Here is a 144,179-nt window from a genome sequence, read left to right as displayed (position 1 = left end):
ATTTCATGTAGGTTTCTCACCTTGTAATAGGCAAGAACTACTAGGCAGATTGTATGTAATCCAAGATTTTCACTGAAGAAAAAACACTAATTTGATGGAATCCTTCAAATTCAGGAGAAAGAAATGTTTCAAAACCACATTTGTTTTTTACCGTTAGGCAGTTTTTCTGTCCATGTTGCTTTTTATTTCCATTCTTTCAAACAAACTCAAGAAAGATTGCAGCAGAGTATGTTAATTATTAGTAACAGTCTGTAAAGATGTTTTTGTGGCCATTTTCTATGGACGGGTGGGTATCAATGTCTTTTAACACGTTTTGGACTTATTTTTCAGCTAAATATGTTCTGTTGAATTTAATTAGGAAGCTGTGGTTACATAAAATCTGCTTTAAAAAAATAAAATAAAGCAGGGTCAAACTAGGCACTAGAAACTAAAATTCCTCAACCGCTTCTGAAATGTGAGACCTCAATGACTCAGTTTTTCCAGACACAAATTTTCCTCCTTAACATACTCCGATGATTGACAGACTAGCGTAACTCAACATAACGATCAATCTGAGTTGTTTTTCTCACAGAGGAGACACTTCTCAAAGAGAGTCCAGAATAACTGGTATGACCAGAACTTGCTTGGATCGGAGAAGGCAGCTATTGGGATGCCTTTAGTTTCCACTCCTGCAGATTTACCTAAAGCTTTCTGAAGCATCACATCAAGTGGAAGCTCTTCCTGAGTATGGATTGCAGAATTTGGCAGTTATAAAACAGTTTTCATTATTATAGCTAGAGATAGGAATTTCTACAGCAATGGGCCATTTCAGGCCTATGCACTTGAAAGGTGAACAATCTTCCCAACTCTTGTCAGTCTGGTAAAGTTTTCTGTCCTAGGAAGCTTTAGATAACAGTTATTAAATGTTTCCTCTTCATGCAAACACAGAGCAGCAGGCACTAAGGCTGCTTGATGCAGCTAGAACAATAGCCACACTTGTGATCCTAATACTCTGAACTGAATATGCCTGTGGAGGAAACCTTCATATTTTGCTTAGTGGAAAGAGGACAATTCCTTAAACTGGGGTAGATCAGAAGGTAACCTGCTGAGAATGAAAATACGCAACAGTAAGCAGTAGATGGGGAGTTCTGTTATGATTGTGCTAATCAAATAGTCATAACAATAACGTAAGTAAGAGATGCTGGAAAAGCTTACAATACAAAATAGTAATACTGCTGTCCCTAAACTGTCCGTGTTAAAAATACTTTACCAGATTCCTAATTTATTTGAGGTCAATCCAAGTTGTGCTCATCCTGCTTTTCTAACTTTTCTGCTTATATAAACTGTAACTTCCTGCCAGTTAATCTGCAAACATAAGATATAGTAACTTATAACTGGCCCGTAACTGAATCAACGTGTAGTTTATACATATCTGTACAGACTACGAGTCTGTGCAGAGTGCCCTAAGTGTACAGTAGTATGGTCTGATGACAAAGTATAAACACAGATGCTATTGGAAGATCCCTAGTGCCTGATTCAGAGATAAGAGCACAGTGCATTCTAGCTGGTCTCTGAGAGTCACTATGATTTGTGTACTGTGGCATTTTAGTACAGTTTTCTATCACTTTAACTATGCCTGCAGGACTTGTGCAACAGTGCTGTATAACAGAACAGTTACTGATACTGTATGTTTGTAGTTAGAACTTTAATAGCTTGGGCCCACCAGCCCAAAACACAGCACTGACATCCAGAAGTGAGATTAGAAATATGGCATGGATGTTTATTTTTCATCTTGGAAATGCAGTGTGTCATGGCTTTACTCTGCTGAACAGCTAACAGGCACATTTTCTAAAGATACTACAGTACATAAATGATAATTTAGTACAATTTATAATGATCTTAACTTTGGGGATTGAATTTGTGAGTTTGGCTAGCATAAGCCTAAGGATGAGAACAGAAGAATACTTTGGCATAGTCTTAGATCACTTGACACGTGAAAATTAATCTTCTAGGCCTCCTATCACTAGTTTCAACAGCGCATTATTTAATGGTGACATTCTTATCTCAGCTGCATGGGTGGGTTTTCTCATTAGTATCTGTCACTACTCTTTGTCTAGCTGCTGATCCTTTTTAAGCATTTTCTTTCTGCTTTGCCAGTCTCCATTCCCTTTCTCATTTTCCTTTCTCTCTCATTTATAAAATGCCACATTTTGAGGACATCCCCTACCACATATCTGCACATAACTGCAAGCCCTCTAAAAGAAGTCTTTGAAATTTAGCAGCTTTCTTACAAGTCTTCAGATATTCCAAGGGCGGCATTCATTCTTTGTCACTAATTTCTTTAAAATACACAAGTTAATGTAATAGAAATACATATATTATACATACATATAAATACGATAATGAAATACATCAATGTCACTTTTCAGATATTGTAGGATTCTTAGAGGCCTGCAATTCAGAAGCTGTCATGTTTTCTGAAGCAGATTTCCTTTCACCAGACAAACCAGTAGTAGATTAAAGAGTAGTGTACTGACTATTTCTTGAGACATAGGAGAAAAATATTGAACTTGCTTCAAAGTACCTGCTTGTTTTTTATTTATTAGTTGTGCCAACTTCAAAATTTCAGTGGTGGTGTTTTGGGTTTGTTTGAGAGAGAGAGAGAAGTGAATGTTTCACCTTAGCAGGTTTATTATTAACTTCAGTGAAAGTTAAAAGTTAACAGATGTGGAAAACCATATTGTACATAGATATAACTATTCTGGATGATTCAGGTCCTATTTAGGTAGAGATGCAAAGAGATATCTGAGAACATTGTATTCTATCATTTTCTGCCTGCCTGCAATGCATTTCCTAAAGCACATGCCCTGTTGCTTTGATCTAAAACATAACGACCATGTAATGGAGGTAAATAGACATATTCTTTTGTTAATAGGTTGGTGGAGAATGGGAGGGGTATTCTGCTTAATAAAAGCTGCTTTATGAAATATGCTGAGATTAAAATTTGCCTATACTAATTGGCTTGATTTGTGAACTCATGTTTTTCCCTAGTTAAGAAAAGTAATGGTTTCCCAGCTGCAGTGGCTGCCTGGGGATACCAAACTGATGTGAATTACACTATCTTTGCAGTGAAATGTTGTAATAGTGACAACAGTTTGTTTGCATGGTATAATAATGCAGCCTAAAACCAAAGCTAAAGCAGCAGGAATGCTTTGATCTGCAGCTATGAGATTCTTCCTGTACTCAGTGTAAGATGAGAATTCAAATTTAATTGTGCAGAAAACTTTTTCTGAAGTAACAGTTTGAATAAGTATCACAGAATCATTAGGGTTGGAAAAGACCTTTAAGATCATCAAGTCCAACCATCAACCCAACACCATCATGCCCACTAAACCATGTTCTGAAGTGCCATGTCCACACGTTTTTTGAACACTTCCAGTGATGGTGACTCCACCACCTCCCTGGGCAACCTGTTCCAAAACTTGTATCTTAATCTGTGAGATGATCCTACATGGGTACTCTGGAACTGAAGTAATTTTTAACTCTAGGATAATCTGTAGTACAAACACAGTTCTGGCTTCACACTGCTCAACTTTCCTTCTGCCTCTAAAAATGTTCAATTTGTGGTACTTCTGCCTTGGTTTCTCCACTACCGTTTTCCAGTTAGCAGTAGTATAAAAATGGTCCTATTGAAGACATAGTAAAAACTTTATCAAGATGCAGCTTCCTGTTCTATTTCACATATGTTTGTATAAAATTGCTTGACCTTTTTTTGAAAACTGAAGCTCTACCTCTGTATATCTGAAGGGTATTATTGGATAGGAGCCAAGACTTGCACAAGAGTTTAAAGGAAGTCTAGGGTGGAGCTGGAAACTGAGCTCCTTTCAACTTGGTGTCTAAGATAGAGCCCTTAATCACCAAAATATTCTTACTCTTTGAAACTCCAGAAGATGTACAGACTCTCATAGTCAGTGGTTGTGCAATGCAAATGAACTAGATCCCCTCTTCTTGAACTCTTATGGATAGTATGCTCTCATTTTCCCGTTTGCCATTTCCTATTACTGTCAATTCATCTCCCAGAATCAACAGTAATTTAAATTTGAATTTGCAACCTCCTAGTAAAAGTCTCACTGTCTTATCTATTGTCCCGCTACTGAACAAGTGGCTTTGAATGGAAATTTGAATGGAAAGGCTTTGAATGGAAAGGGTTGTTGCTCATAGCAATCAAATAGCTGCTTCTGAGGACTTTATTCCAACCTCAGTTCTTGATTTGTACACTTCTGTTGGCACAGCGTCTGTTGAAATGTAACAACACTGGATTCTTTTTGGTGTGTTCTTATTCGGGAGGGTTTATGTTACTCTTTTTAAATATTTCAGTTTTGAGTATGTAATATAATTTAGTAAGTTATAGTCTATTTTTTTAATATATCTTATATTTAAAGTCGGATATTAATGTGATGTGTATAGAAGTATTTTCCCTGGTTGGTTTTTCTGGGAAAGGTCATTTTAGAATGTAATTACCAGTAATGTCTACTATTAATGCAAGCAGTGAACTAATCTGTACTTCACACAGCAGAATCCTTTATTAGGCACAACACAGGCGTGCAAAGAGAGAAGAGGAGCAGTGGGTCTCCAGGCAGTGGAAAAAGGGTACAGATGGCAAAGACTAAAGGAAGGTTTTCAAAGGTAGAAATGGCAGCTGACACATCTGACTTCATTTATGCATTTAAAGTGTGTCTCATCTTCTCTAAATCTCAGATGTGCCAGCTGTTTATATTACATTTAACAAAACCCCTAAACTAAAATTGCAGATTTTTTTCAATGACATGGGGATCATCCCAAAGAACAGTTTTAACGAAGATCCTGTGGTGAAACTATGCTGATTTGTGACTTTCACAGTTTTACCCTAATTTAAAAAGTTGTCCAAACCTGTGACTGTCCATATTTCTTCCCTGTAGAGTTCTTTTGGAAGTCAAGAATAAATCAAACGTAGCAGCAATATCTCTTTCCTCTAGCCACTGTTCCTTCCCCCATTTGGTTCAGGTGCAACAGAACAGGAGACACTGCAGCTTAGCTGTCCCTGGATCCCACTGCTCAGGGGAACGCTGAGCTTGGTGTTTAAGCTAGCTTTCCAGCTGCCTTGAACCAGGCTACCAGCTGGCTCAGGTTTCAAAGCCATTTTCAGTCCCTGCTGGTTCCTTTGCAGAATAATTTATTGCATATCCTAAAAGTGCTCTGAATTCTTGTAAGTTGTCTCTGGATATAGAGAAGAGTCTGTTGCAACCTCATATTCTGATATTATTTCCATTATTTTATTTCAGAATACTATATATTAAAATACTCTAAATAATACATTATATATTTATTTTATTTAATCCATTCTTGTTTTTTAACAAATAAGTAAATGTCTATTTCAGATCTTGCAAATACTCGCCTAGACAACATTTGATAAAAATCAAACTAAATTTTTCGCCAATACATCATGTTTTAAGAAAACTGCATAATGAAACAAGAGATTCTCTTAGTTTTTAAATTGTAGTTTTTAAATTTAGTTTTTGCTCTGGAATTAAGAGTCATAATACAGTTTTTGTGGGTAGCTGAAGGCATCTGAAGTCTCTGATGTTACTGCGCAGCAGGAATGGACTTTATTACATTCTCATCAATAGGATTCAATTACACCTACTAGCTTAATACAGGAGTACTTTTGATAAGAGAAGTCCATTGTGGGGGAAGAGCAGCAAAGGCTAGCCTCTAGGAGGCTTTGAATATAGCCCCAACTCCCTGTCTTGATAAATGGTCTTTCAGAAACTTACCTGAAGATGAAATCTTTCTATGCTACCAGTACGTTTCCACTGGAACAGTAATGATGGAAGTGGAACATTTCAAATCCCACGACCAATCAGTGTTTTAACTACATTCCAATCAATGTATAACAGCCAAATAGTTTTGTGCTACTTCATCATCTCTGCTCTGGCTTTATTGCGGTGTTTACCCATTGATCTTGAATTGCAGCAATTCTGTTTCTGACTAAAACAAGCCATGAAGTTTGCTCACAGATAACTATGAGTGCTACATATTCTGTTGGTAATGATGACTGAAGAGAAATGCAGGTAATACGATGCCTCTCTTCACAAGGGAAAGACTTCTATGAATGTGTCCTGAGGTGAATCCTAAATCCCAGTGCCCAACATGAGATGGTATGGTACTCTCTGCTATTAAGGCAGCTAATTAGCAGTGACTCTTAACTGCTTGTGGGAGCACACTAAAAATAAAATGCCTTTCTTGTCGTCCATTCCGTGACAAAAAGCTATGGCCAACAATCGTAGCTCTTCCTACAAACAGTTAATGCATGTACTGCTGTACTTCAGAGATGCAATTCAGCAAGACATAAAACAGACCTTTGTTTTTGCTGTTCATTTAAAGAAGAAAACAAAGAAACATGCATTGTTTCTGAGGCTTTGACACACTGAAAGTGAAAGCGTAAGGAGACTACAACTAGGCCTTCTTTTAGTAAAGAAAAAGATTGTTAGAGACGGAGGAGAGAATTAAGTCAGAGTTCTCCCATTTAAAAATGTTGTTAGTCTCAGACAGAATTCCCAATCCCTTTCCTTTTTCCTTCTGCTGATGTTGCAATACAAAATACTCTCCAGCATATGCACAGGAACTACTCTAAAGAGAACAAAAAATATCAACCTGAAATAGCCAACCCAATCAAAATTCTATAGAATAAAGAAACACTGGCTGCATAATTTGTTTTAATGGACATATTAAACTTTCACCATCTGCTCTGCCCCTAATTATAAATGCCAAAAGAACATATTTCACAGTTAAATCAGTAAGAAGATATTATTCATGCACTTATATGTTACTTCTACAGTGTTCTCATACTGCCTACGCAATTCAGAGCAAGCTGCTCACATCTGAAATTGAACTTCTCTGTAAAAAGCATTTTTCAATAACTTTCAGTGGGAGAGTATTTAATGTAAAATGTATTTTTAAAGAACAATAAGTGGAAGAATGAAAGACTTTTGTTTTGGTAATAGCATCTTGGAGGCATATGTTTGTATTCTATATTAATCCCAAATACAAATGTATATTTTACATACATTTTTCTAATTTTTCATATGGCTGTCATAGTTAAAACTGAGCACAATTACTCAGGTACTCGATGTTTTACAAAAATTTTTTAAGAATTTTTTTTTTTTTTTTTGGTCACAGGGCAAACAAACTTGTATAATTTCATAGCTTCTTATATAAAATATATTTTCTGTTAATTCACAGAAATAGCTACCAGATATTTTTTCTTATATCTCTAATCCTGTGCTGAATATGTTCTGTATTTATATAAAATTTCATGACTTCAGGGAAAATGTAAAAATAGATACAAAAAATTTAATGCTCACATGGTCAAGTCGAAGACCACCTAAACCAACAAGAAAACCTCTGCAAGTGAAGCTTTAGTGATTATGTGAGAGAAGCAGGAGTTTGAAGGGAATTGATACTAGCTTAGAATTTCATCCCATACAGTGTGCAATACAAGAGCGAACCCTGAACTGTTCTCCCTGCACAAGACACCTCTGCACCTAGGCTCTGCTAGCTAAAACTGCATTCAATACACAAGGTAAAGCATTAGCATTAACTAGTATGATATTACATACCACATGAAATTTGGTATTGTGGATTGGGCCATCCTCTATCCAACACTTAAGGAAAATAAAATAGAGAAATCTTCCCTTTTATGCCTTGTTTTAGTTTAGCAATTTAGACCTTAGTATTTGCTTGGCCTTGAAAGTGGCAAGCGTGGTAGTTGTGTGATGAAGAAGAATCCTAATAAGAAAGAGAGAAATGATCAGACTGTTAGACTTGTGTTAAAGGAGTACAGCTGTCATCCAGATGGTCTGAAAAGCACAGGAAATCTTTAGCAATACAGTACAGAAATTAGGAAAATTAATAGGAAAATTAACTGGAAAAAATGTAATTGATATTACCTGGTTTGCTGAGGCTGAACAACAGAAAGAAACTTGGCAGAGCACTGGAGTTTTATGAAGAAAGATCTGAACTTCTCTTCTGGAATACAATTTATGTTCCTGAATAGGATGGAAGGGACCACCTTTTTCACTGACTTAGTCCTCTGCAACAAGTCAACTGGATACAGGCTTTTTTTTTTAATGCAACTATCTAGAGACTGACCCTGTAGTAGCAGCCGCAAACTCATTTTTTTGTAACAGCATAGGACAAAATAATCAAAAGATGTAGATTGTAAAGTGCTGCTAAGAGACCGGGAGAAATCAAAGGGATTGCCAGCATCCTAGAGAGTTTTCTAAATGAAAGAAGCAAAGTAATGCCAGGAAGTGGATTCTTTCCTATGAAATCTGAAAGGGAACAGAAATCCTTTGTCATTCTAACCCCGGGGGAAAATTCTTTCATTACCCACACAGGTATATAAATAAAATGCACCAATACCCTGTAAAAACATCAGCTTGACAACAAATGTCAGGAAATGTCCTTAAAAATAATTTTGATTTAAAATGAAATAACCCATTTGTTTTTGCAAGTGGCTACAGTTTGGTTCTGCAGACAATCTGACATGACATCCTAACCTGCTTAAGTTCAGAAGGACTTTTATTCTAGACTACTATTTTGCAGACTCAGTTGTTTTTTTAATTGTAAAAAAAATAGTCTTTGGGTTTGTTGAATGTCTTTTTTCTCTTTTAACTGAAACCTGAACTATTCTGAAGTTGAAACTTTATATTCCATAGCTGTTGACAATGAACATATGCCTGCTATCTAAAAAGAAATAAAGGATAATGCATTCATTTTTCTATTTCATGTATGTTTATGTATCAACAAGTGTATGGGACTGTGTCTTTGTGGGCATACAAGAAACTATCCAAAAGGACTCTTATGTATGTACATATATCTGACTGTAAAAAATATGATGGAAAAAGAATCCAGTGTCAATTGAAGTTAACAGAATAATGTTCCCCACTATCAACAGGGGCTGAATTAGGACTCAAGTGAATCTTAGCCGAACCAATGCACGCACAACCTTTCCCTTTCCTCCCCATAATTTTACACACAAAAATACAAACATTTGCAATGTAGAAAACCCGCTCACAATGAGTACATTGGACATGGAAGTCTAGGTTACTCTACATTTTGGCACAGTGTAGGCTCCTAGCTTTTGCCATATAATTTTGAGGTTTATATGAAACTAAGCCTGATGAAAAGCTTGTTCTGTGTGCTCTTCAGAGATTGTATGAAACTTTTTTTTTTTCTTCCATCCTCAGTAATTTAAACAGCTAACCGGTACATGTAACTCCATAAGTCTGAAAACATTACATATTTTTTCATATGTATGCAAGCAGAAACAGCAGGTCACAGAGACTGTGGATTGATTGCCATCAGTTTTCTCTTCTTTCTATTCCGTTGGATATTTTGATTTTAACTAAGGATAGAGAATTTAAAATTAAGAATTTAGAAGCAGTAGAAATTACTTGTCTGTTCTAACTGTCCCGAGGTAAAAACTTCCCATTTTATTCAAGCACTATTTAAAATATCCTGGTTTCACAAGAAAAACAGTTATATTTTTTTCCTTAGAGTCACTAGGTATTAATTACATTAAATACTATGCATCTTATTTTAAAAAGGGAAAAGGATATGGGCATACAAAAAGTTGAATAAGAAATTGAAATTTTGTGCACAGTCTGTTTTGATATAGAGACTGTATGTGTGTGTTCATATATGCAAGTACATGTGGAAATATGTTCTTGTGTCATTGAGTTAAAATGATATGAACATTGAGAAAAGGAATTGTATTCGCTTTTCTAAAGTATCTTGTGTATTTACACTGGCAATTATGAAACTGCTTAAATAAGACCTATAATATAAAAGCTTGGGGAAAATGTTTAAGTATATCCAAACCCAGTACAACTATGAAGCAAAACCCCTTCTAAGTTAGGACAATACTTGGACTGTCTTTAATTTCCCACTTTTCGTTGTCCTCAGTGATCTGGAGCTCCTTAATTCTCTTGGGGACACTATGCAGTATTCTTTTTTGTACAATCTTTTAATTACAACAGTCACTAGAAATAAAAGTGTGCTGTCAGTGTGCTATGTTAGCAGGTCAATTTGCTAGTTGCAATACTAAACTGACTGTTCAAACATAACCTAATTTACTTCGTGTGCTTTTATTCCCTGTCTCAGTTCATAATGTTTGTAGGTGTCTGATGCAGATTGTTAGTAAAGATAAAAATTAAATGTTATTAGGAGGAGACAGTTTATGCTTTCATTATCTTGAAGTAACTAGTACAGACAGATTTTCACTTGATATGTTTTTATATTGATTTTTCTGAAGTCAATGATACTATGTTCTGTCATACCACCTAAAGGTGTGGCTGAAATTTTCAGGCAGAATGTGATCTGGAGATGCTATGTATTTGCCGCTCTAGATTATTCAAGACAGACTGTTACTAACAGCATATCTGCAGTCATTTTAAGCCTGCATTGCTTGTGTTCATCTGAGACACCTACAGCATTGTAGCATGTTGTCAGCTTTGCAACAGAAGTAGAAGGCATTCACTGTGTTCTTAGCACCAATTGTGACTGTAACATCTAAAGCGATACCATGGCAGCCTGTAAATGCAGAAAATATTTTTCCCTTTTCTTCTCAAAAGAGTATTTCCTCAGTAGGACTATACAACATTTGTAGATGACTGCAATAAATAGAATAGAGGAGCAGCTTTGATTCATTTTTTTTTAATACAAAGATTCTCATTTAACAAGTTCTTGATTGTCAGCATGCATTTTTCTGTAGTCGGTATTAACTAGCCTCATAGCTTCAAGTTCATGAGCTAGAGGAAAACAAGCCCTTTCTCCTACTTCCTACAATAGGAATATGCTTCTCCAATTCTTTTCTTCTTGCACATGTTGTTTTCAATTAGCCTTTGCAAATAATGAAAATCTAAAAAATGGAAAATAAAGTGCTACTCTCAGAAATACTTGTGGCTGCCAGCCAACCTGTGCAAGTCCAAGGACCATGGCTATAACTGGTTAAGATTGGTCAGGAAGAATATCAGAATCAAACTCTATTAGAGCACACATTGACTGGTAAAGTGCCTCCTTTCCTAGCTGTCAGTGTTGTCTCTTGGTTAGCATTGCAGCAATAAGAGTCAGTTGAACCACTTACTAGCTATAAGTAATAACAAAGCTTTTCAACGTATTTTGCATGTATTCTGCATGAGCTTAAAAAAAATAAAATGTCTTTGCTATGGATTACGGGAAATAAAAGCAAGTTTGTTTTTTTTAAACAGTAAAACTGAAGGAAAGTTTTATTTCTTTTGATTTGTAGATAGTATTCAAATTAAAAATACTTATATTTGAATCAGTAAAATAGATTAAGGACATCCTAAGTAAATACTAAAACTGAGTTAATGCAGAGTCATAGTACATTATCCTGAACATTTAAGAAGCCAGAAATGCTTTTGAGAATTCATGTCAATATTCAGGGAGGGTTTGAAAGCAAAATAATGAGGATTCCTTTTAAATTTATAGCTTGCAGATACAGTACAGATCCTCTTTTTCAGTTGATATATTTTTAGATGTATATTGTATATCACTTCTGTATGCGGGTAGGTTTATATTATTTTAACATTAATAACAGTTTTTATTGTTCATTGAATACTAACATGTATTAGTTAGGATTAGAATTGTTTACCTGACAATAAGCTCATTTAACGTTCCTTGCCCCATCCTCACACTCCTTGCCAAGGAAAAAAAGCTCCCAAAGCCTATGGTTTCCACATTTCTTGACAAATGGGGAAAAAGAATCAGTATGAATTTCCTTCTGCTTGCTATTATAATGATTACACCTACAAGATGTGTTAGGCAATTTGATAGCTAGACCCTGGTGTCTATTTATGAAGTGTAGTTTGCTCCCCCAGACTAACTCTTACTTGCTCCCCAAAATATGTACAGTCTAGTATGGATTCTCACTCTCATCGTTCATTAGAAATAATTGTTCCCTTTTATTGCCTGGAATAATCATCTTATTGAAAAACTGATCAATTGAAAGAGAAATGCTGTGATTTCTAGGTTTGTCTTTTTTTTCTTTTTCTTTTTTTTTTTTTAGTATTGAGCACGTTAGCGTTACTTCCTACTGTACTTTGCAAGGCAGATGAGAAGGTCTGTCCTTTTGTTCAGAAAAAAAAAATAGTGAAAGGGCTTAGGAAGTCTACTGGAATGTGATGGATATTATTTAGTATTTTATTTGCTTTATGTTGGATGATCAGCTTCATGGATGAATTGTGCAAGACATCCGATTCTCACACAGCATTCTGTGTTCTTTCAATTCTGTCTAATAACACACAAATTAAAACATTGTGTGTGAACCACAATGTATTCAGTATACATGCACATTAATTGCTGACAATTTTCTGACTCTCTATTGCAGATAACCCAAGCAAGGAGGTACAAAAGTGGCTTAGCGTAGCTCGCAAACCCTGTGCTGTCGGTGTGAGCTGCCATAGCAGAATGCTTATGCTTGAGCTACTCTTAAAGGCTTATCCTGCATTTCTCCAGCTTATTGTATCATAGGCATGCACTCATGCACAGAGACCATAACTGTTAAAATGGGACAAGTAGGATTTAGATAATACAAATTGAGAAACAAAATTAAATTGGAAATACATTTTTCTCACCAGTCCTTTCAGTGACAATTCAAGGAGAGTCACAGTAGTAGTGTCTGTTTATGGACATTTTATAAATCCAGGTATGGAAATTTGCTTCTGTGGCTAAAATGGTAAACTGGAATTTCAGTTGAATCTTAAATATTTCCGATTTTATTTTTATTTCTAATTTCTTTTTAGTTATGTTTTTTTAAAAGCATGTGTGAATTTCATTCAGCAGTACATGCTCTGAGAGAGTACTTCCATGTATTTTATTTAGCTAGTGAAATTCTGATCTTTTTCAGTAGAGACTAGGAGAGTGTATGACTGAGCAGGACTGACATTCTGAGCAAGATTACCACTGAAAGTATATAGAGGAAAAAATAGGGTATTTGGATACATGTTTGGAAAATGTTTGGAAAACATTAAAAGCAGCTTGATAGCTAATGAAAAAAATTAAAATCAGTGTAATCGAGTTGATTCTTATTTCCCTCTGCCAGCTTTGTAGTTTTGAACATATAGTTACTTTCCCCCCCCCAGTGATATTCTCTTCTTAGCAATTATATGAAAGGCCAAGCAGAAGTTGCATATGCTTTGGAAATTATTAAATTGAACAGACCCAAAGCTACAAAGATAAACTAAACACACCGGAGAAGTAATTTTTGCTAATAATTTTTGGTTACAATATTCTTATAGGGCGATAGTTGTGATATCCATAGATTTTTTTTTTTTTTTTTTTTAATTCTTCTAAGTAACATGATTAAAAAAAACACAACTGTTTTCTGAAAGCTGAGTTCTAACATTTCTTTCAGGCATTCCCATCTCTCATCAACAGACAGTATACCTTGAACACATTTGCTGCTTTACCACTTCAGATAAATGAGTTGGTAATCACGTCTTCTAAGTCAGTCAGGAGCAAGTTTTATCCACTGGTACAACATTCTGTAGATTCATAGATACATTATAGATGAATGGTTTTGATCCCTAAGCTAAGCATCCAGGCACAAAATGGTCAAGATATATAACAGCTATGATTGACTTTAAGCCAATGAATTTATCTTTGTGTTACCAAATGTTAAATCATTGGCTTGAGGCCTGTTTTGAATAGCATGCACAGCTTAATCATGTGAAAAGAAGAAAGAAGGTCCTTAATTTAGAGAATTATATTTTGCGACAGAGACATAACTTTAGCATTTTGGAGAACCATTGAAATTATAAGCAACTGAGGTACAGAAAAGGAAGACGTGTGATAGAATATGTGCAAATCTAAAATCTGAAATTTAAAAATATCTAGTCCATAATACAGATTACAAGCACACTACTCTTAAGCGAGAAAGATATGGTATGGTATTCATAATCCCAGGTCTCACAGAGTTCAATTATTTTGCAGTGAAAACCACTTGTATAGCTCGATAATGAATTTGACAATGACATGAATGGAATGAAGAATGGGAGAAGTTTAAAAATAAGAATAAAATAAATATGATACTGATACATTTAGATCTTAACTTTACAATGTGGAAGAAACATATTCCCCTTTTCAAAGTCATTAATTCAGAGAAGAAATTGTGAATATGAGAAAGGGTTGAGATTCACTGAGATTGTTTAGATTTAGATTTGTGTGTCATCCACAGTAGGCTGGAGACTGAAATACTCTAGACATCCACAACATAGATCTAGTACAAGCACTTGAAATAAACCTTATTTTTAGACAGCAGTCTTCATACGTGGAGATAATTGTTTTAAGGTATAAGATGACTGTTAGCTTGCCATACAGTGACCATACAGTCTTTAGCTTTTCTCCAGAAACTGTCTTCAAAGGTTTCCAAGTACTACATGCTGATGAGATTAATGCAGACATGAAATCGGTTATCTGTAAGCTAGCGAATGGTACTGCTATGAAACTCCTGAAATTTGTTTGTAATAAAAAAATTAAGCCTGCTTATTCTTCTGGTTATGTAGTCAATCATAATTAATAAGGAAAAGACGGTTTACCTGTAATTAAGGTAGTAGATGCAGGACTTCTTCCTGAGAATGATTTTATTTTTCCTTGGTTGAATGTTTCTTGGAGAGCAGGCATGTTAGAGAAACAGTACTTATGAAAAAGGACATGAAATCCTGAATCAGTATAAAGATCTCTTCTATGTTGTGCTTTACTGAGCAGTAACAAAGAATTGATGTAGCTGACATTAACTCCTGTAGGGCCTTAATACTTGGTAACTAAGGTCACAGTACTCTGAAATGCAACACTGTGTTCAATGTGTTTCTCATAAGGTATTAATGTTGTAGAAAGCACACTAATGTTAACTGTCTAAAAAAAAAAATCAGAAAGATTGATTTCAAGAGCTTGACTCTGTACACACACCCATTACATCTCTCTTTAGAGGTATCAGAATTTTGTGGACACTTCCTTGCTCAGAAGTGCCTCAGGTTAATAATTTTGTCTTTGATTACTAATGTTCATCCAAATAATTTGACCTCCTGATACGTGAGGTGATTTTGTGCAGTGACTTTGTCTGGTATGTCCTAATGACAGCAATGATGGTCTTTGTATTTGGCATTTTTTAATTTTAATTAATATTTTGAGTGATAATTAACTATCCTCTCAGGACAAAATCCTCTTTAATCTAAATTGCAGATCTCTGCAGATAAGAGATCAGATTATCTGTAGCATTGATTAAAAGAACAAATTTTTACCTAAATGTTTGGAAAACTGATGCATATAAACTTTAATTTTGTGTTAATCAGAATTCAAATTTATGTAAACAATTGATTTTTAAAATATTCCTAGTAATATTTCCTGAATTTGTGTGAATAGAAATTGATATTTATAACTAATACATGCCTCCACATATACCACCTTAATTTATCTGAAAGGGTAGAACTATCTTACAACTATTCAATGGCAGAGTTCGATTTAGGTAACGTGCTGTGCTGGCTTAGAGGAATGATCATCAGGCCCAGTATCCCATCTCCCAGAGTGGCCAAAAGCAGATGCTTAGGGAAGAACAGTGTAATATCTAATGAGACTTCCCCAGAATAGTTTCCCTGTTTCTGTGAGTTGGGGACTCTCTTTTAATTGCTTTTTGCTTAGGACTTTTTTTTTCCCCCTTTTTTTTCACAAGAGACAGGATTGCTGTCAAATTCTTCATTTTTAAGAGAGACTTTAAATGAATCTCACAAATAAGTGAGACTTCTTATACTGAAGAAAGATGCAAGTTCATTCTGTTTTACCTAAGAGACATTTCAAGCTAGGTCTTGTTCACTGAGTATGCTCTGTCTCCTGTGAGATTAAGTCTGGTCTGCATTTTTAGATGGTGTATTTAGTTACGCATTTTCCAACTTACCGCTTGCAACTTAAGAGAAATAAGATGCTTATGGCTATGGTGCTAATTTGGGAACCAGGAAATACAGGACCAGTTCACGTACATTGGGTACTTTAGCCTGGGTCCTCAAGGAATAGTAAATGTGCATTTCTGAAATCAGACAGGCAGCTCCATATTATAAAGGTATGGGTCTTACATGGTGATGAAATACTCCCATTCTCAGAACTAAACTGCTGTGTACGTACTTTGCTGTACAAGGGCTGAAATAGCCTTTTAGGTGAGCATGGCAATACAGAGAGAGGAGGTTTAGTTTTGCCAGATGTACTAACTGAGGTCTAGTATGCATGCTGCTTCTTGGACCTGCTTGAGAGCAATGAGTGTGGTATTTAATAAGTTGGCCTTAGAAGTGGCCCTGCTGGACCTGTGGTGACTTAGTGGAAATCAATTCAAGTATAGATGCCAAGGTATCATTTGTTTTCCCTTTATGCAGCACATCCCAGTCCCCATAGCTGTAGGGAATGGAGAGCTGACAACATAAGGTAACAGTAATTCATTTGTCGATATCCATTTAAGTTGCAGACTTCTTTGTTTAGAGTACACATCCTTCATGTGCTCACATAGCATCTAGCGCAGCAGTATGTATGTCGGGTCACTGAGTGTCTTTCATTCTAATACCAAATAATAATTTAAAGAATTGCGATCAGTGCTTTGTTTTCAATAACTATTTATGTGTAAATGTACTGAGCTATAGCAGTATTATTCAGAGCACGTCTAAGTAATGTTACATTCAAAATACTTGCTTAGGAAGAAAGGTCTTATTTTCATAAGATGTATATATACAAATTTTCTGCTGACATCTGAAGGAAAAGCTGGTGGGTGTAAAGGTTTCAAGCCATCTTGAGTATCTGCTGAAATGATTGACAGTGTATTTATCTTCTAACTAGCTGTTATAAATTGTAGAAGATTTTACTAATGTGCAATTTATGCCTTAGATACAGAGGGAAAAATCTTTCTAATCTTGCTTTTCAAATGAGGTCATCATCCACCATGGAGCGGTGTGCCTGAAACACACCCAGCTGCAAGCTACAGATTTTTTTTCCAAAGGTTGGAAATGCAAAATCCCATTACATAATTCACTGCTAAGAAAAACTCCGATTATCTTCATTATCTGCTATTCTTAAGTCTTTATTTTGCAAAATGTCGCATAATTTAACCTTGCATTTTGCTGATTCTGCTTAACAACGGCAGACTATTCTATCTTGAAAAGAACTAACACAATAGTCTTTATTCTTATTTTATTATTTCAAAAGATTTTTAAAATTTATTTATTAAATCTGCCAGCAGCACAAGTATTTGTAGGAGTTCGAATGTTCTGCTAACAGGAGAAAAATACAACCTAATCCTCTTATGCTAATGGAATGGGGAGGGTGTTACTGGCTTTCAGCAAGATTTTAGAGGTTTCATCACTGGGGAGAACTTCGTGCAATTTCCAGACTACTCTTCTGTAGTTTCATTGGAAATAATACTCAATGGTCTCTATTCTTGACTGTATTTCCACCAGGAAAATGGTCTGAATACCATAAACTCCTAGGAGTTCCTGTATCTCTTCCTTAATTTTTTCAGTCAGACTTAAAACACCCAAATGTGGTGAATAAATGGCCATACAACAATTTTACATTTTTTGAACAAAGTATAACCATTGTTATATTTGACCATTGCTAACAATTCATTTTTGACCAATTAGAGCTACTTGTTCCCAGCTAGCCAGTGGGAAGAACGGTTAATATTAAAAGTCTGTTGACTACTAGCAATACCTAATTGTTTTGTCTTAGTACATATTGCTTATGGGCAATGTGTCAATTGTTAATGCCTGCAAATCCAATTTCTTTTGAGGTTTGACTCATTAAAATAATGCTGTCAATCCTCTCCTATAACCTTTTAAAGGACATTTCCTTTTTTCCTATGTTAATAGGGGCCGGTCTTGTTCAGTATCTTTATTGATGACCTGGATGAGAGGATCGAGTGCTCCCTCAGTAAGTTTGCAGAGGACACCAAGCTGGGTAGGAGTGTTGATCTGCTGGAGGGTAGGAGGGCTCTGCAGAGGGATCTGGACAGGCTGGATCGATGGGCCGAGGTATGACATTTAAAAATATCAAGTGCCGGGTCCTGCATTTCGGCCACAACAACCCCATGCAACGCTACAGGCTTGGAGAGGAGTGGCTGGAGAGCTTCCCAGCAGAAAAGGACCTGGGGGTGCTGGTTGAGAGCTGGCTGAACATGAGCCAGCAGTGTGCCCAGGTGGCCAAGAAGGCCAACAGCATCCTGGCCTGTATCAGAAATAGTGTGGCCAGCAGGAGTAGGGAAGTCATTGTGCCCCCGTACTCAGGACTGGTGAGGCCGCACCTTGAATCCTGTGTTCAGTTTTGGGTCCCTCACTATAAGAAGGATGCTGAAGTGCTCAAGTGTGTCCAAAGAAGGGCAACAAAGCTGGTGAGGGATCTGGAGCACAAGTCTTACGAGGAGCGGCTGAGGGAACTGGGGGTGTTCAGTCCGGAGAACAGGAGGCTGAGGGGAGACTTTATTGCTCTCGACAACGTGAAAGGGGGTTGTGGCAACATGGATGTTGGTCTCTTCTCCCAAGTAACTAGTGATAGGATGAGAGGAAATGGCCTCAAGTTGCACCAGGGGAGGTTTAGATTGGATATTAGGAAAAAATTCTCCACCGAGTGGTCAAGCATTGGAACAGGCTGCCCAGGGAGGTGGTGGTGTCACCATCACTGGAAGTGTTCAAAAAACATGTGTGGACATGGTGCTTCAGGACATGGTTTAGGGGCCATGGTGGTGTTGGGTTGATGGTTGGAGTTGATGATCTTGAAGGTCTTTTCCAACCTTAATGATTCTGTAATGTTAAGTGAGTGCCCATGAAATCATTCACAAGACTTCAAGGTCAATAGTGATAAAAAGAAGGCTTTCTGAAGTGTTACTATACACCAAGAATCAAGAAGATAAAAAATTTGAGTCTAAATGGTTGGGTGTGAACTGCTAACCTGGTAGATAAGCCCTGATCTATTAGGAAGTTAAGCATCTCTATTTTCTTTTGCACATGAGGCCTTTCCAATGACCTGCCTCCAAGGCTCTTGGAAATCGACAGTCTCAGTATTCTAAACACCTTCCCCTCCAGCCATCTAACCATTCATTGAATGGGTGCTCTTGGAATAAGATTGAGAATGTTTGGCTTATTGTACTTAAATGGTACAATTTGAAATGTTTTGCTGCATTTCTGGGTTTCATTAAAATTGACCTATTCTATCCTTCTATTCCTTTCTACATTATTATTCAAACAGTATACTTTATTTACCTCTGCCTATAACCTGAAATTATTATTCATGAAAAGAAAGCTGTCTTTTTTTGCATGAGGCTGTGGAAGCCCATACATGAAATCATGTTGCATTGATTAATTGTCTGTGGTAAGTATTTCCAATTTTATTGTGTAATTTGACAGATGCATCATGCCAAAAACATTCAAATAATTTTTACTAGGTAAACGGTAAACTAAAGCATAAAATGCTAATCACGTTAATTAATTGCTTGTACACCATGTTATTTTTAAATAAGTATCAAGTTTAAGAATTTATCTTGCTTCAGAATGGCAAAAGAACACATAAGTTCAAAATAGTGGCATGGCCCCTTTTTTTCTGTGCTATTATGTTTTTCTTTAATATGATATCACCTTTTTGCATGAAGGGGTACACAAACACACAGACTTTTCTAAGAACATCTATTTCAAAGAAGGAAGTTGATGGCAGTAAAAGCAAAAAAGTTAAAGACATATTAAAGGCATAATTTTGTAATATCAAAAATAACAATAAAGTAGCCTCTCTGTAAATGAAACTGAGCCAGGATGAGGGTTAGCAGTAGTTGTTCAGTGAAACCATAACATTTTCTCAAAGCATAAATGGAATGGAATACAGTTGTATTGGTAAGAGTGCTATATTTTATTAACGTGTAGTTCACATGCACAAGGTCTGGTGTGCTTTCTTGTGCGCATTGAAATGTATCTGCAACAGCTAACAGCTCTTAAAAGCCATGTGTCTATTGAAGATGTAAAATGTTGCCACAATGCTTTTACGATCTTTGCATCTACTGTGAAGAGCTAATTTTTAAATAGCCATAGTTTTCCAAAAGCTGTAAAGAAAAAACTGATTTCAGATACACAAATCTCAGAAATTTATGGGGTTGCTATATTCAGGTAGAACTTAATGCAACCAAATGGAACATTTTTATCATGTATATTTAATGATGAGGTTTAACTAACTAACACTACCTTATAGTTATCGTATATTGTTAACAGAAAAATGTATTCCATTCTATAAATACTCAAAGTACTTAAATTATAATGTTTAAATGGCAAGATCACAATTTTTGAAGAAAAGAATATGGGCACAAAGAATGACAGGAATAGCATCACTATTATGCTAATATCTTATTAGAAATACAATTTAGTGTGGGGGCCGGTATTCTCACTGACTAGGTGGGACATTACGGTCTTGGCATTCCTCAAAAACAGAAAAATACCAATTTCTCTGATGTACTCACTCATCTTTACAAATTATTTTAAGATTCGAATAGCTCCCTAACTTTTCTACAGAGATTCTTTTTTCCTAGTTAGTAGGAAACAGGAAGTTCCTTAGTAGTTCTCCAGTGAACAATCTTTTCAAAAATATACCAGTATGTGGAGGTCAGAAGGAGGAAATTTAGTTCTCTTGGCTGGTTTGTTTTTTAAATTAAAAATTTCAAGTGACAAGAATACTGTGTTATACTTAAGAGTTTGAGGAAATTGCAATTAGTGATGTTTTTGCATGTCAATTGTGTGAGGCCAGATTCTGTTAGTATGGATTTGTACAATTGGCCCCTCTGACCCCAGTAGTTTTCCCACAGACTGCTGTGGGGAAACTAGTTGCCTCCCAAGTTCAGTGTCTGTTTTGTCTTGTTTGAATTTCAGCCACATGGCCTTCCATACTTACATACTTACTTTTTATAATTCATTCTAGTACAGCTTAAAAATTCGACCAGAGTTCTGGATTGATTGCAAGTTGTCTCACAGTAGCTAGAATGTATTTTAATGGAATTGGCATATATTCTGTATGCATGATAAGGTTAATATATACTTTACTTTTCCCTTATTCCTGTATATCCTATACTTTTCCATTATTCCCAGTGAATTAGGAAATACAACAGTCATGGGAAGATGCTAAAATTTATATTTTTTGTGAAATAAATTTTAATGTTGAAGCCTCTGCATAGCTATCAATGGAGCATTTGTGTGCAGGTAAAACATGAGGGGTACCTTTTCATTATTTAAAACTGATCTCTTGGAGCAGGGCAGCCACAAGAACAGACCATAAGATCTCATTGCCTTAATTTTAGAGGTCCATCTTCTTCTGTTAAATAAAGTTATTCTTCTTCTGTCCCTCCCCCAGTTTAAGATACATGTAAATGAGCTTATATTTTTGGTGGGTTTTTTTGTATAGCAGGCATTACAATGCAAAACTGATGCTAGTCCTAAAAATCTTTAGTCAAGCAGCTATATGCATGTGGCACTACAGGTTTAGTATCCGTCTTTGAGCTGTGGAATTAAACCCTAAATAATGATTAAGCTACATCAATGATAGATGATAGTTAAATATGTGATTACACATATTACATATATTACACATATTACAAGCTACATTCAGATGGGATATACGTTCAAGAATACCATTTCTGCAATGCCACAGGATTTTACACTGTCTTTAGCATATCTTTTGTCTCTGTTCTACTTCCAGTTTCTGTTGGTGGGTTCTAATCATAGAGCATCTTTAGAATGCCATTTACGAGGTAATTAATACATTTTAAAGGCTTATTAGATTAAACTAAACATAGTAAATATTATATACCATGAAAAAGTGCAAGAACACAGATCTGAATGTACAGTCTTTTAAAAATATGAAAAATCATTAAGTTCTCAGAAACCTCTTGATATCATATGATGAGTTGCATGAAAGGAAGGTTGTCTGACCTATAGGAAAGTAATTGTAAAGATTCCACTTTGATGTGAGGTAATGAAACATTTCAAATATACTGAGGGATCATGTTGATGTGGTTTAACAGGACCAAAAGACATTCCATTGCAAATTATCTATTGTTTCTCTTTGGTTTCAAGGTGAGGAGGTGGTGTGCATTAGATATCGCTAGTCAATATATGCTATTAATTTCTTCAATATATGCATACATATTTCATATTCTACTCTGAATGCAGCCTCCTTGCTGACAGATTTTTCTTATAGCAAAACAAAAACTTTTGTGACTACCTTAGATTCACAGTAGACACAGTTGAGTAACCAGTGATTGGTAAGAAAATTATTTTTTTGCCTTCGCTACACAGGAGGACCCTAGTGGCTACTAGAGATATCTATGGAGTCATGTATTGTAATGCCATCTATTTTTAGATGCTGCTCATTTTCACTTCCCACACACATTTCCCCAATTTCTTTAAAAATCATTCTTTCTCGGTGCTTCCCATGCAAATCTCTTGCTGTTTTCTAATGCTATGTTTAAATTATGTTAGGCATATTAAAATACTATTTAGATGATAAATTGAAGCTCTGAAACACTAACTAGCACAAAACTTATAGTTGCCTTTAGCTGTTTTTCCTTCTGGACTATCCCAGCTGTGCTTTGAACAAAGCAGAAGGCAGGAGGTATAAAAGGATATGTAATCATAAAATTATAAATCAGATGAACACTCTGCGAGGGTAAGGAGTTAAGGTTAAAAAGAAGAGCATGAATCTGGAACTTAACACGTTGCTGCTACAATTACCAAATTTAAATAACTTTTGTTGATATTTTAATTTGTAACTTCCTACTTAATTTTTAACTTCCTACTTAATTTTTATCCTTACTGAAAACAAGGGATTGTGTACACGTAGACACATGGTCAGTGTTGTATGAACCCCAGCCACTTTCAGCACTGCCACTTAGCCTCTGCAGTTGAGTTACCAAACTCTGGTTATTGTATGCGCTAGAGGCATTGGGGAAACATAGACTATCTTTTCTCTTCAGAAGATGTGTTTGGTGATTTTCTGGCTTGTCTGTTCAGAGAGTGTAAAGTACTTCCCTTTGGCCTTGAGGGAGCCCCAGCCTTATATCTGCCTAGCAGGGAGATAAGAAATCAGGTCTTGATAGAAGGGGTTAATAAAAAATATTGAAAGACATCTAACTAAAGTGTTGATTTTGTAAAAAATTTTTTGACGTACTGTCAACATTTTCTAAAGGCAGTCATGGAAAAGAGAAAGAGTCAGCTTAAAATAGAGTAATTTTGAATGGAACTTTACAGGACTACAGAAAATGGATTTCTAAAGCCCAAGAGGTTTCTGCTTGCTGCAAACAATGGTGCTTTAAAATGTATTTTCTTATTTGCAGTTTGCTGGATTCTATTTTAAATGAAGGGAAAATATGGAAAATCTAAATAGCAAATTGGTGTTAATTCTATCCACATTTTACATTTGTAACTCTTATTTTTAGACCTCTACCTAGAAGACATCAAGTATGCAAGAGTAGAAATATCTTAAAATGAATAGCAAAGCATCTCATTTAGTAATTGTTTGGCTTCTGTTAGTCCTCTCATTCCTGTTGTGGGTTGATATGAAAATTCTCTTGCAAGGAAGAGGATTCACAGAATCATTATGGTTGGAAAGGGCCTTCAAGATCATCAAGTCCAGCCGTTAACCCAACGCCACCATGCCCCCTAAACCATGTCCCGAAGTGCCACATCCACACGTTTTTTGAAAACTTCCAGAGATGGTGACTCCACCACCTCCCTGGGCAGCCTGTTCCAATGCTTGACCATTCTCTCAGTGAAGAAATTTTTCCTACTACCCAAGATTGTTCAGGGCATTTAGCAAGCGCCATCAGAAACTAGAAATTTCTATCTAGTTAAGCTTTAAACTTCCTGGAAATGTCCTAAAAGTTGTCAACAGCACTTACAAAACACTTAAGGTTTTTTCATATATACTATCTATTTATTGAAGTTTATTTTCTAAATGCCTTCTGACTATTTTGTCAGACTTTTCTGCAAAACATTGTCTTAATTTAAAAATTCTTCATCAAATGTATTGTTTATGCATGATGACTCATAGAAAGAAATATACTCCGTAGAAATTCAGTGTTCTCTCTAATTCTCTTTCAGTTTGCCTGATTTAACAGAATTTATTGATTCTGAATGTATAGGGCTAACATATGAAATAGCTTAAGTCAGCAGTGCATTGAAAACACAGCATCGCAGCAGAGGAGCAAGCCTGTAGGCCATACATGCTGTAATCTAGCCTGACGGTAGATTGTGTTGCAATGTTTATGTTCCACTTACATCTGAAGATGACTTATAAAGGGTAGAGAGTTACATCTTTTCAGAACCAATTTAATAGCAGCTAGATTGTACTAGATATTTGGGGAAAATAGGAGGCATTGAACAATTTCAGGGAAGCAAAACTTGCATGGGAATTTTGTCAAAACTGACAAAGGGTACAGATATTTAAAGTGCGGGAGAAAGGAGACTAAGTAGATGAAGAAAGGAACCCAGGGAGGAGTAAGCACACGAAAGAGGCCTTGCAAAATAAAGCGCGTATATCAAATGGAGGCCAGTAAAACTCTTGGGTTCACCTATTGGTTGCAAAAGCAGGGCTCAAAAGGTCATGCGGCTGTAGATAAGCATGCAGTAGTACATGTTTGTTGCCAAAAGAAGCTAAGAATCCTGCCCAACCCACAATCCCCTAGATCACTATGCATGTTCAATGAAAAACTGTCAGAGAGGTGGTTTTGCTCCCACTAGGATGCTATTCATCTTGTGAATCAAGTACATATGTAAGCAGTTCTTTAAACACAGCCAGGAATATTATGCTGGGTATTTCACTTTATCACCATGTTTACAGTTGTGTACCATTTCCCATTTTTAATGCCAATTTAATTGTTCTCTCTCCATCAGAGGAAAGTAGTGAAGGTGTCTTTCTACACAGGTGAAAAGACATAGAAGTGTTAAATTCCATAGACGCTCTCTACAGCTGGCTGAGATTAGGTGCAAGGGATTCAAGAGAAAGCAAATGACTCTGTAATAAGCACTGATTAGAAAAAATTCCAGCTGTAAGCCAGTAGTCAGCAGCAGCAGAAATTGGTTTCTCTGCATACTCCTTTTTACTGCCACATAGAAATGCAGCACATGTTTTCTGGAGATTGATTTCCTTTTCCTGTCAACATTGAGCTGAGGCAGGGAAACTTAAGAAAAATAAAGTAAAACCATTATTGAAAGCAAAACATTTTTACTGAGAACCCTATGTAACTTGGCCCCTTAACCACTGATCTTGACAACAATTACGGTGCTTTAGTGGTACGCCTTTCAACACAAATCAGTAGTTGCTTGTCTCAGCAAGATAAAATTACTGAATCCTGAGAATACAGAAAGATAGAGCACTGACCCCCCCATATTCTCAGGAAAAATTCTTTTCCCCGTCAGAGGTTGGAAAATGCACTTGGAGCGATACAGAAATTTGAACTAACTCTTCACTATCAAGGAAGGAGCCGAGATAGCAGCAGTAGGAGGGAGTCTTACACTAAGCAGAGGAAGTGACCTGTTGACTCAGTTGAAGTCTTTATTCATAAAGCACCTCTGGATCCAGCAAATCATTACTTCAGTCGTCACTTCAGATGATATTGGAATAGTATTAGATAGAAATCCAGTATTTTCTCCAATTTCAAGAGCATTCTTAGTAACTGATATATTAGCAATGTAACCTTCTAACACCATAGATTTTTTGAGAAAATTAAGAATAGTATTAATCCCTGCACTAGGTGACTCAGAAGGCTTCTGCACAGTAAATCGAATAGCAGAACGTGTGGTAAAAACTAAGCTACCTTGGCTGTTCTAATATTTGAGTTAAAAATACAGTTGTTTGTTTCCTTGACAAGAAAAGTATGTGCAGCCCCATAAAGAGCAATTCTTAGACTTGTGTTTGAAAACTGTTTAGTAATTCAGATGTCTTGGTACAGTTGTACAAGTTAAATTTTCTAGTTGAAGATTGTATAATCAGTGTACAGTTAGTCTGCAACTCAGAGGCTAAGAATACTAAATTCCACCTTTTTTTTTTTTAATGTGATCAGTACTTGGTTTCCTAAAAAGTAGCACCCACACTGAGAACATGGCAAAGGTAAAGAGGCCAGCTAGAACTGTAACTGTTGTGCAGAGATTGCTTTGCAACTTCAGCTTCCATAACATTAAGATCAGCCATACCTCTTATTGAAAAATAAGGCTTATTTTACCTCCATTGGGAATATGTGTCTCAATTTCAGCATATAGGGTAAAGCACTGTCTTCAGTCACGGCCTCAGACTGAAATAATTGAAAACCAGTTTCCTATGTCCTTCTAGTATGTCAGTGCTAGACATGCTTGAGAGGAATTCCTTTCTCTATTTCTTACCACCTATGCTCCAAAAAGTCCCAAGTCTGCCACTATTTATTTGAAGTTCTTCCTTCACACTCATTTCCATAGTGCAATATGCTGCACTTTCACACGCCACTGCTGGGGACAACTGCAGCTGCTGTCATTATTGCTGCCCAGCTGATAGCACTTTCTTAGAGTCCTCAGAGCCCCTGACCTGGCCATTCCCCACAGCTGTTGTAGCTGCCATGCATCAGTCATCCCTCCCTTTCTAGTCTTGGGTCCTGTGTGGCTACCAGCTTTTTGCTCTCAGAGTACGTACAAATAGCTTCCTGTGACATGCACTCTTATACAATATCTAGCATGCAGTGGATTTTCTTGCAGGTAAGTAACATCTATTAACATTCGAGTACTGGAATTTATAAAAGGATATCCCTATAGAGATACTACTTAAGGCAGTTTCAGGGTCTGGATACTAAGCAAAGATTCTTCGATGTGGGTGGAAAAACTCCATTACACTTTCTGGCTAAAAAAAGGGTTCTCATCTCCATATGCTTTAGGAAAATTTGAGTCATGAATTTCAAACTATGCTTGTGTTACATGCTTTAGTGCTTCTTTATCTTCAGGTACACTGTAGTGATTTGTGTGTAGTGTCTACTGCACTGTAAATATGTAAGTACTACTTAATATGGAGAACATTTCCAATCACTAGTTGACTGAGGCCACTGCAGATGAGAACAGTTCTTTCCCTAAGAGATACTAATTTCTTCTGTTCTTGACAAGAAATAACTTTCAGTTAAGACAGATGAGGTGCCTGGAGTTCTTTCTTGCATTGCTGTTCAAAAATATTTTCTTTGTAGCGCTCAGCCTTAACTTGTTTTAGACATGTTTGTGTAGTGTGCTTACCTGTTCCTGATCTGGTCATATAATCAATTTATTTTGCTTGTGAGTGGTTTTTTGCAGCCTGTGCAGAGCATTGCAGTGTTGTGACTAGATTGCTATTTTAATCCAATGTAAAATAAATTTTATTTATACTGCAGTCACAGCACAGAAACATCCTTTGTTTGCAGTGAGTAGAGCTAACTAAATCAGAGGCAACGCTAGTGGACAGTGGCTTGGTGTTCTGAGTTTCTTACAATTGACTCTAAAGTAAGAATTGATAGCTGGTTTAAAGGAATCGTCATGGGCATACAGATCGTATTGAGAAAGTCTCGTAAGTCTGCTAGTTCTTCTAATAGTGAGAAAGGGCAAGTAATCACTGGGAAAGTTCTGCCTTCTCTGATTTTCTCGTTTAAAACTTCGCTTCAGATATACTATTTACTTCAAAGCTTTCTGTCAAGACTAATTCTGCAAGAAAGAGAGCTTCACATACTGGCTTCCTTTCATGTCTCCTCCTGTGACTAATATGCATCTCTGCTTTGTGTCCCAGAATCTAGAATCCCTGTTTCAGGGAGAGCTTCGATTTGCCACGTGTTACTATTGCACTAATCCACAGATACATCAGATTATTGGATTTATCACAAACTAAGGTTTTGGGTTTTGCTTGTGGTATCAGAAATTCTGCAGGGATATCTATGAAGCCTTTGGTTACAGTGACAGGCTATTTTTGATAAATTCATAATTCCTAGGAAATTTATCTCTGTATAGCTCCTCTAATCCTCTAGCTCCATGCTGTTTTTATTGCTCTGTGTGCGCATACAAGACTTGGGAAACTGGTTGTGTCAAAATGATCATGTGGTTGGCTGACATGCCTTTGTTATATGCATGTAGTAAAGCTATAACAACAAAATGCAGTTGTACAGTGCATTTCAGAAGCCTGTGTCTAAGCTCTGTTCTCCCTAATTAAGTAATTGCACAGGTCAAGCTTATAAGCATACAACAGTGAAATACACAAACATGTATGCTGAGAGTACATTGTTTCACCCATCCAAATCTCACACAGCAGATCGAAGTTATGAAGCCTGTCTAGAATTAGCTGTTGTCTTTGGCTATTTTTGATACAGTTCATATAATCTCTGCTTATTTATTCAGAATCCAATATTTAAACAAAATTATGTGATTTAAAGCAGCAGAAGTATTTAGTGGGAAGAATTAATGAGGTTTTATTGTAAATGTGTCTTTTTTCCTGGCATATGGATTAGATTGTTTGAAAAACAATCTTGCAGAGGGATCTAGATAGATTAGAGCATTAGGCTGTGATTAATGGGATGAAATTTAACAAGTCAAAATTCCAGATTCTGCATCTGAGATGGAGTAACACTGGGCACAAGTGTAAGTTGGGAGAGGAGTGGCTGGAAAGCAGCCCTTCAGGAAGGGGTCTGGCAGTGCTGGTTGGCAGCAGGCTCACTACAAGTCATCAGTGTGCCCTGGCAGTCAAGAGGGCAAATGACATCCTCACATGCATCAAACAGTATAAATAGCCAGTCAAAAAAGGTTATTATTGTGCTGTATTTGGTGTTGGTGCAGCCTCACCTGCAGTACTGTGTGCAGTTCTGGGCCCCACAATTTAAAAGGGATGGTAAGGTCCTTATATGTGTCCAGAGGAGGACAACAAAGCTGGTAAAAGGGCTGGAAGGACTGTCCTATGAGGAGCAGCTAAGGACTTTGGGCTTGTCTAATTTGAAGAAAAGGAAGCTGAGGGGCAACCTTATTGCTCTCTACAGCTTCCTGATGATGGAAAGGGAACAGAGAGGTGCTGAGCTCTTCTCCCTGGTATCCAGTGATACATCATGTGGGAATGGTTCAAAGCTGCACTAGGGGAGGTTTAGACTGGACATTAGGAAGCATTTCTTTACTGAGAGGGTGGGCAGATGCTGGAACAGCCTTCCTAGAGAGGTGGTTGATGCCCCAAGCCTGTCATTGGCTTGAGACTTTTGGACAATGCCCTTAACATACTTTACCTGGGTCAGCCCTGAATTACTCAGGCAGTTGGACTAGATGATCATTGTAGGTCCCTTCCAACTGAAATAGTCTATTCTAAAAACAATATTTGGTTTAACAATGGGAAGTACTTAATGGTATCCAGCTAGTAAGAGCTAATAAACCAGTCTGATTTTTTTTTTTAGTAACTTTAATAGCAGTGCATTATTCTTTAGTGCCCTATGTGACTGCCAAGTTAATAGAATTATTTTCCTTCAGTTTTGGTAAGAGCAGGTCAGATTCTAAATGTATGCTTTCAGTACACATTAAAGAAAGGCCTAAGCTGAAAATTGAAAAGACCTCCTGTTTACTGCATAGTGATCAAAGCAGGAGCCCTTACTGGCAAGAAAAAGAAATTGAAAACTAATTTCAAGGTTCAGGATTAATTCTCTGTCAGACTGACGGAAGAGATCCTATACTAGAATACATTTAGCATAAATGTAGAACCATCTCCCTATCTGTTCCTTCCAGTGTGCAAGTTTCTTCTTTGATTTCATGGTTCTATAACATGAGCATTTTAAGAGTTAGCTGTCTGTGAATCTGGTTAAATATCTACAAACACATCCTTTTTACCAAATAAATCTATCAGTTTGTTTTCTATTAACATCACTGATTTCTACTAATGACCTTTTCCTGAATGTGTGTTTTTCCATCTTCCCTACAGTAATTGCTTAGAAATGATTGTCATATAAGGAGTTGGCTATGGCAAACAGGAAACGTCAAAGCACTACAGCCAGCATGCTGGATCACAGAGTGAGAGCTTGCCCTACTTCATCTCACAACAGGGAGCCTGAAAATGAAGAAAGTGACCTTCCTATTGAAAATTATGCAGCAAAGGAGGCAGAACTAGCAACTGTCAGGCAAGGTAGTCCTACACCTGTGGAACGTGAGTGCAATGATCATAGCGGAGATGGTGACTCCAGCTCTGACTACGTGAATAACACTTCTGAGGAGGAGGACTATGATGAAGGCTTGCCAGAAGAAGAGGGGATCACATACTACATTAGATACTGTCCAGAGGATGACAGTTACCTGGAAGGAATGGACTGCAATGGGGAGGAGTATGCTCCCCACAAGGAACACCATGTTGAAACAGATGAATGTCAGGAAGCTGTAGAAGAATGGGCTGAAGGCAAAATTCATCACCAAGATGAAAATGAGGTGACAGACAGGCAAGAGTGGCAGGAAAGTCAAGATAATGGCGTTCAGATTTTGGAGGATGAAGTGTCATCTTTGGAGATTCAGGACCAAGAAGAAAACATACAGTATTGTCAAAGGGAAGGTGGCTATCCGGACTATTACCCAGCAGAGGCTAATGGAAACTCGCAGGGAGTATCACCGTACCATTCTAGAAAAGGGAATGCAGAGCTAGAAGAGCAGGAAGAGGACATTGACCAGATTGTAGCAGAAATCAAAATGAGTATGAGCATGAGCAGTATTAATAGTACAACAGAAATGAGTCCAGAGCACACTGGGACTGAGAACATGGCACATGACTATAAAGAGACTTGTTCAAAGGGAGAAGCTGTTCACAGTGCTAACAGGCATGAGGGGAGGCCAAAGTCACTGAATATCCCATCTGCCTCTAAGCACAGTGGAGAGGTGCCTAGAGGTTTTAAAGCAAAGCCAAGAACCCCAGAGGACAGACAGAAGTGGCCACAAGAGCAGGTATGAGGTTCATTGTTTAACCAGACTGTGAGAGGCATTATGTAAATGCTATCTTAGTTAATTATTCCAAACAGAATTAGAGTGCAATACTTCTACTTTTTTACTCTATTGCATTCACAGCTACACAATTACATTGTATGTTTAGAAAAAGGTGCTGAATGTAGTCAGTTTGGGTAGAGAACTAGGAAAGAGGTTTTCCAGAGAACAGACAATTCTAAGTAAAACAAGGTATTCCAGATGCATGGGGCAAAACTAGTTTATTTACACTATTTTCATTCTGCAGTGACACACTAGATAAACTTAAAACTGGGGTCAGCATTGAAATAGTTGAAGGTTTTTTCCCCCATTATGGGCTCCTCTTCCATTGCCTTAGTGGACAATTACTTTTATTGTGTTTTCAACATAACATATGTCAAGGCTAGATACTGCATATGTTAAAAACAACAAGAAGTGCCTGCATATTGCTCTATTTTTGTACTAGCTGGGCATATATTGACCTTGGCAAGAAGGAAGAAACAGGAGCTTTACTTGTACCAAAAATCCTGTTAAGCAGTTTTATCACAAGAATGGTGTAGATGTTAATTTAAACCATACATGATCTTTTCTTGTTCTAACGTTGAGTGCCAGAAAAAAGAATCTGGGAATGAAGCTCAAACTTTTCTAGAGGAATAGAGGTGTGAAGTTTTCTTTTTTTTTAAAGTTTCAAATTGAATGTGCTTACTACCTTATAGACAGACATATCTAATTCCCTTTGCTGTAAGATCAGTTTAAAGCTTTGACTTTGCATCTCTGAAGTTATATGCAGCTGAATGTTAGTTATCTTCTGCAATGAAGATATATCTACCTAAGAGAGGCAAAACATAACATGTATTTATATGACAGACTAGTAAGGATACATTAATTATTTTGCCTTATCTTTAATTAAAATGTTTATTAAACTTCAGATATGTTTCCTGTTTCAGCTTTATCAAATCTATAACTATATAAAAAAATATGTTTAAGTGCCCCACAGTTAAACAATTTAACCTAGATGATTCCATTAAAAACACACATTAAAATTGTCAATTCCTCTGAAAAACAGTAAAAGGAAATCAAATGTTTTAAGTATATGCTGATGAAAAAGGTTGACCTTCATAATAGTTGTGAACACAAAATCTTAGGGGGATATTTTCAGATTTCCCATATCTACAGCAAGTTTTTAATATTAATTTCTACACTCTATTTTATGAAGTATAATTAGAACCAAATTGTGTAGCTTACTATATTCAGTGCCTTACTGCCAGCATAAAAGTTCTAGCTTGATTATCTTGAATGGTTTGAATAGTTACTAGGTATTGGCTAGGAGCAGAGAAGTCTAGTTAGCATGTTTTAGACTAATGATGAACTAAGTCTTTCTGGCACAGTACACAGCAGCTTCTACTGGGAGTGTTGCTGCTTTTAAGTTTTTAAAGTATTTGCAGAACAAAAGAAAAAAAAGAGGAGCTCTTGAATAAGAAAGTTAGTGAATTCTTCTATATACTTGAGTAAGATATTGTTGTGTTTTTTTCCCCTGAATGATTGCTAATTCAAAATAGACTTTAATCTCAACAACTTTTTGTACTCCTTCAAAGTTTATTTAGCAAAGGCTGAGCTGAATTGCATTGTATCTTTATTATTCTTGCCAGCTTGCTAACAACTGGGTTGTTTTTTGTGGGGTTTTTTGTGTGGGTTTTTTTTTTTTTAAACACCAGGATATTGTTATAGATGCCACTGGTTAGATTTTGGAGGATGAAGTGTCCAAAATTTATTAAAATAAAACAAAGGGACCCAAGTATTTCAGAGTTGACTGTCTGAGTTTAATTGTTTTTTCCAGTCAGTCTTGGGCCAGTGTCTTAATCTTTAATAACAAAGGGAGTGCTGCTGTGATGGGTAGCTACTGGCTGGCATGTAGCCATTGAGTTTCTACAATCACTCTTCATCAAAACCACAAACTATTGTATAATGGATAGAGCATTAAACAATACACAGTACTTCATTTCTTCAAATGTGAAGAGAGAAAGGAAAGTAGTTTTTCAGCCAGAGATAACAGCAGTATAGGTATCCATTTCAGTTCAACATGAAGGGATAAACAAACTGGGTGACAAAGACATGCATTTAATTTGCAAGAAAGGAGACAGGACAAAGCTGCTGTGGGCATTTTCACTGAAGAGAAAGGCACATAGGTCTCCAAGGCATAAAGGTGTGAAGCACCATTTCTTATGGAGATACAGAGACTCACAAGTGGAGACATGAGGAGATTCTCTCCTCCCCCACCCCAAACCTCCTGGGATATAAAAGAAAAATTAAAAAGCACGGTAAATAATCTTTGGCAAGCATTACTTGCATGTGTTTATCGTAACAAGACTGGTCTTGCTGTGTTCGGTTCACCTACTGCAGGTTGCTCATCATAGAGCCATAGAATTGTTTAGGTTGGAAAAGACATTTAAGATCACTGAGTCCAGCTGTTAATGTAGCACTGCCAAGTCCATCACTAAACCATGTCCCTACGTACCACATCTAAGTGTCCTTCAAATACTCCCAGGGATGGTCACTCAACCACTTCCCTGGGCAGCCTGTTCCAATGCTTGACAACCCTTTTGGTGAAGAATTTTTTCCTAATATCCAGTCTACACATCCCCTGGCACAACTTGACACTGTTTCCTTTTGTCCTTTTGGTTGTTACTTGGGAGAAGAGACCAACACCCACCTTGCTACAGCCTCCTTTCAGGTAGCTGTCGAGAGCAATAAGGTCTCCCATCAGCCTCCTCTTCTCCAGGCTAAACCACCCCAGTTTCCTCAGCTGTTCCTCGTAAGACTTGTGGTCTAGACCCCTCACCAGCTTTGTTGCCCTTTCTTGCACACATTCCAGCACCTCAAGGTCTTTTTTGTAGTGAGGGGACCAAAGCTGAACAGAGTATTTGAGATGCTGCCTCACCAGTGCCGAGTACAGGAGGACAATCACTTCCCTACTCCTGCTGGCCACATTTATTTCTGATACAAGCCAGGATGCTATTGGCCATCTTGGCCAGCTGGGCACACTGCTGGCTCATGTTCTGCCAGCTGTTGACCAGCACTCCCAGGTCCTTTTCTGCGGGGCAGCTCTCCAGCCACTCTTCCTGAAGCCTGTAGCATTGCATGGGGTTGTTGTGGCCAAAGTGCAGGACCTGGCATTTGGCCTTGTTGAACCTCATACAATTGGCCTCAGCCCATCGATCCAGCCTGTGCAGAGCCCTCCTACCCTCCAGCAGAGCAACACTCCCACCCAGCTTGGCATCCTCTGCAAACTTACTGAGGGTGTACTCAATCCCCTTGTCTGGATCATTGGTAAAGATATTGAACAGAATTGGTCCCAATACGGAGCTCTGGGGAACACCACTTGTGACTGGCCACCAACTGGATTTGACTCCATTCACCACAACTCTTTGGACCTAGCCATCCTGCCAGTTTTTTTTACCCAGGAAAGAGTACGCCTGTCCAAGCCATGAGCAGCCAGTTTCTCCAGGAGAATGTTCTGGGAAATGGTATCAAATCTTATTAAAGTCTAGGTAGGCATCCAACAGCCTTTCCCTCATCTACTTATTGGGTTACCTTGTCACAGAAGGAGATCAGGTTAGTCATGCAGGGCCTGTCTTTCAAACCCATGCTGACTGGGCCTGATCCCCTGGTTGTCCTGTACATGCCATGTGATGGCGTTCAAGATGATCTGCTCTGTAACATTCCCCAGCACTGAGGTCAGGCTGACAGGCCTGTAGTTCCCAGGATCCTCCTTCCAGCCCTTCTTGTAGATAGTCTTCACATTTGCTAACGTCCAGTTAACTGGAACCTACCTGGTTAGCCAGGACTTCTGATAAATGATTGAAAGTGGCTTGGTGAGCACTTCCATCTCCCTTAGTACGCTTGGGTGGATCCCATCCCGCTGGATAGATTTTTGTGTATCTAAGTAGTGCAGCAGGTCACTAACTGTTTCCCCTTAGATTATGGGGGCTTCATTCTGCTCCTCATCCCTGTCTTCCAGCTCAGGGGGCTGGGTACCTGGAGAATAACTAGTCTTACTTTAAAGACTGGGGCAAAGAAAGCATTTAAGTACCTCACCCTTTTCCTCATCCTTTGTCACTATGTTTCCCCCTGCATTCAATAAAGGATGGAGGTTCGCCTTAGCACTCCTTTTGTTCCTGATGTATTTGTAGAAAATTTTGTCTTACATGGCAGCAGCCCAATTAAGTTCTAGTTGGGCTCCTAGTTTTCTCACTGCATAACCTCACAACATCCTTGTAGTCCTCCTGTGTTGCCTGCTGCTTCGTCCAAAAGTCTCCTTTTTTCCCTGACTTTCAGCCAAAGCTCTCTGTTCAGCCAGGCAGGTTCAACTGATACTAGCATACAGTATGAGCAAAAAATTTTAAATTGATACGGTGTTCCCGTGCAAAAGTAGTTGCTGTTGACTTGAAGTTTTTTTCTTTTTGGAATGCTATTACATTTGTATAGCTTCAAGTTTAGCTAGAATAATGTTGGTTTGGCACACTAGTAATCAACCTAGGAACAGTTTTGCTAGGTGGAAAATGAGTAATCTTCTGTTGCAGATGACTGGTTGTACTACACAAAATTTGAACAAGGGCTTGGTCTAAACCAAAGTTTGAACTACAAAAAGCTTGTCTCCAGATCAGTTCACTGCAACATATCCTGTCCTGCTTACTTCCCACAAAGCAGTGTAGTATGGGGTAGTCCCAGGCTCATCCTGCTGATCCATGACACCATTTGGAACTTTAGTTTCTACTGTTGCACCCATAAGATATCTCTCTGTGGAGAATGATGGCATTGCCTATTTTTTTTACTAAGTTAATTTTAACTCTATACAGTCAGGTAGTATAATTAAAGAATGGTACAAGCAGTCAAGAAAAAAAGTTAACAAAACATTGGACAGCAGCTGAAATAATACTGGCAGAAGATGTCTTTTGCATTAATGGGACTTACAATTAAATAATTACTCCTCTCTGGAACCTGATATATGGCAGAGTTTACTCTCTTCATTGCAACTAGAGTCACGCTTTTATGAAATACTGGCATTGGCATGGCCTGAAACCTACTTCTGATGAGTGGGGACTAAAGATGACTATGGCTTGAGACATGAAAAACAAAGGGCTGATTAGATGGTCAATGCTCATCTACTTAGATTTCAGACTGCAGACTCCCGAGTACGCTTATTCTTTCCCATCCTATTCAAACAGATCTATTTACCAACAATAAAAGATAAAGTTTTTTAACAGCATCAACACCCTATCTTCACCTATACCCTTTTGAAGAAAGGGGGATTTGCCATTATCACCATTAAGACAGAGGACCTTAGAGGGAAGTCTACTTTTTAATGATGCTGCCTGTAACACGTGAATCCTGTTGCTTCTCATTTCTCAATCATACTTTCCTATCACTGGCATACATTTGAGAAACTAACCAAATATGCTCAAACTCTCCTGGTAGGGACCTCACAAGCTTCTGCAGGGTTAGTCTCATTTCACATAGTCTTATATAGGCTATGCCATTACACTTTTTCAACATGGACATTCAGAGATACATAAAATATCACTAGCAAAAAATTTATGAAAAAATTTAACAAAGTCTTTTTTGTGTCAGTTGGTTCTCCAACAGCTTTGAACACATCAGTGCTGCTACTATGTTTTGTTTGCTTGTACTAGTAGAGCTTGGCATTGACAAAAATATTTGAGGTTTATTCCCTTCTCTTGGCATGGGTACAGTGCTCTTCTGCTGCAAAGAGCCTAAATCCACGAGTCTTTTGTCCATAAAAGATCTCACCCTTAGAACAGTCTGAAGCAGCTAAGATGACAGACATTTTAGAAAACCTGTATCTTAGGAAGGTCTTAGTGGAATTCAATCTGACTATTATAGGATGCATTTGATAGAATTTGTGGAAAACACAAATGGGTGTAAATAAAGAGTATTAAAAAAGCTTGCTGCATTCTCCCATGTGTTCTAGGCAGCTACGGGGCAGAAATATTAAATAGCTATTACCAAGTGACAGCTCCAAAACTTAGCAAGTGTAAGTACTTACTGAAAAGTACTAAATAGTCCAAACATTCCCAAACAAAACTAGTTTATCTGTGTTAACTGGTTGAGTCATGGCTTTTTAGCAATAAATTCCAAACACCAGGACACAGCAAAAGCAATGCCTTTTACTTAAAGATATGTTAGTGACAGAGTCTTCTCTGGAAAGTTTAAAGCAAAAGGCAGCATGCACTCCAAATTACATCTACATAAAAATGCATCATTCGGCACAGCTGTTTCTCTGAAACTCTTATTATGGCTGGTTCTCAATTTTAACCATATGAAGGACAAAAACCCTCTTACTTCTTTAAGAGGATTAAAACCATTACGAACTGATTTTTATGTTCATTGAAATTGGTAGGATATTTCTTTTGTGGAATGCTAAGGTCTCTAAACTTACTTTGACGACTCCTCTTTTTGTAATGCCTGTTTCACATTCTTAGCTTGACTTGCTTACTTGGAGCTACTCCATTCTACAAATATTTTCCTCTTCACTTCTGACATATGCTAGCACCACCTCTAAATTAAGACATAAGTAATGGAATCTTTGTGAGATAATAGTGTGTGAAGTCTGGCCTTTTTTCCTGTGATCAAAATGAGAAATCCTTTAGCTAGTCAAAAATGGCCTTATTCAGATTGTATCTTTGTAAGTGTATCCTGGTGGGTCAAATTGCTTCTACTGACAATAGCATGTTACTGATGTTACAATAGCTAATGCAGCAGCTCTGTAAGGGTACATTAAGACTTCCCCACTACACATCATCAGCATCTATGAGAGAAGTTATTTCAGTCATGGAGTTTAATAGGAATAGTACCACCATAATAGACCTGTTACTAGGGTACTATCTATGGATTCAAAAAGATGTTTTAGAATGCACCTTGATGCGTTTCTATAAACATAGTAGTGTTTAAATATCAGGAGGACACATGGCCCAATGATAAACTGTCTTCAGAAACCAACAGAAGTTGAAACAAGAAACTGAAGTTTTGTCCTTAAGTGACAAATGTAACAATACCCATCTGCTTTACCTTTGTTCTAGAGGGAGACAACAAACCTGGATGAAAAGTCAATTAGACCTGTTGGTTTACTTGTGCAACAGGTAATTTAATAATCTGGTCAACCTACCACAAAACACCTCTTTTCCAAGAAAAGCTTTTTCTTCTTGGAGCCTGCCACAAGGAACCTTTTTCATCTGGAACCTACCACAAGACATCCCTTTTCCAAGAAGCTTAGTAGTCTTCAAGATGAGTTTCAAAACACATAAGCCAGTACACTGTGATAATACTTGAACAGTATTGCCAGTAAAGAGGTTAGCAGGTACAGATCATAAGCCTCATCATTCAAATGTTTAACCATAGTACTAAAGCCTTACCATACCTTTGAGCTGCAGTTACCAACTCTTTACAAAAAGGGTTAGCTATTCTGAAAAAACTAATCTTTCACTCCTCTCTCAGACAAATGAATCCTCAGAATAAATCAAGAAAGGAACTAACCTGTTGGCTTCCAGTAGAATGTTCTCCAGCAGGCAAGTGCTTCGTGAGCACTGAGCACCACAGCAGCATTCAGGATCACAGGTGGCAACTTTGAGGAGGACCATATTGCTGAGAAGAGCTTTTGACTGAAAAGCTAAACAGCTCACACTGGAATAAGCAACCACTAGTGTTAAGAAACAGCAGAACTAAATTATTACTAGCCCTCACCTCCAGCAGGAAGAGGTGGTTATAAGGGGGGCCTGGTTGGCTGGGAGGGGCCCTGCAAGATTAGTGGGAGGAGGGAAGCTCAGGTGGCCCCAGGCCTGGCAATAGCCATCAGGACAGGGCTAGACAGGGTATGGGTAGAGCCGCAGGCTTATTTCTGAAAGATGTGCATAGATGCTTCAGTGACCATAAGTAGAGTTGGGTTTTCTTCTCAGCCTGAAGTTAGCATTTTCTGTTGCCTCATGTTCCTTCACATGATCTTGGACACTGCCTCAGTGCTTGCTCAGAGGCAAAAAGTATTAATAACACTACACCTTTAATATTTTAATATCTTTTCTTTGCAGAAGCTGTCCTCTTATAACAATCTTATCCTAGGATAAGAGACTTTTAACATAATTGTACCTCTGTGTTAGTTTGCAGTCAATTCCAGATTTCTGGTGTAGCGTTAAGGTCCTATTCTAAACTGCAAGTCAGAATATAAAATATTTAATAATACCTTATAAGTGTTTTCTTAAAATGTGATTTTTCTAGCTATCTTAACACTTAAAACAATATAAATTGGAAACTCTGTAAGAAACATGAAGAAAGCAAGTATCAAGTATGATAATTTATTTGACATTGGTCAGATCACCTGGGAGCATGAACCAACTTCCTGCCCACATTGAATAACAGAATTTATGTTTTCTAAAAATGATTCCATAAAGAAGCTCAAAAGAATTCCTTCATCCTTGGTCTAGAAGCATCTTCTTCCGTGCGTACAAGACTACATGGTTTGTAACTGCATACAGGAGATACAGCCATGCCTACTCTGCATAGGTCACTCCTTTGATGCTGTAAGTCTTGTGGAAAGAAAGGGAAGCCTTTCTCCCTGTGCTTCTTTCTGGCCTTCTGGGATACCATGTTAGCAAACATTTCTTTAGTGTGAAGATCTCAACCCTTATTTTGTAAAAGATCATTGTACAGCCCACATATTTGCAGGCAAATGCTGGGCACAGAACGTCTCAGACAGGCACAGCTCCCTTTATTGACTACTTGATATTTCATGCTGCTGATGAAGGGACATAGGGTATGCTACACTCTAAAGCAATACCCTACTATTTTAGGGAATAATGAATGATTATTTTGCATGTTTTATTAAAGCCCTCTAGATACTTGTTTACCACATTAATATATTTCACTGCACATGAACACATATTGCTCCATATTAGCGTGGCCTTGCAATATAATTAGATTTGTCTTGTCTCAAACAGAATAGCATTTATAAGCAGAGATATGGTAAGCCTCTTAGCTACTATAGCCATGCAGACGGGGCACTAGTCAGTTGGTCCCGTCACCAAGTCTTGGTGCTCTGTATATTATCTCAAATAGTTTTTTCTTTCCTAAAATCGTGCTTACTACTTGGGTGAATTTTTGCTTTGTATATATTGTCGTACCTGAGAATTAGCATTACTGAGCTAATAGCTCTAATGTGCCTGCTTCATTTGCACATTTTGTTGAGCTGACTAAATATTACTCATAGGGAATAAAATTTGTCTAGAGATGAATGTGCAGACTTTGATTACAGCTACATGTTGCATTTGAAAGCCAGAAGACAAGGAGTTATGTTCACATGTAAGATTCAGGCTGACCCTTTGAAATAATACTGGCTCAGTGTTTTCCATTTGCACAATTGTTGATACAAGTTTATTTATTTGGTGTTTGTGAAGCCTTACAATGACAGTGGCTTTTAGGCACTCTTTTTATACATAATGAGGAAACTGAGAAAAAAGAACAGTGAAATACACTAAACTATAAAAATTTGTTCCAGAAATCACCTTTGTTTTTCACATTTCTAACACGGAAATCTCTGCTCTGTTTGGAAGCTTTTCAGAAGACAAAAGGATTTGAAATCCTTTTTCTTTTTTTCTTATAGATGTGCAATGGTTTAGAGCAGCCAAGGAAGCAGCAGCGTTCAGACCTCAATGGACCAGTTGACAATAATAATACACCCGAGGTAGGTGCCTTAGGCTATTAGGCCATTCTGCTGCCTATCTTCCTGTGGTCAGGCTTCCATGAGAGAAAGCAGACACTATATTGTCAGCTTTCTCCCTCTCACACACACATACTTAGGCTTTGTTTCTTTTCCTGAACTGACAATAAATACCACATCTGCATATTCCAAAAAGTCTTTGAACTATTCCCATGAATCTGTTGCTGCCACATTCATTTTATGTAACTGTCCACGGCATGTACCCAAGTCTAAAATTTCATGATGACGTACAGAATAGAGAGAACACATCAGAAATTCTCTTTTTGGATTATTGGAGAGCAAAAGTAGTATCAAAAAGAAATTGGCTTCTGCTGTTTTTCTTTCTTCACCCACACGCCCCTGCCAAATGTCAGTCTTTGAAACCAAAGGACTGCTTAAGTCCCACAGGAATAATTCTCTTTAAGTAACCCCTAATATCAAGCACATCATTCAGTGCTGAGGGCTCAAATGATTCACATCTTTCTGAGTGGCCTCTGTGGTAAGATGTGTCCTGGCTTAGTCACCTGTGAAAAAGATGGAGTGATAGGCAGACTGGCTCTGGTCATTGAAGACTGGAGCAAAGCCGACATGTAAGAATGCAGAATGAGGTTATGCTTGAGGCTAGACACAATGAAATGAAATTCGGACTTAAAAGCAGAAGTCTGTTATCTCAAAAACATAAAACATATTTAGCCTGCAACCTGCTATATTAATGAAGAGGCACATTTCTAAAGCCTTTTCCCATAACAGAGAAATCAGCCTCTTTCCTGGAAACAGGAATGCCTGAAGAGGCTGGCAAAAGACAAGCAAATGGAAGACTGTATCTGTTTATTGAGAATAGAGACAGTAGCATACAAAAAGCACTGTTGTGGCTCCTGCTGAGATTAAGAGTAATGCTACCTACTGCGCAGAGACAGGTTTTTTCATTCACTGACCCAGAACTTTGCTTTGTAAAATATTGTTAAATGTTCTTAATTGGAAATTAGGGATATCATTAATAGGCAATGTGATCTCTAGTGGACAAACAACTGGACTGGGAATTGCTGGTTTGTATTGCTCATTTGACAGCTGACTTCCTAGGTAATTTTCATGTTCTTCCCCCACCCTGCCCCTTATTGTTTCGTGTGGTGGGATCTGCTTAAAATCCTTTGAGATTCCAGGTAAACAGCACTATGTAACGGTTAGGTTGGATTAATTACTGTGATGTAGTGTCTTTCACTGTGCTAAATAGTGGGTATAGAGAAGTTATACAGAGAAATTTGATTTTTTTTTTTAGAAAGAATGGTCAGCTGTTTAAATATAACATGAATTCACTTCGGTTTGTGAAAATGATTTTCTTACAGCTATACGATTTTTATTTCTCAACAGACAAAGAAAGTGTCTTCATTTCCAAGTTTTGTTGATGGTAAGTTTTACATCATCCATAGTTAAAGTATGATAAAATGGAAGCGAATGCTTTAATGTACTTTAAAGATCACAGTTCTAAAACCCAGTCAAACCCAAGAGAATGCAGCTGAAAGGTTTAAATATATTGAAGTATTTAACATTATCATTCCCCTCTATGGCAATTAGACCCTGGTGGTGATAAAAAAGAGTAGATAGAGCTCTCAGAAAGATTAAGGTGAAGATAGAGACAGCTACAAAAGGGGGTAAAAAAGATGGTAACAGTGGGCCCCAGCAGGGTGGAGATTAACGAAAGTGTAAGAGTACCCTGTTTTTCATGGCCTTGTGCAGAGGAAGGAGTCATTTAACTGTATCACTTTGATGTGATGCCCATTATTGCATTCTGGGAGTCTTAGTTGTTGGAACAAACAGAAAGGTTCTCCTAATCTGACAAAAAATTGGTAATCCAGTCCTCTGTTTAGGAGAACCATACTTTCATGTGTTTCTTAAATCTCCTTTGCACTGCTATTACATATTTTCTGTTTGGAGAAAAATAAGTTAATTTATTAACACAAGAAGATGCACAGAGATAAAATGGGATTATACTGAAAAACATTATCATTCTCTGATTCAGACAGCTGAAGAACTTTGTATGGGGAAAATGCATCCAGGTCTTCTTGCAAAAGGAAATGTCTAAACTGTAAAGTCAGAAAAGACAGTAAGAAACATCTAAGGCTCTGACCCCTTAGATGTGCCATGAACACAGTTTTCCCCACAATGGAAACCATAAATGAATGTTGAAAACTTGATTTCTAATGCCATTCTCAACTCAGGGAAAACTTACTGTGATTTAGAATAATATTATAATGTTCAACACATTTTTCTTCTATTCCCTGATCTCATCAAAGCAACTTTTGTTTTTAGTCATTTTCTTGAAGATCCAGAGCAAATGGGAAGTTCAAACATTGCCCCTTTTACACAGATTGGCATCTGAAGGAAATTATACATAATACTTGGCATGTACTGGCTAACAGACCCTAAATAGAGGTAAATTAAATGCATTCCCCAAAGGTGGCAGAGACAAGAAAGCAAGCTGATACTTTGTAGTAAATATCTACTGATTGTATAGTGGACAACTATAAAAGGAGGCCAGCATGAGTAGAGCTTTTAAACAGACTAGAAAATTCACCCTTCACAGCGCTTGCAGATACAACTGCACATTTTAATTTTTTGAGGATAAAAAGGTTATGTCTCTCTCTTCTTACCAGTCAGCTCACTAATCTGTTGGAAAGGGATCAGTATACTCTTTAGGATAGTATAATACTTTTTTTGTTTTTTAGTTCAGTTGTTTTGCTTTCTCTGAATTTTTTCTACAGTCACACAGTATGTGAGGACAAGCTATCTATAAGGCTTTTTCTATTGCAGGTGTTCTATGGTATTGTCTAATACAAATAAACATGTAACTCACTAGGAGCTTATGATAGCTGACATGACTCCTCTCTGAATTCAAAGAAAACCACAGTTTTTATTATTAATTTGTATGTAAATCCCAAAAGGAAAAGGACTCTACGGTGCATAGGAAAAGATTCTGCCAGCTAACACTCCCTGTTTTTCTCTGAGCTTTGGCAGTGATACCACAACCACATTCTGGTAATATTCATATTCGACTGTTCAGGCACTTAACTTTCAGCACGACTCCTTAACTGCAGTAGCCATATCTATAGCTCTGTGAATACATAATATTTTTCATATGCCATGTGGACATAAAAACAAATTAGATAACAGGCACAAAAAAATACTGGAAATGTGTCCTTTTGCTATTATAATTGTTTCAGTAGTAGTACCACTACATGCTTGTAGTGGTAATTCCATGTTCAGGGCTTCTGGCTTTTTTGCACTCTGTATTTGTCCTATCACCATAAATCTCATTCCCTTGCATGGTCACAACCATGACAAACTAAAGAAATCAGCCAAAGTATAGAACTTGTAGATGGGCATTCTGCAAGGTGACATATGCCTTGTGTCCATTTACTCCTTATGCAAAATCTGCTGCATTACCACACACCCTAAGGTCTCAGTGACTTCAAGGAGTATGATGGTTCTCAGGAGGACATTGAAAGTGCTTCTGTGCCCTGAGCACAATCTCTAAATACTGTCTGAATCCTTGGTTTACACATTATTTTAGACAAATAGAATAATAAATATTCAGAAAAATATGTTCCTAACAGATTATTAAATTCAGTTATGCTGAATTATTGAGTATTCTTTTTCTTATTTTATGAATACAAAATATAAGTTAATTTAAAAGTGTTTAGACCTAGTCTACTTAATCTAGAAATGTTTATACTTGTTGCACTAATAGATCAGCAGAAAACCAAGTAATCTCTATTGCATTGATAAGATAGTGCAGAAATTTATAGTTGGATTTTTCAGAAACAGTTATCTAATGTTTAAGCACCAACACTCAACAAAAAATTCCAATCTTTCTCTCATTGAAGTGATCTTAAAGTTTCAAATCTATTTATCTATTCTTTTCTTCCTCATCAGTAAGCCTTATACATGCTTACAGTCAAGGGCATGCATAAGTGCTCTGATGAGCTGGGACCTCAGCCAAGTCTGCATTTTTATATTATATAAAGCAGTCAAAGAATGGCTTCATTCAGGGAACCCAGTCTGACCCTGGCAATTTTCAATACCATTCCATCCTTCCAACAGATGCTTACCTTACCTGACAGTTGCTTACATTGCCTTGATGCTAGGAAATGTATGTTGGAAATGTTTTCTGCCCAACATGCCTCTGTTTTTTTTTTTTTTTTCCTGCATTAGCTGTTGCTATAAGCATTTTATACATGCTGTTGTTTTATACATAATGTTGCAGAATTTATTGTTAGTATTAATGATTCTGAAAAAAATAACTTTCTAACGCTATGAAGAGATGATGAAGCCATATCCGACCAAAAAATCCTCAATCTTTAAAGAATCTGGCTAAATAAAATTAGGATAATAAAATCGGCTAAAACTCTAGGTTATTTCCATGTTCAGGAAGTTTTTCAGACAAATTAGGTAAAAACACCATTGTTGTCAGCAAATAGCCAAGACATGAGAAGAATTTGTTGTTTCCTTTGTAACACTCATTAATTTCACAGACCCCTAAGATACAGTGGGGATTACTGTTTCATGCTCAGAGATGCTAGCAACGTTTATGTAAAAATAGATCTCTAAACGTGTTTGAAAGGAAAGTGCCTTTGACGTAGCCTATCAATGACTTGGAAATCAAGACAAAAATGTCTTGCTCAAAGCACCAGTATTAACCAGAAGTGGGCCAAATTCTACATTCTTGAAAACAATTGAAGAGAAAACAAGCTTTCCTGAGTTCAGCCAGAGCTTTTGGGAGGGAAAGGAAGAAGATTAAGGGACTGATAAGTTTCAAGTAACCAGCACAACTTTTTCCATTGACAAATCCTGCAGACTCTTAGAATTTTGGTCTTTGCTTGATGTAGTAATGACTGTATCGGAATCTGTACCAAGAATTGCAGTTTTACTTGTCTTCAGATACACAAAGTGTTTCAAGAAAATGGATCTAAATTAACTACTAAAGGAGGTTAGTTAAACTGATATAAATATCATTCAGGTAAGCGTATTTCAGAGTTAAAGCAACCTTGATTCAATTTGCCCTGATTTACTTAGCCTAAAGTGAATGAAGGAAAACAAAATTAAAGGCACATTGATTTTGAATGAGCATGTTGATGCAGGTACCCAATGAAGTTTTGCTAACTTAACATTAAATTCACATCTTTAATTAATTTCCCTCTTTGCTACCCTTGAAACAAGATGTCAATATGATGCAACATTAATATTTTGTTGCATGCTGAAAGAAGTACAGACGTATGAGACTAAGTTTTAGACCTGAAAAGACGTATGAATAACATCATCAGAAGAGGTACCATGTAAAATACATCATCCATCTGCTGAAAAATGTAATGGTGCTAAGATGTAAGTAAAGACGAACAGAGATATAGTAAATGTAATTCTTGTGGTATTTGCATTTTCCTTGATTTCATTCAGTGAATTTGCGCTACAGGAACAAGGATAATTTTTGGAGGTATTGAAAGACTTGGCCTTCATGAAGAGTTTCAGTGACTTTTTAAATTAGTAGCTTCCCAAGGATTTCGTTGAGGGTTTTCACACCTTCAGTGGAGATTGTCGTGATATATTTTTATTCTTTCCCAATACTTTTAGCATTTTAAATTCCACAGAATTCTATTCTGAGTTATAATGAAGATCCAAACTATTACTGGATTTGTATGGATGTTATCTAAAGCAAAATATATTTTCCTGTGATATATAATTGTCCTTTCAAAGCTTGAAACTATAGTGTTTGCTAGCAAAACAAATAGCTCCATTTTGTGTGAGCATTGTTAGTTAATATACGGTCTCTGAAGAGTGCAGGACTGGTATAAATATATATATATATGTGTGTGTTTATATACTTTGATTACAAAGACTGGGTTTTTTTTTGCTGGAGGTTGGCATTTCTGGCAGGCAAACGTGAGGTCTGCGTGGAAGTATAGGTGTCAGCAGTATTGCTTGAGGAAGAAAGTAACTTCTTTTAATCAAGTTTATTTTCTGTTGGAAGACTTTTTCTAAATTAGAACAGGAAAATGAGGGCTAGGAATGCTCACTAAAAGATCTGTGTGCAAACCACTATTTCAGTAAATTTCATCAGCATAGCATGCTGTATACTTTTCCTTCTCCACGTATTAATCTTCCACATTGAATTGATTATAAATAAATAGAACTAATCCACTGTACAAGAAAAATTTTCTCATATTAGCATCTCCCTTCAGTGTAATTTTTTTCTTCACACATGAGATTGATGTACTTCAAAAAAATTTGTTGGCAAGTTGATACAGTTCAAAGCAAATTTCTTTTATAAAACGGTTGAGGAACAGAAAATTCACTGTCAAGAGATTTCAGCCAAACGCTGGAATGACTGTTCTTTACTGTTGATCTAATCAAGCTAGATGTAAATCTTAACAGCTGAATAAAGAGGATGATGAGCATAGTCCCAATATGATATAAAAACTATCCTTTATTCTCTTCTGCGTGCCCCCTCTTTTTCGTCCTTGGAAAGAAACAACTTGCAAAATACAAGTTAATGTTAGAATCTCACTGAAGTCACTATGTATGCAAAGGCGACTTGTTGAATGGAGGCTAAAATTAAAAAACCATGAAGATGTTTTTAAGCTCCACTATTTTCCTCTCTTTTTTCACATGAAGTTTTTCGTACTCTTTCCATGCGCTCCTTTTCTGTAACTGCCTTCCGTGACTTTCCTGCTTTCAGAGGAGAAGGCTGTATGACCTGTTGTGCAGATGCCATTCATTAGACCATGAACATTTTATTGAACTCCTGTGCTGAAGCATGTTTCTCTAGCGCTGGTTTATACAATGTGTACCAGCTTGGGAACTGTATTTTCTGTCAGTCTCTGATTTCAGGCCTTACACGTGACTAAACAGCATCAAGATGCCCACTGTTCTTGTTTCCTAAACTTTGTTAAGTGTAAAGTTTCATGAAGGACTCTTGCTGAAGCAAAGTACACCTTTGTGCCCATTGTTCATCAGTTTTTTTGCCAGAGAGAATGTTTGGGGACTGTGTACTTCTAAAAACATCTCAAAAAAATGTGGAAACACAAATCTGTATTAAACAGAAGTTTAGCTCATGTACTGTAACAGTCATACATAGAAACAGTAAGAAAGTTACGATAAAGGAACCTGTCAGAATTTCTGAAACTTGCAAATAATTCCAATCTGTTTATCAGTGCAGCACAGCAAAAATTTTCCAGTGATTTTCCTCTAGATTTCCACGGTCAAACCATTACACAATGTTTTAAGTACTGTAAGTTCAGTTAATGTGTTTTTTTGGGAAATAATTATAGTGAAAAACATAGTTTATTTTGCGCTGGATTTCTTCACCTGTTTTATATTAGAAAAGGTATTTAAAAGGTTGTTAAAGTTTCAATATCCTTTATTCAATGTCTCCTCTCTCTACCCTCTTTCGAAAGACAGTAGCTGTAAATGTCTCATGTCAGTTCCAGGACCTTGTGAACCTGAAGACCTCATTGATGGAATCATCTTTGCAGCCAATTACCTGGGCTCTACACAGCTGCTGTCTGAGCGCAACCCTTCCAAAAACATAAGAATGATGCAGGCCCAAGAGGCAGTGAGCCGTGTTAAGGTAGGGGACTTCTCTGGTTTGTAGAATACTCTCTGATACTTTGACAGTTGATATCTAAACAGTACAGGATCTGCAACTTCTAACCTATTCTGAAGTGCACATACGTGAGGATAGATCTAGTACTGCAAATACCATTAGTTTCCAGTGCTTATTGTGAAAATACATACAGAATCTCTGAGGAACAAAATATAAATTATTCTAGAGTCTATTCAAAATTGTTTGGAAGCTGTATGAAGAATTCAAGTATTAAAGACAAATTGCAGATTGCAATTTTCCAGTGGCAAAGCATGGGATATTTGTTTGACTGTGGTTTTCCTCTTCAAATTATGAAGATTACTCTCAATATATTGAATTATTACTTCTTTAGGACAAGAAGATTCATTACTGTTGTGTTTGGACTTGGTGTTATTTACAGTGAACAATTTCTCTGTAAATAATTTAGTATAGACTGCTTCATACAGCTGTGTAAAAAAATGCTTTTTTGGTTAATAAGTGAAGAAGAAGATTTTTCTTTTACAATGTTTTGTGGATCTGCTGTATATACCTCATCTAAATAAACACATAGTTAGAAAGAGGTAGATTTAAATGCTAATAGAAAAATTGTGTGCTTAGTCAATAAAATATTTAATTGGTAAAAATTGCACATTTTTGAAGGAAACCAGGTTGGGAAAAACATTTACTTAGCAAGAGACTGTTACGATTGATGATTGATTTGGCATTTAGAAACAAAAGGAAGGCCAGAAGGGTCCAGGTCTTTAATCTTTCCAAATCTTTGAATTTCTGTTTAGCATACTGTGGTATCTCAAGCAGCAAGTAATTGTTATTGCAATTAACTCCCTAAAAACTGTTTTGTGTATTAGTAACAATACTAATCTGTCAGGGATACTTGACTACTTTAGATAGTCATGGAAAAGAGCTTGAATTAACATTTTGTTCAACAATTACATGTAGACATATGATTAATATGGATAGAAAACATTGAGTTTAAAATAGCTCATGTACTGTCATTTTAGGCTGTTGTATATTTAGCAGGATAAATGTTGTGAGCAGCTGTTAACACACAACACTCTTTGGTACAAATTTTTTGGTAATCAATCGACAACATGCGTAACGCCATTAAATCAATTTATGCTTTAGGACTGCGTAAGATATAAGTCTTTCTGTCTTGCACATCCTTATCCCACTTCCCCCAATTTTTTTCATTTTTAACAGTCTGGATTCATAGTCAAAAAGTTTCCCTGACTTTCCACAATGTCTTTTCTCTTTCTTTGTGTGTGCATCTTGTCTGCATTCTTTTTTTATGCTACTCCTCAGAGGATGCAAAAGGCGGCTAAAATCAAGAAAAAAGTGGTGTGTAAACTGTTTTTCTTGAATACTAATGTTTACTTACATTTTTGTTGTACTTGTTCTCCATGGAGTGTTGTGTCTTTCATTATGGATCCTCATAAAGTTGTCATTTTGGTTTCTTCTTTGTTAAGTAGTAGAACACTGGATGGAATAAAATGAACTCATTTTCTTCATTGTTCATTAGCTGGAGTGCCTGTCTGCTGCTCTTCTTTTGTTGAATACCTCTGATTTGTTTAGTCCAGATATACAGAGAATGCTATCTGGGAGATTTTTTTTAATATAATGCTTATTTTTATTTTACTAACCAAAGTGGTAAGATGTATTTCCTGTGTCTGTGACTTAGTGTATATTTATTAAATTATTGTTGATATTTAAAACCAAATAAAATCAATTTACCAGGTAGTAGCTGGAAGAATTCATACAGAGACATTTCACTCGGTTAAAAACTATACTTCAGTTAACTAAATACAGTTGACAAAAATATCACTAAAATTACTCATGCTCTTTTTGATGGTCTTGGATGAAAGCAATGCAAGTAATCTCTGACAAAGTTTGTGCTTACTTTGTATTTTGCTGAATGAGACTTAATTAAAATAAAATCAATCTGAATGAATTATAGGTGTAGCTAAGCCTTTATCACTACAGAAAAGAAGAGTAAATACATCATTCTTCCTCGCACTGTTTCATCAAAGAACCAGTCTCTGACCTGGAGACTGATGTCTGCCTTTAACACGAAGTGATACAATCTGTGGCCGTTTTACTCTGAGGCTGCTAACATGGGTGCTGGTAAATACCTGTTGCAATAGTATACTGTGGACAAGTAGCCTGGAGGAATAAATAGGTTCCTGCTGGAATCAGAGTATTAGGTAAGCTCATGGATGATGCTTCAGTGAGGTAGCAGCTGCTTTACCACCTTCCTGTTTTCTCAGGAAGAGAATGGTTGGAGTGACCTTATGCTATCCTTTCAATCATAGTCTTCCAGAGCCAGGACTCACACTTAGGGAACAGTGTGGTGTTACACTGTAATCCCACTTGCTCTGTGACCATGTTTCCTAATGGGATATGGAACTGTTTCCCTGGTGAGCAGTGCTCAGAAGTTGAGGTCTAAAAGTCAGCTGATGGCTTTCTGTGATATGAGAGAAATATTAGTTCAGCACTCAGTTCTTTACTTTCTAGGGAGAAAACCACCTAAAAATCTAAAAAAAAAAAATGCCTAAAAAAAATCTTAAAAAAAAAAAAAATCTAAAAAACCCATCACAGTACTGAACACCGGCTTGCATTTTTTTAGTGAGCTTACTGAAGATGGCAAAGGCTAAGCAGCTGATAGGAAATAAGTCACTTTCTCAGTTCTCCTACTTTCTCAATTCTGGTGCCTCGAGTACTGAGGTGCATCGATGAGACAGTGAGGAAGAAACAGCCATACTCTTTCTCTTGTTCTGGCTATAAATAGAGAATTTTAGTACTTGAGCTGTCAGTCCCACAGGCTCCGAAAATTCACTCTTACCCACAAAATCAGCGTATGCTTCACTTTCTATGCCATAAATGCATTCTTTGCATGTATTTAGAAACACCTTTGAATAGCTGTCTTTGTAGTGGTTTAACGGTGCGATTGCCTCACATCACATCATGCTTGAAATGATCAATGAATTTGTCATTCTAAAGAGGAAATTAAAATTCCCTTTGTAACAGAGCATCTGTCTTTTAGACTTCAGAGGGAGATTCACAGGCCTTGACTGAAGTGGATCTGTTCATCTCCACACAGAGAATCAAAGTTTTAAATGCAGACACTCAGGTAAGTTATAATTAAAAATCTTTAAGAATAACATTGAGTTAGACGGCACTCTTATAATATTAGTGGGAAACTTCACTAAATTTGGATAGATTCACTGTTGTGAGAATATTTAGAAAGAGCAGTCTTAGGTCTACTATTGTTGGAATGCTTGCCGTTTGCCAAAATAGTAATACTGACACCAGTTGTTTATTTAACGTATGGGAAAACGTCTGCATGTTACTGAGACCTATAATTCAGTTTAGAAAAAGATTCAAAAGTCTTTCAGAATGCATGTACCCTGTTTCTCTGAAACAGTTTCAGTACCCAAATTTACCCAAAGTAATTTGCTGCTTTGACCAAGCTATGTATATCTTGCCATTTTTAACATTTAACCTCCAATTTTTCCATAAATCACATCTAAGCTACCATCCTCTTTGCCTAAAGTAAATTATTAATTATTCATATTAAAGAAGCATCTGGAGACCACAGCAATAAGCAGCCGCAGCCTCTAGGAATAAAGACGCGATCTTCATAAGAAGGACTTTTTTAAGGCATTTACAATTAAATACATATAATTTTTACATGGATCCCAATATTTAGTATAATAATCTCACAATATCCTTGGACTTTGATCATACTTACAGAAAGTCTTCAAATTTTCATTCTTATGAGAGGGGTTGAAAAGGGAAATCGCTTTAGTTTTCACTAAAAAGCTCCACTGTATGCAGCTAACAGCAGTTGAGAAATGGTAAGATCTCAAGTTACATTAAAGAACAAATCATTTAGAAAGTGCTTAGTTAAGCTGGATGTATCCAAACTAGAAAACTAATCTTGTAGTATTTGGAAAAATGCTTGGAGTGACCTTATGCTATCCTTTCAATCATAGTCTTCCAGAACTTATGAAGGTAATATTTAGTCTCTTTTTTTTAGTGGCAGAACAGACCAAGGATAAGAAAGATCTCAAAACAAACCAACCCTTTATAGGCAGTTTGTGAGTAAAGATGAGCAAGAGTCAGCACAGATTTGCCAAAGTAAATCATGTCAAATCAATTGTTTTCTTTTGTGACGGGGAATATATTTGTCCATGGCACAGTAGCAGCACACATTATCTATTGACTTAAATAAGGGGTTTGTCTCATATAATATTTTCTAGATTATATGACCTAGGTACAAGAGAGAGAAACAGGCTAAAAAAAACTTTTGAGAGTGTACTTATTTCTGATATATTGCCATATAGATGGCAATATAAAAGAGCAGAGGGAGATGCACAAGCATGTTTCTTTGATGTGGTACTGTTCAATATTTTCATAAACAACCTGGAAGATAGAAAGAGAAACTGATTATGGAACTTGTATCTTGATGTATAAGATCAGCATTCAGAAATATCACGGCTAACTGAAGAAATGAGCTGAAACTATAGGAGATATTTCAATAAAGACAAATGTAGCACGCTACATTTAGGATTTTGTTTTGTTTTCAGTTAGTATATAATTTGTTTTTCTAACAATGCAAACCATGAAGCACCTATTTTTTCCTTAAATTTAAGAGAATGTTACTGTCTTTTAATCTGAGGGTAATGATAGTATCTCCAGAAAATGGATTATTTTTCTTTTAACAGAAGTGGATATCCTTAACATGCCACTAGAACTCCCAAGAGATGGAGCCAGATGAGTAGAATATCCCATCTAACATGGGAAGCAGTATTTACAATCTGCCATCCATAAATCGTCCTGATACTGCATTTCATCCATGATAACCAATACCACTATTTGTTATGGCTCAGCCATTTTTTGACCTCATGGTAAACATGCATCATCCAGAGAGTATATTATCAAAGCTTATGGCTACTTTTTGCAACACCAGAAAATAAAATGCTAGTTATTATCAGTGTAAAGCTGACTACAGACAATTATTGATAAATGAAGAGCTACAGTTTATAGTTGCAATGTGTGGCAGTAAATAGATAAGTTCTCTCTGTTGAGTAAGGATTAGTCTTCACGAAAGTCACTCTTTCCGTTTCAGCATTAGCTGAAAACCAACCCTTTTAAAAACAAAATAGGAAAGTCCTTTGAGGCAGACCATAAACACTTTGTCAAAGTAACTGTTATCTTATTCTCCCAATTCCCCTGAGATTTATAGTGATATAAAATGCAATGCACCATGAGGAATGGTGTCTAGTATGAGCTGTTCATGTAGATGAAAATAGCAATATTGGAAATTACGACAATTACAAGCTGTCTGGCATTTGCCCTGGGTTTTTTGCCACCCCCTCCCCCCCTTTTTTTTTTACAGTGGGTCTTTCAGAGAGCTGTAAGAGACTTATTCCCATGACTTTTTAGCATTGCCGTTGGTATGCTTTTGCATTTTTGGCTTGGTAATATTTTTCAGTGCTAGTGAAGTTTCCTGACTGGTATAATTACCATAGGTCTATTTCAGCTGGTGTGGCAGCTGGCAGAGACAATCTGTTCTTTCATGGCTTAATCAGTTATATAAAACCTATTTCTGCAGTGTGCCATCCGTGTTTTAATCCATCTGTAGTGTTGTATAGCTCACATGAGGTAGCAGCTGATTTGAAATGTAAAATTCTCAGCTAAAAAATTACATGCAGCAAGGTTCAAAATACTGAGTAGCACCCATAAGGTGTACTGCTGTGTTGGAGCAGAGCCAGCTCTGGTGATTTTGTTGCCCTCAGCAACACTAGGAAATGGCACCCCTGCCACTTTTTAGTGGCTTATGCATTTAGTTACTGAATACATTCAGCCCAAGTTGACCACCTGTTTAGTGTATGTGGTAGAAGCAACCTAAGGTTTGGCCACGTGCCTGCTTTGTATGAGAGTAATTCTTCCCTGACAGCCACAGCTTTACGGGCTTGCAGCTGAAATAATACCACAGCAGCCTCTCCCATCTTCTTGCTCACCCAGTGAAGAGAAGCTGTGAGTGGAGCAACTGGGAAAACTAGTAGAGAAATAGATAGATATGGAGGTCGCTAATGTATATGTGCAGAGCCTCTGGTAGATGATTGGTTCCATAAAATCTTCTGACTCATTAGGCTGTCTAATTCACACTCCCACAGGACTACATCACTTGACAGCTTGGAAAATGCTTAGGCTTTCCTCCCTCAGGTGTAGTTAGGGTTTCAAGAGGGACAACAAATTGGATTCTAAAAGTGTTCCTTAGAAAGGAAGGGAGATTCTGAGAAAGGGGATCGGGACAGGAGAAGATAGAACAGGGGTTTTGAAAAAGGCCAGGAGAGAGGCTGAATTTCTAAGGACAAATATAAGGATAACAAGGATGGAATGGATGGGACTAGAAATGGGATGAGGAAAGAATAGAGAAGCAGATGGGCAGAGATGGAGGGATTCATGGGAAAGCAACAAAGGAGGAGAGAGGGAGAAAGTGAGACAATGGTAATGGAAAATAGAGTGGAAAGGTATATAGAGTGAGAAGGGAAAAAGTCAAGTCATGAGTAAGTCAAAAGTAAAGACATGTTTACAGTCACTATATATTATTTGCCTTATTCCTAATTGTAATTGCATTAGATGGGAAAAAGGTGGGAGGGAGTGCTTTCACCCCTGCAAGGGGAAAATACAAAAAAACCTTTGAGTAACTTTCGTGTGATGATAAGGACAGAAAGACTTTCTTGCAGGTGAGATTAAATGCATTCGTTTTCCCAGTCCATTCACTCTTGTGTAAACTGCATGTATGATTACACCCTTACAGAATACGTAGTTCAGACTGCTGAAAAGCAATTATCTCTGCAGAGCTCCCAAGATCCTGCTGAGAGGTGTCCATTATAAAACATTTTTCCATACCAAGAGAAGTGCTATAAATCCTACTGAGCCCCAGCAACCCTTAGAGACCCCCCAAACCATCACTTAACCATCATGACTTTTCATAGTTTAGGGATAAGCACAGAACATTTTATTTCAAGCCTGAGAAGAATTATTACAATGATTTTATGGGTAGTGATTTTCTTCAGTAAGACAGGTAGTTCTAAGAAACAATGATTGTTTATATTTTTTTTCTCTCTATCAAGTTAAATTGTACTGAAATTCTTAAAACAATTACTCTTGTCAACTTGAGGAACAATCTTTCTCTCTTGGGCCTTAGAGAATTTTCAGCTAATGGTAAACTAATACCTAGCTGCTTATATAATGCTGTTGCTTATATAAATGATGAAAATCGTATATTATCTCATACCACATTTTAGGTTTTTTTTGGAAGATCAGATACCAAGGGAAACCCTGCCACTACAGACACAGCAAGGAGGGTATCTCAGCCTTCTAATATGATTGAGCTAGATGAAAACTGACCTCATGCTGCTCAGTAGGATATTCTGATACATACCAGGAGCCATTAGCAAATAATTAAAAAAAAAAAAAAAAAGAAAAACAAAAGGCTGCCTTAGATTAAAAAAAACACCAAAACAAACAACAAACCTGTTGTCAAATTTTCTTTCTTCACGTTAGAAATATCCATATATATATCCAAGCAGCTGCCAAAAGCAGCAGAGACAACCTCAGTCTTGGCCAAATACCAAAGATATTTTAGACCCAGAAAGCAATTTACTGACTTAAAACTAATAGAGATCACAAAGTAAAGCGAAACAAATTGATTCAACTATAAGTATATTTTTATTCCAATTCAGACAGAATTTGGTGGATGTTTTTAGCTGTTCGGGGAGGGAAAGGGGTGGGAAGGGGACATCTTCAGCTAGTTTGATCAATCAAACTATTACACGTCTGGTACTTTCCAGTTTAAGCAATAAATAAAAGTCTGGAAAATCCTCCAAACTGACAAATGACCCCAGCAAGAAGGAATTTTCAGATGGTCCCTTTCTGTTTCTTAAAGAAGGGAACAGTTCATCTCTACAATGGCAAAATATGTAAAGGAATGATAGAAAACAAAGCTGACAAAGCATGGTTTGGAGGCACTTTCTTGGTCTTTGTTTCAGTAGAAAGCTTTATCTTAATTAAAATAAGTACTCAGCATAAGGTTTTAAAGTGAGCAGCATTCTGTTTAAGAAACCTATAAAGCTCAGGTTTGAAATGTCCCATAAAAACAAGATTTGGACTCTTTTTTTGTCCTTTAACAAGGATGTTGAACCAATGGCACATCACACCAGCTACGGTCTGAGAACTGAATTAATTACCCTGTCAGCCTGATACTGAAATTACCTCTCATGAGCCTCCTGCAGTCTTCTCTTTGTCACACAAGAAGTGCACACATTGTGTGGCCATTGTAACAGGACACAGGCGTTTTACTCACCTGACAGCAAAGTAGAGTCTGGCTTGCTTTGAAACTGAGAAGGAGCAAAGGCTGGCTGCTCCAAGTACCAAGGACAAGCACCTGAAGTCAGATGGTGCTTTGTGGGCAGTAGAGGGGTGAGGAGGGACAGGACAGTCACATAGTGAAGAGCAACATACAGCCCTTGAATGTCTCCTCGGGAAAAAATGTAAGTCATCACTGCCTTAAGATATCATTTTATGGCATCTATGGGTCCTTATAGCTAGGAGGCTTTTTCGCATATTTTGTCTAAATTGTCAAAATATCTGCCAGATAAGCATTACTAATGTAAATTATATTACCTTTTTTCCCTAGGAATTTCTCTTCCTCTGTAATTATACACAGACTTGAGTAGTAGTTATTTTTTCAAGGCACTTAAAAGAAGTAGTCAAACAGATTACTCGATTGCATGAGCATTCCTGAAACTCTCAGTTTCTTACTGTTCTTACCATTACAGAAGATTTCTATAGCAACACGCCTTTCTGGGAACGTAGAGAAGTTGTGGCTTTTTATTATTTTCATTTAAAAAAAAAACACTAAACGAGAAATCAATTTGCTTATACAGTATCTTGAAGAAAACCTGTATGAAGGTACTAATAATTGTCTAAAACATTAGTGTAAACAAGTATATAATTCTGTTTGCAGTCCTAAATACAGCAAAATCCTTTTAAATTATTGCTGTAGCGATGTCACATACATTGTTTTATTAAAATACTATTTTACATATAGAAACCTTTTAATGAAAATGAGACTGCTAGCTGTTGAGCCCATTAATTTATGCATACTTAGTGCTGAATTCAGAAGTAATAGAACTCAAGTTCATACTCAGTGGTGCACACAATGCACCACTTGAACCTTCTTCCTTCTGGGACCTCATTGCTCTTTTATATAAGAAACAATTGATGGAAGCATGAAGTGGAGATGGAAACAAAAGATAAAATAATAGTATCTGAAATAAAACAAGTTCAGCGACAACATATGCTTCTCTGACTACAAATCTGCACTCAATTTTCATTTGTCTAAGGCAACTCAATACTTATTCAAAGCCACTGAATAATGATATATTCCTGTGAGAAAAACACTTGGAAGTAGTAGGCTGGGATTTCCCTGCTAATAACGGAAAGTAAGATAAGAGTTTAAAAGGCTAAAGTAATTAAAAGGATGCAGAGCTCAGGGATTTGAGATAGAGGCGGGAGGTTTCAAGACTTTCTCTATTTAGTACTCTTCATGGTTTTCTTACATAAGAAGTGTTCATTAGGATGAAGCTTGGACAGATTTCCATTTAAAATCATTCTCACAGGCAACGTCTCTTCTGAGTTGAGTTCTCCCAGCACAACCAAATTGTCAACCTAATGACATTGACTGGAATAGGAATTTGACTCTGAGCCCAGACACTAGACCAGTTCCCTCCAGATTGGTCTGAGATATGTAGGTAGCCAGAAAAAAGTATTAAAAATTCTGCCTACAGAGAAGGTGAAATACTTTCATCATAGTTCTTTACAAAGAAAGTAAGTATGGCTTTGATGTATATGAGAAAATGTTCCCTTGAATACTATTGCTATTATAGGACATGACTAAAAAGAAATTGGGAATTTATAACATTTTCTCGTATACATATGACTTCCCTAAAACTTTTTCTGTCATTGCGAAGTGCATCTGCTTCATTCGGCAAAACCAGTACAAAAGGGAAACATAGTTTTCCAACAGCATGAAAATGTTTATAAGACATACGTATAGATCTTCATTATTGCTTTACAGTAGCAACCATATTGTATTTGCACAGACAACACTTCTGCTGGAGGCAGTTTCTTGAACAGCCGCTATGCCTTGAGTTGGAGTTCGGGCCCGTTGACTGTGTAGGGAATGCCAGATCTGGGCGCATGGAAAGTGCATCTGTAGCTTTTGCCATTCTGAAGCAATAGGCCATCAAGGAGAGGGAAGATGCAGCATTTGTAGAATAACAGCAGGCATGAAAAATGACTTTCTCTTTGCTTTATGTAGGAAACAATGATGGATCACGCGCTGCGCACAATCTCATATATTGCCGATATTGGTAACATTGTGGTTTTAATGGCACGACGCCGAATGCCACGATCAGCTTCTCAAGACTGTATTGAAACAACACCTGGTGCCCAGGAAGGGAAGAAGCAGTACAAGATGATATGCCACGTCTTTGAATCAGAGGATGTAAGTAAATGGAATTAAATTTATTTAAACAACAAATGTCATTTAGAGAATCTCTGAAATTACATCTAATTTCTTGAATGAATTTTTGTTGTCAATAATCTTTTCTAATTGAAGCTACAGGTAATCTGTGGAAACATTAGCTAGTTGTTTGTCCCTATTCATATCTCTTTTTCTGTCTCCACAAATTCATGTCTCCTCCTCAGTCCCAAAATACCCACTCTTTGTCTCATGTTATAGAATCATTTGATCATTTGTGTTCTTTCAACAATGCTTCCCCAGATGCTTTAGTACCTAAGTATTTGGAGTTTTCTGGAAGTCAATGGCCATTCATGGCCAAAATTAATTTATAGGATATCAAATTGATTGTTCATCCTGGATTGGATCCTCTAGTTCAGCAGGTTGGCACATGATGACACACATAAGCCTCCAGACACTTGGCAATGAGGTGGAACTGTCCTGGACCTCTTTGAAACTGAAGCCAAGTTGCTTGAGGACATCTACCAACCTGGCAGGCCTGGCACAGGGTTGCCCGCTACCCAGTCTGTATTCCCTTACGACTGACTTACCTGTAGTTGGTATACATACTCTCAAACATGCCCCTGATCCTTTGATGTTTAAGAACACATTCAGCTGTTTGTTTTTCAGTTCTCTTTTTTCATCCCTAGCAAAGATTATGAATTATAATTTTTATATAAATGCAAGAGAGCTAAGAAAGTTTAGTTCTCTGTATTTATAGAAATTTTTCTTCAGGGCCAGAGCAGCTTAGCAACGCTTAACTAAAATGCTAGGAAGAACTCAGTACTCTCTCAGAACATCTATACAACAGAAGGCATAATTCAGTCATTTTATGCTGTAAGATGCTCTGAGATCTAATACCATAGTAGCCCTAAACCATTTTTTGTTAAAATTCCATTTAGAAAAAGGAGTGACCACTTCAGAATTTAGGGTCTAATTTTGACTAGCATCAGAAGTACCAAAAGATGAAGAAACTTGGAGCCGTTCTCAAACTAGGATTGCAGAAGTAGTAGTTGCAAAAGAGTTTTGTACGTCTCTGCTGCGTCCTATTTCACCCCTGTGAAAAGTGCTGGCATGCCATGCCCTTACCTCTGCGGCAAAGGAAGATAACCTTGCTTTACTGCTATTGTACATCCAGCTTTGGTTTTGTAGTGAAATAGATACTTGTGTCTGAAGTGGCAGACCAGGGGACTTCAACCTCAAACATTTGTGGAAAAAAATACCAAGCTAGTAAAACAGAAAAAGCAAAATTTGTCACCTATTTCTAACTTGACAGTTGAGATACAGGTATTAGTAATAGGCAGTACTAAACATCTCTAGCCATCATTACATAGGAACAGCTTTAAATACAATTTCTGTCATACCAATTAAAAAAGAATTGAGTTCTTTGGTTCAGAGAATCGTAACTCACAGGTTGCATATTTTTTGAGCTAAGCAATCATTTTCATTATTTTAAAGCAATTAGGCCTGTGAAGGAGAAATGACATTGTCTAAAGGTTAGAGTGCTAGACTAGGATTGTTCTCGGACCTAGTACCTCAGCTGTGCCACCACTTTGCTGGGGTGACCTGTTCAAGCAACTTAATTACATTATCTCTAAGTTGTACCTAATGCTGAAGACTTTCAAAAACATTCATAAAAACGGGGAGATACAGATGACATTAAGATGTGAGAACTGTCTGTTACTAGCAGCAATAGAATAGAATATGACATCTAGATAGTTTGTTTTGAGAATGTAGAATGGAGGAGAAAGCAAAGGGATAACTACAGAGAAAGCAGTGGCACTGGAGGTTGGAAAAAGTCTATGAGGACTGGTGACAAACTTTAATAATGGAACAATATAACAACATTCTTAATGACTTCTATACTACTACAAACCTCTTAGTACAACGATGAGATTTTAAAAGATCTTCTAAAATGTGAAGGAATGATTTGTGACTGGCTGGGATATTTACGTCCTTGACTTTCTAAAATAATCTTTCTAAAATAATAAGCAAGCAGATTGGTGCTTTTCTGTACTGCAGCACAAATGAAATAAGAAAACTGCCTTTTGGTGTCAAAAGAAAACACTGTGTATCTGATCAGTAGATTGCAAGAAGATTTAGATTTACAATGTTATTCAGAAAACCCTATGCATTCGTAATACATTTAGCATGTACATACTGTCTAAGAAAATGTGATGCATTTCCACAATCGTTTTAGGGGTTTGAATAGTAATCTTTTTGGGGAGTTAGATTGTAAGATGCAATTAACTCCTCCTCAGATCATTGGGAGCTACTCATGTCCCCTGATGATAGAATAACAGTACCTTAAAAGCACAAATATATGAAACTCAACTTGGCATTCTCCTGTGAGCTGCAGTAAACTCAGAGTAGGAAAATTAAAAAAAATCAAGTGTAGGAAAAGTTGACTACAAATTCCTTTTACTTAGCTCTACCTCTGTTTCTCTGTGTTCCAGTGCCATCTAGTGGAACAAGTAGATTTTACAGCAGTTCAGTAATTCTTTAATTAGTTGACTGTTGCAGTGTTCTGAATGTGCAAACCTGTTAGTATTATCATCATCGTCATCAGTTTCTGTAGATTTCTTTCTAATGTATATATATTTCTGACTCTCCGAATACCAGTCACTGTAATGTTTCATTAATTGTACTCACTATACAGCCCACTGTAACGGGAAGTCACCTTTTGTCGCCATATTATAGTAAATATAATTTACTATAATATACTAAAATATAATATTATTACCATATTATAGTGAAATGTGTGCGCAGATAAGTGCTCCAAAAATTCATAAAGACACAGGGGATTTTGAAGAGCTGTTGTTAACATTAACAGGCTATAAGCATGGCTCTGGCTGCATTCTTGAAAGCATCTCTGTCATTGCTAGTCAACATGTTAATGGGAATAGCTATTGTAGATGTGCAGTGGGTAAGCAGGGCTATTACTGGTTTGCTGGGAATATGAGACAGGTATCATGGCAGTAATAGGGGAGCAGGTGGTTTTGTTGAAGCAGTGTTTTCAGTCCTGTAAAATCAAGGTGGAGAAGCAGCAGGTGACACGACAACCAAAATCATCAGTGCATACGTGTCTGTGAATGCTTGTGCAAGCAGAACATCCGTTCTCTCATCACTCCTGCAAATATACTGTGATCAGAAGGAGGGTTTGTGACAGTCTTTTCTGTAAGCTCTGTTCTGTACTGGTACAAAGCCAGTACTCTCCAGTGTTTATTGGAGCGAGTACATAAATAGCATATGGCTGCTTGCTGCTGCAACATACTGATGAAAGGAGATCAGCAGCGTTTTTAAATGGAGTCTGCAATTTGATTTTGGATGTAATGGATTCTTTCTGTACAACTGACATTAGAGTGACTTTATATCCGTACTAATGTAGCAACTTTGCAGGATCCTCTATTTTGACTCTGTCTTAAAATCCAGTCTCTCTTGTTTCTTATGGTTTCAGTGGTAAACTGTTAATGAGTCCTTTCTCTGAGCTGTGATTTGTTCTACATTCCAGGCACAGCTGATAGCTCAGTCAATTGGTCAGGCTTTCAGTGTGGCTTACCAAGAGTTTTTAAGAGCCAATGGAATTAACCCAGAGGATCTCAGTCAGAAAGAATACAGTGACATCATCAATACCCAAGAGATGTACAATGATGATCTCATACACTTTTCCAACTCCGAAAACTGCAAAGAGGTAAACTAGTTTTGGAATTTCATTTCGGATTGATCTATTTTTTCAGAGAAATTCAGTTCTCATGGAAGTATCTTTTGGCATTTTAAGGATGACTTTCCATCTCAAGATGTGTTTCTTTGTCAATACTGTGCTAACTAAAAGCAGCTTTATAAGTTTTTAGAATTTCTTCTTTACATTTTCAAGGTCTTTCTGCTTCCATTGATCAAAACAGTTAAAAAACACCACCATTTACATCTGACAGGGAGAAGCCCTGTCCTATTCATTGTACACAGTGTAAGGTGGTTTTATGTTTTACCGATGTATTGATACAGAAAGAGAGATGACAATCCACTTTAATGCAATTAAATCAATGTAAGTGATTTCTTACTGAATAGATACAAGGACAACAAGTCCAGGGTGCTGTGGCACTGAACAGGCCAATTTCTCTTCTGCTATTAGAACACCAGCAAAACTGCCACGTGAAATGGAGTTTCACACTCATGATGTATGAAAAGGCAAGAACTTCCCTTAAGGGCCCCAAATTACTTAAGTGTAACTATTTACATTTGATTTTGGATGTAATGGATTCTTTCTGTACAACAGCCATATATTTCACATTTTACATTTCATACCGAAGTGTCTGTAATCCTGGGGCGTTCCAACCCAGAATGTGGCAAGCGCAATTGCACGCAGGTTCTGCTTTGTCTTATGTTGCTGCAGTGTGATAGGGATTTGGCCCATGTTCCAAAGGTCAGAGTTTCTATGCCGAGTCCTAAAGCAATCTTACGTTGAGATGAACTGCAACTTGCTTAATCCTTCAGTCACAGCTTTCCTACTTAAACTCATTTCTTCTAGCATTACCAGCTCTTTTGTACAGCATATGTGTTCTTGGGAAGACAGCATTTTTCACCTATACCTGCAGATAGAAAGGTTATGATTTGATGTGTAGTTTTATATGTCTGCAGTCACTAGATACCAATACAGTGTTTTCATGTGCATATAAGCATGACAAAATATTTCTCTTGCAGAAAACAAGGGAAAATTCAGTTGAATAAATCTTGGTTTAATTTAGAATCAGAACAGAAAAATACAGATGTGCACATTTCAAAGTGATTTAAAAGGTCATTATTTTTGTTGTACCTTTGTTTCTAATTGGTTTACGAATGTTTGAACAATGACAGAGTTGTGGCATACTGGTTGGTTCAAAGCCTTGATAGATAGCTTCAACAAAAGTCATCTGGCCTTTGTGATTCCCGTAAGTACGGATGTCCCTGTCCTTCCACATTTGAAAGAAACTTATTCCCTGTATTTTGTTGAAGAGTATGTTCTCCACTTAAACTCTTACTCCTCTTCTGTAAAAGACAGATATGCTATGATTACTGAACAGTTAACATCACCATATTTGAGGAGAAGTCATATTTAACTTGCATCAGCAAATCCGGGATCTTAGCTGAACATGCTAGGCACAAATATATTCAATAATGTTAAGAATAACAACAACAACAACAACAATAAAGAGACCCTTGTCTGAAAATAAGGACAGAAGAACCCTGAGATCAAGAGGCAACCTAAGCAGCGATGGCAGAAGTGGAGCTGAACTCAAACCCGTGTTCCAGGCACTGCCATAGCCACAAAACATTACAGCCTCCCCTGGCTGCCAGGTTGCAAGAAGGATAAAAACTTCTTTGGCATTCATTCATTTGGTATTCAGTTCCACCACTTTCTATAGAGTTAACCAATGTGTTAGTTTTTTGCTTGTTATAAGGACCTGTATGACCTTCAACAAACAAGTGGAGGATACCCCTGAAAAGAAATAGGTATGTGTTACACGGTTTTAACAGCGTTTTTGAAGTCATGCTACTACCTAATAGCAAATAATATAATTCTTTTTGTAATTTGTAAGTATTATTCAGGAATAACTGTGATGCTAGTGCTCAAATAAGATGAATCAAAGCAAAAACTTTTTTTTTTTTAAATTGCAGCTCCAGATAGAAAAACAGAAGGGAGAAATTCTTGGGGTAGTGATTGTGGAATCTGGATGGGGATCCATTCTACCCACTGTTATCCTGGCTAACATGATGAATGGAGGCCCTGCGGCTCGTTCAGGAAAACTAAGCATCGGAGACCAAATTATGTCCATTAATGGGACCAGTTTAGTTGGTCTACCTCTTGCAACATGCCAAGGGATCATAAAGGTACCCCAAACTTACAACTATATTCTGTAGAATGTAAGCCAGCAGAGATGTAATATTCTGACAAGCAACCCTGTAGTTTTCCAGCAGATATTTTTCCTATTGCTGGGGGAAAAAAAAAAAAAGTAATCTGTCGTTAACAAAAAGTAGAATTAGAAACAGAGATTCAGAGGCTATAATGTACAGAAATTTAGGGCTGGAGAATTTGACTGCAGCTTTGTTACTGGACTGTAACAAACGAGGCCAGGTCTGAAAAACCTGGCTAAATGAAGTTACTTAGCTGTCTTCAAAGTTTCAGGCTTCCCCACAGCCTCCAAATTAAAATCTGAGGATTGAAATCTACTATGCTTCTTTGGGCTCCATGGAGATGAAATGGATGGAGGCTGGTAGACTGCAGGACAGATCAAGTGAGTATATGAAGATTCCCTAGACACAGTGGAATCTCAGAATGCATTATCTTTAGTCACTGAGACTAAATCTAATGTCTGTGCAGATTTACCAAGAGCAGCAGCAGTAGGAAATTAATTGGCCAGTTGCTAGTAAAAGGCAAGCAGTAGTCAGTTTTGGTTTTTCTTCAAAACTTTCTTAAGTTTGTGTAGTAATTAAAGGCAAAGTTTCAACATGTGTTGTTGGGCCAAATAGCTTGGGAAAGAACTTAAACAGGGAAATGTGTCTCTTAAGTTAACAACAGATTTCTATTAACCCTAGCTGTTCTTTCTCAGATCAGCTGCTTTACACTCTTGCAACTAGGAAGCCACTAATGAAAGAGCAAATTAATATCCATGTCAGAAATACTAACTTTTGGACTATCTTACAGGGTCTCAAGAATCAGACGCAAGTCAAACTGAACATTGTCAGCTGTCCTCCTGTTACTACTGTCCTCATAAAACGGCCAGATTTAAAATACCAGCTGGGCTTCAGTGTACAGAATGGAATTGTAAGTGTCTGTGTTCAGTGATTGGTTTGGATTTTTTTTTTTACTTTTTTTCTTTCAAGAAATATGCTGAAGCACTGAAAAAAACCTTGCACATGACCTCACTTTTTGTATTGTGATCCCTTAATTAATCAAAACCTTATAATCACATTCTGAGTAATATAATGCAAGGGGACAATACCAGGAGAACAAGTACTGTCATTCTGGAGGGATTTTCGTACATAATACAGCCACAAGATTTATATTCCAGATTGTTTGGTGCAATATCTGGATCAGTTAATTAATGTATAACTCTGTCATTAGTGTGCCAGAGTTGCAAGTTAAACAGTTATTCTGAAATAGTTTTTTCCAATTATAACATTCTAATCTTAGTGCTGATCCTGTTTCTCTTTTTTAAATTTCAGCACACACTCACTAAGACTTTTCATTTTTCTTCCGGTGTGCATAAGTTATTTGGATCACATGGTAGTGGGCAAGGGAATGTAATTGTGACCTCCTCTAGTTAAAACTAAACACCTCACTACAAGTAATTGTACAGGTTGTGGCCCAGGTATTGCTTCTCCGCATGCTGCAGTTTCCCTGCAATAACAGCAGTAAACAGGAGCATGAACGTGGCAAGTAACACTTACCTAGTGCAGCTGAGGGTCTCTTCCTTCCCAAGCCATTCTCTGACACCTTTCCAAAGCAAACTCCCAACACAACCAGCTCAGGTAGTCACCTGGCCTTTCTGGGGAGTGATACTAGCATTAGGGACTGTCTGTAGTGCAGGACCATCACCATCTCCTCTTCCCCCAGTCTAGGAAAAAAAATAATCAGGCTGCTCACACAGAAAACCACATCACAAAGGACTGTGGGCTCTGGTCCCCTGTTCTGTGAAACTCATCAATTGAAGTTGCCAGATTTCGGTTTGCCACCCTTGGAAGAGTAGCAGGTAACTCTATAGGATATGGTTTATGAGTCTTACTGTGCTCTCGCAAACAGATGGCTCATTAGTGGAATTTCATCTCTGCTAGCCATCTCTAAGTTATTATTGTACCTGTGTTTTAAGTGTTCCTATCTAAGATGACACATCACGTTGTGGTCACAGCAGAGGTAGGTCTAAAGAACACCGCTACAAGCCCTGCTCCAGCTGGAAGTGCTCTGGAGTGATACCTACCCCCGGGTGACATCCTTTACAAGCAGAGATTTGAAGTATTTGTCATTTTGGGATTAATGCTCTGACACTTTGAATAGAGAGAGGTCTGTAAAAAAATACAGAAAAATCAGGGGTGTGGTGTATTTCTGTCCTCCTTTACCTGTGCTTAATCCCCTTTCAGCTATGTGTACGTGTATGTTAAATGGATACGGTTATTGCTGGTAGTTCACTCTGTTAGCAAATCCCTAGTCTTGGCATAAAAAGGATGAAAGGGATAGGATCTGGTTTTACAAGATCTCACAGAGAGTGCAGAGAACAGCACATAACACAGTATGAGGCATTGATTTATTTCCTAATTGGTACCCTTTGTAAATCTAGTACATTCAGCTGGTGCTATGATAAAAAGAGGGAAATATACTTAAGGAACAAAGAGCAATACTATAGTGTGTTTATTAATTCTTTTAGGAGGCCTGTCACAGCACTGGGGGGGTTGTGTCAGCACTGGGGAAAAGAATCCGGCCAAGGTGGACTAGAAGCATATATCATGTCCTCACATGGACAGAGGCAGTTACGGAGTCTGTGAGACAATCTATTAATCTTGTCTCCGCTAATCATCTCCTACATAATTGGAGCCTTAGTTAAGTAAATTCTGCAGACTGGGGTTGTTTGTTTCATAGCGTGCTCGCTCCATCTACTGGTCCTTTGTCATATTCACCACACTGGATGGTCATAATTCATTCCAGCTAAATGAACAGCCTTTAGATGACATCCGATACAAAGTTCACCAAATTCAGCATTACATTTCTCAGATAACAAAAAAAGAAAGCCTTGTAATACATCCCATTTATGAAGAGTTTGTGTGTGTTTGAATATGGAAAGCCAGCGAACAAAAAGGAGAGACTGACACCTTTTGTTAGGCTGCTCTGGGCCCGTAAGTCCTTCCTCAGATAAAGTCTCTCTTACTTCACTTAACATTTGAAAATCTGACTCTGCCAAGTACGTGTCAATGGTAGAGTGACACTGAACTTTTAAACAAGCAGTTTTGTAATTGCCAGCAATTGTTATAAATTATGACAGGATTCAGAAATAATATCCTTTTTCTTTGTTAGCTCAGCATTTGCACAGTGAAGAAATAGATAGCTTGCTGGAAGACATATAATTAAATGTCTGCTACCGCTATGCCATTACCTCATTATGCACGCAGCTGGTACTTACCTGTGTGCCTCTTCTGATCAGTAGCAGTTTTGCGGTGGTTCCTTTTCACCCTATCACCTCATCTGTGCAGAATGTACAGCTATTGTATTAGCAGATAGCCCATAAACAACCTGAACATACGAAAGTACTGTCTGAGCTGGGTTTTGCTTGCATAGGTTATCAGAAAGATGCAGAGATTGGGCTGCTGCAGGTGACTGTTTTCTCTGTTATGTATAGCTTAATTAATGCAAACCCTTAAGTTGTGGTTCATGGTGCACTAGCAGTGCCAGTTTTGGAAGTTTTAGTTAGGGAACAGCATAAATCAGAGTGTTAATATTGCAAAATTCCCCTTGAACTAATGACGCAAATACTCTTCATGGCGCTTGAAAGCTACTGATGTCATTTTACCATGTATTTGTAAAAGGAATCTAAAATTTGAACTGTAAAACATTACAGAAAAAAAAGATATATTGCACGTACATATGAAACAAGTATGAATGTTGTGTCATGTGGAGGTGAACATAAGGTCACCGATCAGCCACCTTCTGAAAATCATTAGGCTACACTTCTTTTAAAATTATGATATTTAAATACAAGTGGTCCTGTCACAGAATGGTAGGGGTTGGAAGGGACCTCTGAAGATCATCTAGTCCAACCCCGCTGCCAAGGCAGGATCACCCAGGGCAGGTTGCACAGGAACGCGTCCAGTTGGGTTTTGAAGGTCTCCAGAGAAGGAGACTCCACAACCCCTCTGAGCAGCCTGTTCCAGTGCTCCGTCACCCTCACAGTAAAGAAGTTTTTCCTCATGTTGAGGTGGAACTTCCTGTGCTGCAGTTTGTGCCCATTGCCCCTCATCCTACCAGTGGGCACTACTGCAAAGAGACTGGCTCCATCCTCCTGACAGCCACCCTGCAGGTATTTATAGACATTGATAAGGTCCTCTCTCAGCCTTCTCTTCTCCAGCCCCAGGTCTCTCAGCCTTTCCTCATACGAGAGCTGTGCGAGTCCTTTAATCATCCTCATAGCCCTCCGTTGGACTCTTTCCAAAAGTTCCCTGTCTCTCTTGAACTGGGGAGCCCAGAACTGGACACAATACTCCAGGTGAGGCCTCACCGGTGCAGAGTAGAGGGGAAGGATAACCTCTCTTGACCTGCTGGTCACACTCTTCTTAATGCACCTCAAGACACCATTGGCCCTCTTGGCCGCCTCTCTTATCACATCATTATGTTGTTTCCTAGATTATGAAAAATCTGTGTAGTACCAGTTGTATTTTTACTGCTGATAATGCACCCCTCTCAGTCTAGATCTCAGACACTTTCCCTGAGAAGTGTATCTAACCTATCTATCTAATCTACCCCATGCCTAGCCTAGCACAGGTCTATCTAAAAAAGAAGTAAAACTCACTTAATGGAACAGTTTATTCTTTCTTCCTTGCCTTCGTTTATATTTAAACTATCTGGGGAAAATATGTACAGGGTTTAAATAGATTCATATAGGAGTGCAATGAGGAGACACCTGGTTTAATAGGTTATATTTGAGGCACGTGCACAGAATAACAGTTTGCCTTGCACTGTTCTACCTTTAATGTTTTGCTACACAGTGGGCAGCTGCAATAAAACGTACTGAGAAGCTACTGAATTTTCCTTTTTTTTTCCTTCAGTTTACACAGTAAGTGGAGTATAGGCTTTGCTTACAAGAAGATCCAGATCCATCGTGCTTTATTTAATACTACTATAGCTGTTACCATGTTCAACAAGTATAGCAAGCTAAGCAATCCTGGCTGAATAGAATCCTATTTTCTTAGTGATATTGCTCAGCTTAAATTTGCCAGTCTAATCTGCCATAGCTGCACTGGCTGGAGACAAAAGCCTTAAGGCTGCTTTGAGTCAGCCACTTGCAAATACAGGAGCCATGTAAGTGTGTGTTTTGAGTACAGTGTATTTCTTTACACGGGCACTCTGTCTCCAGCTTAACACGATCTGTGAGGCTAGGCAGAGCCACTTGGGCTCCGTTTCTGTTTCTCTTTCTACCTCATCAAAATCGTTAGTACTTACAAAAAGGCAGCTGACTCCCTTCCCTGGAGAGGGATCGCATTCTTGAATGAAGATAAGAGACCACTTCCTATGTCTGAGGCTGTTGGAAGACATTCACTGATGGTATTAAAAGTGCTTTGAGAGCCACCCAATGACAGGTGCTCTGGATAGATATGCAAGCCATTATCTTTTCCTTTATGCCAGTGGGGTGAAAGGTCACATTTCCATTTGCTCTGAAAGCTTTTATTTCAGCTGCCTGGACTGTCCTTGTATTTTCTTTTATACTGTGAAAAATATATTTACAGTGTTTCTTTTGGCACATTCTGCTTTATGTGCTTTCAGATTACTGCATAAAATCCCCAAGAGCAAGGGGCAAACTGTTACTCTAACAGCGAGTTGAATTGAGAAGCTTTCTAGAAGAGAGAAGATCTATGTAGCATAGCTTATCTTGTCAGCTATGTGATTAGAAGGCAGACTACCCGCAAAACAATATTTTGTATGTATGTGACAAACGCAAGATGCAATTCTGTGAAGGGTCCTGATGGGGCCTCTAGCCATAAAGTCCATCAGAAATAGTTTATGAACCACAGTAGGTAAAACTCGGCCACTAACGATAAATCTCATTGCAGAAAGTCTTTTTTTCAGAAAGCTGAGAAAGACCTTTGATAAACGAAGAATAACTATTTATTTTCGCTCCCCATATCAGACAACCTGAACTTTGAGTTAGAAGGGATTTCATTTTTTTATAGAATTGTTACTTGTGAAAAGGAATTTAAAGGAAACTGCTAGTGTCATACAGAAAAGATTCTGGTCAACCACAGGCGATGTTTCACCTTCAGTATATTCCAGCTTGGCCATTGCCCCACATACTATGTTTCTCAATTAGATCACAAACTCACTGGGGCACAAGCCACACCTTGTCATACTTGTATTTAGCACTGAGCAAATCACCAGGTCTCAGCAAATAATAATTCTTGGTATATGATTCTAACCATTGACAGTAACTGCAGAAACGGCCATCACTGGATGCTCTAGCACTCCTTTCCTTTCCTCCAGAACCAGCGTTTTCTCGTAAACAAAAGGTAAATCTCAGCACTGCTAAGCTCTGCTCAGTTCCAGAGATGCAAGCTATACATTACCTGCCTTATGTGCAGCATGAGCTTAGTCTTCTGAAATAATTTACCAGTAATTACTACGATCTAATGTGCAGCTGTCTAGTCTGTGAGGAGGGCCCCGTCATAGCACAGATACTGTTGCTGAGGAGGAAACATTCCTTGTACTAGAACTAGATGATTCTTTCTGCCTGTACCACGCATGATGTTGCAACCTCAGAATAATTTTAAGTAGCAGTATCTGCTGGGACTATGCCTGGTTTACGTAACTCTTCTTGTAGAATTATTCCACTATTGTAGGGGGCATAAAAGTTAAAACTTGTGCTCAGTTCTTTACTGCTACCTGCAGCTGCCAGTGAAACGGTGGCCCGACCTGCCTTCTTCATCCTAAGCTCCCTATGGCCAGCAGCACTGTAAAACACGGAGAAAAGCAGTGGCTCTGGAGAGCCGAGTGCCCTTTTCCAGGCTGCAGAAGCACAGGAAACAAACTGTCATACTTGACTATGCTGAGACCAGCCTGTAAAAAGAAACAGAATTTGCACATTTCATAGACTCACAAAACAGCTTGGGTGGAAGAGACCTTTACAGATCATCTAGTCCAACCTCCCTGCCACGGGCAGGGACATCAGCCGCTAGATCAGGTTGCTCAAAGCCCCATCTCCAACCTGACCTTGTACACTTCCAGGGATGGGGCCTCCACAACTTCTCTGTTGTTCCAGTGTCTGTTCCAGTGTCTCACCACCCTCATCATAAAACATTTCTTCATTCTATCTTTGAGATAGATTTTTCGTTATATCTTCGTGCCTCTTTTGACTGATTGCCAGCTTTCAGTATGAAAGGTCTGTATGGCGTTATCCTTTCCTTCAGCTAATGTAGCGTTTCTGCAGGGTTAAGGATTAAGCTTTATATCATTTCTTTTCCGTGTATGTGAAAAAAATTGCTGTTGCAGATTAATTTTTACTCGAGTACTGTTTATATTTCCCATTATCCAGAAAGAATAATGTGGTAGTTTGCAGAAAGAGTCTAGATGGCACAGTCAGAAATATTCAAAAATCACTTTTTCCTCCTATCCCGACAGTACATAGAACTTCCCTCTTGGCCCTAACTCCACTCTTTTGCATGGCTGCTACCTGTATCACTATTAAGCATTTGTATGTTCCCAGCCCATAAGAAAGAAAATAAAAATAGTAATTTGCAGAAATTTTGAAAAAAACAAAAACAGACTAACATTTCAAAACTCACAGTATTGCTTAATACTTTCCACAAGTATCTTCTGGAATCCTTATGGTGTCACCGCTCATTGTTGTGTATTAAATCCTTAGTAACTGCTACTTGTGACATTTCTAAACTTTAAGAAACTTTGCTTTCTCTTGGCAGATTTGCAGTTTGATGCGAGGTGGAATAGCTGAGAGGGGAGGTGTAAGAGTAGGCCATCGTATTATTGAGATCAATGGACAAAGCGTTGTTGCTACTGCTCATGAGAAGATAGTACAAGCATTGTCTAATTCAGTGGGAGAGGTAAGAAAACAAATACTTTATCAAGGAATTAGAACTGTTGAAAGAATGTATTTTTCAGTTGAAAAGAGTGTCTTAACATAGTATTAAAACCACCACCTCAGTAAATTGGAGTTGAGCACTAATAAGAGTTTACTAACAAAACATTGCTTTTAACAATTAGATGCACATTTGCTGCATTTTTCCACTCATTTTCAAGAGTCCCTGGCACGATTCTGAACCCTCAGCCTACTGTTAGAATTAAGCCAATCAATTAAGGGAATAAATCGCACAAGCATGTTAGCTATGAAAATGTCTCTTGGCTTATGACTACAGCATCTGCCATAGAAATAAATTACTATTCAAAGAGCTGAGAGATTCAAATTGGTATGTATTTTAATAATTTCATTTCCACTGAACATTTCCAGCTTACCTTGGGAATACGTTAAGACATGTCTCTCCACTGCTTTTGGAGAAATCAGCATCAAATGAACAAGATTCTCCAGTTTATCAAAACCTTACTGAATTTAGTGGTAGTAGAATACACAACCCTGGCCAGATCTTCCAATAGTTCCTTTGCCAAAAATCAAAGACAATTTGTTTTCCTGTGGAAGCTGATACTCGAAAAATAACACAGAGTATGTGCACGTTGGCAGGAACAAAGCTGTAGACTTCCACAGAACCGCTGTGCCTTAATGGTACCTCTTTGCTGCGTAACATCTCACTAAACATATAAGGACAGCACAAACTTGTTTTTTCAGTGCAAAGAGATCAAGATACCCAAGACAGCATATGGCTGGTGAGGATCCGTATTATCAGTCAGTAAAGTTTACCTTCCTCCTTCTTGCGTTGTCCGATAGGTACTTACAGCTGTTACTACACTTCTGATACAACTCTGATTACCCGATGCCTTTAATAATCCTGTTAGCCTGTACAATTCCTCTGACACTTATCACAGTACTCCTTGTAGAAAGAACTTAAATACCCTAGCCATGAGAGAAGCTGTTCCACCAAACTCTTGACTGGCACTTAAGTATCAGGTGATAAAAGTCCCAAGTTTTGTGTTCAGAGGATCATATTCCAATTAGGAGAAAATATGTACAAAATGACAGTCCCATGGGGAGGGAAGATAGATAGGTAGAAGAAAAATCTAAATTTAGTTAATACCAGAACAGCAGAATGAATTTTCAGAGGTTTGTGCTGCCCATGAGAAAGGGCTGTAACTGGAGTAGGCTATAGGAATAGGAAGTATTTAGGTGTCTTTTTAGCTATATGAGGTTGCATACTATTGCCGTCATTTAAAAAAAAAACAAAAAAACCCCCACAAACAACAAAACCACCACACAAAAAAAGCAAAGACAGCAAACCAGCTCTTTGGAAACAGAGAACTCCGAACTAGAAACAAAATAATACAGATTTTAAACTAGTAACAATTCTGTTAATTTCTGTGTAAATCAATTGACAGATTCACATGAAGACTATGCCAGCTGCCATGTTCAGGCTTCTAACTGGACAGGAGACACCCCTATACATCTAGCATGTGACTCTTGCAGCAAACTAACTAAATGATTCCATCAAAGCTGAAGCCCTCAGAGCTGAAGAGAATTTTGTATTTTGTATGAATGAAAGGCTTTGAAGCTGACCCGAGGACTCCGAAACAAGGAACAGACAGGTGTCTCTGCCTTTTCTCTCCTTTTTATTTCTTTGCCAAAAGGTGATGAGAAGGATGGTCAAGGACAATAATCACTGACAAAAATCTTTGTAAAACATTTAAGTATTTTGCAACATCTTCTAAACTCTTTTCTCATTAAACTTAAAACATATTTATTTGTAACCTCTACGTGGAGTGATGTATGTATGTCTGTCTTGTTTGATAACACGGTGAATGTGAATATTTGATGAATGAAATGGCAAAGAGAAGCAGTTAAAGTGGTGGCTGCCTCAAGTTAAAAAAAAAAAAAAATCCCAGTCCCATAAAGTGGTCCAATACTGATGGCTTTGCGTAATTCTGAAACTGGTGACGAAGAGACAGTGTTTCAGTAGAAAGGAATGTGTGCAGTTAAAACTTTTAGATTCTAATGTAAAGAAAACCACTGTAGTACTTCGTATTGTTATGACAAATGTAACCTGTTTGGCAAGGTGTGAACATAAACATGTAACAAGTGTTTCATATGCTAAATAAAGAGTAATTGCCACAAGATTAAAATCAAAATATTTATTTAGATACATATTTATTTTTAATGCTTGTGATTTTTATGATTTAACAGTTATTTCACGGGTAACTTATTGCACAGGTTGTGTGTAATGTATGTGTCGGGCTGGGTTTGGTTTTTTTCTTTAATTTTTGCATATTACCTTTTTGTTTCTATTAGCTCAAAATGGGAAAGCCATGCTTACCTGTTTCTGTCTTTTATAAAGCATTCTTATTCCTAAGGCAATGTGTTCTGAATGTGAATTGTTTTGACAAATAACCTAGCACCATCAGCAGTATTAGAATGTCTGTAGATAAAAAACCTAGTAGTAAAGTTGTATTCCTTATGAGATAAATGTTAATTGGTGTAACTTTTCATCTAGATTTTTTTTTTTGGCCAAGGCCTTGAAGAAATACACTGTGACTTAAGAAGCCTTACCATGCAGTAACTAAAGAGCTTTAGATGACTGTACTTCAAGGAGTAGTGTGTTGCATGCAACTGACCTTAGGAAAGAATTAACCTCCTATCACTAATAAATCTGAAATAATAAAGGAAGCTTGCTTATTTTCTTTGTTGTGTAAGTTTACGTAATAAAAATGCCAAGTAGAAGATCATTTAATTCTTCATCTAAGTGCAGTTGCAAAGGTCACAGATTATTTTTTAAAAAGTAATTCACCTCTTGAATTAGGAATTTGTGTATCATTATTATCTTGAGAGTAGATGCTTTCAATTAGCATACCTTGTTGCCACTGGATGTCACTGTGACCTCACATCAATACAGAAGCATGCTCTAATTAAAATACATTAAAATGGATGATTCTGTAAAACTACCCATCTTCAGCTACATTCCTTTGTGACCTTTTCACAGGATGTCTGCCCAGCTCAGAGTGACACAAGTGAAACCAGTATATGATTAAACCTCAAATGGAAACTAACGCTACTGACAAGCACTGCTGCAAAAAAATTAAACCCCTGAAACGTCAAGCTGTGGTAGGTTCTTTATGAGAACCTTTTGTTTAAGGCCTTTCCAATTTCCTCTGAGACAGCCAGGATGAGGCTTGCACTGGAAGACGTTGCTGGCAGACCTGTGTTTATGCTGGTAATCAAATTAGTGTCAGTGATATTTACTTTTTGATTTTTTTTTTTTTTTAAGATCAATGTCAAATGAATCATAAATGCAGCAGAACCACAAGGACATGTTTTAGTAACAACTGTCAAAACTACTAATTGGAGTAACAATTCTTTTTGAAAAAATGTTCAAAGCTCTGCTAGATAAAAAGTCATCTAACTTCTTATCAGTTGGCATTTGTAAAAAGTTTGTGAAATCTGCTTTTTGTAAATGCAGAATTTCAAAGACTTTTTCTCTAATGCATCTTTTGGTTACAACTGGCAGAGTACTTCAACGTCAGTTCTCAATAGGATATGCTACTCCATTGAGAAACTCATGAGCACTCAGAACAAAGCAAAAATAAACCACACTGCAGCCTTTACTATAATTTAAAAGGGCAACATATTGGGGGCGGGTGGGCACGCAGGTTTAATAGGACAGATCAGCTAGCCTGGCATGAGAGACACCAGAAAAATGGGTTAGAAGCAGCATTGTACGTGCGTATGAATCACCTTTACATTTCTATCCAAATCAGTTGTTGAAAAAGCAAAGTCCAGAAATACTTTTTATTAAAACACTGATCATAGTTAAAACACTTTGAGGTACATTAAATAAATACAACTTTTAGGTTGTACAGCCGGCCTCTGGTGGTTTTGCGAAGGTTTTCAAAAACTGCTAGGCAGCATCAGTAGCATTTCCCAAGTCCAGTGAAATAAACGCATTTCTGGTTGGGGAACCATTTGTTATGTAACTAATAAATTGGTTAAAATTTTGCAAAAATCAGGGATGAAATTTACATTCAGAAAAACAGGTGTACTCCCGCTGTTGGAAAAAAGTGGAATTCCAAAGACAGACATTTTTTCCTTTTTATATCATCCACTACTTGTATTTCTCCCAGTCCTGGTTTCTTCCTTAATTCTCTTTGCTGGAATCACATACCTGCGAATATTATCAAAGGATGGTCTCCCGGCAAACTCCAATTAAACTGTGAGGCCTGTCCCGCTCTAGACTGCGAGTGAGGTGGGACCTACGTAAGAAGGCAACTGGAGAGCTCAGAGCACCACAGCTCTGAAGATGAAGGTCTTCTTGAAGTTGCTTTCTAGAGGTATTCACATTCTGCTGGGAACTTGTAATTACCTGTTTAAAAGGGCAGGAATGGAGAAGGGAAAAACGAGGGAAACAGGGTAAGAAACATTTTCATTTAAGGGTTCAGTCCCTGAGTACCATTTCATTCCAGTTATCCAACGATGGAACTCTCCCAGAGGAGAGGTGTGTTATGTGGCCACCCAGAGACCCTCCTGCTTCTCTGTTCTGGCAGCTGGCCAGGGCTGAGTACTGGCTACTGGAAGGCACACTCAGGCCTGAAAGGCATCAGGCCCCGTCTGCACCGTAGCATTGAATCAACAAAGGCACAAACAAGTATTTGTTCTCTCTATATGTATGAAACCTGTGGAAAAGGCGACAGCCCTGCCTTATAATTGACAGAAATGTAAGTTTGGAGCAAGTGATACTCATCTATTTCTTTTAGGAGAAAGAGATGCTTCACTAGCTTTGCTGGGGTGGAAGAGAACTAAACCTTGCAAGCCTGGTAAGCATTTTGGTGTGAACAGAACCGCCAAGCTACTTCACAAATTGTAATTACACAACTGTGTTACCAAAATGTCTGTGACTTAAAGTGGATTGCTGGGATGCCCTGGACTTTCACGAGTTAATACTGGTTTTTGTCTGAAAAAAAATAACTACTAAAATTATTCCTTTAATGTGAAAAAAAAAGTGTTTCCCTGGATCTAAGAAATCCACACAGGGTAATAACTGGGCCATTGGTTTATGATTTTATGATAGGCATAAACACTCAAATATTTTTATACTGTTTTGTGAGAAATTATGGGCTTTTTCATTTAAAGATAGTTGTTTTCAACTTTCTAACCTTGAGGATTTAATCACCTATAAATTTTGTAAAGCAATAAAAATGTTACAACTTAATTCCATCCTGACACTCTGTTAAGTATGTCGTGATAGTACTGCTTTTCTGCCCACGTGACCACAGAGGTAACTGGTGCGGTGCTACTTCTTTGTTCTACTTCATAGCTAGCAAAAACAGTCTTGCAGCAAGCTTTACTAAATGTTGTCTGTTTCCTGCTCCACATCACACTCTCACGCATGCTGTTTAAGTGTTATTACAACCTATTTTAATACTTAGCCAGTTCCCCTCACTTAGGGATCAGCAGACTAATACCATCGGAATTACAGTATTTCAGAAGGGGGTGGGGGTGGGGGGGGGTGGGGGGAAACAGCCCCCAAGCGTGTATCCTTCATCATCTGTCCAGCTCTGTGGTGATCCTACAGGCAACCTGAACGTGGCTTATCAATGCAAAGAGCATGCTGCTTTTCAAATCTGACAACAGAAAAGGAACTTCATTTCTATAGCTACCATTCTGGTAACGATACTAGCAAGATGTGATTTCATCCCCTTTCTTCCTACAAAGTAGATTTATTATTACACATGCATTAGATAATAAAAGTTGCTGCCACTGCTGATTCCCTTGCTTTATAGGATTCCTTCCAAGTCTTGTGTCCATTTTATTCTCACTCAAGGTGAGAAGATGCATTATTCCTTTATCTGGAAAAGCACAATTTCTCAATTCTTTTTCTTAAAAGTAGCAAGGGTCATCATCATTCTTCTAGCCAGGAGTAAGGTTAACTGCACTGTTCTGTTTCGACAGATTGTGGCCCTGCTTGTGTATCTACCCATTATTTTCAGTGAGTAGCGTATGCTACACAAATACATTTGCCTGAAAAAACAGAAGATCCAAGTCAGTTCTGTGTTCTCTATATGTGTTCTCTCTATAAACACACACTCAGGTATGGAACGGTCCCAGGTGTGGAAAGACACTAGAAATGAGAGGATGATTATCAACGTGTACATATCAGTTCCCTATAGATCTCCTAGGATATTAATGGGTCCAGCTGAAGAGTTTTAAATGCATTTATGAGTGCTTCAGTGTAAAATGTATTGCTGCCCAATAAATATTAATTCTTAGTAAAGCCCATATTACTATAAAAGAACGTTTGTAGGAGTTGTCTGTAAAAACATTTAAATCAGGTATGTGTCAATCACGTTTGAACAAATCTTTAGAACTTACATGGCCTACCTGGTCTATAATATTGGCACTGAAGATGGCTTCTTCCATGTGTCTCTCATCAGATTTTATTACTGATCGTATGCTGTTCACTACGTGACGTACTTCTGGAGGGAGATTACAGTTTGAATGCTCCAAAAATTTTGCCACTAAAATTTTTGTGTCTTTATAGGCCTTAAGGTCCACTAAAGAGTGTGGTCGCTCTTTTGAGACTGTGTGCAAAGCCTTTAGCTTTAGGTGTAGATCAATTTTCCTTGTATCCCTCTGTTTTCCAGTTGGTAGGACACTGCTCAAAGAATGCTGACAAGCAGGGGCAGCCACGTGAGAACCAGAAACAGGAACTAAAAAAGGGGGGGAAGAGTATCTTTAAAGTAATGTTAAAAAAAAAAAAAACAACCAAAAAACAGAAACAAAAAAAACAAACAGCAGAAAGAAAAAAGGCAAAACAAATATTGTCACAAAAGTTTTTACTTTGTCATAAAAGGTCTGTTCTTTCTGAATAACAAAAAGCATGCAATCAAGGAAACATTGCAAAACGGTATTTAGCCAGGGGTCAAGAGTAAGACTCTTCCCCATGACCAAGAAGGACTGCACTTAGGATGAGTGGGTGTGTAATTAAAGTACTTCATAAATCACAGACATTTTTGTTACTTGTACTTTCAGGGACTTCAGTCCACATTAAGGATAAGGGGACATACCAGCTACTCAGTGTTACATATGTAACTTGTGATGTTTCCCTGCCCCCAACTTCATCCTTAAAGTTCCCCTTATTCCTAGGCCTCGAAAATTATAAGCAGTGAATAATACATGAGAGATTAGTAAGAAATATAGAGAAAGCAGAAACGCTCCACTAAAACACGGGACTTTGCAGCATTTCTTTTGACGCAAAGGCTGCTTCCATCAGCATTGTACATCATATAGGTATGCTGTTAGTAAGAGATTTTTCTGCCCCACATTTTCTACAGCTTGTTTCTCTATTGGAAGCTTTTAATTATTTTTAAAACAAAAAATGTTTGATCCACATGATCCTGCTTTAGAAAACTCATCCTCACCTGTTTCTAATGTAGCTGGAGATAATCCTGCATCTTGATGCTGGCTACATATAGGTGTCCAGGCACAATTATCACCTTTAAGCAAAGAGAGACAGACAGAAAGAGCACAATCAACCCCTGCTATCCCCCGCCCGAGGCAAGGAAAAATACATTGGAATCTTTCATTATCTCCTTTACAGAATGAAACTACTTAGAAGAAATGCTACCTCCAAGATTTCCATTCATAAAGAGAAGCTACTATATACAGAAGTGCCCTATAAGCTGTTAAATAAATACAACTAGAAAGATACGGTTCCTGCTATATAGCTTCCTCTGTTACCAAATCCTAAATATTTCAGGCCTAAGCACTGAAGCTATGGAAGGCTCCTTCCTAGGGGCATACCTCAGACTTTCCTGTATTTCCTTGGCAGGCAGAGTTTATCTTAGAAAATGCAAAACCAAGAAAGATGAATCTTTCTTTTTTTCTAAAAAAGCAGTATTTTATTCAATATTTCTACCCCCTTTCTAAAGAGATTCTCATCCTTCGCAGGACAAACGCTATCCACCGCTGATAAAATTAATGGGTAGGTGACCACTCTGGTTATTGATGATCCAATCAATAACAAGTGGTTACAGAGCATCTACAAACAGCTCTGGACATAGCCACCTTCTAACGACAGGGCTTCTGGGATGCCAGCACAAGGATCAGTGATGACGAGATCACAATACACAGTAATTACCAGTGCAGACGTTTTAATTTCAAGCTTGTGACAGTCGAGATGGAATAAACCCTCACATTTATGCTAAGGCTGCTTACACCCGTTTCCAAGACTGAAAACTATTTTGAACTTCTAGGTAGATTAGAAGAGGTTTTCTTCCATATCTTCAGGGAAAGTTTATCACGAAAAGCTTGTATAATCCTCTCTGGTAGAGTGAATAATTAAATGAAGGAAAACAAAGGTAAGATGCTACAAACAGAAAATCTGTACGGAATTAAGGGTCAGCTTCTATTCTGCCTTTAATTTGCTTTATTATGCTCAAGTACTGCAACACATGAACCACAGCATGCCTATTATGAGGAGACGGTTCAGAGGTTCTGTCTTCCCACCCAGTACTATACTGCTTAACGTGCTTGTGGCACAGTCAAAACTACACCACTAGACATTATCCTGAATTATCTGGAACACAGACACTACAATAATCACTCAGGCACTTAACTGATCTGGCCACCATAGTCTGTCATATTTGATTATAGATGAGTTTATTGTAACAAACATCAGTGCCAGAAGTTGGATCTCATCCTCCTTTGCTATGATAAACTTCACCGGGAAAAGACAGAAAAACATGCAAACTCATCATTTCTAAGTAATTTTTTAGGAGGGCACTATTTCTTACAGAGATGATATGTGAACCCACGATACTTACATTGTCCAGGGACTACACAGTGACTACAAAGGCACCTATTAAATTAAACTTTCATTTATAATTTCTGTACTGGGAATGACAGATATTTCGAAACAAATAAACAAGCCCCCTTTCAGCATTGAAGGATTAATGGGAGAATTATTGACCATACATACCATAAAGACCCCATCGTGTCAAGATGTGCTTGAACCACAGGAATTGTGTTTTATTATCTCAAAGCCCAGAGGTTTATGCCAGTGTTAGAATTCCCAGATTACTAACTTATTAGACCTCATTGCTGCTGTGTCACTAAGCTGTTGCACACATGCAACATCCCTGTGTCAAATGATTTATGTTCCAAACCACATACAGTGCAATCACAGTAACTTTCAAGACCCATTTAACAATACTCTACACAATAAATTTCAAGGTTGCACTTCTAAATCTCTTCACGTTGACTTGTATGGGGAGGTTAATGAGAAGATAAATTAACAATTTTTCTTGAAGTAGAAAGGCAGGGTCCTCAGACAAAAACAAACCCCCGACCAATCTGGCCACTGTAGTTTCCCATTTGCGAACATGCCTGAAGCTTCCGCACCCCTCAGTTCTCCAAAAACCAAAGTATGTCTCTTACATGAGTTATTAGTATTAATGATACGTAGTTACAGCTCCGTCTTTCATATGGTCAGTCTATTTGACCAGTTCTTCTACTCAGGACAATTTTAAAAATGTAAGTGTATGTTACTGAAAAAAAAAAACAAATGCTTTTTCATCTGGGTTGATTAGTTGATGAGGCTCAGTTGGTTCCCTTTATCTTTGCTACTGTTCAACTCTGTGGATGTATTTAAAATTCTGCAGCGTGATCTATATACCAATAGGCTAGTAATGAAAAATCTACATAGTGCCTCTTTAAAGTTATAAAGACTATAAAGAACTTCAGCTGTGTATCACAGCTTAGGAAAAATAAGCTTCAGGGCTGCTACAAACAGCCGGTACATGTTACTAGAATTGTGCTGCTTCTAACCTATGTACTATTTCCAAATAAAGCTCAACAAAAAGCAGAGGAAGGGAAAGTGATGTGAAGTTGTAAAAACCTTCACAGAGTAAAATTTTGCAAACTGTAGTTTGCCAAACATACAAATGAAAGAAATATGCACGTCTAAACTCAAGTGCTTCTCTTAAAGATTTCATTTTCAAGAGTCTTCTGTAGGCAGCAAAAACCAGCAAACTAGGTCAGCACAAACACATTCCCTTTGAGTTAGTTCTTCTCTTGCTCCCCCATCTGCCGTGTGTATATCAGTGTCTCTAGAACCATCTCTGCTCCTTTATTACAATATTTGCGAAGCTCAGTTACATCTCAGTAATGTTCAACCCCCGACCCTCAACTCAGGTAGGGCTAAGAACTTGGAAATTAGTCAAAATAATTCCCATAGTGCCACTTCTCCAGAAAAGATGATGGATGTATTTAGGACATGCTAAAAAAGAAGGCAGAGCATCTGTTCTACCAGGTGTCCCAGCAGTCGTCTAGAACACATCGATATGGCTGCCTACAGTAATCTCTCTCTCAAACGCTACTCAAAGAGCATATGGGGCACAATATGGACAACTTGCAGACCGTGATCCAGAAGAGAAAGGATGATGTTCTTGTTTTGGGCACAGTAGAAAGGATTCAGAAATTCTTACTTACTGTCTGCACAGCAGCTTCATAGCACATATATCCTAGCAAAGTAAATCTCATAAAATAAATGCAGACTTCTAGGTTAAAGATTCACTTGTCCTGGACAGGATGCTGAGGCTATATTTCTAAAGGTAAAAGACATTCAATTATTGACCTAAGTATGAGGTCTCTGAAATTCATAGAAACAGAATAATGATGCAAAAAGTGTCACAGAACAAAGACATCATCATCCTAAATGAAAACAGTTATTTCAGCATTTTGTCTAATTTTGTTTTGAGCTAGTCACATGATTCTTCCTCTAGATCCCCCAGAAAGCCCAGGGAACGCATCTGTAACAGCACAATCTATGACATCTTACAAAGCTTTTAATCTTTACTTTCAAAGCACTTCTCCAGGTTACCCCTTTGAATCTCTCTAAACAGCTTACACCCTTTTGTAAAACCTGCACTTCTCAAATGGTTTAGACAGTTCTATGTTCCTGCTACTAGTTGATCATGCCCGTCTGTACGAAATCAAACATTTCCACTAACAGGATTTTCATGAAGATACACTGTTCAGCTAACCACGTCTCCCCTCTTCTTCCCTACTTGTCTAAAAGCAGATTCATATCAGAAGATGCTTATCCACAAAAATCAAAAGCTTTCCTTTTCATTTATCATCTTGTCACGTGCCTCATCTTTCACTTCTTTGTCCTTTAAAACTTCGCAGCATACAGTCACACTGACTGCCTCTGACATGCACCAATACTGCCAATGTCAGTGTCACCTGCTGGAAACACGACCTGCTGTATGGCAAGCACGACAGCTCTGTTAATCATCTCCTAAACAGACCCCATCTACCATTCAACTTCGTAGTTTAGCTTCCCAACGTAACAGTAATAGAGAGATGAAAGCATCTACTCAAGACATGGTTTTCTGAGCACTGCAGAAATGCTGGTACAATTCAGAGAAGCCAAAATTAATTTTACTCTGTCACTTTTACCATTTCCATTCTTCTTAAAAATTTTCAACTCTAGAAAATGCACATGGAACTAAAGCCTTCACACCTAAGTCAACCCTCATTCGAACATTTCATATAATTTCCAGCAGCACCAATTGCTGCATAAAACACATACCACTCATTTGTTCCATGCTCCATCAGCCTTGTGGTACTACACCTACCTGCTGTAGAAGATGAACATGATACAGGGTCACTAGTTGATCGGACTATATTTGAAATTCGGTATTTTGTAATGTGATGTTGCTGGGCAGCGCTCTCGTGGCCGCTCGCGTTGGATGAAGTATTTGCGGGCCCAAAACAGGGAGAAGTCTGGGAAGGGACAGGAGGCTGGCCAAAGACTGCACAGCAGATTTTCTTTTGTTTCAAAGGCGGCGTGGCATTACTCTTCTGAGCAGAACTCTGCAGTTCTCTTTCGAAAGGGCTGAAATTCTCTGAGGAACAGTCCAAGGGCCTGCTGCGGGCACAGTTCTTTTCCTGTCCTTGAGACTTGTACGTAGAGGCTCGGCTGAGGGAACTGTCACCCTCATCAGGAAAACCCTCTGAGCGAGTTCTGTGGAACCTGCAGCGGGGGCTGTAATCCAGAGTGCTGCAGCTCTGGTCCGTAGCCCCTTTGAGGGTTGTACAGCAGGGAGAAAGATCTGCAGAAAGGAGAGATCCCTGAACTTCCAGAGAACAAAGATCTTCAGAGGAGCAGCTCTGGTCTGGGCTATCAACAGCCTCAGAGACCATCAAAGAGGTGCTCTCAACAGAAACTGCAAAACAAGAGATTCAGAGAGAAATAAAGATATTTTGCCTCTCTCCCATTCCCCCCCCCCCGCCCTGTTTTCAATATACTGATTTAAGTTCAGTAATTGGCAAGTATATCAGTAATTCCTCAAAAGCTTTCAGATGACAGAATGCCAAAGCAAGAAAGATTGAAGTCATTTACTTATTTCTAGTGTCCTTCAGCAAAGATAAGTTGTGCTGTCCTCAGATATTTTCTTCAACTAATAATACTTCGGTATGAGTGCTGAAGCATGCTTATCTGTAACTACCTCTGAACAGGAACAGCAATTTCACTACTACTTTCTCTGGTAAACAGTGAGAGATTGCCTGTGGCAGAAAAAGTAAAACTTTACACAAATGCTGAAAAAACATGGCTCTGATCACTTTTTAAACCCATCACTACTGTCAATATTAGGGGACACCTGCCAGTCTATTCATCGATACGATACGAATATGATGTGGAAAAAGTATTTGATGGAAGTTTTACTAAAATAATTATTTCATACAAACTGCTCAACTTCTCATGATCCACTGAGACTGTACTGTTTGAAAAGCCCTCCGTATCAACAGAAATGGTAAGGAGGCCTATTCTAGGAACTTTTAAACTTTAAACAAACAGGCTCTGTGCTGCTACTCATCGCATTCACACATCTACGCTTCAGGCAGTAAGCTTCCTATTCAGGCTTCTGGAAGCCATGCAGGAAACTACTACATGGAGAAGGCATGTGGACTATCAGGAAGGCACCCATGCTTGCTGATAATGAGAAACAAACTGACAGTTATGTGCGTGACTTCAAAGAGAACTGACAGTTGCCATATCTGCCTTCAAAGGGCTTTATGGAGCATGCTTTGTTGAGCAAAACTCTCCTCTCTATTTCCAGCCACATCAGTTTATGACTGTGCAAAGGTGATTCTTGCCATGAACAATCTGACAGCAAATCCTTTTTTTTTCCATTGGGAAGGGCAGAAGAGAAGGAAAAATCCACTCAGAAGTCCTACTGCATCTTTCTCAAGTAGACAAACGCAATGCTATGATTACCTTGTGTGCTGAAGTCCAGGGTCATGTTCCTCTCACCCACACTTGATTCAGATATTTGCTGATCAGCACCAGAGACCTAAATGAAAATTGTTTAATGAAACAGCACGTTCATCTGCAATTTACCAAAACAAAGTACAGTGCTGATGATCTTAAGAACACACCTGACAATATGGAATAACTATCATATAAGCAGCTCTTCAGATTGGAAGTTATTTAAAGATATAGTATTTTACAATGTGTTTGGGTCAGGAACAAATGTGGGGCAAAGGAACGTGCTTAAAGCAATTTTTCATTTCTCCAGACTCTACAAGCTAAATTCATCTTGAATTCACAGGCAGCTGGGGCTGCAGGCCCACATTACGAAACTTAATGTCTGCAATGCTTAAAACTAATGGTTTTGTTACAGGCAATCTCTTTTTCTACAGTCTGCATTTTTCCATATTACACTTTTTCTCCACTATGTTGTATCACCCTAAAATAGGATCAAGAACAACAGAATCCATAAAAACAAGCACAAGAGCAGTCTTTTCCTTTGGTTATTTGCCAAATGTATTTTTAAGCCCTATAACATCATTGCCACCCAACGTGGCCGATGCAGGGTGCTCTCCAGCCTATCAGAGGTTGCTGAAGGGAGATAATACTAGGACTCACCTTTTTTCCGAAAGGATGGATCTCAGTGGGTAACTTCCCTTCACTTTTGAGAATCATGTGAACAAAATACAGAATCAGTCCTGCTGGAAAGACTTGATCCATTAAACACCTGAAATTTAGGAAATTTTCTTTCTACTGATTTGAATAGACTTTGGATTGGACTTTTTTGCCAGTCTCATTAGATTGTTAGCAGTTCTTTGGGATCATGAGTATTAAAAAAATGGTTCCAATAAATAGCTGGTAACAATAAATGAGAAAAATATGAAAAGAAAAGTTGAAGGGAATGAGATCGATACCATCTTTAGCAGAAAGCATCGTATCTTCTTCTGTTTGTAGGACCTCAATTAACGAGTAAAAGCTTATTACGGTTGGTGACAGTCTAGAAATAACCATCAGTCACCTCTGTGAAAACCTTTTTGTCAAGAGCTTAATTTGTTTCTGGCCTTCTAAAACATTGAATGTGACATTATTACTCTGAAGCTATTAAGGAAAGAGCTTCCAGTGCACATGCCAGTGTAGACTGATGCACACGTATATATGCATAACTTACTGTGCTTACTATGTTTTTTTATACCTTTCTATCTGTCCACAGCTTACACCATGATCAAGCAATCAGGAAACTTCTGATACAAATTTAGTTTTTAAAAGTGATTTTAAGTCTAAGGGTTAGCAAATACAACTCTCAAAAAAGAACAGTACCAGAAATACTTTAACTCAGCAATAGATGGACAGAGGACTAGGAAGCAAAGGCAAAATCACTCATATTTTTAAACAATCTGCTTCAAAATTTCTTGGAAGTATCTTTCTTTATTGAAGCAGAATATTGTATCTATGGTAAAAAAAAAAAAATTAGTGGTGTCACTCTAAGTTGCAGACCATTCCTGGAACCTAACTGGGGGAACTGTTGGGGACTAGTTGGAAAAGAAGTGTTCTCAAATGCTCTCTGTTGCTGGAGAAAATTCAATCAGACCACCTATATTTTTGGAAGAAATAATATAATGTTTTAACGGTGTTTGTTTCTTTTTAAAAGTCTAAGGGTTCTTTTTAAATCTAGGTGGTTTCAAAAATTCTTAATCATTGACAGGAAAATATCTGCTGAATATTTGTGCTGAAACATTTATTGACCTTCTACATTCTCTCAGTCACCTGGCATCTGTAGTGACATTGTCTAGTACCTATAAAATGCCCGAGTACCTATGAGTTACATGCAAGGTTGAGGTTTTGGCAAACCCATACTAATGAAAAAGAATCATCTGTAGCTTTGATCTAGTAAATGTAAAATTTGTTGTTACTCTTGAAATCAAAATATTGCATCTCTCAAAGAAATACCCTATTTTACAGGCAAAAGAAATACATACATTGTATTTACATACCTTAGTTTCCAATCACACAAACATTTCTAGATTACGACAGTTCAATCTTCATGTCCTTTTTTTTTTGTTCTCTGCTTAGTTTGCCAGAGGGAACACTTAGAGCATTGACAGAATTTTTTGACCTGGGAATAAGACAACTAAGCTCATTTGACACAAGACACAGAGCAGCTATCAGTACTCTGCTTTGACATCTTGTTGGAACAGAGCTTACAGAGAACACACCATGGACCCAAGGCGTATTCCAACACAGGTGGGAGACAACTATTTTACCTTGCAGTTAGGTGTTAATATTGGGAGTCCTTCAGATCACCTAGGGTAAGGATTCATGTCTTACTCAGGAAAACTACAGAGAGGAACTGTTCTCTGCATTCCCCTCCATGCAACGAGATCTGTATCAGCCTTTCACATCCTTTGGAATTTAGAAGGACACAAAAGCTCATCTGCTGGACATCGCATCCCTTCTCAGGCTCTGCCTCAATCTCAGACACTCCTATGGAGGCTGAAAACCTCGTAGCAACACACCTAAAGACATGGGGCTGCATAAAGAAGATAACATTCTTAGAGGTGACTCTTTACTATATGAATCAAAGGACACAGCCTCTCAGCTTAACTTCTGCATGCTTGCTCATACACTGCAGACTATATTATGTTACAGTTTTCCCTAAGTACAACTTCTGGAAATTAAAAGCAAAACAACCAACCAACAAACCCCACAACCAAGCCTCAACAATATGACAAGTAAAGGATACAAATTTACACAGGCAGAAATTGCGTCTTGAGACCACATGGAAGACTCTGAATACTCCCCTCTATATAAAATCTGCCATGTACAGAAAAGCACTCATCATCTTTAAGGTTTATCGCTTAGGGCCTCATCAATAACTAGCATCCTTAATAGCGGGAAAATGAGAGATTGAGATTTTGGGCATGCAGAAGAAATCAGGGATATAATTTGAATTTTGGTTTCTTCTACTTTTTTCAGTATTTAGCCATCATCTGCAAAACGTAAGTCATTTAAACTTATCTGATCAATGTGTTAATTTTTCCTTTTCCTTCCCTTGTTCCTTCTCCATTCACAAGAATAATTGCTGAACGCATTTGGAATTGATTAACTTTCTTACTTGGGGGAAGGAGAACCATAGTTTTAGTTGTAGGAGACTGGCAACTTTTAGTTGGGTCAGAGCTTTGGTTCACACAGGGATGGCATGTGGTTTCATACAGGTTCCTGCACAGCCTCGGGTAACAAAACCTTATCGACTTGCCCATCCTCAGACATAAAGCTGGTAAAGACAGTCACTAAGCTACTGATAGGAAAAGGAAAGGAAAACCATGCTTTTAACAAGTCTGCACAGTCTACAGGTTAGTAAGCCTTATAAAACAGCCACTGGTATAATTCACCCAGAACCCCGATCTGTTTGTTCGTGTCTCTTCTATATCCTAGACAATACTTTGCATGGAAAACAGTGTGAAAAACATTGTTTTTCATAGTCATAAAATGGGAATTCCTTATCAGTATACATGGCAACAGCAATTTTTACTTAGATGCAACCACTTAAATTAGCACTGGCATTTCTGGTCCATGAAGTGCATGAAATACTGAGTCTAATTTGATACAATTTAATAAAATTCTAAGGACCTCAATCCACTGTAAAACAAACAAAACAAAACCTATTGCTTGATGCTCAGTAAGAGGTTTTACAATTATGACATTATTACATAATGGTTTCCAGAGTAAGTTCTGAAGCTAAAGCTCTGCCATGATTTCCATTGCAAAATCTGCCTTTGAGGGATTTATAAATCTATTTCAGTTCATACTGTACTGCAGCTTGGTGCATATTATATGGGAGCATTTGCATCATGTAAGAACTTAGGGCTCCATTTTGTTCCTCCTGTAGACCTAAAACTGTCTTAGACATTGGCTCCATTCCTCCATTCACAGATCGACTGGGACACTGACTGAAAAAAACCAGGTTCGGGCTTTTGTTGTCAAGAAAAGCATATGGCTACAAAGTCACTGTGTGGGCTTTAGCTAGCATTGCCAATGTACTGCACTTCTGATCCTCAGCACCTGGTGGGTGTTATTTTGCTCCTACAGGCTCTCTGAACCAGCAACTCTCAAGCATATATAAACTCACTCCTGGTAAGAAATGATATAATTATCGTCATTTAGAAATTAAAAGTCACCACTCATTTTCACTTGTGATTAGAACAAACGCTTTTGGAACCCAGGTGGCCAGAGATGAACAGGCAAGGCACTGACACTGACCCCGGATGCCCAAAAATAACAGGCAATACATCTACTTGTTAAAGCTCATGCTCTTTTTGCATGACTTTGCTGCTTTAAATTATGTCTTGTTAAATTACGCTTCTGTTATATGCTGGTGCTATTGCACTGCTGGATGTCGATGCTCATGCAAAGTATGATCCCAATTACAAAGTGATTTTGTGCTTTAAGTATTAATAGACACTTTTCTAAAGTTTACTTAGTACTACGTACAAATTCTTATCACAGATATGATCCTTCTCCTTCCCTCCAAATCATGTGTAATTCATACTGCTTTTGCCAGTTTGTTTGGGTTTTTTTTAATCACTGAAAAAAATCAACTCCTCCCGGGCTTGCAGGTTCCTCTGAGTTACTGTAAAGGAAAAACAATGGAACTTGGAAAAAAAATATTTTAGAAAGGAGATTGCCTCGGAAACTCCAATTTTGCTGTTCAGAAAAGAACTTCACTTACAAGCAGTTTATACCAATTCATTTTATTATAGTAAATTAAATCAAAGGTAGTGCAATGTTTGGCCTGTTCATTGTGGCAGGTGGTGGAGGTTATGATGTAAGGCAAGGATTAGAAGAGTTGTCTGAAGCTGCTTTATCAGTCACAGAAGTTGCAAAGTTAGGTGTATCTTGGAGGTTTTTAATTGTACAGGGACTGTGTGTCTCAGTGTTCTTTTTTTTCCTCAGACTTTCATCTTATTACTTGTCTTAATAATCTTTTTGGGTATAATAGTAAAAATTAATATAATTTCTTTAGTTTTGTGGTTGCAGTTGTGGTTTCCCCCAGTGTGAAAAAAACCACTAACAAACTTTACAATGTTATATTTTGGGGAAATGCAAAGGACTCCACTCTGTAATATGGGTGCAATCTGGCAATGTGAACTCACATGTTTCCACAGTGCGCTATTAACAACTGATAAGCAATATCTAGAATGTTTGACTCTATGTCACCCTCATCAGGATAACCCTCTGAGCGAGTTCTGTGGAACCTGCAGCGGGGGCTGTATTTTCCCATTTGTGACAGCTGATTCAATTACCACACAGAATAGAATGATAGAACGTTAGAATCATTTAGGTTGGAAAAGATCTTTAAGATCACCAGGTCCAATTGTTAACATAGCACTGCCAAGTCCCCCACTGAACCATGTCCCTACGTACCACGTCTACGTGTATTTCGAATACCTCCAGGGATGGTGACTCAACCATTTCCGTGGGCAGCCTGCTCCAATGCTTGACAACCCTCTTGGTGAAGAAATTTTTCCTAATATTCACACTACACCTCCCCTGGTGCAGCTTGAGCCCGTTTCCTCTCATCCTATCCCTTGTTACTCGGGAGAAGAGACTGACACCCATCTTGCTGCAACCTCCTTTCAGGTAGTTGTAGAGAGCGATACGGTCTCCCCTCAGCCTCCTCTTCTCCAGACTAAACAATCCCAGTTCCCTCAGCCGCTCCTCATAAGACTTGTGCTCCAGCCCCCTCACCAGCTTCGCTGCCCTTCTCTGGACATGCTCCATGCTCCAGCAACGCAATGTTCTTCTAGTGAGGGGACCAAAAGTGAACACAGTATTTGAGGTGTGGCTTCACCAGTGCCGAGTACAGGGGGACGATTCTGACAGTCCAGTGTCATACAACTTCTTTAACAGATGATACCAGCTGAAATATTACTACTCGCATAAGCATTTGCCCAACTATGCGCAAGTACATAAGGAGAATACACAACAAGTAAAATTTTAGTTAAACCCTTTTAAAGAAAATGGTCTGGGATTTTTTTTTTATTTTAGTTTTTAAAGAATATAAATATTTTCTAATGGTTCTTCCTCCAAAGTACAATTAACTCCTAAATTATTTTAGAACATTAGATTTATCTAAAATGGTTTCACATCATGAAAATTTGAAGACTTGTAAAGAATTTCCTTTGGCTTTCCTTACCTGACTGGCAGGTGTCTCTCCGATCACTGCCTCATAAGGAGGTGGCAGCTCAGTTGGATACAGCATTCCTGGGCTGTTAATGGTTACTTCATATAAAGCAGTGAATGGGGAATGAGGGAAGTCCAAGTGGAGACCTCTGTTTAAACACACAAACAAGCAAACTTCATTATTAAGAAATTGCATTGTATTTATTGGGTAAACTATTACCTACTCCACAGTGATGAAGAGCATTCTCTGAATTCAAAGCCAATATATAACAAAGAATTATATTGAAGAAATTTATTAGACAACCAAAAGGAAGCCCTCATTCACAGCTTCAAAATTGGATTTCACTTTGGATGCCAGCCATGTCTACCAGCCCATTTTGCAGTCATTAATGTCCTTCACTACTCCATAATAATGCACATCAATTGCAATGACTTCCTTAGAAGATTAAATCTCATATTCAAGTGTATAATGCTAACCAACTGTGAAAGGATTACCTATAAGCTGATCTCTGCTTCAAGTTCAGATACTGTTATTCTTGTCTTAGCTAAGTTCAATCACTTTGTATTACAGCAGTGCTTTAACACAAATCTTTCCGGGTGCACTCTAACAAGTTTGCAGAAAGTGTATGCAATCTCTCTGGAAAAGCAGCACCTAATGTAAGTGAAAGACATTACTTGGCTTCATATTCTTTGAAAGAGCTTCATAGTCTGTAGCTCAGAATTATGTGATGACTGTAACTACAGGGAAGAAGAATCACCTCTGTGCCTCTATCGCTGGTGTGCAGGTGTATTCTGGTGGGTAGTAGGGTGGAGGTGGTATTGGTGGTATGAACTCATCGAAATCCAAGGTCTGATGCAGGATGGTTCCATGTGGAGTCATGCAGTCAGGATTGGTAGAATGTGGCCTCGGTGGCAGAAACTGAAAATGAACACGTCAAGTTCTTTCAGATGCTAGAAACATCATCACAATAATAAAAATTTTAATACAAGGTCAGTATTAGCAACCCTGACCAATACCCAATTTCATTAAAATCCATACCGAAATCAAAGACACATTTCTGGAAGCATAAGAATACTTAAGATCAGTGAGGTTGGTAAGTCAAATTGCCAAAATATAGCACAAGATTTTACTAAAGACACAGAGAGGCCTGTGCCTCAAAGTCAGTCACTCTTGGAATGCAGAAAATAGACATTTGAAATTAAATAGCTTTTCAAGAAATACTTCTACCTTGTGATACAATTTTATTACAGCACTAGATAATCAGTCATATTTTAATAACTGATGAACTACAGACAACTACTAAAATAACTATTTGCATCTTTTTCTTTCCAATCTGAAATGCCTTGTGCTTATAGAGAAAAAAATCAACCACACTCTCCCCAAAACACCCAAATAAACTGGAAACAAGCTACCACTTCGTTCATTAAATTTTGAATAAGACAACTACAAATATCCCACCTATTTTTCATTTTAACAAAAAAGGCCATTTATAACTATTTTTTATTATTCTTGTAAAAAAAAAATATCCTTAACAGCCATTTGTGGTTGGGTGATATAGACACTGCGCACTTAAATGTAGTATAAAGGTTTTAAATACTGGTATGAAAATAAGAAAAGGATTTATTGCATATAAACATCTCAAAACCAAAAAGAAAATAACCACACAAAGTAATAAAAAGTAATACTACTGAGAACTGTCCATTTGTGACAGAAACCTAATCAACTTCTAGCATGGCAGTGATATCAAGAAGCCAGTCTGATACCTGCAGTATCAGAAAATACTGTAATTTTACAAGTCTTCTAGCAAAGGCTTGAACTACTTCAAGACCAAGTATGGACCATTCTGCAGATCACATGGAACCCAGCCACGGTGACCTGGCTTTATATGGTCCCCATGGGTAAAAGAGGATCAAAAAACAATCCAAAACCACAGAAAAATTCCTTCTTCTCCACGCAAGCTTCTACTGTCATATCACTTTTCCTGGATCAGTAGAAGATTTGGTCTTGCTTTTCTAAACAAGTGAACTAAGAAAATTTGCTGAAGGTACATTTCTCTTTTATACTAGAACAAGAGAACATGTGCCTTTGTAGTGTTGTCTCACTACATTATTATTTGTTTAAATCCATGATAAAGCCTTAAGAAGCTGTGAAATAAAAGGAAAAATGCTTATACTTAGGAGATCCAGCAATAGAAAGTAAATTATCTTAATTTTTAATGTCACAGTTTTATATTTTTCACTTTTCCAAATTTATCTTGGTGCAGTTGTGCTGAATTTACATTACCATAGAAATGATACAGGCCTTTGGTATTTAAAAGGCTGAGTTACATCTTAATTCCACTAAACACACTCTATGTATGATGTTTCAAAGGTCAAAGCTGTGATAATGCAACACAACAGAGGGTCAGGAGGACCAATTTCAATTGTTTGTGAAAATGAACTATTAGTTGCTTACTAATCAGCTCTCTAGAGATATTTTCACAAATAACTATTAAATAAAGAACCTCCTCTGTAGAATATGTTATATCATTATATCTTACAGACAATGAATGACTTTCAGCCATTGTAGTCTACTGATGGCACAGGAATAAAAGACATGACATCTACTTGATTTACTCTTTGTTACATAAAATGTCTGATGCTCTTAAGCACTGTCTCTCATGAGATGTGATGCTGTTACCCTGAGAATATCAGACTTTCTACAGGTTTGTCTTACAGAATAAAAATACATTTTTGCAGTCATTCAGTCTAAATTCACCTGATCTTTCAACAGTCATTTCCCAAACTGTTATATTACATTAATATTGACTGTTAAACACCAAACTTCTGCCATAAGTGATACAATTGTCAGCAACCACCAGTATGCTACCATGCCAAATGTATTGAAGAATCTTTTAGGAAAAAAGGAAGCAAGACAATCTTTAATGTAGTGACTGAAAAACTGTATAAGAATTTATCATAACAAAGACAAGTATCTGTACACTCTGGCTCACATTTTGTACCCTAGTTTATTCCACCAACATGACTACACTGATTTTCCTAGTAGAGTTGATAATTTGGACCATTTTTACAGAATGGAAACTAATCAATTTTACAACTTACTTTACCTTCTCCCAGACTATTTCCATATACTGCCATGGAACCCAAGCTTTGGTTTGCACCAGAGAACTTGTAGCTCCATCCCTTCAGTTCTTGAGTTCCCTGGGGCTTCTTTCATTCAGCCATATATAAGGAGCAATACTCCTCAGAACAAGGTAATTAAACACATAGCACTTTTACAGTAAGTGAACTATCAGCATACGTTTTGTGGGATGTGACAGAAGGGAAAGGTGTTAGTTACACAGGGTAGAAGAGGCTATGGTTCAAGAAGGAAAAGACCTAATGTTTAGATGCAGTTCAGTTTAACAGTAGAATCATTCGCATCCCTTTCAAGAACCTTTACTGCAAATACGAATCACGGCAACAAACTCTGTGTGACCAATGCTGAAAACGCGTGACAAAACAGACATGAAAGATGCACATATTTGGGGTGGGGTGGGGGGTGTGTGTTTATAAACAACAGTTTACCTGTGTGATATCATCCTACCGGAAGGCACAGAAATTAAATTGAAAAAGGCTGTAAGAGGAAGACTAGCAGGAAATTAAACAATAGCAAATATAAGGGATTATCACAAAGAACAGACATCTTTGAGAAAACAATTTGAGAGCTATTAAGTGGGAATTAAATCACGTCTTATTCCATACTACCCTTTCTACTAATCTCTACTAGCCTGCAGAAGTTTATTCTTCCTACAGTAAAAAGTATTTCAAAAAACTTCAAGGGTTAGCCTCAAATGGTGAAGGCTGGCAGTGTCTCAGCGAAGACTTAATAGCAAGTCCGTAGGTAAGAAAGTGAGAAAATGCAAACAGCTGACAAAACTGGACTAGGCAGAGGACCACTGACAAAAGCTTTCACAAGGAAACATGCACTGTTGGTATTAGAAGACAGTTATTACTAAATAATCAGTCTCAACATGTTGATAGCAATAGGACAGACAACAACAAGAACTGCCAAACCAAAAATGGGAGTGGCCTGTTTGGTCACAGGTATAAACAAGATCAAGTTGCATTCAATGTCATTTCAAAAACTATAGCTCACATTATGGAACAACTCACAAAGCGGGTCTTCTAGCCAGACTTTTGGGATTAAACCAATGGCCACTGCAGAAGCAATGGATAGAAGACAGTTGCAGACAAGGATAAACAGCACCACTGGTAGACACTGTAAATAGCCAACACTGTTAAAAGCTTTGCATAACTTTATAGCTATCAATATATATTTTGAACATATTTACTAGGCACAAATCGATATCCCCTGGCTCTGGAAATCCCAATAACTCAACTGTTTCTGTTGACCACCTGGAGCTGCTGGATATCGGGAGCTTTCAGAAATTCAACAGACTATGAAATACAGATCCAGAATTCATGCTCTTCTTTTAGGAAAGAGACAACCTTATGTTTGAAGCTTGGCTTTCAAACTATTATACACATGCAGTTTTTTTCTCATCCTTGGACTAAAGATTTCCTTTAGCCTGTGGAATGCGTCTGGTACCTAGCAGGCATTATACACAGATCAGTGCATGTGCAAAATGGATGTGCAACATAGTGCACACGTTGCTCACAGAATTTTGTGTGTTTTAATTGGGCACGCCTAACTTTGACAGAGTTGAACAGCCTGATTTAAATAGCTTTCATCTTTATTTCATACTAAGGACTACTTTATTTTCTATTTGAAGTTATGAAGGAAGAATAAATCATGCTAACTGGTTGCAGCAAGGTAAACAAGGAAGCTGTACAATGCTGCAGTTTTGCACGCACTTCTTGGACCTGAATTCAATGAAGCAGCTAGCTGTGGCATCAGCAGCAGTTGTTAGCAAGCAGAGAATTAGAAACACAAATGTTAGAAGCACACCACTTCCAGCAGGAGCAGAAGAGGTAACATTTTTCTGAAAATGCAGTTGTGCTCAAGGGTCTGTGTGCCATCGTACTGAGAACTCCACGCAGCCAGTGATGTAGGGCTGGACACCACTGACCTTCTCAGCAAGCTTAGAAGCTGTAGCAAGACACATATGCTGTCACTTCCCAGGGAAGAAGGCAGTGCTTTGTAGAATAAGGAACTCTTCTCTCAGTTTTTAGCTCTTCAAGGTGAAATAAACACCATTAGATAGATATGAATAAGACTGTAAAACTCACTCTCTTTTTTTATTGTCAGACCAAATTTCCAGCTCTTTACTCAGAGGTCATCTGAAAGCTGGTCACTGAAGTGACCAGAATGACTGGAGTTTATTATTTATGTTTGGAAAATTGTGAAGATATTGAAGTAAAAGCTGACAGAGGAGTCTCAATTAAGGAACTGAAGAAACGGCAAATAAGGACTGTTAACATAATCCTCTTATGAAAAAGTTACCCAATGTGATACAACGTGGTAAGTCCTTCCACCTGAGATCTGTGAGACTAAGACCTCTTCATCAGTATTTCCAGGTATGGGACATCCCCACTAAACATCAGCAAAGACATCCTCTATTCTATACATTCGGCAGCTGATCAGCACTATTGACTCCATGTAAACGACAGTGCTGGGATTCACTGCTTAGCAACTATGACATACCTAAACCAGTAATTGCCATACATCAGTACATGACTGGTGCTCTGAGGGATTCTTCTTATTTAGAGTATTTCCCATATCTGCATGTAATTAATTCTGCCTTCCATATCACATTTAATAAATTTACTATGTAACTTTCAAATGAGTCCTTTGGAGACTCCAGGGTTCATTATCCTCATTTCAGTCTCGATATGTCATTTATAAAAATCTGCTAATTCTTGGGAATGGGAAATAAAAAATTATCATTGCAAATAATTAAATATTGGCATATTATCTATAGTAAAAGCTCTTTGCAATACACTTGGCTCTATAATTCTGTCTTCAATTAACTGTCCTCCTCCTGGACATGTTGCTTTTTTTTCCTTTTCTGAAGCACTGGAATCAATATCTCCTGGACGGAAATGTAGATACTAATTGTCTGCAAGAACAGAAGGATCATGGCTGACACTACTGATTTGTCCCTGATCTTAATGGGAAATTACAACACAGGAAATATTTTTATAAGGAAAACATAGATTCGAATATTTCTGCTCCACTGTTTACAGTTGTTTTTCCTATAACCATCACAAGTCATTAGCTCTGTAGTCTCAGATGGATTGGTCTGTGACACATCTTTCTTGTAAGTACTGACGATATTTTAAATAGTCTTAAATATTAAATATTCTACCAATAAAATCTGAAATGGAAAATGGTACTTTTTCAAAAAAATGTTGTAAGCTTTCCTACACCAAAAGGGAATATTCATCCAACCGTACGTACATTCAGGATGTTTCTATGGATATGCATCATTTGCAATGCACATTTCTAAAAAGACTGTCATGTGGACTTTACAGGACCCTTCAGTGAGCTTTGTGCTAAAAAATGTAATATTTAGGTTTTGATATTATTAGGTTAAATTATAAAAATTATGTAATAATTCAAGATTAAGTGTCATTTAATTTGAAGCTTCATCCTGAAGGGGGTTTATTATTACTATTCCACCAGGATAAGGGGTTAAACAATGCCAGCAAGATATTACCCTCAGAGGTAATACAGAGGTTCTTTATTTAAGGCGTTTGAGTAGAAATATTAACTATAGCCTATTAAATTAATGACATGCTAAATTATCATTATGGCTGATGAAAACGGTAATGAAATGTTACAGCTTGCATGTGTCATCATTACCTTATTTCCTTTACAAAATAACAGATTGTTTCACGTAACACGAAGAACAGTTACTAACAGTGATGGTGATAAAATCAGAATACACTGAATGATATCAGTGCCAGTATTTCTAGGATAAGTACTGTATAAACATATTTGGAGTGGCAGGACGACTGGAATAGGTGTATTTCACGCTTTAGCTTGGCCACAGCGGGTGTAATTTCTTGTATTGCTTTGTTTAATGCAGGCAGCTATCTTTTGAAGAAAACAATGAATTTTTGCAGTAGCCATTCATCAGACAAGATGCAAACTGAAACTGCCTTAGGCAACAAGGGAAATATCCTGGAAGTGACAGCTTGGTTATTAAGAGATGTTTCTTCACATTACAGAACCTTGATGTAATCTGACTTGATTCATATTTATCTGATGGAGGAGTGTGTACACAGGAAGCACAATTCTGGGAAGCCCTGTAATGGAGTGCAGCCTTAAACTGAGGTAGTGAAACACGTAACAAATGCTATTTCAGTCTTTAACTATGGTATCACTTACTCTTGCAGCTTTAGTACAATTGGGAGATTTTTTTTCCTGAGCAACTGTACATACTTAACAGGGTGAGAAAAGTTAAAGCGAGGTGAAAAATTCGGGATATTTTCTGAAACAGTCAACTCAAAGAAGGAACAACATAGTAAAATATGTTTTTGTGTCCCACACAACAGTACAAAAGTAAAAACTAAAGGGAACCAAGATATAATGCAATGAAAATAGTTTGCAATATTTTGCAGTACTTTGTTCTTTAACACTTGAAACCAAGCGTGTGTTTTGGTGGGATTATTTTTAACCAAAAAGCCCCCTTCAAATTTATTGGAAAATTTAAGCTGTGCTTACTACCTGATAGCTTGTGTTTATATTTTTCAGGTCATTTTTACTAAAAGATCAGTAAATCTGAAGGTAGCAGTTTCCAATAAAATACTGTCCATTTGCTTGTATGAATCGGATACTCCCTGTACGCAAAAGTGAGCAAGAAAGCAGATAATCATGAAACATTGTTACAGATTTTCTGGAGACTCTATTACACACCAACTTAGGCAATAAATACCTAAAGCACATAGAACAGCTTCATGCCAGAAGAAAACTTGAAATTATTTGAAATTTGCAAAAATTCACCATTCTGATTAACTTCCGAGACAAGAACACTAACACAGCACATGAATCACAAAACTGATGACCTAATGATAACCTAATAATGTCCAAGGAGGATGTTCCCTATTACATAATGCTTTTGCTGGCTAGGAATTATATTTTTATGCCTCCTCTCCCTACAGGAGGGCCTATGTAGCTCTTGAATACTGTACGAGCAGAGTGAAAGAACGAGCACAATGACTAAAACCTTTTCATTTAAGAGGGGAGGTATCTCTTGCTGCTGCTGTCTTAAACCTTCAGCATGGTACAACCCTGCCAAGAGAAGATGCATACCTCAGTGAAGAGGAAAAGGAAAAAGCACAAATCAAGCATTAACAAGCACAGAAAAAGGAAGTAAATCTCCTGGGGGCAGAAGAGCAAAAGGGAACTGCAGATCATGGGACAATACACTGAAAATAGTGGAAGGAAAAGAAACCTTCAGGTCAGAGTTCAGCTGGTCTAAGTCAGCGTAGCCCCAGGGAAGTTACGCTCACTTAGGCCTGGTAGGAATCTGGCTCAGCAACCTGAAAAAAGAAAGGGAAAAACTTAAGGATAAGCATGAAAAGACCGGGGTTGAAAAGAAAGATAGATATAGTTCCCTTCTGTGGAGAGAGAAGAAAATTCTTGTCAATGGAGCTGAAAGGGGGAGAGAACAGACAACTAAGCAGGAAGACAGAAAGCTGGAAGCACAAAGCACAGGAAGCAAAAAGAAACAGACACAATGGCGGGTGGTAAAGAAATAATTTTAGGGAAGAAGTGAAGAATGAAGTGGCAGAGAGAAAAATTATGTGCTTTTAAGGTATTTGACTTCCTATTGAGATTACTGCTTCCTGCACATGCCCATCAGAAGCACTTTAACATCATTCCTGGTTCATTGTCATCTATACATTTTTATTCCTCTTACACTGTGAAATACTGTAAAATTAAGTGTAGTTTAGTATTCCTGGAATATTTATGGTTACACTTCTGGATCACTGCTACCATTGTTACACTACACAGAAAGATCTTTTCAGGTGTGATGATCGCTTCATCTCCCTGTCATCACTGCAAGGTGAAAAAGATCTTTAGTCAATGGGCATTCTTGGAGCAAATATTGGGGGGTGGGGGAGGAGAACACCTACAACATGATAAAAATCCTTAGACATTTAAAATACAATGTATCACCAACTGAAATGAATACTTTTGTCAGTTCTGTTTGACACCCAAAACAAAGTTATTTAATAAGCTCTGTTTACAAGCCTCTACAAGCACGCACAATATGAATACACAGAGTGCTATATGAAAAAACGCATTCATGTACCATTTGTAGGCATTATGTAGACCTATGTGCCTAACTTCTTATATCCGCTACTATGTGAAGTAAACACCAGACCACAGATTGAAGATATTCTTTATCTGGCCTGCAAATACAAAGGATTTTAAATTTTTCTTTTTTTTTGTTTCAACATTACATTGAAACCTTGAGAACCACAGCACTCATGTGGAATAGAAAGCTGTCTTTGTCTAGCCAAAACAAGACAGTATCCTGTAATGCAGCCAGCGGTGCAGAAGACTAATGATCCTTTTCCCTCATTTTAAACACAAGTGCTACTCTGAAGCTGAACATGTTTTCCTTATGAAAACTGTTATTGGCACAGAGCTGTTAAAAGTTCCAGTTTTGAAGTCATAGTTCTCATAGTCCATAGTTCTCATACCAGAAAAGCACTGAAAAATAGTATCTCAAAAGCTAAGTAATTGCTCTGGATAGTGTGGAAACTGAACATAATAAACATGTAATGACAAAATTTAACATGCATATATAATTGAACCTCGTTAATAACCTTGTTAAGAAAAATAACATACTCCTAATTGCAAAATCCTGATTATAATTCTTGAATATAATATGTAAAAATTTTAAACACAGCACCTATTCATACTGCATGCACCTGTATGCTATATTTATATAGATGCATGCAGATAAAAAACACTGTACACACACCTGCTAACACTACACAAAGACACACAAATAGGCTTAAGTTTATACGCAAAGATACAAAGGTACAAATGAGCATACACAGATAAGGACAATATGCTATGTTGGACAATATCCTGTGTTGCCACTGAAACATACTCACCATTTGCAGAAGATCAGAAGAAACCATCTGCATGCAACACATTGCTGTTGCCAAAGCACAGACAATGGTGGAGATGATATTGAGAGCGCACACACTGAACAACAGGTCCTGTGAAAAAACAGGCATCAGAATATCATCTCTTATCTCAGGGACACAAAGGACAGGCAATATTTTTAGCAATTTGACAATGAACAGTGTCAACTGCTATCAGTTGATATGGTCTCAATTAACTGCGTAAAACTCATCCAGGTTGTAATAATTTTTTAAATCGATCTGCAAAGGGAACAATTACAGAAGCAAACATCTTCCCCACTTCTCACAACACATTTGGTATTAGTGATTTCCTCATTTCAAGTTTTCCAGTTCCATGAAATAAAAGACAAATTACCGCTTTCACAGCAGACTCCAATCCACAGCTATCACGAGAAAGATAGTATGAAACCAACTTCTGATTAAAAAAAAAAAAAATCATAGAGAAATTTCATTGTTTTCAGCAGTTGAAATCTACAACTTAGGACTGTGTGTTAAAAAATTCAACAGAAACTCTAGTGTGAAACAGAAAATTTTATCCTATACCAGATAGTCTATGCATTGGAAACATTTTTAGATATGAGAGAAAAGCAGTGATTACATCCGGGCATTTCACCTTGTGCTGATGGTGGAAGTGCATATGGCCACTTTTTAAAAAAAACAAAAAAACCCCCAAAACATTTAAAATTGAACATGAATTATTTCTGTTTATGAAGTAGAATAAAATAAAACAAAACGTTTGAATTAAAAATAAAACTTTTTTTAAGGAATACTTACAAAAAAAAGCATCCATCTCTTCCAATCACTGGATTTTTATTTACTTTCCCAATGGCCAGTGGAAAGGAACATTGATTTAGCATGCTGGCAACATTTCAAAACTACTACACTTCTCCTACAGCAATTGCATATCTGTTGTACTTGTGACAATTATGTGGCTCAGTTAGTATTCTGAACAGCCAGTAAAGGTATTTGAGAAAAAAGAGAACAGATAAGAAAAAAAAAAAAAAATTGAAAGTTAAATACTATGAGTAAAAACACTCACTGTGTAAAGAACATTCTGTAAGATCAAAGTTTAAAAGAGTATTTCAGTCGCTGCCGTGCATAAAATAACCTCCATGATACAAATCAATACATTGCTTGCTTTATTTTTTCCAACAGTACTGAAAAAAATATAGAAAGGTCTGGATTTATTCCTGCCACTGTAATTGCATGCTCCTCAAGTGACCTTCAGTTGAAGATGGAAATGCCAGCCATGGGAATCAGGCAGACATTAAATGGGTCAACAAGTTCTAGTCATTTAATAGCTTACACTGAGCCAGATTTGCTCTTGCTGATCTGGTCAGTAGCTTTCTGCCTTCTTGGCGAGCCCCTCACAGCCAGGGGAATAATGAATCAGTAGTACCAACAGCAAAGTACTGGAAGGGCCAATCTCTAACTCACATACAGAAGGTGATACAGAGGACTTATTCAAATGCAAAGTCATATAGCCCCACTTAGAGCATTCAAGTAGAGGTAAACAGACAAGTAAATCCCTAGAGATGCAATTAGTTAACAGTGGCACAACAAGAGAGTGAGATCCTGCACGTTCTGCTTTCCACAACTTAAAGAACACCAAGGCAGACACAAGATCTAGGGTAGAAATAGGACTATTTCCTGGCAATAAGAAACTTCACTAACCGCTTACTACAGCCATTTAGACCCAAAAGATTTAGCTAATCTGAATGTGTAACTTGATACCTTCTATGCTAAATAATAAAATCTACATCAGTTGTAAATTAGGATCCAAAGTGTCTTTAAGACCCTCACACAACTTACATGCCTCAGGATAGACTCAACTGTGCCTCTATCACTCACGACAGATGTTTCTTTGATATGTTCCTAAGGATCCCACAGCTTCATCCCGCAATTCCAATGTTTATCTTTACCATAAGTGTCTTCTTTATGTCCATATAATGGACATGATAGTTCTTCCAGATGCAGAATCCTAAACTGAGCACAACCGAAGTCTTGCAAATACTGTCTATAGTGTAAGCATTATTTCTTGTGCTTTACAAGCTATGCTTGTCCTTACGCATCCTGCAGTGATGACTGAGGTTTTTGGAACAGTACATCCTTGATTTATCTTTTGTCCAACATAACCCCAGATCCTTTGCTGCAGAACTACTACACTCTTCATCCTAGGACAGAAGCAACATCATAGAGACAAAACTATTTTTACTGGTGAAAAGCCAAAAACCAAACCTCATTCTCAATTACACTTATCGCACATTTATAAAAAATAAAGAATAAACCAAACCCATTTCATACTACATGGATAGAGAGAGAAAATGAATTAAATTTCAACCCTCAATTTCCTCCTCTCACACTCTAAAGCACAGATTAAAACCAAGCAATGCTTTTCATTCTTAGTTATTTTTTCCTTCTCTACCCGTAATTCTAGAAAATCTCTGTGGACAGTGTCAAAGCAATTGCTTTCATTTGTATTCATTGCTAACTATTGTGAAACAACAGACAAAGAAGTTGACTCTGCAAGTACCCTGAGCTGCAGTAGTGTCCCAGACTGAGCACTCACGATGATTATGACTTGTTGTGGTTTGAGATTTTTCCCTTGTCACACACCGGTAGCTGAAGTCAGTTTGCTACTCAGCACTACATTTGTTACGTAGGGCAGGGATTACTGACCACAGTGGCCCTCTTTCCACGGACTCCTTTTCCAGGCTAAGCATACAACAGTTACAGTATCGTTCCCACTGCAATCTTTTCGAAGGTGAAGCTACAACTAGAATGTTTCAAAGCAGTGATGCAGAATTTTTATGTATTTCATAAAGATCAATAAAGAGCAGATATCTATCAGCCAAAAAATGTAACCAGATGGCAAAGCTAAACAAATTTGGAAGAGATGGCAAGTTTAAAATTTTCAACAGTGAAGTTAAGAACTGAGCAATGATTGTGGTATCCTCACCATCACTAGGTAGTTTTTAAAGCAAGACTACTTCTTTATTTGGGTTTTTTTTCCTAAAGTCTGTTTCAACTCAAACAGGAATCAACCCACAAACCAACAAGCAACCCTTCTCCTCTGCCCCCCACCTCCACACCCAAACAAACAGTAATCAGCCCAGGCAATTGACTATTTTCAGAGAGTTTCCTCCCTGTGCCTTGTAAAATTAGTAATTAGGTAATTCACAGGGCACACACACTATTATTCAACTATACATAGCAAGTGAGCAGGAACAGGCTTTCAGTATCTAAAACCCTCCATGGCCAAACATGCTACCAGAAAGACAGTGTAGGTGCTTATGCAGATTCCGGCTGGAACAGGATGACAATTAAGATGTCCTTCAGGAAATGTCTGTGAAAAAGCAGTTACCACAACAGGGACAATCTTAATTCTCCACAGCACCTGGCCACAGACAGCTACATTTACAGGGGCCTAAAGGAGTAGGAAATCTGTATTAAATACAAAAGCAAGGAGCTTTAGTGACAGGTTTTTGGTTGATATCTGCAAGAACCATGCTGACCAGAAAACACAACACGTGAATCTGTAATGCTGTGAAACACGATTCTTTGCTCTTCACAAATGGCTGAACCTGTTTTCTCTTACATGGTATTTTTCTGGGTATTTTCACATTTTTAAGACAAAAATCTGATTCTTCAACATGCTTATGTGATAACTAATGCTCTGATAGGTATAATGTACTATGTTGAATTATTCTTCCGCAGGTTATGTATACAATTTTCTTGCCACACCTTAACTCACTCGTCACAGAGGACGCAAATCCCTTTAAGAGTGGAAGCAGCTGTCAGAATTGCCTGGAAGCAAGCCTAGATCAATTCAGGTACACACCCACAAGAGTCAGACAGCATTGTAAGCTGTTTCTCTGCGGCCAGTTGTTTTTCCCAAGTAGGACCCTCAGTAAATCTCAAAACCTGAATTTGAATTTAATATTGATTTTTGAAAAAAGCAAGATTTCACGGTTGTAGTATTCCATTCTTACTACAACTTAATAATTACCAAATCAGTTGTGTCATTGCCTACATAACTTTTATCGCATTTTCCCTCCCTAGTAACAGACACCTTTGACTTGTACTGTGGTCCCACAAAGGATACTTGTATATTCTCAAATCTTCTTCACACTACCATCTGTGTTTTACTTAAGGAGAGAACATCTAATTTTTTCTTATTCTTTTACTGAGTTAAGCTGTTTTCAGTGTTTCCCTTTTGATACTGTTTATGTGCTACTGCACCTCAAAGTTCTGCCTTTATTAGCATAATTAAAATAATACTTTGCAATAGAAGTTTTGAAACCACACATTTTCCAAAATAAACAACCACAAAGCAAAAAGTATACCAAAACTAAACCTTTCCTTTATATCTATCGGGAGCTTATCCCATCTTCAACTAAGATTTGCCTTCTCGTAGAAATCCTCCCATACTTCCTACGCTTTGTCCTCCGTGATAGTCACAGCCACCTTTATGATCCTATACATTCTTGAAATAAGCATACCCTTACATGCCTGACAGTTCAAAACTGACTCAGAAGGAAACAAAGCTTGTTGCTCAAAATTTGTAGTCTTGTAAAACATCTCAGCTGGAGATCTTCAGAATGAAAGCAGAGTATTAAGATCAAGATGAAGGTAATTCTTCACTTGTACAAAGACTCTGGAGCACCAACCTCTTAATCCACCAAAATGCTGAAAGCTGTATTAGACGAATTGCACAAAAATGCTGCTGTGTGTGGAATACAAGGTTCCACTGGGATTTAGCCGTTTGTGGAACAGTCATCCTGTGTCAACATTTCTCAGAGACACAGCATTATAAACAACATTGTTTTCAGGTATATTGAGCCCTAAGAATTCACAGTGGCAGCAAACTCTAGTAGCTACTAAATTCAAGAAAGCAACTTTTATCAAACCGATTCTGCTGAGCCAAAATTGTAAGTGGTGTCAGGTATAACCCTATTCTCACATAAATCAACAAACTGAGAAGCAGAGACTGCCAAGAAAAGGAGGTGTGTTGTCCAGGTTCAATTGCATGTGTGTTGACTGGCTTTTCATCTTCTATTAGTAGGATTTGTATGAAACGTGCTGTAAACAAAGAGAATACGCTGATCCTTTAAACTGTGGAGGATTCACTGAGATATTTGGACAAATGAAGGTTATAAATGAAAGAACAACTACAACAATTAACAAATAATTTGGACAAAACAGCACAAAGTACTATCACAAACAGAAGGCAGCAATTGTTTGTACCGTTTCTGAGATTAAACATGGTTTAACTGCAGAATTCCATGAAACGGTAGTGATAGAAGTCCGGACGTCAACAGAGGCAAAAATCACTGTATGAGCTTTATAACCTTAAGAAGGAGGCTAAATGAACCTGTTTATCTCCTATTGAGGGATTGCACACTAATCTTGCAGATGCTCTTAAATATTTACCAACTAGCTTTCAAAAGCTAGTTTTATGTGTGTGCACTCTCTTCCTTTGCTGTGCTTTCTTCAGCATAATAGCTGAAAACTATCTGGTAAAAAACAAATATTAACAAATAACACCATAAGTATAGAATAGACCACTTCAATCTTACGTAACAAAAAGAAGCAAATCTTTCAAACCTTAGCTCAAAGTGAAATGGAACACTTCCCCAGTCTGAAAGTAATAAGGTCTATAATAGAGCTATCACAAATTTTTCAGCAAAAAATGCCATTTTAACACTACACATCTATTTAATTTCATTCTGAATACCGTCAAAAAACAAAGTTGAACTTCTCAGTCAGATCTAATATGCAGCAATATATCACAGAACTATTTATGTTAGGGGTGGCCAAAGAGAAACAGAGGAGATATTCCTTGTCTCCTCTCTCTTGCTTACATGCATTAGGTCTAATTAAGCTGAAGTACCTCCCCTTTGGGTTTATGTCTACTTATTAGACTGCAAGACAGCCTTATGTGATGCATTGTTAGTAGTTTGTAGAAAATCTGGATTTTCCAAGCTCGTTGTGAGAAAGGGTTTAACATGTTCAAAATTTAACCAACACTGGTATTGTTTTCCTGATGCTACAACTACTCCGCAAGTCCCTAAGCAGCTTAGCTACAGAAAAGACTCTGCCATTTACAAACATCAAAATCAGTCAGAAGTTAGGTTTCCCGGTGCTTTCACATACACAAGCAAGCACTGCTGGCTAGGCAACCAGAATTAGTATACCTAAAAGCATGTAACTGTTTCTTTTGCTTTTTGTGTGTTTCCAGAATTATGGAAACATGACCTGGCAGAGGTCCCACACTGAGCAGCCAGCCTCAGCTGCAGTTTTTGAATATTGTTTTTTGTGGATAGCACACAGGAGACATACCTGTTGCTAAAATTAGGCCACTACTTAGAAAGGTAAAATAACTCTGAGAACAGGTTGTGGAAACTGCAATTTACAAGCTCTGTCTGGAAGCCCTGAACATCCAAGCAGACCAAAGTCTGGTGGTTTGCATTGTAGTGTTCTATCAAGCGCTGACCATAGTTAGCCAAATCCAATCACACAGTAACAGTCTCTCTCCAACAAAATGACAGCTTAACATTTTGCGGTGCCATTCTTTTAAAATCCTTAGCCATGGCCCTGTAAAGGGATTCCCCAAATGCCTTTTTTTGACAGCCTACATGCCATTTGATCATTCAAAACATGTTTACTTCTCCTTAATGGAACTGCTTTTACACTTTAGCTGATGAATGTAAGCTGCCCAAGCTGTAATCTTTGCAAATAAGTATAATTCACAGACTACTTTGCTGACTACATTTCCCTACCAAGTAATTGAGAAAATAACAACAGTGCTATCTTGCAAACCTTCAAGAAACTAAGTTTACAGAAAATACACCAGAAGTCCACTTTAAAACACACCTTTTCTTTTACGCCCTACATAATAAACTCTAGTAAATTTACTCATATCTCTTGAAAAGAGAGCTAAGGAACCGTCAGACATCCAAAACAGGCACTCAGCATATTCCCTCAAAAGGATGGAGAATTCCTTTTGTCCAGGTCTGAAAATGAAAGTTGCGGACTGGGACAAAGCTGTATATGCACTGGCATTCAAAATAAACATCACTTAGTGAAATCTTGTGTCAAAGTCTTCCGTGTTTCATTTAGCTTCTAGAGAGGAAGTGAGTTTTCTGTTATCTCAGCCCAACATATGCATCATGATGTTTTACGTTCACTGCTGGAAAAAAAAGGAACAGCCTATTTTCACATTTATGCCTTCAAGGTGTGAGCTAAAAATCACATAAGCAGTTACATACATCTATGATTGGTTATATATTAGATGCCTATTTCCAGATACCTTTGGGCTTTTACGAGAAGTAATCACACAGGTAACTTTCTCTTACAGAGGATATTTTGTCTCCTTAATCCAACAGAGGATACCCACGTTTTCCTCAACTATAGATGACAAGCTAGAGGAAGTTATTCTGCTTCAGGAGACAAGTACCAAGTACGCTTGTTCAAAAATCACACAAATTATACTCTCTCTCTCTCTTAAAAAAAAAAAAAAAAAAAGTTAAAGTTCTGACACTTAGATTGACAGTCACAGATTGCTTTGCAACAATAGTAAGGAGTAAAGTTTATGAACACAATCTGGGAAGGCAATTGCTGCTCTTTCTGAAACTATATTCAAGTATCCCAAAGGAAATTCAAAAGGAACCAAAACCCCCAAACAACGCAAGGAAAAATATTTGAGTACTGTCTTACTACCACTAACACTATTTACACTTGAATTTCGCAGTCAAGTCTTACTGAGCACCTAAGAAGCAGAAGATTCCTCTTAAAAACATCTCTACCAAAAAATTAAATGAGGAAGAAACTGGTTTGAATGATGATGTATTTCAGTGGAGTTGATATCCACAGGGTGATACCACCTACTTTAATTGATACTTGATTGTAGAGAAGAACCAATGTCAACTTTATACAATAGGGCAAAAACCAGGCTAAACAAGCAGCAAACATAGAAAAAGTTCTGTAATTTTAAAGTGGAGGGGAAAAAAAAGTCATTTTAGAGTAGGTTAATCTCCTATCGTGATCCACATGTAAGAAGGCTTCAGACTGAAAAGACTGAATGCAGAGGCATTCTTAACCAAGGAGGACTCAGAAAAGTTAACTGAAATCCTTTCAGTTTTCTTATCTGTGTGCAAAGGATCCTTAAGTGGATCTCTAGTAACAGGGAATCGATCATCCAGCTTCTCATTCAGGGGAAAAATACAGAGCCTGAAGACAGTAGTGCAATCTGAGGTTGGCAGAAAGCAGCTGTTAATGGAGTGCAGTTTGGAGGTGCACCTTTCCCTCTCCCACCTCAAGAAAAGCGCTCTCGTTAGAATTTGGACTTATAGGAGAAAGTCATCTGTGTACCTTTCATTTGTAATACCATGTATAGCAGAATGTCATATAATGGAATTCTTGCTTTTTACTTCCTAGAGAGCAAAACATATTCAGCTTAATACATTTAACAATTTAGTAAAACAATGATAGCCCTGAATAACTATTACCGAGTTTATGAGTAATTGTATTTCTCAGATTCAGATTACTAGCAGACACACAAAATTACAAAAAGTAAGCAATGGGCATTGATAATAATAGTCAAGACTCTAAAGGGAAATTGAAAGGAAACTGTTGAAACTTGCAACTGTTCCCACATCTTTACCTCTTTCCCATATCCCTCTCCATTACCAGTGTGCAAGTGACTGCTGAGATAAGTATGAACAGCAAGGAATTTTTGTGATTGTTGAGTGACTGAGGCAAGGGAAGAGACACTGGCGAAAGTGACTGTCTCTCAAATTTTATCAAAATAAAGATTAACAGCAGGTAATATTTAAGATAAATTACAAAAAATGAAATAAAAGCAAATCACTCAGCACTGCTACACATCATCTATTTCTTTTTTGTTGCAGATTCTTAGCAAGACACAACCTACATTTTCAAGTGCAAAAATGACTGCATAAAAATGCACATTCTCTAAATCTATGGCTATACCCAAAAGTCTATAGAACATATTAAAACTGGAGCTGTATTACAAAACTTAAGTATTTTAAAAAATATTTCACTGAAATATTGGTTTTATATTTTGTATTGAAGAAATATAATTTTAGGATATAATTTAGTGATAATATCACATTAAAAAAACCCCATACAGTAATATATTGAAAAAGCATTTTGTCCTAAAAACTCTTTGTTTTCCATCAAAATGCTGGGTGGTAAGGCAGTCAGGTGGTATTAAACTGGAATAAGGAAAAAATTGGTGATTGAGTGATTGATGTATCGCTTCAATAACTCAACTGTAGAAACCATCATTTAACAAAGCAATTTAGAACAGCTGTTAGCCCATGCAATTACCTGACAAAAGCAAAGAAAATCTCTGGAATGAGTAGAAACCAAAACAAAAACTGACAATGGCATGAGCCCCCCATTAGTGATGGGAGAGGTGGCTGAACTGCATCCTTTATAACCAAAGGACACTGACTGCAAAAGTGTATTCACTCTTGTGAAATTTTGCCCTTCAAAACGTAATTTGTACCTCCTGTCACAGCAAATATAAATCAGAAGTGGAATACTACCAATTTGCTCTAATGGTGAGCCGTATCTATAGAGTTCCTTTACCTTAGAAAACAAAGTTATAACTGAATTTCTCTCTACTATTGGTTGCGTTCCAGAACCAGCTGTAGAAAAGTCATTAGTCAACCACAGCTGCAATCCAGCTGTAATACATGTAATAATACATGCATTCAACATTAACAGCAAAAACTCAATGTAATATTAGGTCTGGAAGGGAAGTACTACATGACTGACTGCAGCCTGCATACAAAACCAGGCAGTAAGGTGAATTCCTCAAGAACTTTGCTTCCGTATATACAAGATCTCCAATCTCATAGCTATGAAAAAGCAGTAAGACATATTAATTTTTGGAATGAGAGTGTTTCATCTTGTTCGTACACACTTTATATTCATCAAATGCATAAAGCACCAAGTCAAAAACCAGAAAGTTTATCTGAAACTTCCTTTTGATATGTAAACACCTACCACAAACTACTGTTTTGTAAGGGCCTGAAACAAAGCCAAGTTATGACGATCACACCAAAGGACTTTAGCATAAACCCAACAAAATTGTATGCTTCAGGATAATTGCTATTTAAGAAAAAACACTAATGGCCTTGCTTAATCCATTTCCTTTCACCAAACTATTGCAGGAAGTCCCTAATTCCTTTTACACACCCACTAAATACAGATTAAAAATCACATAAGCCAAAATAAAACAAGAATCTCTGGACATCTTCACAACTCAACTCAAATGCAGACTTTGGTAAATATTTAATCACTCCCTTGCCTCTTCATATTGCAGCAATGAACTGCACTGTCAATTAAGTTACATGCATGAACATCACACCAGGGAATTTAACATTCAATACAGACACACACCACACAGATGAAGCACTACGACAAAATATTCATTCTTTCTGTCAAATATTATATAGAAAAATATCCAGCTGTGCTGCTTACACAGAATTGAGAAACTGTATTTAAACCTATTTTACTCTAGAAGGAAATAGATCAATGCTTCTTGTCCCCACCTACTTCTCTGTATTTATTTACAACATTTTAAGTATTTATTATTTTTTGTGAAATGTGTTACTTATGTTCATATTATCAAAAAAAGTAAGTACACAGCACAAAAACAATACTGCTTAAAGGACTTTTAACCTGTGCAACAATACTGAACTGGCAACTCTCTTTACAACACACTCACATTTTGCTGGCTCAATAGATTGTTTTCCTGCGGAAACAAAAGGTTCATAGTCTTTGAGGCTCTTAAATTCTTTGCACTTTTGACAACTCAGTCAATATACAATAAAAGGAGTAAAGTAAGCTTGCTGATCTGTAAAAAGAACACTCCGTAATCAGTAGCACTGAACACATGGATCTAAACATCCACGCTGATAAAGGGCTAAAACCAGCTTCACTTTTGCAATTCTGTGAAGATGATTTCTTTTCTCCTTGATTGACTTCAATTATGGTGCTTCATTTCTTATACTAGTATAACCTGAAAAGAGATAATGAGCTGTAAAGCTTTTTCACCCATGAAATTAGTGTCTGTGTACCTCTCTTATTCATGAATTCAAGGACAACAATCGTTTTAACTCAAATTAGAACATCAGTTGCTCTAACTGGATATGTCTGAAAAACACTAAGAAAAAACAGTCGCTCTAACACTAAGACGACCGCCTTTGCTTAGAAGAAGAAAACTAAGATGATCGCCTCTGAACCATAAGGGTCTCAAATGGACATTGAACTGTGAATAGAGAAATGGCCAATGCTTCATCAAATAGATTTGAAGTATGAAAGTACAATATAGTAGACTTTTATATTGGTCTAAAATATTTAGTATATTTTTAAGGAAGCAGTTCACAGCTGCTATTTAAGAAAAATAAACTCAGAAAGGTCTTCTCTGATGGATGCCAGTTTGCATATCTCTCATCAACTCAGGTGTCCACATTAAATTTAGTATTGGAGATAAGTTAGTTAGAGAATCCTGAAAGATTAATGTTCCATAAAATAACCGGAAAAGTATGCAATAAACAGATTCCAGTCATTCAAAGAGGCAGCTTTTCAGCCATCAGAGAAGTTCACAACCATATTCACGCACTGCCTAAGCTAGGAACAAACACATTCACAAGGAAGGAAAAGTATAAGCAGACTATGTTTGTTACACAATTGTTACTTAGAACACTGGAATACTTGTAGTTCAACTACTGAGACAACAAAGCCCAAACTGAACCCCTCTATTTTTGATGATATCTAGTATGGTAAATATCCTCTATGCTCAAGAGTGTATTTTCAGTTACCCGTGAAGGAACATGAAACAACTCCAGCATTTAAAAATCTGATACGAAGTTACTTATCCTATACTGATCTTTATCCAATTTTAAGCAGATTATAAGTCTTTTAGGTAAGTCACTCAGCAAAATTAAGTATTTTGCATTTGGTCATACAGCAAATCTGAGGAAAGTATGTTCTCATAACTCCAAGTAACACGTTAGGAGTCATCCACCTCTGTTTTGCAAGTGAAAGCATGTTCTTCTGAATGGAAAAGAATTTAAACACATGGGTAGGCTTGGTCACCAGGAAACTCAGTAACAATAAATTTGGATTCAAAGGAGACGAAAGGAAAGATTCACACAGAAGACTGCAAGAACATAGAATTACAAAAATCTCTAATAACGATGCTTAGCTTACAAACTAATTGATGGAATCAATAACCTGAAGAAGACATCTACTATTTATATCGTACTTTAATTTTAGCAGCTCCAAACAAAATATTTATGCTGAAAATAGAGGAGGGAATCAGCTTTTCCCCTAGCCTGTATAGTCACAAAACAATTCTACAGAAGAACTTTACTTAAAGTGGGAAGCAACTATTTAAATACCGAATCTATAAATTAGCATACATGATTGCAGGTATTCTGGACTGTGTAAGCTGTTAAAAGTAATTAAAAATACCCTACGGGATCATTACTAAACCAAAGTATAATAATAGTGTCCTCTTACATGCAGATACAAGACAGTAATAATGCATTACAAAATAATTCAATCTTCTAAACACCTAACCATCCTCTCAAAATACAACCTCGAGAAGATAAGCTTTGTTGCATTCATGTCTTTAATAAGTTCAGGATATTCTAAGGCTTAGAAAGAAGGAATAATTTCCACAGATGAAAGCTGACAGGAAAATTCAGTCCTCAGACCTTAATTAACATTACAAGAAAAACTCAGTTCCTTAAAATTTCATCTACAAACCAACACATTCAGTGCAGATTACTAAGTCAGCATTTCATACTCACTTAGAGGTAACGCTGTTAAAATCAAGGCATCTCATACATACTGGTCTCATCTTGGAAAAGACTTTGGTTGTTGCCTGAAGTGTCATCAGCAATACAATCCAGAGATCATCATGAGATACGTGCAGACAAGACTACAAGTATGATTCTTATAAATAAAACTCTAAACCCACCAATTTACTGCCCTTGAAATGGATTGAGTCCCCAACCCTTATGACTGAAATGGCATTTTTGTCCATTTTACTGTAACATGTAATTTCATGCTAAAATTTTACTATTCAAATAATCACAGGAATTAGCACTTATCTCAGAGATCACATATTCAGTCAGCTTTTGCAATCAATACTCATTTCTATATATGTACATATGTGTGATCGTAGATATTGCAGTGGTAAGTCTTGTGTTCTCATTAAAATGTTTGGGTAGTTCATTCAGGGTTTGAAAGGAAGAGGCAGACGCTGATTTACAATGGAGCATAAAGAGATCATTCAAATCAGAGCAGAGATGACAAAAATTTTAAAAAGTTAGGTATTTTTCAAAGCAACTATAAAAAACCCCACTCAATATCACGCAAGGCATGAATCTGGCACAATTTAGGTACAAGACTGGTAGCCACTGTTATTTTTCCTTGTCCTATTTGACTGACTGGGAACAAGATCAGACAGGAGATATATGCACAATTCTTTTGTTCACAATGCAGCTCCCATAGTTTATACCACCAAAAAAGCACAGATGACTTTGTAGAAAAATGAGATTTTACCCACTCTCAATAAAGAGAAGGAATCTGAAGCCAACATAATGTTAGAAATAAAGGTGTAAAATCTTAACTCTGGTACTCTACAGTTTCTCTCCCTCTGGCTCACCTAACAATGAGCACAATTGAGCTTTTGGTACTAAAACATCTGTAGTCTTAAAATCACGTTGTAGTTGTTAATTGCTATTAAAGAAGGTGAGCCTTATCACTGTCAGTGGTTCACCTAATCAGCTGTAATCTTTTTTTTTCGTATGGGCTTAGTAGGATGTTGTTCTTAAATTTACAGCCAGGAATATAGAGCTCTCAAAGCCAAAGGGAAAGCAAATCTAAAATTAAAACTGAAAAAGGCTTAGGAAACTTTCTGAAAAAGTTATTTTCCTAATTACCTTCTCTTAAATGAAAAATTCTGATCATACTTAAAGCTGCACTCAGACTATACCCACAGGAACTCCTGTGTTTAGATCGGTTCTCTGCTAGTGCAAGGAGATATATCATCAATTACTTTTATAAATAACTGAGTTATATTTTAAAAGACGTTATATTTTGTGCTTCTATTCTCATTGCTGTATTGGTTAGAAACCTTATGCTGATTTCTAGCATATGGCACTTGTACTCACTTCATATGCTGACAATGTCCTCAAAGATAAGCAGTTGTTTTCTCTCTCATTAAAGTTTACTGACATATTCACAGCAAGCAACCATATGCTCCCTCAGTCTTTATGTTTATAGGATCAGCAAGTCAGCTTTTTCTGTATGACAGGTTCATGTTTTTGCATCTGTCATACTTTGAAGAATGACTTTCTGAGAAATTATTTTCCTGCATTACCTTCTCATAACACATTTCACTGAAACTGCACCACTGAATACAGTCCTGAATTTAGCATTCCAAGAAGTTAATTATTAATTTTTGACCAGGAATGCCAAGTTATGCTTCTTTTCCACTTATTAAATTCTTACTGAATTCCTTCTACCCAGTGGGTTGTTGCTCCTATAGTCCTCATGATCCTCATTAAAACCTGAGACAGAGCTCTTACTTAATTCTGGGGCCATATCAGATTGTTTTAATTTCTACCTGATCCTTGTTACTTAGTAGTTGTTTTTCTTAGCAGGATTTCCACCTGTTCTGAACTTTAAAATATACCTTCAAATATCAATATAAGTGTCACGGTTTAGCCCCAGCCGGCAACTAAGCCCCACGCAGCCACTCACTCCCCCACGGTGGGACGGGGGAGAGAATCGGAAGAGTAAAAGTGAGGAAACTCATGGTTTGAGATAAAGACAGTTTAACAGGTGAAGCAAAAGCCACACACGCAAGCAAAGCAACACAAGGAATCCATTCCCCACTCCCCATGGGCAGGCAGGGGTTCAGCCATCTCCAGGGAAGCAGGGCTGCATCACACATAATGGTTTCTTGAGAAGACAGATGCCATCACTCTGAGCATCCCTCCACCCCTTCCTTCTTCTTCGTCCCAGCTTTATATACTGAGCATGACGTCATATGGTATGGAATATCTCTTTGGTCAGCCTGGGTCAGCTGTCCTGGCTGTGTCCCCTCCCAGCTTCCCGTGCACCCCCAGCCTCCCTGCTGGCAGGCCAGCATGAGAAGCTGGACTGTCCTTGACTACTTAGCAACAACTCCAAACATCAGCACATTATCAGCGTTTTCTCACCCCTAATCCAAAACACAGCCTCCCACTAGCTTCTATGAAGAAAATTAACTCTATCTTCGCTGAACAGGACAGTAAGTTAGCATTTTCAGGCCTCACACTATAGTCTAAATCCCTAAGATCCTTATCCCATTGAATTTCACTACTTTACTCCATTATATTCTATTAACTTTGTTAAAATATCTACTTTGAAATGGAGATGCAGAGTTAGTTCTGCTGACCATTAAATTAAACCTAAAACGAATCAAAATCTGTCTCTCAGGCTAGGTTTCTTTTCTCTGACCGATTCTTTCAGAGATTCCTTACTGTTTTCCAAACCAAAGTAACACCATGTCTTGCTAGTTTGGTGACAATGAAGTGAAGCAATGGTGTGGGCAATTACACTGGGATATAACTCACTCATACAATATTCTTAATATTTGCTCTCAATTTTCTATCTGGGTAGTTGTAACACAAAATGCTACAGGATTTAAACTTCTTACAGTATTGCAGAACAGTCTATACATGTTTCCAGAATTAACCTGAACGAACACTTACTATTCTCTCCTGAAGTAACTTCCATCTGAAATACTGCTAATACTTTGTCTTAGCAGCGCATCATTAAATAATTCATCATTCTACTACTACTTTGCATTTCTTTGCAGTCTACCATAACATTACTAAACAAGGCCAACCACCACCTTTGATTCTAGCTTTCTCGAACAGTAACATGAAAAAGAACCTATTCTTATTCTTTCCACCATCAGTGATAATCAATTTTAACTTCTGTTTCTTAAATAACCTCTAACAAAAGTTACCTACAGGAATCAGATATTGAGTGTGTAACACAAAACCACCTTCATGCATAGAAGCACTAAATTCTGTTGGATAATTTTTTTTTTTGAGTAAGAGTGTACAAACACAGAGAACACCAACTACTCCTCCTTTCATCACACACTTCTGTCTTGCTAAGTACTCACTACTTAAAACTGAAATAAATTTTTCTCATAACGCACCTTTAGGGTCAGCCTCACAACATTACACTCCTGCAGAGGGTTCAGTTTCAGCGTTTCTCCCAGGTTACTACAACCTGATGTTTGATGCTGCATTTCACAGCAAACACAGACACCATCACTGTCGAATTTAATCTGTGGAGAGGAAAAAAAAAAAGGTCAGAGAAAGTATATATCAACAGAAAAAATTCTAAGTATAAACCAATTTCCCAAAAATTATGTTTACACTTATTGTGACAGTAATGACTACTAAATGCAAAATGAAAAATCTCTGTGCAGAATCCCCTGAAGCAGAATGTCTTCCATTAGCTAATATAAGCTATAAAAACATTAAAATACAGAAAGAGGGTACAATACCAAAAAGGAATCACAGAATCATTAAGGTTGGAAAAGACCTTTAAGATCATCAAGTCCAACCATCAACCCCACTAAACCATATCCTGAAGTGCCACGTCCACATGTTTTTTGAACACTTCCAGAGATGGTGACTCCACCACCTCCCTGGGCAGCCTGTTCCAATGCTCGACCACTCTCTCCGTAAAGAAATTTTTTCAGAATATCTAGTCTAAAATTCTCCTGGCGCAACTTGAGGCCGTTTCCTCTCGTCCTGTTGTTATCGTTATCTTTTACACCTCTTTTTGAAAAAAAATTGCTTTACGGGGGAGATGAAACCAGAGTAACTCAACTGAATAAACATCAAATCATACCCAATGGAGAAAGAAAAAAAAAAAAAAGAAAAAAGTCCAAAAACACATGAAGCAGTCACGATCACCAATGTGACTTATACTTACACATACATGGGAAAATAATTACAAAAAGAAACCATGACAAATACTTAAGAAAAGAGAACACAGCATGAAGAAAAAGTGGAGGAAGTAAGAGGTACGTGTCATCTCATATATATTTTTACTTTGGAAAAAGTTTGCTCTCTATTCTCCTACATTCAGTTTGTCTTGAATACAGTAAGCATTCAGTGTTGCTACATTTTAAAAATCATTACGCATTCTATTCTTCAAAGACTTGCATTAAAGAATGGCTTGCTAAGGGTATTGAACCTTGATCATTCTCAAAAAGTAAATGGAAGTTAGGATATCTATGAGTAATTCTAAAATAAGCCCATTCAGCTCAATGAAAACATTCGTTATACTGATTCCAACTTCCTCATTTAAAAAACAAAAAACAACAACAACAAAAAAAAAACCCACAGAAAAAATCACCCCCCCAAAAAACCCATAGAAATGTTTATTTTTCTGCTTCCTCCCAACAAAGATTTTTTTAAAGCCAAAATTTAACCCTGTACATGTTTTTACCTAGCCTCTTAATATGAACTGTCATTGCTTTAAATTTTCTCAATTGGGTATTTCTATGCTTTCTGCATTCCTATTTTTGCAGGTTATTTAAAGGGCTAACAATGGGATACACTTCTCCAGGTCACTAGCTGCAATTCAATCCGGGTTAGTGTTGAAAAAAGTAATTAGTATCACATGGGAGTTCCTTGAACTATGAGTTTAAAAATATCAGATCCCAGGTTTCTATATGCCAATAATCAGTAGTAAGAAGGACACTCAGGAGAAACTTCCATGGCTTTTCATGTAAAGAATAAAAGATTCAGTGTACCATGCAGGCATAGTCCATCAGCCCTGTAATTCCTCCAAGTAAAGATGGTAGCACAGTGGCTGGATGGTGAGAGATCCAAATCACCATGTTTGTTACTCTTCAAAAAAAGGAAAAAAAAATTCCAGACACACATCTGCAAAAATTTTGCTAATGCAAATATGCATTTACGATTTTAAATTGAAATTCTCCCTAGGATGTTCATTTCCTGAACAAAGACAGATAGCAGCATCCCTTGTAGAATTACCTCACACAGCCTTATAGCCTCATTTCAACAGAATATTTTCTTACTGCTTAAGACCTTGAAGAATGTTTAAATTGTTCATATAATCTTAATGGCTACATATTTATATATATTTTTTTTTTTACTGTCACTCCTATCAGGCTTATCTAGTACTCTCTGCTTACATGCTGGTGACCACAACAGCAACTGGAAAAGCAGAAATAAGAGTCCATTAAAAAAAAATATAATAAACTTTACCAGATGAGATGAAGATGAATGAATGCTTGCCATATACAGTGATGAAGGCACACTCAGGGCAGAATGCTATCTCAGTGGCCTTCAATTCCTGAGACTCCAGACTGCCCTCTATCCAGTATAATTTGTAAAAAGGCTTTAAAAAACATCTGGGTATGTATATGATACCGTTTCCCATATACTCAAAGGCAGCACTGGAAATAATTGTCTATGGCAACTCACAGACATTGGTCATACTCAAAGCCATAGACACTGTAAAAGAAACAAAGAAAAAAAAATAATTTCAGCACCTTCATAATAGTTGTGTTATGTCTAATTAGCATACAATTTAATTCACAAAACTGCTTTAACAATTTCCACCATTGTTTTTTTTTTTTCAATTCCTGTAATCTTATAATACCTTATTTTAAAAAGTTAAAGATCTAAGCAAAACCCAGCTACATGGTTTATGATCAGACAACCTCACCTCTTCAAGTCAATGGAAAATACAAAGCACTAAATGCCACTGGGGAGGTCTTGCTCCTGTACCTCTGTGGAAATGGTGTCAACTGTTAGATAAATGCTACAGAGGAAGTTCGAAACTTGCACTTTAAATTTACACCTGTGTCAAATTCAGTGGCCAGAATGCTACAGCACACCTGCTATACCAGCACCAGGCACAGAGCAAATCAATAGCCTTCAGCTGCTAAAAACTTTTTATAATGAGGAAAAGGGACTTCAAACAAAGCTATCTACTGCAATATCATTTATTCTCTGACTCATGCTGACCCTGTTCAAGAAAAGATAGTCACTGACTCATGATGGGATGTATTTGACATTTCCCAGGTCTACTTTTATCTCATGTAATGAACAGGTGTCACAGAAATAAGGCTAAAAAGAGAAATACTTTCTCAGTCAAGATTCCCCGTCTGTGAGAGATTCTCGATGCGTTCTGAAAAATGCTTCACAACTTTGTACTTCCCAGTAAGTCTCCCATTCATTCAATTCTTAAAAATAGTTAAAAGAGAATGGTTTACATGAAAGTTCCTGCAGAACATAGGGACATCTTAAAAAACAGAGCATATTCAAAACCACTGAAGATTTGCAACCAGATTGCAAAACAAAACTCTATTTTAATCTTAGACATACATTTTTTGAGAGCTTTTAACAATTTGCCCCTTTGTGCACCTTTTCCTTCAAATGTTTATGAAGTGACATCTTTGCTAACATTTGTTTTTGTAATGGGGAGCAGTACAAAAGGCTGAGCATGTCATTGCATTCATGCTTTCAACAATACAGCTACTAAAAGCAGCTTTGAGCCCTCATGCTCCAGAACGCTCATTCCCTACCCTACTGCTGTCTCACGCTTGTGCAGACAGGATCAAGAATTCATACAGCTATCCTGCAACCTAAACACTGTCAAAACTAACTTTTCTTATTTTGTGTGGGAGTGGTTTATTTTTAGTCCAGATCAGACTTCAAATGACATCCACTGTGTGGGTTCATAAATACAGACAGTGGCACAAACAACAGAGCTCCCATCAGTACAGGAAGAAGGAGCTGGGATTACTCCTTCCAGTTGCAGGACTGGTGTTTGCCAGCCTTCAGACACAATTACATCAGCAGTGCCTCCATAAATGTATTCTTTCTCTCCTCTCTGCTGTGTTTAAATCTCTTTTTGGTTGGCAGAGCTCAAGAATAAAGCATCATTCACTTCATCCTCTGCACATACTCCCCACCATCACTTTTCTTGTATATGTTTGCATTCCACTTTGTGATTTTTACTCATGCTAGTAAACATAGTCAATAATCACAGTATAGTTTGTGTACTTTCATATTTATGGCAGTTGCACAGTAAACCCTCATCCAAACCATATTTAAGATTTCAAACATCAGCTTGAGCTGCCTACATGCATAAATTGTCTTTTAAGTTTATTTTGTCTTGCCAAAAAGCAGTACTGTTACTTCAGAAGTTATAAAAACCATTGAAATCTGACTTCTATGTAGCAGAGGGTCAAAAAAGTAAAGGACACTCCAAGAACAAAGAGAACTTCAGACTTATCAAAACTACATACATACACAGAAAGGCCCCTATGTTACAATAAAGTAAGAAAACTGTGCACAGACCAGACTTCTTTAATACGTAATAATTCATCAAGTTCTGTCTAGGTATTAAAGGTGTCTTAAAAAAGAAGAAATTACTGCTGGGTGCACACACATTCTCAACAAAGAAGTAAGTTCGGGATGAAGTTAACAGTGTTACTTTGCATTCTACCCTTTCGCTATTACAAATTTAAAACTTCTACTAAAAGTAGTAGTAGATTTTACTTTTTCTTCTAAATCAACCTTCAGGGTTTTTTATAGGGAACATAAAAACAGCAGGACAAAATTTCAAAACAAAATATAAAAGTTAAGAAGTTGAAAATACGGCAGTGAAGTGCAAGAAAGCCTCACTGATATGTTTAGGGGAAGGAACTTTAGTCAATTATCGCAGCTCATGCAAAGAGAAAGAGCAGGACGATCCAGTAAGGAATAAAGTTGAGTGGTAGGGAAATGCCAAGAGAAAAAACTGACAAGTGAATAAGAACAAAAAAGCACATATATTTTCCTGGAATCTTAGAAATTGCTCTTCTATGTGCGCAGAATTGAACGTGGCTACAGCACAAAATAGAATACAAAGAAACCTCACTTCTGAAACTGGGCTATGCCGTTCATCTCTATGTGAACCTGTACTTGCTTTGCTTCTCCTTGTTTTATCTATTCCAGCTAAACATAATTCAGGGAAATAGGAGTCTTCCTTTATATGCTACCATAACCACAGGACAATTTCAGCTGCACAACTGAAAAATAAATTATAAGCCATTTTTCTCTACAGAGAAAGACACTATCACTACTCTTCTGAATAATAAGCAGCTGTAAATTTGACTAAAACTAGAGCATATATTTTTTAAATGGATAAGCAACTTAAAAGAAGACAGGTAGACCCATTAAAGACAAATAAAGTCTAAGAAATAAAATATCACTAACAAAATTCTGTCTTGTGCAGTAATAGAATATAAATTAAAATACACAAATTGTTCTACCCTCATATGTTAAGCACAACTTTTAGAGATTAATTTTTTTCAGAAGTAATTCATATGACAGAAATGTTTCTCATACACACTAAAGCTGTTCATTAATGTGTGTAACTGCTCTGTACACATCCTACTCTCACCAACTTACAGCAGTATCTTAAGGTTTTTGGCTGCAGGATCTGCAGCTAATCAGGGGGAAAAAATTCCAATTAAATTTTCATAACATGTCATTAAAGCTACTGGTATTTTTTTGTTCCTCGGTGTTGTATGTTGCTAAGCTGCAGGATAAAGAGCACAAATACTGAATTCACAAAACTCCACCAAAATGTTAACATACGGTGAGCACGATTTTCATATTCACACAAAGCATATATTATGGAACCTACCATAAATCCCCAGTGTTTAAACCAAAATAAGATGCTTGTGTCTCATTCTTTTTCTTCAAACAACTACTCTACATGTGAAATGCTTCTGAATTTAAACTCCACAATACAGTAGATAGTATTACCACTTTTAAAGCCATACATTCAGCATGAATGAGCTTGACAGAAATACTAAGAAGACAGAATTTGTTTTAACTTGACTTTTGTAATGTACTGTGCTTGGAAATTTACTGGTGTATTTTTTTCTGGTACAGTTAGATGGGCTGTTAACCACATCTCAAATTGCATGTCTACAAAAGCTGGGTTTTAACACCTAGAGTTGCATCACCATAAAGTAAATTTCTATCCTAGAAGGCAACAAAAGGATTTAGAGCTCTCCAGTAATGTACATCCTAGTACCTTTCAAAATAATATGAAATGCTTCAGCAAATATTACAACTTAGTTTTATTAAATATATTGTGTGCAAAGGGAAGCCTGAAGAGTTTTACTGGACAAAAACCTTAGAACAAAGAAGGAAAACAATGGCTGAATAGAAGACGTGAACAAGAATTTTAGGGAGCTATCTGTTGGCATTAGAGAGAAGAATGTCCTTTCTCTCCATCATTCAAATCAATGTCTTGAGGTACGTATGTGCACATATTCCCAATACTTAATGAATCCCTATGAGTGCATATTCATACCATTCAAACAGTTTGACTGGTCTACTGACAGATTATACTAAAAAGAGTACTGACGCATATCCATAAACATTCTCCAGTCCTTTTGTCAATCCTTCAATTTAATGTCATTTGTTTCCTGAATTTACTGGCGGGGGGGAATCCTAGTTTCATTATTTACTTTAAATCAGAGATTTCAGACATGAGTTTAGTTCTGTAGACATCTTCATAGGTTTATGTCAAAAAATATATTAGAGGCCAATGTATATGTACTTCTCTCCTGAGATAAAAACATAAAGACTTTAGGTATACTGTACCTTTTAATAATTTAGGGCATGCTATATCATGATAAGTTTTATTATTCTGTATTTTATTTAATACATGTAACGTACATCTACTTTGGAAATTAAAAAAAAGAACTAATTTAGGTTGGCAAATAAAATATTACACACACATACCAAAACATAACTATCAGTACATTTGTGAAATACACTGGATGTATAAGGAGCTATTGGATGAAATCCTGACACTGCTGACATCAAATAGTAATCACTGCGTTGCTTTGATGTGGCCTGTATTCCACCCATTCTGTTTAAGCGTCACTTGTACCATGACACTAAGAAGCACATCTTTCTAATATTACAACTTACTTTTTGAGGCGACAGAACACTGTAAATAAATTAGCACTTTAACTCTCAAACTTTTCCCAACATGAGCCTATAGATGGCTCTGCTAAACACATATTGTTTTGAAAAGAAAAGAAATATGTGTATAAAATCCAAACAAATGAAAAATAAATTCCATTGCCCTTTATAAGAGACTTGTTTTTCATTACTCACCAACTGGCATCCTTCCAGGGACCTTACCAGCTGAGCGTTCTGACAAGAGAGAATGGAACCAGCCAAGTTCAGCATTACGCACACTGCAGACAGTAGCATGAAAAAGGTTATCTGGGAAAAAAACAAACTGCCTATTATTATTTAGTGCGAGAGGCAAACAAGAAAGAAGTATCATTCAGAGATTCAAGAACTTCTAGCCTGTCATACAATTACATGGATGGTAATGTTGTACACATTTTAAAGAAGAAAGTAGAATACTCTTTAGTCTGGTAACATCCTGAGTCTCTCTCTATAAGAGAAAGCTAAATCAGAACTAGATTGACTAATACCTCTTTTCTCCAGTCTTGTCAACATCATCCATTTATCTCCCACTTCTATCACATGCTCTGAAAATTTAAAGGGTTTTATGAATGAGCAACTATTAACAAGTAATATTTGAAAAAAGTATTTTTATAATCAAGAGTAGTCTTAAAACAATTAAATCCCTCTTGATAAGGATATGGGTGTCCTAAAGAGGAAAAGTATTTGTGTGTATTATGCATCACGAGTTTGTACAAGTTGGGGGAAAAAAGTGAATAAAATTCTGTGTGTATATATATAACTACTTAGTTTTTAAAAAGACAATTACAATTTAAGCAGCAATGTCCATATCAATTACCCACTGTGTTACTTATGCCTTTCCCCTCTTTTCATAATAAGTCAAAACAATCATTAACTTGATTGCATCATCTTAACTACAATTTTATTGGTTCAAATGTAAAAATGTGGCCCAGTGTGGGCAGACAGAAATCTCAGTATGCAGGGAAACAGAAAGGCACAAGCAGTAAGAGGCCAAGAATAAACACGTACTCAATATGTGGCCACCTTAAATACTCACTGTTCACATTGCCATATAACACTAATACTCCTATTGAGCTATCTGAAATTGGTAAGAAACTCTGTTGCATCTTTTTTCTTTCCAGTCACTGTTCTCAAAAGACGTTATCTTCCATCAATGCATATGCTCCAAATATTTCTGGCAACCTTATATCGAAAACGTTTGGATCTTTTTCAGTGCTTTTCAAATGAAAAACAAGAATTTGAATAGTTTCCTTCTTCACCAACCTAAGCCTACTTGACAGAAAAATTCCCAATTGATATATTTAATGGTTAAAGTATACCTCCATTGCATATTTTGATAGAAAACAAGATTTCAAGTATTTTTACAATTTACCACTCCTGTATTGTGTGTATGAAAAAGAATCTGTGACAAATCTCTGTCAAAGTCAAAAGTTCTACAATAGAAGACATACCGCTACCATATAATAATGGGCAACTAGATAATGTCTGTGTATCTATATATGGTCACACACACAGAGAAACACTGATATATAAGTAGCATAAAATCTACACTAATGGGTACCTTGCAGACTCAATATTTATATATCACCTTATTCTACTATTTCTTAATTTTCATATATTTAATTATTGTAACCCAAGAACTATATGCATTTATTTTTGCTAATACAGGCAAAAATTAATATACTTGATAGTGTGATAGTTGTTAAAACATTGAGCTTTCTAACACACTGAACATGATTTTTAACCTACTTTTTCTAGCCCTTTATCTGGAAATTAATTTGAACAGTTAATGGAACTTTCACCAAACACAGGAGATTAATTTATTTTTATTTGTTTTGTTGTTTTTTTTTAATGTTTCCACTATTTCAATTACTAACCTTTTACTGCAAATTCTCCCAGAGTAAATCCACATTATCGGTTATATAATATTCCTTTTATGAACCATACACATTCCTGAAAATTCACATGTTTAATTGACTTACAGAAAAGGAGTATCCAGGTGTGCAAATGGACAGCAAAATTTGTTTGATTCAAAAAAATTTAAACATTTGACACCCTTTCTTTTACACTTGTCAGAACAGGTACAGTTCACAAATGAAACTTCAGCCATTTCAAAATGGTAAATATCCTCTAATTTTATGTTGATTGACTCAGGTAGGCTCACAGGAAATGAAAAATACATGGTGTGATGCTAAGGCTGATGAAATCCAGACCTTTGCTGACCTGTAACTTCCATATAAAGCCATCAGAACCGTGTAGATTCTCAACACCAAATCCCCTTTTATAGCTCTCCTGCTACAACACCAAATAGTAGTTAATTGTTCATGGTTAAAACACTGTCCTTATTTATTCAGTTGTCCCCTCATTAATCCCTGGCAGAATCAGTGTCGCACTGGCTGCTCAAAGTTCCTTCCTCAGCTAATGAAGTGTATGAAGTTCTGAAAGCTCACAGAAAATAGTCCCCTGTGCTGAAGGAACGCCTACTATATCAACTCTGCTCCAAATGCCTTTCATTAGTCACATACCTTCAGGAAACGAAGGGTCCCAGTTTTTGAAAGCTACCACAAGAACTTTTTTTGGAAAAACAAACAAAATCCCCCTGTAATCTCCACATTATTAATGAAAGGACAGAAGCTGTGTTACAGATTTTAGTTGCCAGCTTCAGATTCTTCCAAGCATCACAGCTGACAACCAGGTTTAGAACCTATGTCAGGTCTACCTATCTTTACAGTACTTCCTCCACATCAACATCCCTTAATGATGACACCTCTACTGGTGTTTTCCAAAGTAACCTCTTCCTCTTGTCATCTGCAAAGACAAGAGAGAAGGACCCTGCACTCAGTCAAAATCATGTAACAGGCTCTTACAACTTCTGCTCTTCTCTGTGGGTCTGTGTCTTACACTGTGTATAGAACTTGTATTTAAAAGTGACAGCCACCAGTGACACAGTCACATATCAAACACTGACGTTCTCTTTCACACTTGTCTTCCCAGTTTTGCTATTTTATGCCTCAGTTCTCAATGTCCTGGGCAAGGCATTACCTAAGCTGGGCTGGACATGTAGTTAGAAGAGAAAACACAGGTCCTATGCAAGCCTTTTACAACTACCTTGTCTTGCAGGCCACAAAGAGCCTAATAAAAGCAATTTAAGTATTTCCAATATCCTTCCTTAAAGCTTCTCAGGTAAGTACCAAAAAAGCTTTCCACTGATACGACACACCTGGTATGCTGTTATCACAACTTTTGAGGTGAAGTTCACCACCATGATGAAGCCACAACAGAGAAAAGGAGACATAAACATATCAGTTACCACATTAACAGCTATTAAAATAAATGCTCAGTGTGCTTCATGTTTTTATCACAAAGCAGTCCTTCCTAACATTGGCGTAAGTACAGTAGTAAAGATAAATGTATCTGCAACCCTTTGAAGGGGTGGTCATTGTGGATTATGATGGAGAGCCAACACTACATTATGAAACACTGTAGATGGAGTTAGACATACATTATGTCTAATTTCCACATTAAAATTTTCCTCAGAAAGTGAGCTACTGAATGTTTGCTCTGAAAGCTCAGTGTGACACACTTGCACGAGCAGTATGAAACTGTAAGAGTGTAAGATGCAGTTAACCCAATGACCAAGGGCAGGAGCTTGCACTGAAGAAAACACAGAATTAGATGACAGACACTGAAGGTCTATGACATCTTAATGCCACTTTAAAGCTACAGTATTACTTCTTTACCTTTCTAGCTATGGCATATAAATAAAATATTCCTAGAATTCAGGGAGATGCATTAATACTACTGAGTTCCAAAAACTTCAGAGCCACCAAGAATTAGTACATAAACAAGAAGCAAAGCCAATTGATTTATTACAACAAAGTTAGCAGAATTAATTGCAGAAGGAAAAGCTGGTATTCTACACAAAGCACTCTGTAGAAGAAATGTTAGTGCGACTTCCTACTTAAATGTTACCATAGTCCTACATGAATTCCACAAAACCAATTAGCTCTGCTCTGAGGTAATGACTTAAAATGATGTAACAACTCACAATTTGAGATGTCATCTAGCACCTGGAATAATAAACTAACTCAATTCTCTTCATGACCTTAGTTTGCTTCCTTCATTTGTTTTTTTCAGTAATTTTGAGGTTTAGGTTACATGAAATAGGTTCTCCTGGCCCTCTCAGAACTTCTGTCTTTAAGAATAAACCCATTTAAACACCAAGCCTTCACAGCAGCTCTCCACCAAAAGGAGCAAAAATTTTCCAATGCAAAGGGAGGCAGCCTATCTTTTCGGTACTCCTGGAAGACAGGGATGAAGGACATTTGATTGTAGGAAGCAGCAAGCAACCTTACCAGTTTCTGTTTAATAATCAATTACATTGTTTCTTTGCAGAAGTCTCAACTTCTATGATCATATGATTATGTGACTCTTGGATTTCATCTAAAATAAAACATTTTCTAGATTATTTGATCATGACATAAAAAAGTTAAAAAGACTGATCCAAGACTACAAATTTCAAAACAAGTCCCCTCCATCCAATCTATTAAAAGTGAATTTTAAGTCTATGTTATAGAATTTCAACACCTGAGTTTAATAGAGCTAGAGCTGGTCTTTGAAATTCTTACCACAGCATCAGTTGTACTGGAAAAGAACAAACTTATCTTTCCTTTTATTCTGCGTATTCATGAGTCAAAACCTCAATAAAAGTTGAGGGACTGGATCACACTAACAAACTGTCCAGGTTCTGTCACACTCCTTCCCAGTCAAAGTTTCTGGCTTTATTTAATTCAGATTTACATGTAAAGCGGGACTATCAGTAAAATGGGAATGTGAACATAAAACCTTTTGGCAGAGTGATTTGAAATTTATTGATGAAAAGTCCTCTTCAGAAGGGCGTGTGTTTTTTTCACCTTTTGTTTTTTAAACTGGCTAGATTCATGCTATTATTTTCTAATTAAACTTATACAGAGCTCCCATTTTCCTTATCATCTATAAACAAATGTGTTGTACACATCAGACTGAGTAAGTAGTAAACCGATTAACGAAGAATTATTTGTCCTTTTGTCTTTAGCTAAACTATAATGTTGTTTTGTTTCAACAGAGCCCTGGGAAATTAATCATGATTGTGTTTACAGTCTTAGGACTATACCTACACGTTTGATGTCTTTCCCTGCTGTGCTGGAGGAGTTACACTTCCCAAAACTTGGAGAAGAGTCAAAAATAAATTTACAATTCAAACAGTTTCTCAACTGATTACTCTTCATTCCTTCAGAAAGCTGGCAAAATGCAGCAACGTAAAAAAGTCTGCACCGGTTCCATGCTAGGGCAGATGATCTGAAGGGCCATCCCACAAAATACAGAAGGGCAGAACCATATGAGGCTCCCCTTTACAGTCCCCCACAGGCAGGAAGAATCTCACTTCAATTTGCATTACTGAAATTTTCGAATAGGATAACATCAGCTTAAAGCAGAAATTATGCTCAGAGCAACACTACTGAACACCATCCTTAAAAAGAAGAAGAATTAACCATTAGATTCTTCTGGTTTGTTTCCAGATATGAACTGTAGTAGTAAGACCTTTTAGTGAAATGATACAGTACAAAACAAAAGCAAGAAAGCGCCCAAATATCTTTCATTTCCTCCTTCTGCTGAGTGAAGAAAGAACTGTTTAGGGTACAGAACACAGGAAATTATCAACCATAATGCAGCTTATGCTGGTGGAGAATCGCAAAACAAGTATTTTCATATTAATATAAACCAGAAACGGAGTACTATGCCTTCAAGGATTAACCAGATAGCCAGCCACCAATATTGACGAATCTTATCTTTCTACTAAGTAAAACAAATGCACTGACTTATTTCATTCATTCAGCAGCAACAATAAAGAAAACAGAAGAGAGATGTGATACCCAGTTCTGCTGTTCACTCTGCCCACAACACGTTCATACTTAACTAACACAACTGCTTCATCTCCTCCCCTTTTATGTTAACTTGTAAGCATAAAAAGGCACATAAAGCATTAAGATGAATATAGGGAAAGAAAAAAGATTACTGTAATCCTAGCCACGTTTCTTTGAATAACATATCTATATACATATTCCGCATGTTTATGATTTTATGCATATTTTTTCTAGAGTATTGCAAATGCTTTGAAGTGGTTCCATTGTGTTTTGCAAAATTAAGATTTACTATCTAAAGATTCATACTGAGGTAGGTACATTGCCTTTTGAGATAAAGAAATTAAGTATATTGGGTTATTTCATACAGGAGTCACCTCTAGAGACGTCTTTGCTAGGCCAGGTATCTGTACAGGTCTTCATCTGATTGATCAGATCACTGAACAAAGCATAAATGACATGCAGGATCACAGAAGACTTTATGTTCTTCGGTAGAATGAACATCTCATTGATTCAAAGGTGAGTTACTTTTGAAACAAAGAACAGGGGAAACTTTGCCTTGCAGTCATTTCTGTGTCCTTAGAAAAAGGGAATCATACATTGGGTATTCAGGATAACCTCTGCTTCTGAATTACTTGAAATGAATGACACCAAGAAAGAGAACCCACCATGCATGAACTTCCTAATGGAAATATTACATTCTGGGATTCTAACAAGGAGGCAGTTAGCAGCCTCTGGCCTACTCCCATCAATTCAACTGCAATGAACATGTGCGCTCCTCTGTAAATTCTCTTTTGACATGACCTCTCCAGAAAGCAATCAGCATTACTAGAAAGGATGATCCCAATGAAAAGAAATAGGTTTAATTATCATGAATGCTCTGATAAGCCTTCATTATTTCTGCAATATCAACTTGATGCAAGATTTTGCAAAATACTAAGGGATATCATATGATGAGCATTAGCTAAAGAAAGCAAACTGAAATTTGGCAAGGAATGAACACACTTAAATATTCCCAAAATTGGTCTTAATTTAATTATGCATTTCTGAAAACTGTTTTAAGTATAAATATCAAGAATAAATGAAGAATAAGTTTTTATCATTGCAGTCCCAACTTACACACTTAATAAGAGACCACACCATACACATCTGCACAGGATGAAAAATCAGTTATCACCATGCCTTTACAAAGTATGGCCTGTAATAAAGGGCCTTCCATATTGAAAGAAAAAACAATTATTTAAGACCTAACCTTAAGAGATTATGTTAACTTTCCACTAAAAAGGAAGTTCCTTGTAGTCCCATCTTTAGTAAGATTCATAAACATGCCTCTAAAAATAAATAAAGAGTACCATGGAAATCATTAACACTAAGGAGGTCTGGATACACTGAGAATGTTCAAACATACAGTGTAGTCATCACTTATTTTTCCGACTCTGATCACTGTTATTCCTTTTTCATATTTCTGACACAATGCTATTTTTGATAACTGATTTTAAAAAAATATTTAAAGTATAATTTGGAAAGCTTATTCACTGAACTATACTAAAAACGAGGAAAGAACTTTTGCAAATATCACTTTCTAGTCATTTAACAGGAGAACTTCAGAATTCTTAACTTTCCTAAGAGGACGCAAGTCTAAGAATGCATGTGTATTTAATAAATAATATGAAAATATACAAATGTAATTGTTATTTTACAGACTTCATATGCCATCACAAGAATATTTCTCTTATCAATGTCACAGTTCTGCCTTGTGTTTTTATTGCTTAAACTGTGGTGACTGAAAAGAAGAAAAACTAATCTGAAAGACAGCTATATTCCCCAAAACTCACTCACTCATTTGACACAAATGCACAGTTTAAATCCATGTCAAAATGATTATTAATCATATTGCAAGAGAACAAACACTGAAGATTACATTACTATTCAATATTCAATACTTTCACAGTGCAATCTCTTTCAGGAAGGAAGAATTTCCAGCAGCAATACTGAAAAAGTTAGGCAGTTTGGCAAAACAGAGAGATCTAAAGTGCAACTATGAATGTGTATTGCATTCACATTCTATAGAACAAAAATACAAATTAACAACTTATTCCAATACTGGTCATTCGTACCATTTCAACAACAGAAATTAACTTAGTACTTTAATACCAAAAAAACCTCATAGATATATGATGAGGACATACTTTTATTTGATTCATTATATGAAATGCACATTTGAATATGGCAGAGAGAATATTTTAAAAGCACCATACTGCCTGACAGTCTGAAGTTGTCTGGATGCTTCTGAGATACAAAGTGTTAATTTAGGAGTCATCTATAAGGTAGAGTAGTTCCCCACCATACTTTTTAGATGAAGTAGTATGTGAGATAATCCATTTGTACATCACCATAGAAATTGTTCTCCAATTCCGTATTAGTTCCTTATTGTCCTGGACTCAAGAAAATAATTTTAGTGAAGTCGCAATAAAGAGAGGTACCCTGGGGGGAAAAAATTGCATTTCAGAACCATATAGCGTTCTAATTTTCTTTCTTCTCCCTTCCTGTTCCCCTGTAATTATATTCGAGCAAAATATTACAGAAGCTCTAATACTTCCATGACAGAAGTCACTTAGGCCAACTTTATTCTCATTTGAGCAACTACTTCTGTTCTCAAAAAGCAGAAAGACAGAATATGACCTCTGTGGGAAATGGTTCTTGCATCGTAATTAAGCTTGATTAAGAGGCACTATGGTGTCTTATATCCGCTGCAATGACAAAAGAATTTCTGTCCACCTATACTACACTTGAATTTGGGGTAGATGAGACTAAAAACGGCTTGCAATTCTATGTTGCCAGAAGTTCACCATTAAAGCTAAACTTACAGAATCTAAAAACGCTAACACAGGACATGTATGGTACCTTCTTTATTCTAATCAGTGACCATATGGTTAAAGCAAAGTAAAAAACAATTAAAAAAATAGTATTAAAACGTTCAGTCATGATTAAAAACTGTCTGGGTGTGCTTTGAACTGATCCGTTAGCCAACCAAATAGGAAAGTGTTCAAGTCATGCTCCAGTGCTTCCCTTAGTGGGAATACTCATTCCGGTTATAACCTCTACTCAGTTACCAATTTTATCTATACTTCAGGGATTTTTCTCTCTTTAAAACCTTTATTCTTCTGTCAGATTTGGTTGAAATTGTTCTGTTGGCTCAAACATTACTAGGGAGGAACAGCAAAGAAAGAGACATTATAAATACTGTTTCTTTAGGAAAATACTGGAACATAGATGTTCTGAATTGCTGTGTACAAACCTGGGAATGTGGAAAGTCTGAAGATTCTAGGGCAAAGAGAGGTTGGTAGCCCTAAATCTACACTTCCATAACCGTGCAGAACCAGATTTCTGTCAAAATAAATAATGCTTTGATTGGAGCATGTCTGCAAAATTCTTTTAATGTATCATAAGCTTCCATTACCTATGACTCTGGTTTAAAGCATTTTTTAAATCCGAGAATTGTTTTTGTCATAACATGATGCAAATTGAAAAAGGTGAAGGATAATGAACCTTTTTTTCAATACAGGTGTCTTCTTGCACTATGAATACGCATACAACGGCAGCTCTCAGATGTCCCTGTCTGCTGTGAAAACTTTGAGATTCCTTATTATTTCTCTTAATGTAACATTTTTGGCTGCAAGGAAGTTTTTACTCAAATAGTGATACCACACAAAAACATGTATGATTACAGATTAACAAATTTTACCATTTTATTGTGTTCAAAATATAGATGATTTTTAAGGGACTTTTTAAGATAAGCAGACAATATGGCTATAGCAATCTGAGAATTAGCACCTTTTAGAAAATTACTAGTATTCTCGGTGAGATTATTTGTGAATGTTTTTTCCTGCACATTTCTTAAATGTGGATACAACCATACACCTGCCTTCAGAATGTGACAAGGTAGATCATCTTAATTTTTTGGATGCTACCAAAAAAAATCAAAGGGATTTACAGAACGTGATATATTCTCTCCTTCCATTCTTTTTTATAATTTTAATTTTTGTCTCTTAACATTGCTTTTTTCTCCACAATTGGCCTCAAGTAATTTCTTCTCTTTTGTTTTTACTGTAATCTTTAGACTTCCTTTCATCTTATTTCCCAAAGGTACAGTTAAAACTGTATTACCTGCAAAACTGTAATCTTTAATCCTTGAGATAGTTGGCTCAAACCACCTTTTTGCCCTTACTCTTGCTGTGTCTTTCGTAATTTCTCCTTGAAGTGTTAGGAGGAAAAAAGAGGAGACATAAAAGAACAACCAACTCTAGTATATACTGAAGTTTGTCCCTTGCAAGAGAAGGCAGTAACATTTTGGATTTTCTGTCAACATACAGTTTTCTACCAAAAAGTAAAATTCATTGAAGTTGTACATCAAAGCAAGAAACATATTGGAGAAGCTACAGTGTGCTAGTACTACTCTGAAGAAGTAGTTTGAGAAGACAGAGTTTCTTATGCAAAAGAAGAAAAATTTAACAACCAGCGAACTTTAAATTCCATTACCCTGATACTTTAGTATCATCCACGCTCTTAAAAGACAGTTAAAACTGCTACTAAAACACATACCTAGTGGCTCCTGACTGCAAAATCAATACTTGCAAAGATACAGCCCTCATCATGTCTGGATGATACCATCAGTTAAATACTTAATTAAATGCATCCTATTATAACCTAAACTAACTGACATTATTAAATTTCTATAACCCAGAAATGTTCCAAAAGTGTCCATGCTAACTCTAAGTATATCAAACCATTACGTAAGTGCCAATGTACTCCCTCCACATTGTTATTTAATCTTCAATTAATACTTCTATTATAATGAAAATTTGGCTCATTAATTTTAGAAATAAATTTCCCAAATACAAAACTGGTCAAAGCTTTTGCTTTAAGATCAGATAAGTCATTGAAAGTGTGTACTATGCATTTGACATGCTAATACATAATTAAGACTGAAGGAGCAAAATTCTTAGAAAAACCCCTGTAAGGTTATGACCAATATATGGCATTCGCATACATGTACAGCACATAACCATGTATTACAACCATTCAAGGCCAAAAATTTTATGCCTAATGAGTATCTGTATTCCAGTTCATTACCTGGCCCTTCTTTTTGTTCCATATGTGCACAAAGACCATACTATATGGCCTCCTTGCAAGCAAGAAATCAAAGGGATCAAAACCACAAAAGAAAGGAGGTGGAGGGTGAATACATACAGAAAACTCTTTCTTAACTCTGAACTACTGGTAATAACCCTGGTTTCTTCTCCATGTTATTAATATTCACTTTCTGGATAATTCTAAATACTATACTCCTCTATTACCACATATTACCCAGACATGATTATCAGAGCCCTCCACGTGAAGTCATTCACAGGACAATTCCACCAACAGAAGCCTAGTCCCCACAGCTCTATGTAAAGATTGTGCTAGATAAAAATATGAATGGCATCTCAAATGACAATTTTCTGTGGGTGTCAAGGATGAAGGCTTTTGTCAGTAACAATACTGATACACACTGAGACCTAGCACAGTTAACACTGCACACTGGATGAGTATCTCCCTAGTGGTCTCATATCAGGACTTGACATGGTCCAAAATTAATTAATGCCTATAGGGAGAGAGGAGCACCGCTAAATCTTTCAGCTAGGGATGTAACAAGTTAGTGTGCACTTTCGAAGTGCTAACTCCCATTGCAGGTATAGTAATGTCTTCCTGATAACCAATGCATGAAGTGATGCATCAAAACTGTAGGCATGAAGTTTAGACAAAAAATGGTTAAACTAGATTCCTTGCAAGAGATTCCATGATCTCATTATAAGCTGTCCCAAAAAATACTTCCTTTGTTCTAAAACTTGACATTTCATTTGATGACACTTTGTGTTAAGAAAAATTATGAATAATTATGCCCTATTGTCCTTTTCCAGGCCAGTCATGCCTTTTGTAAAATTGGATCTATTCAAGACAGAGAGTCATCATACCTATCACTATTCCTGTCACCTTTCTCTTATGCTTTTCCAATGAGGTAATTTGAACTACACTCAGCATTTAATACGTGGGTTTAAACTGTGATAAACATAACAAGATATTATAGCTTGTTCTGTATTTCTTTCCTAATAGCACCTAGTATTTTATGTACATTACTGAATGCCAAGTACTGAACTTCTCCATCCTACAACATTTATCATAATTCAACTTTTAAGTCCTCTGTAGCACTTACCCCACTAGCAATAGGTGATACACAGGATACCTAGTACATATATTTTTGGTATAGCAATGCTCATGTACAAAGCAACACTGGAAGCAAGTAATGCCAGAGGAATAAACAGATTTCACAGGGTAGCATGTCTGTCTCCTAACTTTGGCTCAGCTGTTTGGCCTCAGGCAAGCTACTTCAACTGAATGCCTTTTCCATAGACGTGAAGTAAAAACTTTGAGACCATGTAATTTCCTAAGTACCTTCACCCATCTGACCATATTAACTATTTGCAAAACGTATGAATCAAGAATTTATGTACCAGAACAGATAAATCGAGAGCTCTGTCGTGGTTTAGCCCCAGCTGGCAACTAAGCACCACACAGCCACTCACTCACTCCCCCTCCCACAGTGGGACGGGGGAGAGAATTAGGAAAAAACCTCGTGGGTTGAGATAAACACAGTTTAATAGGACAGAGAGAAAGAAACAACAATGATAAACAACAACAATAATACCGACAAAGGAAATGTACCAGAACAAGTGATGCCCAATACAGCAATTGCTCACCACCCCGTGATCGACAGCCCGTCCCCGAGCAGCGATTTCCACCCCCCCCTCCCCCCCAGCCAACTCCAGTTTATGTACTGGGCATGACGTCGTTTGGTAGGGAATATCTCTTTGGCCAGTCTGGGTCAGCTGTCCCAGCTGTGTCCCCTCCCAGCTCCCCGTGCACCCCCAGCCTGCTCGCTGGCAGGCCAGCACGAGAAGCTGGACTGTCCTTGACTGCTCAGCAACAACCCAAAACATCAGCACATTATCAACAGTTTCTCATCCCAAATCCAAAACACAGTCTCATACTAGCTTCTGTGAAGAAAATAAAATTAACTCTATCCTGGCTGAAACCAGGACAAGCTCCTTCAGATTTCTGCAGGTCCAGCCTTGTGAGCTTGAGCTTGGCGAGCTTCAAAAGTTTCTTTTGGCAACACGTTGAATCTTACTGTACTGCTTCTTAGGGGCAAATACCCTTTTGTTTTGCTGACTAAAGCACATATAGAGCATTTTTCTGTCACAAAGCCCCTTAAAGTGTTTGAAGAAAAAGTTTCAAGGATGAATAAGCCATTCCAGAATGAGCCGTCTTCCCAGTATTTTCCACTTGCACTTTGAACTGAATGTCAAAATACGACACCACCTCACATCAGACGCAACTGTGTGAAAGCTGACTCACTGAAAACTTTAGCCAGAAACAATTATATCAAATACATAGCATCCCTGTATTTTCAGTACCTGATACCAAGGGGGTGCGCATACCTTTATGCCTGCTATATGGAAGAAAATAGGCAAATGTGTACAGCAAAATTACTACTGCATATCAGTGTATCAGGAGCACATTAAAAAGGAACAGTATGTATTAAGTTTGCTTTGAAGAATGACTTACTACTACAAGGAGGAAGAAGTATCTATATGCAAAGTAATTAAAGTCCTCCAAAAGTGATGCAAATATTGTATCAGGTGGAACCATATTTGTAAAAGCAAGCTTTCATTTCATTCCTCACATTGCACTTTGGAGATATATACAAAACAGGATTTTCTTTTCATTGCTGGCACTTCCGTCACTACTTCCCCTCATGGTTTTCAGTGGTTTGATAGTCAAGACACTAACACTTAGAAAATGTTACCTTCTGTGCTGATGAAACATATTACTCAACACTACTGTGTACTGTACTTTGAGAAAAATCAGGAATTGACATCTTAAGCTTGCTTCTGCAAACCTGCCAAGCCTCTGTACTTGTAATACTGTGTCTATGTGTTTTTTCCTCTTAAGTCCTGTCCTGTAGTTCTCTGAAAGGCCATGAAAAGTCATCCTTGAATTAGTTTTTTTTTACATTATCAAAACATTTTGTAGAAAGCAAGTTTAAGACACTGTCGTTTGACATTAGGTACTACAAACTTTTTCCAACCACGTTAAATATGTAGGCATATATTTAATGTGGTTTCAAACATATACAATTTAATACACACATTTATGATTTGTGAAGTAGCAAGAATAGCCAGACACAAATGTGCTTGTCTCTGTAAACTACTGTATTAGTAGATTAAAATCTTGCAGCATGGTATTTTGCTCACAAAGCTTTGGTTTACATGGTCTACACATAGTAACATCTGTTATCATTTATTCTACAGAATTTATTGTTTCCCTGACAGAGATGCAGAAGGACACGACCAGAAGCAAAACTGAAAATTTAGGAGCACCAAGCATTATGAAGCGTTGAGATCAGCAACTGTGCTAAGTTAATGCAAGATTATCTGGGGTACAGGTACAAGCTATCCATTGGATCAGCCAGATACTGAATTTAATACGAAGATTTCTGACTTTTCTGTGAAGTCAGCTTCTCCACAATAAACACTTGCATTCTCTTTCCCTGCAATGCTGACAAGCAGCTCATCTCATTTCACCAAGGGGTAAAGAACATTTTTATGGCTAACAGTGCACTTATGGGACACTTGTGTGAATAGCTGAAGAACTGAACATTCATACATTACCTTATTTCAGACTAACATTTCTTCTTGCCTATTTCCCTAAATAATCACACCCCTAGTAATGAGTATGATGAAGTTTTAAGATGTTATACTGAGTAACAGATAATAGTCTGTATACATACTTTCATCCAACAGTCCCTTCAAAAACTTTGCAGAAACTCAAAAATTTATCAACATATAACCCTAAGAATACAGCATTAAATCAAGTAGTAGTAATATTTTGTTGTTGTTGTTATCATTATTACAATAGTTTAGACTATTACCATTGTTATTTTTATCTTAATGATCTAATTGGTATTTTTATATTTCAGTATATCTGATCCAATTGTTTTCTGTTTTCTCAAATTCATGCAGGAAAAAAAGAGTTCAGAATAGACAGACTCAAATTTTGCCTACTTCTGTAATCAGAAATTTTAGATGAAAAAAAAAAATCTCTCCAATCACAGAATCCATAGACTAAAAGACTTGATGGTCAGTGTCTCTTCTGTTCAGCGTGATGCTACATGCATTAAGAAGCACCTGTGTTAAGTGGAGCCCATCCCAGATGAGCTTCCTCTTACTGAGCAACTAGGCTTACTCAAGGCAGGGAAGATTGCTGGGACTGCAAAATGTGGGTCAGAGGGTCTCTGCACAGAGCAGCACTTAAGGAGCAGGCAGAGCAGGCAGTAGCAGTCAGGCTGCACAGAGGACAGAAGAAACAGTGTTAGGAACCAGAGAGACAGAAACAAGACAGTATTCTGCCACTCAGAAAATTACTGAGGAAAGCGAACTAGCAAGGATCCCCCACAAAGCTACCTGGATTCTGAGAAGATTCATATTGAAACCCTCTAAAAATTTCTGTCTTCTCTTCTCTAGTTCCAGTTCCATTATAATAGGTAACTATTATAGTTTATACTCCAAGAAAAACTAGCTTTAAAAGCACTATAGTAGAATGCCTAGACAGCCCTACCTCAAATCCCTGGCCAACACACGGTCCTAACATGAACAAAGTGCAGCTCTTCAACTAAGTAAAAAGACACATAAGCAGCTAGTAACAGTGGGAAGCCAAAACTACACAAATTTACACTAAGATATTGATCTTTATTAAGATTTATTAACCATTGGAATACTGTATCTATGAGCATGGTGGAGTGTTCACCACAAAGGCAACACCAGGTAGCATTTTTCTGAAATATGTAAAAATATATTTTGGGCTATATACCACAACTTCAAAGGAAGTTTTGCAGTTCATGATCAAAGGTTGTTTGGGCTGTTATTTTAAGAGGTCATAGTACCTTATTTTATTGATCCCTCCTGCCCTTGTAATTTATTCAGCTATAAAGTATACAACACAAAAATATTGGAACATAAACCTCAAACTTCATTTAATTACAGATTATAGAATTAAATAGACAACTCACACATAATTTTAAAATAATCCCATTTAAAAAGCTTACTACACAGAAATGGCAATCAAACCAAGAGTGTTAACTAATGGTTTGCAAGTGCCCAAGAAACAACAAAATTCAGCTTCCCATTATTTGCCTTATAATAGAGATTCTTTTGTTTCATGATTCAATTATATCACTTCCAAAATTATTTCTCAACACTGGCCAAGAAGCGACTGATACTGAAAAAGTGTTGGCATTTCAGATTTGTTTAATTCAGCATTCCATGTCCTTTGCCTAAATTCAAATAAAGGTTTGAACAAAAATATCTTCTCTAGGTCTAAAGCAATGTTCTATATTAAATAGGCAGAAATATTCCCTGCTGTGTGGCACAGCATCAAGTTAAAGATTTTAATGCTTTTATGTTAAGAACCATAAATTATATTCTGTTTTATCCTAAAATATATAAAACCATTCAATTCCAATCATTATTAAATTAAATTATGTTTCCTCCAGGTACTATTTGACTAGGTCTAATGAGGCTATTTAACTTTTTAAGAGAAAGCCAAAACCTTGGTATAAATATTAAAATGCATGCAACTATTCCTAATTTCAACGCTAAATATTTCAGAGAAAAATTCTAAAATTAAACTTGGTGTACATGATTTTATTGACCGTGTTATGGCCCGATTAACTTCTTTTTATTCAAATAGAACTTCTAATTTGATTAATTTATTACTAGTTGCTCGGTTGTATCTTTATTTTCTATATTACTTTATAAAAATTTTATGTGGAAAAACCTAACTAAAACTTTAAAAATTGTGCTATTTGAGGTAATAATAAATGCTACTGGTTTTAATTTAGAAGAAAAAAATTATGCCTGTCTCCTACTCTGTTTTATTTATTGTTCAAGTAGCAATCAGCTTTGACCAAGAGTCAGCAAGTCATATCTTTAAAAACAATTATCTGAAAGCTGTTGACAACAGCACAGTGCACAACAGAAAGAGGCACTGTGTGTTTCCCGTAGGATTTGCACCACAAAGAACAACTTCTATTTAAAGAAGTAGTTTACTTTCCTCCTGTATCATTGTGTAGTAAGTAACAACAATAATAATAAAGTCAGGGATTTGGTAATGCTTCCCAGGCTTTTCAAGAACCCTAGAATCCAATACGTGACCTTGTCTATGTATACAGGAGTACAGAGTGACAGATAAAGGGAAAAATCTGTTTATAGCAAACCAAATCTCCTCTAATACCTCATAATAAGAGTATTCCAATTCAATACCGTCAAGAAACTCCCTATCAGCAAAGGCAGTTTGCATAGGTGGAAATTCTGATGGCCATACAGATTATTTCCTCAAGTGTGATCAGATCAAAGGACTGCAACACAACAGTGAGTTTACCATTATCATATTCTACACACAACAATATGTTTGTCATTTCTGTAATGCTATATTACAGAAGTATCAATTTACAGTTTATTTTATTATTTTTAGGGAAGTGTAACAGGGGCCCTGATTTAGTAATAAAGCACTCAGAAACATTAAATAGAAATTTGTCAAAACTAGATACATCAGTACCCATAATTTTCTATTTTAATTCTAATTAACACTTTTAACATCTACACCTTTCTGAAGTGCATTAGAAGGAACAAGGAGTAATTCTAGGAAGCTTGGTAACCAAAGCATTTTCCCCCTGAAGCATTAACAAAAGCTACTATACAGAATCTTACAGCTCATGGAGTACTTGAGCTGTAATTTGAGAAGCAAGCACCAGATAACTTTCAGTCCCATTTGAAAATGAAAAGCTTGGTCCAAACAGATAATTCTATTATTTAACTCCATGGGTTATATCATCTACCTACTATTCTTAGCAGGGCAGTAAACTTCTACATCTAGATCTGCAGTACTTAATTTTTGTATCTAAAAAACTTTTCAGCCTGTTTCAAACTCTTTTCATGCCCTATCAACAATCTATTCCTCTCTTGCCCCCTGTCTCCCCCCTCGCAGTGAACTGCAACAGAAGTTAACCTGCAGGTTCCAGGCATCTTTGCTTCTATTTTTCCCATTCTTTGCTAAGATGCTGACCACAGCAACAGCTGAAGAAATTCTGACAAAGCAAAAAGTAAAAGGATTTTGCAGCCACACTGCAACAGGATCCTTTCCAAAAGGAAGCCTTATAGTCTCTGCACTGCTCTGGCATCCAACAGCAATTTTCACAAAGCAAAGTTTGCTGGTAATTATTTTCACAGCAGAGAACAAGTTTAAATTTTTTCAAATTAAAAGGGAGAGTAACAGCTAGTACGCTGCAGAACCTCATACAAAGTTTGCTACATGAAAATAAGCACTAAAAAGGACATTTCAATGATCTGCAGTTAACACAGCAACAAAACTAATCCGATAATCTTTACTGTATGTGCAAGTAGTGAAAAGTTCTTTTGACAAAAAAAAAGTTTTATATAGTAGTTTATATTGTCTAATTTTTATCACTGACATTTCCATTTATACACCAGTGTTCCCCTAAATAAACCCATGCACATCACAGA

At 37.2% G+C, this 144,179-nt stretch overlaps 2 protein-coding genes across 3 annotated transcripts; one reads left to right on the top strand and one right to left on the bottom strand.

Annotated features, from left to right (window-relative positions):
• Window positions 1-30,056: 30,056 nt before the first annotated feature.
• On the top strand, window positions 30,057-75,441 carry APBA2 (amyloid beta precursor protein binding family A member 2; the record flags this gene model as incomplete). Of its 2 annotated transcripts, XM_082005391.1 has the most annotated exons (12): window positions 30,057-31,022; window positions 40,705-40,785; window positions 42,169-42,205; window positions 48,273-48,418; window positions 49,733-49,768; window positions 51,471-51,557; window positions 58,824-59,009; window positions 62,536-62,715; window positions 64,677-64,889; window positions 65,704-65,823; window positions 72,672-72,812; window positions 74,254-75,441. In XM_082005391.1, the coding sequence occupies 12 exons, from the start codon at window positions 30,057-30,059 to the stop codon at window positions 74,323-74,325; spliced, it is 2,265 nt and encodes a 754-aa protein (XP_081861517.1). In that variant the 3' UTR covers window positions 74,326-75,441. The 2 variants fall into 2 exon arrangements, with proteins under 2 accessions (XP_081861517.1, XP_081861518.1); XM_082005392.1 differs by lacking the exon at window positions 49,733-49,768.
• Window positions 75,442-77,039: 1,598 nt separating this feature from the next.
• ENTREP2 (endosomal transmembrane epsin interactor 2) lies at window positions 77,040-125,869 on the bottom strand (the record flags this gene model as incomplete). Its single annotated transcript, XM_082005252.1, is given in 12 exon segments — window positions 77,040-77,225; window positions 79,241-79,569; window positions 80,281-80,355; window positions 84,502-85,092; window positions 86,145-86,220; window positions 92,371-92,506; window positions 93,116-93,276; window positions 95,925-95,939; window positions 95,943-95,987; window positions 102,438-102,545; window positions 118,738-118,869; window positions 125,759-125,869. Coding segments are annotated over 12 exon segments (1,953 nt in total). The 5' UTR covers window positions 125,858-125,869.
• Window positions 125,870-144,179: the final 18,310 nt, after the last annotated feature.

This window comes from Phaethon aethereus, assembly GCF_964289735.1.
Source record: "Phaethon aethereus genome assembly, chromosome: 12".
NCBI lineage: Eukaryota > Metazoa > Chordata > Aves > Phaethontiformes > Phaethontidae > Phaethon > Phaethon aethereus.
The sequence above is the reverse complement of the archived record's forward strand: the minus strand, read 5'-3'. Positions and strand labels throughout refer to the sequence as shown.